The following is a 144179-nucleotide window of genomic DNA, read 5'->3' on the forward strand; positions in this document are numbered from 1 at the left end:
TCCACAATCTAAACAGATGTCATGTTCCCAGGCCACAGGTTTCCAGAATCAAACCTCAGTCATGTTCCCAGGCCATAGGGTTCCAGAATCAAACCATTGTCAAATTCCTAGGCCATGGGTTTCCAGTACCAGCCCACAGTCATGTTTCCAGGGCACAGGGTTCTACAATCAAACCTCTGTCATGTGGCCAGTCCACAGGTTTCTGCCATCAAACCTCAATCAAGTTCCCAGGCCACAGATTTCCAGAATCAAACCTCAGTCATATTCCCAGGACACATGGTTCCAGAATCAAATCTCAGTCATGTTTGCAGGACCCATGGTTCCACAAAAAAACCACAGTCATGTTCCCACGACAAAAGTGTCCAGAATCAAACCTCAGTCATGTTCCCAGGGAACAGGGTTCCAGTAACAAACCTCAGTCATGTTACCAAGCCACAGGTTTCCACCATGAAACCTCATATATGTTCCCAGGCCACAGTGTTCCAGAATCAAACCGTTCTCATGTTCCCAGGCCACAGGGTTCCAGAATCCACTGATGTCATGTTCCCAGGCCACAGGATTCCAGAATAAAACCTCAGTCATGTTCACAGTCCACAGGGTTCCAGAACCAAGCCTCAGTCATGTTCCCAGGGCACAATATTCCACAATCTAAACAGATATCATGTTCCCAGGCCACAGGATTCCAGAATCACGCCTCAGTCTTGTTCCTGGACACAGGGTTCCAGAATAAAACCAATGTCAAGTTCCCAGGCCATGGGTTTCAAGTATCAGGTCGCAGTCATGTTTCCAGGGCACAGGGTTCTACAATCAAACCTCAGTCATGTTGCCAGTCCACAGATTTCTACCATCAATCCTCAGTCAAGTTCCCAGGCCACAGTTTTCCAGAATAACGCCTCAGTCATGTTCCCAGGCCACAGGGTTCCAGAATCCACTGATGTCATGTTCCCAGGCCACAGGATTCCAGAATAAAACCTCAGTCATGTTCCAAGTCCACAGGGTTCCAGAACCAAGACTCAGTCAGGTTCCCAGGGCCCAGTATTCCACAATCTAAACAGATGTCATGTTCCCAGGCCACAGGTTTCCAGAATCACGCCTCAGTCATCTTCTCAGGCCACAGGGTTCCAGAATCAAACCAATGTCAAATTCCTAGGCCATGGTTTTCCAGTACCAGGCCACAGTCATGTTTCCAGGGCACAGGGTTCTACAATCAAACCTCTGTCATGTGGCCAGTCCACAGGTTTCTGCCATCAAACCTCAGTCAAGTTCCCAGGCCACAGATTTCCAGAATCAAACCTCAGTCATATTCCCAGGCCACAGTTTTCCAGAATCACGCCTCAGTCATGTTCCCAGGCCACAGATTTCCAGAATCCACTGATGTCATGTTCCCAGGCCACCTGATTCCAGAATAAAACCTCAGTCATGTTCCCAGTCCACAAGGTTCCTGAACCAAGTGTCACTCAGGTTCCCAGGGCCCAGTATTCCACAATCTAAACAGATGTCATGTTTACAAGCCACAGGTTTCCACCATGAAACCTCAGACATGTTCCCAGGCCACAGGGTTGCAGAATCAAACCGTTCTCAGGTTCCAAGGCCACAGGGTTCCAGAATACACTGATGTCATGTTCCCAGGCCACAGGATTCCAGAATAAAACCTCAGTCATGTTCCCAGTCCACAGGGTTCCAGAACCAAGACTCAGTCAGGTTCCCAGGGCCCAGTATTCCACAATCTAAACAGATGTCATGTTCCCAGGCCACAGGTTTCCAGAATCAAACCTCAGTCATGTTCCCAGGCCATAGGGTTCCAGAATCAAACCATTGTCAAATTCCTAGGCCATGGTTTTCCAGTACCAGGCCACAGTCATGTTTCCAGGGCACAGGGTTCTACAATCAAACCTCAGTCATGTTGCCAGTCCACAGGTTTCTGCCATCAAACCTCAGTCAAGTTCCCAGGCCACAGAATTCCAGAATCAAACCTCAGTCATATTCCCAGGACACATGGTTCCAGAATCAAACCCCAGTCATGTTTGCAGGACCCATTGTTCCACAATCAAAGCACAGTCATGTTCCTAGGACAAAGCTGTCCAGAATCAAACCTCAGTCATGTTCCCAGGGAACAGGGTTCCAGTAACCAACGTCAGTCATGTTGCCAAGCCACAGGTTTCCACCATCAAACCTCAGACATGTTCCCAGGCCACAGGGTTCCAGAATCAAACCGTTCTCATGTTCCCAGTCCACAGGGTTCCAGAACCAAGCCTCAGTAAGGTTCCCAGGGCCCAGTATTCCACAGTCTAAACAGATGTCATGTTCCCAGTCCACAGGATTCCAGAATCACGCCTCAGTCTTGTTCCTGGACACAGGGTTCCAGAATCAAACCAATGTCAAGTTCCCAGGCCATGGGTTTCAAGTATCAGGTCGCAGTCATGTTTCCAGGGCACAGGGTTCTACAATCAAACCTCAGTCATGTTGCCAGTCCACAGATTTCTACCATCAAACCTCAGTCATGTTCCCAGGCCACAGTTTTCCAGAATAACGCCTCAGTCATGTTCCCAGGCCACAGGGTTCCAGAATCCACTGATGTCATGTTCCCAGGCCACAGGATTCCAGAATAAATCCTCAGTCATGTTCCAAGTCCACAGGGTTCCAGAACCAAGACTCAGTCAGGTTCCCAGGGCCCAGTATTCCACAATCTAAACAGATGTCATGTTCCCAGGCCACAGGTTTCCAGAATCACGCCTCAGTCATCTTCTCAAGCCACAGGGTTCCAGAATCAAACCAATGTCAAATTCCTAGGCCATGGTTTTCCAGTACCAGGCCACAGTCATGTTTCCAGGGCACAGGGTTCTACAATCAAACCTCTGTCATGTGGCCAGTCCACAGGTTTCTGCCATCAAACCTCAGTCAAGTTCCCAGGCCACAGATATCCAAAATCAAACCTCAGTCATATTCCCAGGCCACAGTTTTCCAGAATCACGCCTCAGTCATGTTCCCCGGCCACAGGGTTGCAGAATCCACTGATGTCATGTTCCCAGGCCACCTGATTCCAGAATAAAACCTCAGTCATGTTCCCAGTCCACAGGGTTCCAGAACCAAGTCTCAGTCAGGTTCCCAGGGCCCAGTATTCCACAATCTAAACAGATGTCATGTTGCCAAGCCACAGGTTTCCACCATGAAACCTCAGACATGTTCCCAGGCCACAGGGTTCCAGAATCAAACCGTTCTCATGTTCCAAAGCCACAGGGTTGAGAATCCACTGATGTCATGCTCCCAGGCCACAGGATTCCAGAATAAAACCTCAGTCATGTTCCCAGTCCACAGGGTTCCAGAACCACGATTCAGTAATGTTCCCAGGCCAAAGGGTTCCAGAATCAAACCAATGTCAAATTCCTAGGCCATGGTTTTCCAGTACCAGGCCACAGTCATGTTTCCAGGGCACAGGGTTCTACAATCAAACCTCTGTCATGTTGCCAGTCCACAGGTTTCTGCCATCAAACCTCAGTCAAGTTCCTAGGCCTCAGATTTCCAGAATCAAACCTCAGTCATATTCCCAGGACACATTGTTCCAGAATCAAACCTCAGTCATGTTTGCAGGACCCATGGTTCCACAATCAAAGCACAGTCATGTTCCCAGGACAAAGCTGTCCAGAATCAAACCTCAGTCATATTCCCAGGCCACAGTTTTCCAGAATCACGCCTCAGTCATGTTCCCAGGCCACAGGTTTCCAGAATCAAACCAATGTCAAGTTCCCAGGCCATGGGTTTCAAGTATCAAGTCGCAGTCATGTTTCCAGGGCACAGGGTTCTACAATCAAACCTCAGTCATGTTGCCAGTCCACAGATTTCTACCATCAAACCTCAGTCAAGTTCCCAGGCCACAGTTTTCCAGAATAACGCCTCAGTCATGTTCCCAGGCCAAAGGGTTCCAGAATCAAACCAATGTCAAATTCCTAGGCCATGGTTTTCCAGTACCAGGCCACAGTCATGTTTCCAGGGCACAGGGTTCTACAATCAAACCTCAGTCATGTTGCCAGTCCACAGGTTTCTGCCATCAAACCTCAGTCAAGTTCCCAGGCCACAGATTTCCAGAATCAAACCTCAGTCATATTCCCAGGACCCATGGTTCCACAATCAAAGCACAGTCATGTTCCCAGGACAAAGCTGTCCAGAATCAAACCTCAGTCATGTTCCCAGGGAACAGGGTTCCAGTAACAAACCTCAGTCATGTTGCCAAGCCACAGGTTTCCCCCATCAAACCTCAGACATGTTCCCAGGACACAGGGTTCCAGAATCAAACCGTTCTCATGTTCCCAGGCCACAGGTTTCCAGAATCCACTGATGTCATGTTCCCAGGCCACAGGATTCCAGAATAAATCCTCAGTCATGTTCCAAGTCCACAGGGTTCCAGAACCAAGACTCAGTCAGGTTCCCAGGGCCCAGTATTCCACAATCTAAACAGATGTCATGTTCCCAGGCCACAGGATTCCAGAATCACGCCTCAGTCTTGTTCCTGGACACAGGGTTCCAGAATCAAACCAATGTCAAGTTCCCAGGCCATGGGTTTCAAGTATCAGGTCGCAATCATGTTTCCAGGGCACAGGGTTCTACAATCAAACCTCAGTCATGTTGCCAGTCCACAGATTTCTACCATCAATCCTCAGTCAAGTTCCCAGGCCACAGTTTTCCAGAATAACGCCTCAGTCATGTTCCCAGGCCACAGGGTTCCAGAATCCACTGATGTCATGTTCCCAGGCCACAGGATTCCAGAATAAATCCTCAGTCATGTTCCAAGTCCACAGGGTTCCAGAACCAATACTCAGTCAGGTTCCCAGGGCCCAGTATTCCACAATCTAAACAGATGTCATGTTCCCAGGCCACAGGTTTCCAGAATCACGCCTCAGTCATGTTCCCAGGCCACAGGGTTCCAGAATCAAACCAATGTCAAGTTCCCAGGCCATGGGTTTCAAGTATCAGGTCGCAGTCATGTTTCCAGGGCACAGGGTTCTACAATCAAACCTCAGTCATGTTGCCAGTCCACAGGTTTCTGCCATCAAACCTCAATCAAGTTCCCAGGCCACAGATTTCCAGAATCAAACCTCAGTCATATTCCCAGGACACATGGTTCCAGAATCAAATCTCAGTCATGTTTGCAGGACCCATGGTTCCACAATCAAACCACAGTCATGTTCCCAGGACAAAAGTGTCCAGAATGAAACCTCAGTCATGTTCCCAGGGAACAGGGTTCTACAATCAAACCTCAGTCATGTTGCCAGTCCACAGATTTCCACCATGAAACCTCATACATGTTCCCAGGCCACAGTGTTCCAGAATCAAACCGTTCTCATGTTCCCAGGCCACAGGGTTCCAGAATCCACTGATGTCATATTCCCAGGCCACAGGATTCCAGAATAAAACCTCAGTCATGTTCACAGTCCACAGGGTTCCAGAACCAAGCCTCAGTCATGTTCCCAGGGCACAGTATTCCACAATCTAAACAGATATCATGTTCCCAGGCCACAGGATTCCAGAATCCCGCCTCAGTCTTGTTCCTGGCCACAGGGTTCCAGAATCAAACCAATGTCAAGTTCCCATGCCATGGGTTTCAAGTATCAGGTCGCAGTCATGTTTCCAGGGCACAGGGTTCTACAATCAAACCTCAGTCATGTTGCCAGTCCACAGATTTCTACCATCAAACCTCAGTCAATTTCCCAGGCCACAGTTTTCCAGAATAACGCCTCAGTCATGTTCCCAGGCCACAGGGTTCCAGAATCAAACCAATGTCAAATTCCTAGGCCATGGTTTTCCAGTACCAGACCACAGTCATGTTTCCAGGGCACAGGGTTCTACAATCAAACCTCAGTCATGTTGCCAGTCCACAGGTTTCTGCCATCAAACCTCAGTCAAGTTCCCAGGCCACAGATTTCCAGAATCCAACCTCAGTCATATTCCCAGGACACATGGTTCCAGAATCAAACCTCAGTCATGTTTGCAGGACCCATGATTCCACAATCAAAACACAGTCATGTTCCCAGCACAAAGGTGTCCAGAATCAAACCTCAGTCATGTTCCCAGGGAACAGGGATCCCGAAATAAACCTCAGTCATGTTAACAAGCCATAGGTTTCCACCATCAAACCTCACACATGTTCCCAGGCCACAGGGTTCCAGAATCCACTGATGTCATGTTCCCAGGCCACAGGGTTCCAGATCAATCCTCAGTTATGTTCGCAGGCTACAGGGTTCCAGAATCAAACCTCAGTCATGTTCCCAGTCCACAGGGTTCCAGAACCAAGCCTCAGTCAGATTCCCAGGGCACAGTATTCCACAATCTAAACAGATGTCAGGTTCCCAGGCCACAAGTTTCCAGAATCACGCCTCAGTCATGTTCCCAGGCCACAGGGATCCAGAATCAAACCTCAGTCATGTTCCCAGGCCATAGGGTACCACCATCAATCCTCAGTCATATTCCCAGACCACAGGTTTCCACAAACAAACCGATTTCATGTTCCCAGGCAACAGGGTACCAGAATCCAAACCGATATCATGTTCCCAGGCCACAGGATTCCACAATCTAACATCAGTCATGTTCCCAGGCCAATGGTTTCCAGAATCAAACCACAGTCATATTCCTAGGCCACATGGTTCCAGAATCAAACCTCAGTTATATTCCCAGTCCACAGGATTCCAGAACCAAGCCTTCAGTCAGGATCCCAGGGCACAGTATTCCACAATCTAAACAGATGTCATGTTCCCAGGCCACAGGTTTCCAGAATCACGGCTCAGTCATGTTCCCAGGCCACAGGGTTCCAGAATCAAACCAATGTCAAATTCCTAGGCCATGGTTTTCCAGTAACAGTCCACAGTCATGTTTCCAGGGCACAGGGTTCTACAATCAAACCTCTGTCATGTTGCGAGTCCACAGGATTCTGCCATCAAACCTCAGTCAAGTTCCCAGGCCACAGATTTCCAGAATCAAACCTCAGTCATATTCCCAGGCCACAGTTTTCCAGAATCACGCCTCAGTCATGTTCCCCGGCCCCAGGGTTCCAGAATCCACTGATGTCATGTTCCCAGGCCACCTGATTCCAGAATAAAACCTCAGTTATGTTCCCAGTCCACAGGGTTCCAGAACCAAGACTCAGTCAGGTTCCCAGGGCCCAGTATTCCACAATCTAAACAGATGTCATGTTCCCAGGCCACAGGTTTCCAGAATCAAACCTCAGTCATGTTCCCAGGCCATAGGGTTCCAGAATCAAACCATTGTCAAATTCCTAGGCCATGGGTTTTCAGTAGCAGGCCACAGTCATGTTTCCAGGGCACAGGGTTCTACAATCAAACCTCTGTCATGTGGCCAGTCCACAGGTTTCTGCCATCAAACCTCAATCAAGTTCCCAGGCCACAGATTTCCAGAATCAAACCTCAGTCATATTCCCAGGACACATGGTTCCAGAATCAAATCTCAGTCATGTTTGCAGGACCCATGGTTCCACAATCAAACCACAGTCATGTTCCCAGGACAAAAGTGTCCAGAATCAAACCTCAGTCATGTTCCCAGGGAACAGGGTTCCAGTAACAAACCTCAGTCATGTTACCAAGCCACAGGTTTCCACCATGAAACCTCATACATGTTCCCAGGCCACAGTGTTCCAGAATCAAACCGTTCTCATGTTCCCAGGCCACAGGGTTCCAGAATCCACTGATGTCATGTTCCCAGGCCACAGGATTCCAGAATAAAACCTCAGTCATGTTCACAGTCCACAGGGTTCCAGAACCAAGCCTCAGTCAGGTTCCCAGGGCACAGTATTCCACAATCTAAACAGATATCATGTTCCCAGGCCACAGGATTCCAGAATCACGCCTCAGTCTTGTTCCTGGCCACAGGGTTCCAGAATCAAACCAATGTCAAGTTCCCATGCCATGGGTTTCAAGTATCAGGTCGCAGTCATGTTTCCAGGGCACAGGGTTCTACAATCAAACCTCAGTCATGTTGCCAGTCCACAGATTTCTACCATCAAACCTCAGTCAAGTTCCCAGGCCACAGTTTTCCAGAATAACGCCTCAGTCATGTTCCCAGGCCACAGGGTTCCAGAATCCACTGATGTCATGTTCCCAGGCCACAGGGTTCCAGAAACAATCCTCAGTTATGTTCGCAGGCTACAGGGTTCCAGAATCAAACCTCAGTCATGTTCCCAGTCCACAGGGTTCCAGAACCAAGCTTCAGTCAGATTCCCAGGGCACAGTATTCCACAATCTAAACAGATGTCAGGTTCCCAGGCCACAAGTTTCCAGAATCACGCCTCAGTCATGTTCCCAGGCCACAGGGATCCAGAATCAAACCTCAGTCATGTTCCCAGGCCATAGGGTACCACCATCAATCCTCAGTCATATTCCCAGACCACAGGTTTCCACAATCAAACCGATTTCATGTTCCCAGGCAACAGGGTACCAGAATCCAAACCGATATCATGTTCCCAGGCCACAGGATTCCACAATCTAACATCAGTCATGTTCCCAGGCCAATGGTTTCCAGAATCAAACCACAGTCATATTCCTAGGCCACATGGTTCCAGAATCAAACCTCAGTTATATTCCCAGTCCACAGGATTCCAGAACCAAGCCTTCAGTCAGGATCCCAGGGCACAGTATTCCACAATCTAAACAGATGTCATGTTCCCAGGCCACAGTTTTCCAGAATCACGGCTCAGTCATGTTCCCAGGCCACAGGGTTCCAGAATCAAACCAATGTCAAATTCCTAGGCCATGGGTTTCCAGTAACAGTCCACAGTCATGTTTCCAGGGCACAGGGTTCTACAATCAAACCTCTGTCATGTTGCGAGTCCACAGGATTCTGCCATCAAACCTCAGTCAAGTTCCCAGGCCACAGATTTCCAGAATCAAACCTCAGTCATATTCCCAGGCCACAGTTTTGCAGAATCACGCCTCAGTCATGTTCCCCGGCCACAGGGTTCCAGAATCCACTGATGTCATGTTCCCAGGCCACCTGATTCCAGAATAAAACCTCAGTCATGTTCCCAGTCCACAGGGTTCCAGAACCAAGTCTCAGGTTCCCAGGGCCCAGTATTCCACAATCTAAACAGATGTCATGTTGCCAAGCCACAGGTTTCCACCATGAAACCTCAGACATGTTCCCAGGCCACAGGGTTCCAGAATCAAACCGTTCTCATGTTCCAAGGCCACAGGGTTCCAGAATCCACTGATGTCATGCTCCTAGGCCACAGGATTCCAGAATAAAACCTCAGTTATGTTCCCAGTCCACAGGGTTCCAGAACCAAGACTCAGTCAGGTTCCCAGGGCCCAGTATTCCACAATCTAAACAGATGTCATGTTCCCAGGCCACAGGTTTCCAGAATCAAACCTCAGTCATGTTCCCAGGCCATAGGGTTCCAGAATCAAACCATTGTCAAATTCCTAGGCCATGGGTTTTCAGTAGCAGGCCACAGTCATGTTTCCAGGGCACAGGTTTCTACAATCAAACCTCTGTCATGTGGCCAGTCCACAGGTTTCTGCCATCAAACCTCAGTCAAGTTCCTAGGCCTCAGATTTCCAGAATCAAACCTCAGTCATATTCCCAGGACACATGGTTCCAGAATCAAACCTCAGTCATGTTTGCAGGACCCATGGTTCCACAATCAAAGCACAGTCATGTTCCCAGGACAAAGCTGTCCAGAATCAAACCTCAGTCATATTCCCAGGCCACAGTTTTCCAGAATCACGCCTCAGTCATGTTCCCAGGCCACAGGTTTCCAGAATCAAACCAATGTCAAGTTCCCAGGCCATGGGTTTCAAGTATCAAGTCGCAGTCATGTTTCCAGGGCACAGGGTTCTACAATCAAACCTCAGTCATGTTGCCAGTCCACAGATTTCTACCATCAAACCTCAGTCAAGTTCCCAGGCCACAGTTTTCCAGAATAACGCCTCAGTCATGTTCCCAGGCCAAAGGGTTCCAGAATCAAACCAATGTCAAATTCCTAGGCCATGGGTTTCCAGTACCAGGCCACAGTCATGTTTCCAGGGCACAGGGTTCTACAATCAAACCTCAGTCATGTTGCCAGTCCACAGGTTTCTGCCATCAAACCTCAGTCAAGTTCCCAGGCCACAGATTTCCAGAATCAAACCTCAGTCATATTCCCAGGACCCATGGTTCCACAATCAAAGCACAGTCATGTTCCCAGGACAAAGCTGTCCAGAATCAAACCTCAGTCATGTTCCCAGGGAACAGGGTTCCAGTAACAAACCTCAGTCATGTTGCCAAGCCACAGGTTTCCCCCATCAAACCTCAGACATGTTCCCAGGACACAGGGTTCCAGAATCAAACCGTTCTCATGTTCCCAGGCCACAGGTTTCCAGAATCCACTGATGTCATGTTCCCAGGCCACAGGATTCCAGAATAAATCCTCAGTCATGTTCCAAGTCCACAGGGTTCCAGAACCAAGCCTCAGTCAGGTTCCCAGGGCCCAGTATTCCACAATCTAAACAGATGTCATGTTCCCAGGCCACAGGATTCCAGAATCACGCCTCAGTCTTGTTCCTGGACACAGGGTTCCAGAATCAAACCAATGTCAAGTTCCCAGGCCATGGGTTTCAAGTATCAGGTCGCAATCATGTTTCCAGGGCACAGGGTTCTACAATCAAACCTCAGTCATGTTGCCAGTCCACAGATTTCTACCATCAATCCTCAGTCAAGTTCCCAGGCCACAGTTTTCCAGAATAACGCCTCAGTCATGTTCCCAGGCCACAGGGTTCCAGAATCCACTGATGTCATGTTCCCAGGCCACAGGATTCCAGAATAAATCCTCAGTCATGTTCCAAGTCCACAGGGTTCCAGAACCAAGACTCAGTCAGGTTCCCAGGGCCCAGTATTCCACAATCTAAACAGATGTCATGTTCCCAGGCCACAGGTTTCCAGAATCACGCCTCAGTCATGTTCCCAGGCCACAGGGTTCCAGAATCAAACCAATGTCAAGTTCCCAGGCCATGGGTTTCAAGTATCAGGTCGCAGTCATGTTTCCAGGGCACAGGGTTCTACAATCAAACCTCAGTCATGTTGCCAGTCCACAGGTTTCTGCCATCAAACCTCAATCAAGTTCCCAGGCCACAGATTTCCAGAATCAAACCTCAGTCATATTCCCAGGCCACAGTTTTGCAGAATCATGCCTCAGTCATGTTCCCCGGCCACAGGGTTCCAGAATCCACTGATGTCATGTTCCCAGGCCACCTTATTCCAGAATAAAACCTCAGTCATGTTCCCAGTCCACAGGGTTCCAGAGCCAAGTCTCAGTCAGGTTCCCAGGGCCCAGTATTCCACAATCTAAACAGATGTCATGATCCCAGGCCACAGGATTCCAGAATCACGCCTCAGTCTTGTTCCTGGACACAGGGTTCCAGAATCAAACCTCAGTCATATTCCCAGGACCCATGGTTCCACAATCAAAGCACAGTCATGTTCCCAGGACAAAGCTGTCCAGAATCAAACCTCAGTCATGTTCCCAGGGAACAGGGTTCCAGTAACAAACCTCAGTCATGTTGCCAAGCCACAGGTTTCCACCATCAAACCTCAGACATGTTCCCAGGACACAGGGTTCCAGAATCAAACCGTTCTCATGTTCCCAGTCCACAGGGTTCCAGAACCAAGCCTCAGTCAGGTTCCCAGGGCCCAGTATTCCACAATCTAAACAGATGTCATGTTCCCAGGCCGTAGGGTTCCAGAATCAAACCATTGTCAAATTCCTAGGCCATGGGTTTCCAGTACCAGCCCACAGTCATGTTTCCAGGGCACAGGGTTCTACAATCAAACCTCTGTCATGTGGCCAGTCCACAGGTTTCTGCCATCAAACCTCAATCAAGTTCCCAGGCCACAGATTTCCAGAATCAAACCTCAGTCATATTCCCAGGACACATGGTTCCAGAATCAAATCTCAGTCATGTTTGCAGGACCCATGGTTCCACAAAAAAACCACAGTCATGTTCCCACGACAAAAGTGTCCAGAATCAAACCTCAGTCATGTTCCCAGGGAACAGGGTTCCAGTAACAAACCTCAGTCATGTTACCAAGCCACAGGTTTCCACCATGAAACCTCATATATGTTCCCAGGCCACAGTGTTCCAGAATCAAACCGTTCTCATGTTCCCAGGCCACAGGGTTCCAGAATCCACTGATGTCATGTTCCCAGGCCACAGGATTCCAGAATAAAACCTCAGTCATGTTCACAGTCCACAGGGTTCCAGAACCAAGCCTCAGTCATGTTCCCAGGGCACAATATTCCACAATCTAAACAGATATCATGTTCCCAGGCCACAGGATTCCAGAATCACGCCTCAGTCTTGTTCCTGGCCACAGGGTTCCAGAATCAAACCAATGTCAAGTTCCCAGGCCATGGGTTTCAAGTATCAGGTCGCAGTCATGTTTCCAGGGCACAGGGTTCTACAATCAAACCTCAGTCATGTTGCCAGTCCACAGATTTCTACCATCAATCCTCAGTCAAGTTCCCAGGCCACAGTTTTCAAGAATAACGCCTCAGTCATGTTCCCAGGCCACAGGGTTCCAGAATCCACTGATGTCATGTTCCCAGGCCACAGGATTCCAGAATAAAACCTCAGTCATGTTCCAAGTCCACAGGGTTCCAGAACCAAGACTCAGTCAGGTTCCCAGGGCCCAGTATTCCACAATCTAAACAGATGTCATGTTCCCAGGCCACAGGTTTCCAGAATCACGCCTCAGTCATCTTCTCAGGCCACAGGGTTCCAGAATCAAACCAATGTCAAATTCCTAGGCCATGGTTTTCCAGTACCAGGCCACAGTCATGTTTCCAGGGCACAGGCTTCTACAATCAAACCTCTGTCATGTGGCCAGTCCACAGGTTTCTGCCATCAAACCTCAGTCAAGTTCCCAGGCCACAGATTTCCAGAATCAAACCTCAGTCATATTCCCAGGCCACAGTTTTCCAGAATCACGCCTCAGTCATGTTCCCAGGCCACAGATTTCCAGAATCCACTGATGTCATGTTCCCAGGCCACCTGATTCCAGAATAAAACCTCAGTCATGTTCCCAGTCCACAAGGTTCCTGAACCAAGTCTCACTCAGGTTCCCAGGGCCCAGTATTCCACAATCTAAACAGATGTCATGTTTATAAGCCACAGGTTTACACCATGAAACCTCAGACATGTTCCCAGGCCACAGGGTTCCAGAATCAAACCGTTCTCATGTTCCAAGGCCACAGGGTTCCAGAATCCACTGATGTCATGCTCCCAGGCCACAGGATTCCAGAATAAAACCTCAGTCATGTTCCCAGTCCACAGGGTTCCAGAACCAAGACTCAGTCAGGTTCCCAGGGCCCAGTATTCCACAATCTAAACAGATGTCATGTTCCCAGGCCACAGGTTTCCAGAATCAAACCTCAGTCATGTTCCCAGGCCATAGGGTTCCAGAATCAAACCATTGTCAAATTCCTAGGCCATGGGTTTTCAGTAGCAGGCCACAGTCATGTTTCCAGGGCACAGGTTTCTACAATCAAACCTCTGTCATGTGGCCAGTCCACAGGTTTCTGCCATCAAACCTCAGTCAAGTTCCTAGGCCTCAGATTTCCAGAATCAAACCTCAGTCATATTCCCAGGACACATGGTTCCAGAATCAAACCTCAGTCATGTTTGCAGGACCCATGGTTCCACAATCAAAGCACAGTCATGTTCCCAGGACAAAGCTGTCCAGAATCAAACCTCAGTCATATTCCCAGGCCACAGTTTTCCAGAATCACGCCTCAGTCATGTTCCCAGGCCACAGGTTTCCAGAATCAAACCAATGTCAAGTTCCCAGGCCATGGGTTTCAAGTATCAAGTCGCAGTCATGTTTCCAGGGCACAGGGTTCTACAATCAAACCTCAGTCATGTTGCCAGTCCACAGATTTCTACCATCAAACCTCAGTCAAGTTCCCAGGCCACAGTTTTCCAGAATAACGCCTCAGTCATGTTCCCAGGCCAAAGGGTTCCAGAATCAAACCAATGTCAAATTCCTAGGCCATGGGTTTCCAGTACCAGGCCACAGTCATGTTTCCAGGGCACAGGGTTCTACAATCAAACCTCAGTCATGTTGCCAGTCCACAGGTTTCTGCCATCAAACCTCAGTCAAGTTCCCAGGCCACAGATTTCCAGAATCAAACCTCAGTCATATTCCCAGGACCCATGGTTCCACAATCAAAGCACAGTCATGTTCCCAGGACAAAGCTGTCCAGAATCAAACCTCAGTCATGTTCCCAGGGAACAGGGTTCCAGTAACAAACCTCAGTCATGTTGCCAAGCCACAGGTTTCCCCCATCAAACCTCAGACATGTTCCCAGGACACAGGGTTCCAGAATCAAACCGTTCTCATGTTCCCAGGCCACAGGTTTCCAGAATCCACTGATGTCATGTTCCCAGGCCACAGGATTCCAGAATAAATCCTCAGTCATGTTCCAAGTCCACAGGGTTCCAGAACCAAGCCTCAGTCAGGTTCCCAGGGCCCAGTATTCCACAATCTAAACAGATGTCATGTTCCCAGGCCACAGGATTCCAGAATCACGCCTCAGTCTTGTTCCTGGACACAGGGTTCCAGAATCAAACCAATGTCAAGTTCCCAGGCCATGGGTTTCAAGTATCAGGTCGCAATCATGTTTCCAGGGCACAGGGTTCTACAATCAAACCTCAGTCATGTTGCCAGTCCACAGATTTCTACCATCAATCCTCAGTCAAGTTCCCAGGCCACAGTTTTCCAGAATAACGCCTCAGTCATGTTCCCAGGCCACAGGGTTCCAGAATCCACTGATGTCATGTTCCCAGGCCACAGGATTCCAGAATAAATCCTCAGTCATGTTCCAAGTCCACAGGGTTCCAGAACCAAGACTCAGTCAGGTTCCCAGGGCCCAGTATTCCACAATCTAAACAGATGTCATGTTCCCAGGCCACAGGTTTCCAGAATCACGCCTCAGTCATGTTCCCAGGCCACAGGGTTCCAGAATCAAACCAATGTCAAGTTCCCAGGCCATGGGTTTCAAGTATCAGGTCGCAGTCATGTTTCCAGGGCACAGGGTTCTACAATCAAACCTCAGTCATGTTGCCAGTCCACAGGTTTCTGCCATCAAACCTCAATCAAGTTCCCAGGCCACAGATTTCCAGAATCAAACCTCAGTCATATTCCCAGGCCACAGTTTTGCAGAATCATGCCTCAGTCATGTTCCCCGGCCACAGGGTTCCAGAATCCACTGATGTCATGTTCCCAGGCCACCTTATTCCAGAATAAAACCTCAGTCATGTTCCCAGTCCACAGGGTTCCAGAGCCAAGTCTCAGTCAGGTTCCCAGGGCCCAGTATTCCACAATCTAAACAGATGTCATGATCCCAGGCCACAGGATTCCAGAATCACGCCTCAGTCTTGTTCCTGGACACAGGGTTCCAGAATCAAACCTCAGTCATATTCCCAGGACCCATGGTTCCACAATCAAAGCACAGTCATGTTCCCAGGACAAAGCTGTCCAGAATCAAACCTCAGTCATGTTCCCAGGGAACAGGGTTCCAGTAACAAACCTCAGTCATGTTGCCAAGCCACAGGTTTCCACCATCAAACCTCAGACATGTTCCCAGGACACAGGGTTCCAGAATCAAACCGTTCTCATGTTCCCAGTCCACAGGGTTCCAGAACCAAGCCTCAGTCAGGTTCCCAGGGCCCAGTATTCCACAATCTAAACAGATGTCATGTTCCCAGGCCGTAGGGTTCCAGAATCAAACCATTGTCAAATTCCTAGGCCATGGGTTTCCAGTACCAGCCCACAGTCATGTTTCCAGGGCACAGGGTTCTACAATCAAACCTCTGTCATGTGGCCAGTCCACAGGTTTCTGCCATCAAACCTCAATCAAGTTCCCAGGCCACAGATTTCCAGAATCAAACCTCAGTCATATTCCCAGGACACATGGTTCCAGAATCAAATCTCAGTCATGTTTGCAGGACCCATGGTTCCACAAAAAAACCACAGTCATGTTCCCACGACAAAAGTGTCCAGAATCAAACCTCAGTCATGTTCCCAGGGAACAGGGTTCCAGTAACAAACCTCAGTCATGTTACCAAGCCACAGGTTTCCACCATGAAACCTCATATATGTTCCCAGGCCACAGTGTTCCAGAATCAAACCGTTCTCATGTTCCCAGGCCACAGGGTTCCAGAATCCACTGATGTCATGTTCCCAGGCCACAGGATTCCAGAATAAAACCTCAGTCATGTTCACAGTCCACAGGGTTCCAGAACCAAGCCTCAGTCATGTTCCCAGGGCACAATATTCCACAATCTAAACAGATATCATGTTCCCAGGCCACAGGATTCCAGAATCACGCCTCAGTCTTGTTCCTGGCCACAGGGTTCCAGAATCAAACCAATGTCAAGTTCCCAGGCCATGGGTTTCAAGTATCAGGTCGCAGTCATGTTTCCAGGGCACAGGGTTCTACAATCAAACCTCAGTCATGTTGCCAGTCCACAGATTTCTACCATCAATCCTCAGTCAAGTTCCCAGGCCACAGTTTTCAAGAATAACGCCTCAGTCATGTTCCCAGGCCACAGGGTTCCAGAATCCACTGATGTCATGTTCCCAGGCCACAGGATTCCAGAATAAAACCTCAGTCATGTTCCAAGTCCACAGGGTTCCAGAACCAAGACTCAGTCAGGTTCCCAGGGCCCAGTATTCCACAATCTAAACAGATGTCATGTTCCCAGGCCACAGGTTTCCAGAATCACGCCTCAGTCATCTTCTCAGGCCACAGGGTTCCAGAATCAAACCAATGTCAAATTCCTAGGCCATGGTTTTCCAGTACCAGGCCACAGTCATGTTTCCAGGGCACAGGCTTCTACAATCAAACCTCTGTCATGTGGCCAGTCCACAGGTTTCTGCCATCAAACCTCAGTCAAGTTCCCAGGCCACAGATTTCCAGAATCAAACCTCAGTCATATTCCCAGGCCACAGTTTTCCAGAATCACGCCTCAGTCATGTTCCCAGGCCACAGATTTCCAGAATCCACTGATGTCATGTTCCCAGGCCACCTGATTCCAGAATAAAACCTCAGTCATGTTCCCAGTCCACAAGGTTCCTGAACCAAGTCTCACTCAGGTTCCCAGGGCCCAGTATTCCACAATCTAAACAGATGTCATGTTTATAAGCCACAGGTTTACACCATGAAACCTCAGACATGTTCCCAGGCCACAGGGTTCCAGAATCAAACCGTTCTCATGTTCCAAGGCCACAGGGTTCCAGAATCCACTGATGTCATGCTCCCAGGCCACAGGATTCCAGAATAAAACCTCAGTCATGTTCCCAGTCCACAGGGTTCCAGAACCAAGACTCAGTCAGGTTCCCAGGGCCCAGTATTCCACAATCTAAACAGATGTCATGTTCCCAGGCCACAGGTTTCCAGAATCAAACCTCAGTCATGTTCCCAGGCCATAGGGTTCCAGAATCAAACCAATGTCAAATTCCTAGGCCATGGTTTTCCAGTACCAGGCCACAGTCATGTTTCCAGGGCACAGGGTTCTACAATCAAACCTCAGTCATGTTGGCAGTCCACAGGTTTCTGCCATCAAACCTCAGTCAAGTTCCCAGGCCACAGATTTCCAGAATCAAACCTCAGTCATATTCCCAGGACACATGGTTCCAGAATCAAACCTCAGTCATGTTTGCAGGACCCATTGTTCCACAATCAAAGCACAGTCATGTTCCTAGGACAAAGCTGTCCAGAATCAAACCTCAGTCATGTTCCCAGGGAACAGGTTTCCAGTAACAAACCTCAGTCATGTTGCCAAGCCATAGGTTTCCACCATCAAACCTCAGACATGTTCCCAGGCCACAGGGTTCCAGAATCAAACCGTTCTCATGTTCCCAGTCCACAGGGTTCCAGAACCAAGCCTCAGTAAGGTTCCCAGGGCCCAGTATTCCACAGTCTAAACAGATGACATGTTCCCAGGCCACAGGATTCCACAATCACGCCTCAGTCTTGTTCCTGGACACAGGGTTCCAGAATCAAACCAATGTCAAGTTCCCAGGCCATGGGTTTCAAGTATCAGTTCGCAGTCATGTTTCCAGGGCACAGGGTTCTACAATCAAACCTCAGTCATGTTGCCAGTCCACAAATTTCTACCATCAAACCTCAGTCAAGTTCCCAGGCCACAGTTTTCCAGAATAACGCCTCAGTCATGTTCCCAGGCCACAGGGTTCCAGAATCCACTGATGTCATGTTCCCAGGCCACAGGATTCCAGAATAAATCCTCAGTCATGTTCCAAGTCACCAGGGTTCCAGAACCAAGACTCAGTCAGGATCCCAGGGCCCAGTATTCCACAATCTAAACAGATGTCATGTTCCCAGGCCACAGGTTTCCAGAATCACGCCTCAGTCATCTTCTCAAGCCACAGGGTTCCAGAGTCAAACCAATGTCAAATTCCTAGGCCATGGTTTTCCAGTACCAGGCCACAGTCATGTTTCCAGGGCACAGGGTTCTAAAATCAAACCTCAGTCATGTTGCCAGTCCACAGATTTCTACCATCAATCCTCAGTCAAGTTCCCAGGCCACAGTTTTCCAGAATAACGCCTCAGTCATGTTCCCAGGCCACAGGGTTCCAGAATCCACTGATGTCATGTTCCCAGGCCACAGGATTCCAGAATAAATCCTCAGTCATGTTCCAAGTCCACAGGGTTCCAGAACCAACACTCAGTCAGGTTCCCAGGGCCCAGTAGTCGACAATCTAAACAGATGTCATGTTCCCAGGCCACAGGTTTCCAGAATCACTCCTCAGTAATGTTCTCAGGCCACAGGGTTCCAGAATCAAACCAATGTCAAATTCCTAGGCCATGGTTTTCCAGTACCAGGCCACAGTCATGTTTCCAGGGCACAGGGTTCTACAATCAAACCTCTGTCATGTGGCCAGTCCACAGGTTTCTGCCATCAAACCTCAGTCAAGTTCCCAGGCCACAGATTTCCAGAATCAAACCTCAGTCATATTCCCAGGACCCATGGTTCCACAATCAAAGCACAGTCATGTTCCCAGGACAAAGCTGTCCAGAATCAAACCTCAGTCATGTTCCCAGGGAACAGGGTTCCAGTAACAAACCTCAGTCATGTTGCCAAGCCACAGGTTTCCACCATCAAACCTCAGACATGTTCCCAGGACACAGGGTTCCAGAATCAAACCGTTCTCATGTTCCCAGTCCACAGGGTTCCAGAACCAAGCCTCAGTCAGGTTCCCAGGGCCCAGTATTCCACAATCTAAACAGATGTCATGTTCCCAGGCCACAGGTTTCCAGAATCAAACCTCAGTCATGTTCCCAGGCCATAGGGTTCCAGAATCAAACCATTGTCAAATTCCTAGGCCATGGGTTTCCAGTACCAGCCCACAGTCATGTTTCCAGGGCACAGGGTTCTACAATCAAACCTCTGTCATGTGGCCAGTCCACAGGTTTCTGCCATCAAACCTCAATCAAGTTCCCAGGCCACAGATTTCCAGAATCAAACCTCAGTCATATTTCCAGGACACATGGTTCCAGAATCAAATCTCAGTCATGTTTGCAGGACCCATGGTTCCACAAAAAAACCACAGTCATGTTCCCACGACAAAAGTGTCCAGAATCAAACCTCAGTCATGTTCCCAGGGAACAGGGTTCCAGTAACAAACCTCAGTCATGTTACCAAGCCACAGGTTTCCACCATGAAACCTCATATATGTTCCCAGGCCACAGTGTTCCAGAATCAAACCGTTCTCATGTTCCCAGGCCACAGGGTTCCAGAATCCACTGATGTCATGTTCCCAGGCCACAGGATTCCAGAATAAAACCTCAGTCATGTTCACAGTCCACAGGGTTCCAGAACCAAGCCTCAGTCATGTTCCCAGGGCACAATATTCCACAATCTAAACAGATATCATGTTCCCAGGCCACAGGATTCCAGAATCACGCCTCAGTCTTGTTCCTGGCCACAGGGTTCCAGAATAAAACCAATGTCAAGTTCCCAGGCCATGGGTTTCAAGTATCAGGTCGCAGTCATGTTTCCAGGGCACAGGGTTCTACAATCAAACCTCAGTCATGTTGCCAGTCCACAGATTTCTACCATCAATCCTCAGTCAAGTTCCCAGGCCACAGTTTTCCAGAATAACGCCTCAGTCATGTTCCCAGGCCACAGTGTTCCAGAATCCACTGATGTCATGTTCCCAGGCCACAGGATTCCAGAATAAAACCTCAGTCATGTTCCAAGTCCACAGGGTTCCAGAACCAAGACTCAGTCAGGTTCCCAGGGCCCAGTATTCCACAATCTAAACAGATGTCATGTTCCCAGGCCACAGGTTTCCAGAATCACGCCTCAGTCATCTTCTCAGGCCACAGGGTTCCAGAATCAAACCAATGTCAAATTCCTAGGCCATGGTTTTCCAGTACCAGGCCACAGTCATGTTTCCAGGGCACAGGGTTCTACAATCAAACCTCTGTCATGTGGCCAGTCCACAGGTTTCTGCCATCAAACCTCAGTCAAGTTCCCAGGCCACAGATTTCCAGAATCAAACCTCAGTCATATTCCCAGGCCACAGTTTTCCAGAATCACGCCTCAGTCATGTTCCCCGGCCACAGGGTTGCAGAATCCACTGATGTCATGTTCCCAGGCCACCTGATTCCAGAATAAAACCTCAGTCATGTTCCCAGTCCACAGGGTTCCAGAACCAAGTCTCAGTCAGGTTCCCAGGGCCCAGTATTCCACAATCTAAACAGATGTCATGTTGCCAAGCCACAGGTTTCCACCATGAAACCTCAGACATGTTCCCAGGCCACAGGGTTCCAGAATCAAACCGTTCTCATGTTCCAAAGCCACAGGGTTGAGAATCCACTGATGTCATGCTCCCAGGCCACAGGATTCCAGAATAAAACCTCAGTCATGTTCCCAGTCCACAGGGTTCCAGAACCACGATTCAGTCATGTTCCCAGGCCAAAGGGTTCCAGAATCAAACCAATGTCAAATTCCTAGGCCATGGTTTTCCAGTACCAGGCCACAGTCATGTTTCCAGGGCACAGGGTTCTACAATCAAACCTCTGTCATGTTGCCAGTCCACAGGTTTCTGCCATCAAACCTCAGTCAAGTTCCTAGGCCTCAGATTTCCAGAATCAAACCTCAGTCATATTCCCAGGACACATTGTTCCAGAATCAAACCTCAGTCATGTTTGCAGGACCCATGGTTCCACAATCAAAGCACAGTCATGTTCCCAGGACAAAGCTGTCCAGAATCAAACCTCAGTCATATTCCCAGGCCACAGTTTTCCAGAATCACGCCTCAGTCATGTTCCCAGGCCACAGGTTTCCAGAATCAAACCAATGTCAAGTTCCCAGGCCATGGGTTTCAAGTATCAAGTCGCAGTCATGTTTCCAGGGCACAGGGTTCTACAATCAAACCTCAGTCATGTTGCCAGTCCACAGATTTCTACCATCAAACCTCAGTCAAGTTCCCAGGCCACAGTTTTCCAGAATAACGCCTCAGTCATGTTCCCAGGCCAAAGGGTTCCAGAATCAAACCAATGTCAAATTCCTAGGCCATGGTTTTCCAGTACCAGGCCACAGTCATGTTTCCAGGGCACAGCGTTCTACAATCAAACCTCAGTCATGTTGCCAGTCCACAGGTTTCTGCCATCAAACCTCAGTCAAGTTCCCAGGCCACAGATTTCCAGAATCAAACCTCAGTCATATTCCCAGGACCCATGGTTCCACAATCAAAGCACAGTCATGTTCCCAGGACAAAGCTGTCCAGAATCAAACCTCAGTCATGTTCCCAGGGAACAGGGTTCCAGTAACAAACCTCAGTCATGTTGCCAAGCCACAGGTTTCCCCCATCAAACCTCAGACATGTTCCCAGGACACAGGGTTCCAGAATCAAACCGTTCTCATGTTCCCAGGCCACAGGTTTCCAGAATCCACTGATGTCATGTTCCCAGGCCACAGGATTCCAGAATAAATCCTCAGTCATGTTCCAAGTCCACAGGGTTCCAGAACCAAGACTCAGTCAGGTTCCCAGGGCCCAGTATTCCACAATCTAAACAGATGTCATGTTCCCAGGCCACAGGATTCCAGAATCACGCCTCAGTCTTGTTCCTGGACACAGGGTTCCAGAATCAAACCAATGTCAAGTTCCCAGGCCATGGGTTTCAAATATCAGGTCGCAATCATGTTTCCAGGGCACAGGGTTCTACAATCAAACCTCAGTCATGTTGCCAGTCCACAGATTTCTACCATCAATCCTCAGTCAAGTTCCCAGGCCACAGTTTTCCAGAATAACGCCTCAGTCATGTTCCCAGGCCACAGGGTTCCAGAATCCACTGATGTCATGTTCCCAGGCCACAGGATTCCAGAATAAATCCTCAGTCATGTTCCAAGTCACCAGGGTTCCAGAACCAAGACTCAGTCAGGATCCCAGGGCCCAGTATTCCACAATCTAAACAGATGTCATGTTCCCAGGCCACAGGTTTCCAGAATCACGCCTCAGTCATCTTCTCAAGCCACAGGGTTCCAGAGTCAAACCAATGTCAAATTCCTAGGCCATGGTTTTCCAGTACCAGGCCACAGTCATGTTTCCAGGGCACAGGGTTCTAAAATCAAACCTCAGTCATGTTGCCAGTCCACAGATTTCTACCATCAATCCTCAGTCAAGTTCCCAGGCCACAGTTTTCCAGAATAACGCCTCAGTCATGTTCCCAGGCCACAGGGTTCCAGAATCCACTGATGTCATGTTCCCAGGCCACAGGATTCCAGAATAAATCCTCAGTCATGTTCCAAGTCCACAGGGTTCCAGAACCAACACTCAGTCAGGTTCCCAGGGCCCAGTATTCCACAATCTAAACAGATGTCATGTTCCCAGGCCACAGGTTTCCAGAATCACTCCTCAGTAATGTTCTCAGGCCACAGGGTTCCAGAATCAAACCAATGTCAAATTCCTAGGCCATGGTTTTCCAGTACCAGGCCACAGTCATGTTTCCAGGGCACAGGGTTCTACAATCAAACCTCTGTCATGTGGCCAGGACACAGGTTTCTGCCATCAAACCTCAGTCAAGTTCCCAGGCCACAGATTTCCAGAATCAAACCTCAGTCATATTCCCAGGACCCATGGTTCCACAATCAAAGCACAGTCATGTTCCCAGGACAAAGCTGTCCAGAATCAAACCTCAGTCATGTTCCCAGGGAACAGGGTTCCAGTAACAAACCTCAGTCATGTTGCCAAGCCACAGGTTTCCACCATCAAACCTCAGACATGTTCCCAGGACACAGGGTTCCAGAATCAAACCGTTCTCATGTTCCCAGTCCACAGGGTTCCAGAACCAAGCCTCAGTCAGGTTCCCAGGGCCCAGTATTCCACAATCTAAACAGATGTCATGTTCCCAGGCCACAGGTTTCCAGAATCAAACCTCAGTCATGTTCCCAGGCCATAGGGTTCCAGAATCAAACCATTGTCAAATTCCTAGGCCATGGGTTTCCAGTACCAGCCCACAGTCATGTTTCCAGGGCACAGGGTTCTACAATCAAACCTCTGTCATGTGGCCAGTCCACAGGTTTCTGCCATCAAACCTCAATCAAGTTCCCAGGCCACAGATTTCCAGAATCAAACCTCAGTCATATTCCCAGGACACATGGTTCCAGAATCAAATCTCAGTCATGTTTGCAGGACCCATGGTTCCACAAAAAAACCACAGTCATGTTCCCAGGACAAAAGTGTCCAGAATCAAACCTCAGTCATGTTCCCAGGGAACAGGGTTCCAGTAACAAACCTCAGTCATGTTACCAAGCCACAGGTTTCCACCATGAAACCTCATATATGTTCCCAGGCCACAGTGTTCCAGAATCAAACCGTTCTCATGTTCCCAGGCCACAGGGTTCCAGAATCCACTGATGTCATGTTCCCAGGCCACAGGATTCCAGAATAAAACCTCAGTCATGTTCACAGTCCACAGGGTTCCAGAACCAAGCCTCAGTCATGTTCCCAGGGCACAATATTCCACAATCTAAACAGATATCATGTTCCCAGGCCACAGGATTCCAGAATCACGCCTCAGTCTTGTTCCTGGCCACAGGGTTCCAGAATAAAACCAATGTCAAGTTCCCAGGCCATGGGTTTCAAGTATCAGGTCGCAGTCATGTTTCCAGGGCACAGGGTTCTACAATCAAACCTCAGTCATGTTGCCAGTCCACAGATTTCTACCATCAATCCTCAGTCAAGTTCCCAGGCCACAGTTTTCCAGAATAACGCCTCAGTCATGTTCCCAGGCCACAGTGTTCCAGAATCCACTGATGTCATGTTCCCAGGCCACAGGATTCCAGAATAAAACCTCAGTCATGTTCCAAGTCCACAGGGTTCCAGAACCAAGACTCAGTCAGGTTCCCAGGGCCCAGTATTCCACAATCTAAACAGATGTCATGTTCCCAGGCCACAGGTTTCCAGAATCACGCCTCAGTCATCTTCTCAGGCCACAGGGTTCCAGAATCAAACCAATGTCAAATTCCTAGGCCATGGTTTTCCAGTACCAGGCAACAGTCATGTTTCCAGGGCACAGGGTTCTACAATCAAACCTCTGTCATGTGGCCAGTCCACAGGTTTCTGCCATCAAACCTCAGTCAAGTTCCCAGGCCACAGATTTCCAGAATCAAACCTCAGTCATATTCCCAGGCCACAGTTTTCCAGAATCACGCCTCAGTCATGTTCCCAGGCCACAGATTTCCAGAATCCACTTATGTCATGTTCCCAGGCCACCTGATTCCAGAATAAAACCTCAGTCATGTTCCCAGTCCACAAGGTTCCTGAACCAAGTCTCACTCAGGTTCCCAGGGCCCAGTATTCCACAATCTAAACAGATGTCATGTTTACAAGCCACAGGTTTCCACCATGAAACCTCAGACATGTTCCCAGGCCACAGGGTTCCAGAATCAAACCGTTCTCAGGTTCCAAGGCCACAGGGTTCCAGAATACACTGATGTCATGTTCCCAGGCCACAGGATTCCAGAATAAAACCTCAGTCATGTTCCCAGTCCACAGGGTTCCAGAACCAAGACTCAGTCAGGTTCCCAGGGCCCAGTATTCCATAATCTAAACAGATGTCATGTTCCCAGGCCACAGGTTTCCAGAATCAAACCTCAGTCATGTTCCCAGGCCATAGGGTTCCAGAATCAAACCATTGTCAAATTCCTAGGCCATGGTTTTCCAGTACCAGGCCACAGTCATGTTTCCAGGGCACAGGGTTCTACAATCAAACCTCAGTCATGTTGCCAGTCCACAGGTTTCTGCCATCAAACCTCAGTCAAGTTCCCAGGCCACAGAATTCCAGAATCAAACCTCAGTCATATTCCCAGGACACATGGTTCCAGAATCAAACCCCAGTCATGTTTGTAGGACCCATTGTTCCACAATCAAAGCACAGTCATGTTCCTAGGACAAAGCTGTCCAGAATCAAACCTCAGTCATGTTCCCAGGGAACAGGGTTCCAGTAACCAACGTCAGTCATGTTGCCAAGCCACAGGTTTCCACCATCAAACCTCAGACATGTTCCCAGGCCACAGGGTTCCAGAATCAAACCGTTCTCATGTTCCCAGTCCACAGGGTTCCAGAACCAAGCCTCAGTAAGGTTCCCAGGGCCCAGTATTCCACAGTCTAAACAGATGTCATGTTCCCAGTCCACAGGATTCCAGAATCACGCCTCAGTCTTGTTCCTGGACACAGGGTTCCAGAATCAAACCAATGTCAAGTTCCCAGGCCATGGGTTTCAAGTATCAGTTCGCAGTCATGTTTCCAGGGCACAGGGTTCTACAATCAAACCTCAGTCATGTTGCCAGTCCACAGATTTCTACCATCAAACCTCAGTCATGTTCCCAGGCCACAGTTTTCCAGAATAACGCCTCAGTCATGTTCCCAGGCCACAGGGTTCCAGAATCCACTGATGTCATGTTCCCAGGCCACAGGATTCCAGAATAAATCCTCAGTCATGTTCCAAGTCCACAGGGTTCCAGAACCAAGACTCAGTCAGGTTCCCAGGGCCCAGTATTCCACAATCTAAACAGATGTCATGTTCCCAGGCCACAGGTTTCCAGAATCACGCCTCAGTCATCTTCTCAAGCCACAGGGTTCCAGAATCAAACCAATGTCAAATTCCTAGGCCATGGTTTTCCAGTACCAGGCCACAGTCATGTTTCCAGGGCACAGGGTTCTACAATCAAACCTCTGTCATGTGGCCAGTCCACAGGTTTCTGCCATCAAACCTCAGTCAAGTTCCCAGGCCACAGATTTCCAAAATCAAACCTCAGTCATATTCCCAGGCCACAGTTTTCCAGAATCACGCCTCAGTCATGTTCCCCGGCCACAGGGTTGCAGAATCCACTGATGTCATGTTCCCAGGCCACCTGATTCCAGAATAAAACCTCAGTCATGTTCCCAGTCCACAGGGTTCCAGAACCAAGTCTCAGTCAGGTTCCCTGGGCCCAGTATTCCACAATCTAAACAGATGTCATGTTGCCAAGCCACAGGTTTCCACCATGAAACCTCAGACATGTTCCCAGGCCACAGGGTTCCAGAATCAAACCGTTCTCATGTTCCAAAGCCACAGGGTTGAGAATCCACTGATGTCATGCTCCCAGGCCACAGGATTCCAGAATAAAACCTCAGTCATGTTCCCAGTCCACAGGGTTCCAGAACCACGATTCAGTCATGTTCCCAGGCCAAAGGGTTCCAGAATCAAACCAATGTCAAATTCCTAGGCCATGGTTTTCCAGTACCAGGCCACAGTCATGTTTCCAGGGCACAGGGTTCTACAATCAAACCTCTGTCATGTTGCCAGTCCACAGGTTTCTGCCATCAAACCTCAGTCAAGTTCCTAGGCCTCAGATTTCCAGAATCAAACCTCAGTCATATTCCCAGGACACATTGTTCCAGAATCAAACCTCAGTCATGTTTGCAGGACCCATGGTTCCACAATCAAAGCACAGTCATGTTCCCAGGACAAAGCTGTCCAGAATCAAACCTCAGTCATATTCCCAGGCCACAGTTTTCCAGAATCACGCCTCAGTCATGTTCCCAGGCCACAGGTTTCCAGAATCAAACCAATGTCAAGTTCCCAGGCCATGGGTTTCAAGTATCAAGTCGCAGTCATGTTTCCAGGGCACAGGGTTCTACAATCAAACCTCAGTCATGTTGCCAGTCCACAGATTTCTACCATCAAACCTCAGTCAAGTTCCCAGGCCACAGTTTTCCAGAGTAACGCCTCAGTCATGTTCCCAGGCCAAAGGGTTCCAGAATCAAACCAATGTCAAATTCCTAGGCCATGGTTTTCCAGTACCAGGCCACAGTCATGTTTCCAGGGCACAGGGTTCTACAATCAAACCTCAGTCATGTTGCCAGTCCACAGGTTTCTGCCATCAAACCTCAGTCAAGTTCCCAGGCCACAGATTTCCAGAATCAAACCTCAGTCATATTCCCAGGACCCATGGTTCCACAATCAAAGCACAGTCATGTTCCCAGGACAAAGCTGTCCAGAATCAAACCTCAGTCATGTTCCCAGGGAACAGGGTTCCAGTAACAAACCTCAGTCATGTTGCCAAGCCACAGGTTTCCCCCATCAAACCTCAGACATGTTCCCAGGACACAGGGTTCCAGAATCAAACCGTTCTCATGTTCCCAGGCCACAGGTTTCCAGAATCCACTGATGTCATGTTCCCAGGCCACAGGATTCCAGAATAAATCCTCAGTCATGTTCCAAGTCCACAGGGTTCCAGAACCAAGACTCAGTCAGGTTCCCAGGGCCCAGTATTCCACAATCTAAACAGATGTCATTTCCCAGGCCACAGGATTCCAGAATCACGCCTCAGTCTTGTTCCTGGACACAGGGTTCCAGAATCAAACCAATGTCAAGTTCCCAGGCCATGGGTTTCAAATATCAGGTCGCAATCATGTTTCCAGGGCACAGGGTTCTACAATCAAACCTCAGTCATGTTGCCAGTCCACAGATTTCTACCATCAATCCTCAGTCAAGTTCCCAGGCCACAGTTTTCCAGAATAACGCCTCAGTCATGTTCCCAGGCCACAGGGTTCCAGAATCCACTGATGTCATGTTCCCAGGCCACAGGATTCCAGAATAAATCCTCAGTCATGTTCCAAGTCCACAGGGTTCCAGAACCAATACTCAGTCAGGTTCCCAGGGCCCAGTATTCCACAATCTAAACAGATGTCATGTTCCCAGGCCACAGGTTTCCAGAATCACGCCTCAGTCATGTTCCCAGGCCACAGGGTTCCAGAATCAAACCAATGTCAAGTTCCCAGGCCATGGGTTTCAAGTATCAGGTCGCAGTCATGTTTCCAGGGCACAGGGTTCTACAATCAAACCTCAGTCATGTTGCCAGTCCACAGGTTTCTGCCATCAAACCTCAATCAAGTTCCCAGGCCACAGATTTCCAGAATCAAACCTCAGTCATATTCCCAGGACACATGGTTCCAGAATCAAATCTCAGTCATTTTTGCAGGACCCATGGTTCCACAATCAAACCACAGTCATGTTCCCAGGACAAAAGTGTCCAGAATGAAACCTCAGTCATGTTCCCATGGAACAGGGTTCTACAATCAAACCTCAGTCATGTTGCCAGTCCACAGATTTCCACCATGAAACCTCATACATGTTCCCAGGCCACAGTGTTCCAGAATCAAACCGTTCTCATGTTCCCAGGCCACAGGGTTCCAGAATCCACTGATGTCATATTCCCAGGCCACAGGATTCCAGAATAAAACCTCAGTCATGTTCACAGTCCACAGGGTTCCAGAACCAAGCCTCAGTCATGTTCCCAGGGCACAGTATTCCACAATCTAAACAGATATCATGTTCCCAGGCCACAGGATTCCAGAATCACGCCTCAGTCTTGTTCCTGGCCACAGGGTTCCAGAATCAAACCAATGTCAAGTTCCCATGCCATGGGTTTCAAGTATCAGGTCGCAGTCATGTTTCCAGGGCACAGGGTTCTACAATCAAACCTCAGTCATGTTGGCAGTCCACAGATTTCTACCATCAAACCTCAGTCAAGTTCCCAGGCCACAGTTTTCCAGAATAACGCCTCAGTCATGTTCCCAGGCCACAGGGTTCCAGAATCAAACCAATGTCAAATTCCTAGGCCATGGTTTTCCAGTACCAGACCACAGTCATGTTTCCAGGGCACAGGGTTCTACAATCAAACCTCAGTCATGTTGCCAGTCCACAGGTTTCTGCCATCAAACCTCAGTCAAGTTCCCAGGCCACAGATTTCCAGAATCCAACCTCAGTCATATTCCCAGGACACATGGTTCCAGAATCAAACCTCAGTCATGTTTGCAGGACCCATGATTCCACAATCAAAACACAGTCATGTTCCCAGCACAAAGGTGTCCAGAATCAAACCTCAGTCATGTTCCCAGGGAACAGGGATCCCGAAATAAACCTCAGTCATGTTAACAAGCCATAGGTTTCCACCATCAAACCTCACACATGTTCCCAGGCCACAGGGTTCCAGAATCCACTGATGTCATGTTCCCAGGCCACAGGGTTCCAGATCAATCCTCAGTTATGTTCGCAGGCTACAGGGTTCCAGAATCAAACCTCAGTCATGTTCCCAGTCCACAGGGTTCCAGAACCAAGCCTCAGTCAGATTCCCAGGGCACAGTATTCCACAATCTAAACAGATGTCAGGTTCCCAGGCCACAAGTTTCCAGAATCACGCCTCAGTCATGTTCCCAGGCCACAGGGATCCAGAATCAAACCTCAGTCATGTTCCCAGGCCATAGGGTACCACCATCAATCCTCAGTCATATTCCCAGACCACAGGTTTCCACAATCAAACCGATTTCATGTTCCCAGGCAACAGGGTACCAGAATCCAAACCGATATCATGTTCCCAGGCCACAGGATTCCACAATCTAACATCAGTCATGTTCCCAGGCCAATGGTTTCCAGAATCAAACCACAGTCATATTCCTAGGCCACATGGTTCCAGAATCAAACCTCAGTTATATTCCCAGTCCACAGGATTCCAGAACCAAGCCTTCAGTCAGGATCCCAGGGCACAGTATTCCACAATCTAAACAGATGTCATGTTCCCAGGCCACAGGTTTCCAGAATCACGGCTCAGTCATGTTCCCAGGCCACAGGGTTCCAGAATCAAACCAATGTCAAATTCCTAGGCCATGGGTTTCCAGTAACAGTCCACAGTCATGTTTCCAGGGCACAGGGTTCTACAATCAAACCTCAGTCATGTTGCGAGTCCACAGGATTCTGCCATCAAACCTCAGTCAAGTTCCCAGGCCACAGATTTCCAGAATCAAACCTCAGTCATATTCCCAGGCCACAGTTTTCCAGAATCACGCCTCAGTCATGTTCCCCGGCCCCAGGGTTCCAGAATCCACTGATGTCATGTTCCCAGGCCACCTGATTCCAGAATAAAACCTCAGTTATGTTCCCAGTCCACAGGGTTCCAGAACCAAGACTCAGTCAGGTTCCCAGGGCCCAGTATTCCACAATCTAAACAGATGTCATGTTCCCAGGCCACAGGTTTCCAGAATCAAACCTCAGTCATGTTCCCAGGCCATAGGGTTCCAGAATCAAACCATTGTCAAATTCCTAGGCCATGGGTTTTCAGTAGCAGGCCACAGTCATGTTTCCAGGGCACAGGGTTCTACAATCAAACCTCTGTCATGTGGCCAGTCCACAGGTTTCTGCCATCAAACCTCAATCAAGTTCCCAGGCCACAGATTTCCAGAATCAAACCTCAGTCATATTCCCAGGACACATGGTTCCAGAATCAAATCTCAGTCATGTTTGCAGGACCCATGGTTCCACAATCAAACCACAGTCATGTTCCCAGGACAAAAGTGTCCAGAATCAAACCTCAGTCATGTTCCCAGGGAACAGGGTTCCAGTAACAAACCTCAGTCATGTTACCAAGCCACAGGTTTCCACCATGAAACCTCATACATGTTCCCAGGCCACAGTGTTCCAGAATCAAACCGTTCTCATGTTCCCAGGCCACAGGGTTCCAGAATCCACTGATGTCATGTTCCCAGGCCACAGGATTCCAGAATAAAACCTCAGTCATGTTCACAGTCCACAGGGTTCCAGAACCAAGCCTCAGTCAGGTTCCCAGGGCACAGTATTCCACAATCTAAACAGATATCATGTTCCCAGGCCACAGGATTCCAGAATCACGCCTCAGTCTTGTTCCTGGCCACAGGGTTCCAGAATCAAACCAATGTCAAGTTCCCATGCCATGGGTTTCAAGTATCAGGTCGCAGTCATGTTTCCAGGGCACAGGGTTCTACAATCAAACCTCAGTCATGTTGCCAGTCCACAGATTTCTACCATCAAACCTCAGTCAAGTTCCCAGGCCACAGTTTTCCAGAATAACGCCTCAGTCATGTTCCCAGGCCACAGGGTAACAGAATCCACTGATGTCATGTTCCCAGGCCACAGGGTTCCAGAAACAATCCTCAGTTATGTTCGCAGGCTACAGGGTTCCAGAATCAAACCTCAGTCATGTTCCCAGTCCACAGGGTTCCAGAACCAAGCCTCAGTCAGATTCCCAGGGCACAGTATTCCACAATCTAAACAGATGTCAGGTTCCCAGGCCACAAGTTTCCAGAATCACGCCTCAGTCATGTTCCCAGGCCACAGGGATCCAGAATCAAACCTCAGTCATGTTCCCAGGCCATAGGGTACCACCATCAATCCTCAGTCATATTCCCAGACCACAGGTTTCCACAATCAAACCGATTTCATGTTCCCAGGCAACAGGGTACCAGAATCCAAACCGATATCATGTTCCCAGGCCACAGGATTCCACAATCTAACATCAGTCATGTTCCCAGGCCAATGGTTTCCAGAATCAAACCACAGTCATATTCCTAGGCCACATGGTTCCAGAATCAAACCTCAGTTATATTCCCAGTCCACAGGATTCCAGAACCAAGCCTTCAGTCAGGATCCCAGGGCACAGTATTCCACAATCTAAACAGATGTCATGTTCCCAGGCCACAGGTTTCCAGAATCACGGCTCAGTCATGTTCCCAGGCCACAGGGTTCCAGAATCAAACCAATGTCAAATTCCTAGGCCATGGGTTTCCAGTAACAGTCCACAGTCATGTTTCCAGGGCACAGGGTTCTACAATCAAACCTCAGTCATGTTGCGAGTCCACAGGATTCTGCCATCAAACCTCAGTCAAGTTCCCAGGCCACAGATTTCCAGAATCAAACCTCAGTCATATTCCCAGGCCACAGTTTTCCAGAATCACGCCTCAGTCATGTTCCCCGGCCCCAGGGTTCCAGAATCCACTGATGTCATGTTCCCAGGCCACCTGATTCCAGAATAAAACCTCAGTTATGTTCCCAGTCCACAGGGTTCCAGAACCAAGACTCAGTCAGGTTCCCAGGGCCCAGTATTCCACAATCTAAACAGATGTCATGTTCCCAGGCCACAGGTTTCCAGAATCAAACCTCAGTCATGTTCCCAGGCCATAGGGTTCCAGAATCAAACCATTGTCAAATTCCTAGGCCATGGGTTTTCAGTAGCAGGCCACAGTCATGTTTCCAGGGCACAGGGTTCTACAATCAAACCTCTGTCATGTGGCCAGTCCACAGGTTTCTGCCATCAAACCTCAATCAAGTTCCCAGGCCACAGATTTCCAGAATCAAACCTCAGTCATATTCCCAGGACACATGGTTCCAGAATCAAATCTCAGTCATGTTTGCAGGACCCATGGTTCCACAATCAAACCACAGTCATGTTCCCAGGACAAAAGTGTCCAGAATCAAACCTCAGTCATGTTCCCAGGGAACAGGGTTCCAGTAACAAACCTCAGTCATGTTACCAAGCCACAGGTTTCCACCATGAAACCTCATACATGTTCCCAGGCCACAGTGTTCCAGAATCAAACCGTTCTCATGTTCCCAGGCCACAGGGTTCCAGAATCCACTGATGTCATGTTCCCAGGCCACAGGATTCCAGAATAAAACCTCAGTCATGTTCACAGTCCACAGGGCTCCAGAACCAAGCCTCAGTCAGGTTCCCAGGGCACAGTATTCCACAATCTAAACAGATATCATGTTCCCAGGCCACAGGATTCCAGAATCACGCCTCAGTCTTGTTCCTGGCCACAGGGTTCCAGAATCAAACCAATGTCAAGTTCCCATGCCATGGGTTTCAAGTATCAGGTCGCAGTCATGTTTCCAGGGCACAGGGTTCTACAATCAAACCTCAGTCATGTTGCCAGTCCACAGATTTCTACCATCAAACCTCAGTCAAGTTCCCAGGCCACAGTTTTCCAGAATAACGCCTCAGTCATGTTCCCAGGCCACAGGGTAACAGAATCCACTGATGTCATGTTCCCAGGCCACAGGGTTCCAGAAACAATCCTCAGTTATGTTCGCAGGCTACAGGGTTCCAGAATCAAACCTCAGTCATGTTCCCAGTCCACAGGGTTCCAGAACCAAGCCTCAGTCAGATTCCCAGGGCACAGTATTCCACAATCTAAACAGATGTCAGGTTCCCAGGCCACAAGTTTCCAGAATCACGCCTCAGTCATGTTCCCAGGCCACAGGGATCCAGAATCAAACCTCAGTCATGTTCCCAGGCCATAGGGTACCACCATCAATCCTCAGTCATATTCCCAGACCACAGGTTTCCACAATCAAACCGATTTCATGTTCCCAGGCAACAGGGTACCAGAATCCAAACCGATATCATGTTCCCAGGCCACAGGATTCCACAATCTAACATCAGTCATGTTCCCAGGCCAATGGTTTCCAGAATCAAACCACAGTCATATTCCTAGGCCACATGGTTCCAGAATCAAACCTCAGTTATATTCCCAGTCCACAGGATTCCAGAACCAAGCCTTCAGTCAGGATCCCAGGGCACAGTATTCCACAATCTAAACAGATGTCATGTTCCCAGGCCACAGGTTTCCAGAATCACGGCTCAGTCATGTTCCCAGGCCACAGGGTTCCAGAATCAAACCAATGTCAAATTCCTAGGCCATGGGTTTCCAGTAACAGTCCACAGTCATGTTTCCAGGGCACAGGGTTCTACAATCAAACCTCTGTCATGTTGCGAGTCCACAGGATTCTGCCATCAAACCTCAGTCAAGTTCCCAGGCCACAGATTTCCAGAATCAAACCTCAGTCATATTCCCAGGCCACAGTTTTCCAGAATCACGCCTCAGTCATGTTCCCCGGCCCCAGGGTTCCAGAATCCACTGATGTCATGTTCCCAGGCCACCTGATTCCAGAATAAAACCTCAGTCATGTTCCCAGTCCACAGGGTTCCAGAACCAAGTCTCAGGTTCCCAGGGCCCAGTATTCCACAATCTAAACAGATGTCATGTTGCCAAGCCACAGGTTTCCACCATGAAACCTCAGACATGTTCCCAGGCCACAGGGTTCCAGAATCAAACCGTTCTCATGTTCCAAGGCCACAGGGTTCCAGAATCCACTGATGTCATGCTCCTAGGCCACAGGGTTCCAGAATAAAACCTCAGTTATGTTCCCAGTCCACAGGGTTCCAGAACCAAGACTCAGTCAGGTTCCCAGGGCCCAGTATTCCACAATCTAAACAGATGTCATGTTCCCAGGCCACAGGTTTCTAGAATCAAACCTCAGTCATGTTCCCAGGCCATAGGGTTCCAGAATCAAACCATTGTCAAATTCCTAGGCCATGGGTTTTCAGTAGCAGGCCACAGTCATGTTTCCAGGGCACAGGGTTCTACAATCAAACCTCTGTCATGTGGCCAGTCCACAGGTTTCTGCCATCAAACCTCAGTCAAGTTCCTAGGCCTCAGATTTCCAGAATCAAACCTCAGTCATATTCCCAGGACACATGGTTCCAGAATCAAACCTCAGTCATGTTTGCAGGACCCATGGTTCCACAATCAAAGCACAGTCATGTTCCCAGGACAAAGCTGTCCAGAATCAAACCTCAGTCATATTCCCAGGCCACAGTTTTCCAGAATCACGCCTCAGTCATGTTCCCAGGCCACAGGTTTCCAGAATCAAACCAATGTCAAGTTCCCAGGCCATGGGTTTCAAGTATCAAGTCGCAGTCATGTTTCCAGGGCACAGGGTTCTACAATCAAACCTCAGTCATGTTGCCAGTCCACAGATTTCTACCATCAAACCTCAGTCAAGTTCCCAGGCCACAGTTTTCCAGAATAACGCCTCAGTCATGTTCCCAGGCCAAAGGGTTCCAGAATCAAACCAATGTCAAATTCCTAGGCCATGGTTTTCCAGTACCAGGCCACAGTCATGTTTCCAGGGCACAGGGTTCTACAATCAAACCTCAGTCATGTTGCCAGTCCACAGGTTTCTGCCATCAAACCTCAGTCAAGTTCCCAGGCCACAGATTTCCAGAATCAAACCTCAGTCATATTCCCAGGACCCATGGTTCCACAATCAAAGCACAGTCATGTTCCCAGGACAAAGCTGTCCAGAATCAAACCTCAGTCATGTTCCCAGGGAACAGGGTTCCAGTAACAAACCTCAGTCATGTTGCCAAGCCACAGGTTTCCCCCATCAAACCTCAGACATGTTCCCAGGACACAGGGTTCCAGAATCAAACCGTTCTCATGTTCCCAGGCCACAGGTTTCCAGAATCCACTGATGTCATGTTCCCAGGCCACAGGATTCCAGAATAAATCCTCAGTCATGTTCCAAGTCCACAGGGTTCCAGAACCAAGACTCAGTCAGGTTCCCAGGGCCCAGTATTCCACAATCTAAACAGATGTCATGTTCCCAGGCCACAGGATTCCAGAATCACGCCTCAGTCTTGTTCCTGGACACAGGGTTCCAGAATCAAACCAATGTCAAGTTCTCAGGCCATGGGTTTCAAGTATCAGGTCGCAATCATGTTTCCAGGGCACAGGGTTCTACAATCAAACCTCAGTCATGTTGCCAGTCCACAGATTTCTACCATCAATCCTCAGTCAAGTTCCCAGGCCACAGTTTTCCAGAATAACGCCTCAGTCATGTTCCCAGGCCACAGGGTTCCAGAATCCACTGATGTCATGTTCCCAGGCCACAGGATTCCAGAATAAATCCTCAGTCATGTTCCAAGTCCACAGGGTTCCAGAACCAAGACTCAGTCAGGTTCCCAGGGCCCAGTATTCCACAATCTAAACAGATGTCATGTTCCCAGGCCACAGGTTTCCAGAATCACGCCTCAGTCATGTTCCCAGGCCACAGGGTTCCAGAATCAAACCAATGTCAAGTTCCCAGGCCATGGGTTTCAAGTATCAGGTCGCAGTCATGTTTCCAGGGCACAGGGTTCTACAATCAAACCTCAGTCATGTTGCCAGTCCACAGGTTTCTGCCATCAAACCTCAATCAAGTTCCCAGGCCACAGATTTCCAGAATCAAACCTCAGTCATATTCCCAGGACACATGGTTCCAGAATCAAATCTCAGTCATGTTTGCAGGACCCATGGTTCCACAATCAAACCACAGTCATATTCCCAGGACAAAAGTGCCCAGAATCAAACCTCAGTCATGTTCCCAGGGAACAGGGTTCTACAATCAAACCTCAGTCATGTTGCCAGTCCACAGATTTCCACCATGAAACCTCATACATGTTCCCAGGCCACAGTGTTCCAGAATCAAACCGTTCTCATGTTCCCAGGCCACAGGGTTCCAGAATCCACTGATGTCATGTTCCCAGGCCACAGGATTCCAGAATAAAACCTCAGTCATGTTCACAGTCCACAGGGTTCCAGAACCAAGCCTCAGTCATGTTCCCAGGGCACAGTATTCCACAATCTAAACAGATATCATGTTCCCAGGCCACAGGATTCCAGAATCACGCCTCAGTCTTGTTCCTGGCCACAGGGTTCCAGAATCAAACCAATGTCAAGTTCCCATGCCATGGGTTTCAAGGATCAGGTCGCAGTCATGTTTCCAGGGCACAGGGTTCTGCAATCAAACCTCAGTCATGTTGCCAGTCCACAGATTTCTACCATCAAACCTCAGTCAAGTTCCCAGGCCACAGTTTTCCAGAATAACGCCTCAGTCATGTTCCCAGGCCAAAGGGTTCCCGAATCAAACCAATGTCAAATTCCTAGGCCATGGTTTTCCACTACCAGACCAAAGTCATGTTTCCAGGGCACAGGGTTCTACAATCAAACCTCTGTCATGTGGCCAGTCCACAGGTTTCTGCCATCAAACCTCAGTCAAGTTCCCAGGCCACAGATTTCCAGAATCCAACCTCAGTCATATTCCCAGGACACATGGTTCCAGAATTAAACCTCAGTCATGTTTGCAGGACCCATGATTCCACAATCAAAACACAGTCATGTTCCCAGCACAAAGGTGTCCAGAATCAAACCTCAGTCATGTTCCCAGGGAACAGGGATCCCGAAATAAACCTCAGTCATGTTAACAAGCCATAGGTTTCCACCATCAAACCTCACACATGTTCCCAGGCCACAGGGTTCCAGAATCCACTGATGTCATGTTCCCAGGACACAGGGTTCCAGAAACAATCCTCAGTTATGTTCGCAGGCTACAGGGTTCCAGAATCAAACCTCAGTCATGTTCCCAGTCCACAGGGTTCCAGAACCAAGCCTCAGTCAGATTCCCAGGGCACAGTATTCCACAATCTAAACAGATGTCAGGTTCCCAGGCCACAAGTTTCCAGAATCACGCCTAAGTCATGTTCCCAGGCCACAGGGATCCAGAATCAAACCTCAGTCATGTTCCCAGGCCATAGGGTACCACCATCAATCCTCAGTCATATTCCCAGACCACAGGTTTCCACAATCAAACCGATTTCATGTTCCCAGGCAACAGGGTACCAGAATCCAAACCGATATCATGTTCCCAGGCCACAGGATTCCACAATCTAACATCAGTCATGTTCCCAGGCCAATGGTTTCCAGAATCAAACCACAGTCATATTCCTAGGCCACATGGTTCCAGAATCAAACCTCAGTTATATTCCCAGTCCACAGTTTTCCAGAATAACGCCTCAGTCATGTTCCCAGGCCACAGGATTCCAGAATAAATCCTCAGTCATGTTCCAAGTCCACAGGGTTCCAGAACCAAGACTCAGTCAGGTTCCCAGGGCCCAGTATTCCACAATCTAAACAGATGTCATGTTCCCAGGCCACAGGTTTCCTGAATCACGCCTCAGTCATGTTCTCAGGCCACAGGGTTCCAGAATCAAACCAATGTCAAATTCCTAGGCCATGGGTTTCCAGTACCAGGCCACAGTCATGTTTCCAGGGCACAGGGTTCTACAATCAAACCTCTGTCATGTGGCCAGTCCACAGGTTTCTGCCATCAAACCTCAGTCAAGTTCCCAGGCCACAGATTTCCAGAATCAAACCTCAGTCATATTCCCAGGCCACAGTTTTCCAGAATCACGCCTCAGTCATGTTCCCCGGCCACAGGGTTCCAGAATCCACTGATGTCATGTTCCCAGGCCACCTGATTCCAGAATAAAACCTCAGTCATGTTCCCAGTCCACAGGGTTCCAGAACCAAGTCTCAGTCAGGTTCCCAGGGCCCAGTATTCCACAATCTAAACAGATGTCATGTTGCCAAGCCACAGGTTTCCACCATGAAACCTCAGACATGTTCCCAGGCCACAGGGTTCCAAAATCAAACCGTTCTCATGTTCCAAGGCCACAGGGTTCCAGAATCCACTGATGTCATGCTCCCAGGCCACAGGATTCCTGAATAAAACCTCAGTTATGTTCCCAGTCCACAGGGTTCCAGAACCAAGACTCAGTCAGGTTCCCAGGGCCCAGTATTCCACAATCCAAACAGATGTCATGTTCCCAGGCCACAGGTTTCCAGAATCAAACCTCAGTCATGTTCCCAGGCCATAGGGTTCCAGAATCAAACCATTGTCAAATTCCTAGGCCATGGGTTTCCAGTACCAGGCCACAGTCATGTTTCCAGGGCACAGGGTTCTACAATCAAACCTCTGTCATGTGGCCAGTCCACAGGTTTCTGCCATCAAACCTCAATCAAGTTCCCAGGCCACAGATTTCCAGAATCAAACCTCAGTCATATTCCCAGGACACATGGTTCCAGAATCAAATCTCAGTCATGTTTGCAGGACCCATGGTTCCACAATCAAACCACAGTCATGTTCCCAGGACAAAAGTGTCCAGAATCAAACCTCAGTCATGTTCCCAGGGAACAGGGTTCCAGTAACAAACCTCAGTCATGTTACCAAGCCACAGGTTTCCACCATGAAACCTCATACATGTTCCCAGGCCACAGTGTTCCAGAATCAAACCGTTCTCATGTTCCCAGGCCACAGGGTTCCAGAATCCACTGATGTCATGTTCCCAGGCCACAGGATTCCAGAATAAAACCTCAGTCATGTTCACAGTCCACAGGGTTCCAGAACCAAGCCTCAGTCATGTTCCCAGGGTACAGTATTCCACAATCTAAACAGATATCATGTTCCCAGGCCACAGGATTCCAGAATCACGCCTCAGTCTTGTTCCTGGCCACAGGGTTCCAGAATCAAACCAATGTCAAGTTCCCAGGCCATGGGTTTCAAGTATCAGGTCGCAGTCATGTTTCCAGGGCACAGGGTTCTACAATCAAACCTCAGTCATGTTGCCAGTCCACAGATTTCTACCATCAAACCTCAGTCAAGTTCCCAGGCCACAGTTTTCCAGAATAACGCCTCAGTCATGTTCCCAGGCCAAAGGGTTCCAGAATCAAACCAATGTCAACTTCCTAGGCCATGGTTTTCCAGTACCAGACCACAGTCATGTTTCCAGGGCACAGGGTTCTACAATCAAACCTCAGTCATGTTGCCAGTCCACAGGTTTCTGCCATCAAACCTCAGTCAAGTTCCCAGGCCACAGATTTCCAGAATCCAACCTCAGTCATATTCCCAGGACACATGGTTCCAGAATCAAACCTCAGTCATGTTTGCAGGACCCATGATTCCACAATCAAAACACAGTCATGTTCCCAGCACAAAGGTGTCCAGAATCAAACCTCAGTCATGTTCCCAGGGAACAGGGATCCCGAAATAAACCTCAGTAAAGTTGCCAAGCCATAGGTTTCCACCATCAAACCTCAGACATGTTCCCAGGCCACAGGGTTCCAGAATCCACTGATGAAATGTTCCCAGGCCACAGGGTTCCAGAAACAATCCTCAGTTATGTTCGCAGGCTACAGGGTTCCAGAATCAAACCTCAGTCATGTTCCCAGTCCACAGGGTTCCAGAACCAAGCCTCAGTCAGATTCCCAGGGCACAGTATTCCACAATCTAAACAGATGTCAGGTTCCCAGGCCACAAGTTTCCAGAATCACGCCTCAGTCATGTTCCCAGGCCACAGGGATCCAGAATAAAACCTCAGTCATGTTCCCAGGCCATAGGGTACCACCATCAATCCTCAGTCATATTCCCAGACCACAGGTTTCCACAATCAAACCGATTTCATGTTCCCAGGCAACAGGGTACCAAAATCCAAACCGATATCATGTTCCCAGGCCACAGGATTCCACAATCTAACATCAGTCATGTTCCCAGGCCAATGGTTTCCAGAATCAAACCACAGTCATATTCCTAGGCCACATGGTTCCAGAATCAAACCTCAGTTATATTCCCAGTCCACAGGATTCCAGAACCAAGCCTTCAGTCAGGATCCCAGGGCACAGTATTCCACAATCTAAACAGATGTCATGTTCCCAGGCCACAGGTTTCCAGAATCACGGCTCAGTCATGTTCCCAGGCCACAGGGTTCCAGAATCAAACCAATGTCAAATTCCTAGGCCATGGGTTTCCAGTAACAGTCCACAGTCATGTTTCCAGGGCACAGGGTTCTACAATCAAACCTCTGTCATGTTGCCAGTCCACAGGTTTCTGCCATCAAACCTCAGTCAAGTTCCGAGGCCACAGATTTTCAGAATCAAACCTCAGTCATATTCCCAGGACACATGGCTCCAGAATCAAACCTCAGTCATGTTTGCAGGACCCATGGTTCCACAATCAAACCACAGTCGTGTTCCCAGGACAAAGCTGTCCAGAATCAAACCTCAGTCATGTTCCCAGGGAACAGGGTTCCAGTAACCAACGTCAGTCATGTTGCCAAGCCACAGGTTTCCACCATCAAACCTCAGACATGTTCCCAGGCCACAGGGTTCCAGAATCAAACCGTTCTCATGTTCCCAGGCCACAGGGTTCCAGGATCCACTGATGTCATGTTCCCAGGCCACAGGATTCCAGAATAAAACCTCAGTCATGTTCACAGTCCACAGGGTTCCAGAACCAAGCCTCAGTCATGTTCCCAGGGCACAGTATTCCACAATCTAAACAGATATCATGTTCCCAGGCCACAGGATTCCAGAATCACGCCTCAGTCTTGTTCCTGGACACAGGGTTCCAGAATCAAACCAATGTCATGTTCCCAGGCGATGGGTTTCAAGTATCAGGTCGCAGTCATGTTTCCAGGGCACAGGGTTCTACAATCAAACCTCAGTCATGTTGCCAGTCCACAGATTTCTACCATCAATCCTCAGTCAAGTTCCCAGGCCACAGTTTTCCAGAATAACGCCTCAGTCATGTTCCCAGGCCACAGGGTTCCAGAATCCACTGATGTCATGTTCCCAGGCCACAGGATTCCAGAATAAAACCTCAGTCATGTTCCAAGTCCACAGGGTTCCAGAACCAAGACTCAGTCAGGTTCCCAGGGCCCAGTATTCCACAATCTAAACAGATGTCATGTTCCCAGGCCACAGGTTTCCAGAATCACGCCTCAGTCATCTTCTCAGGCCACAGGGTTCCAGAATCAAACCAATGTCAAATTCCTAGGCCATGGTTTTCCAGTACCAGGCCACAGTCATGTTTCCAGGGCACAGGGTTCTACAATCAAACCTCTGTCATGTGGCCAGTCCACAGTTTTCTGCCATCAAACCTCAGTCAAGTTCCCAGGCCACAGATTTCCAGAATCAAACCTCAGTCATATTCCCAGGCGACAGTTTTCCAGAATCACGCCTCAGTCATGTTCCCAGGCTACAGGTTTCCAGAATCCACTGATGTCATGTTCCCAGGCCAACTGATTCCAGAATAAAACCTCAGTCATGTTCCCAGTCCACAGGGTTCCAGAACCAAGTCTCAGTCAGGTTCCCAGGGCCCAGTATTCCACAATCTAAACAGATGTCATGTTCCCAGGCCACAGGATTCCAGAATCACGCCTCAGTCTTGTTCCTGGCCACAGGGTTCCAGAATCAAACCAATGTCAAGTTCCCATGCCATGGGTTTCAAGTATCAGGTCGCAGTCATGTTTCCAGGGCACAGGGTTCTACAATCAAACCTCAGTCATGTTGCCAGTCCACAGATTTCTACCATCAAACCTCAGTCAAGTTCCCAGGCCACAGTTTTCCAGAATAACGCCTCAGTCATGTTCCCAGGCCACAGGGTAACAGAATCCACTGATGTCATGTTCCCAGGCCACAGGGTTCCAGAAACAATCCTCAGTTATGTTCGCAGGCTACAGGGTTCCAGAATCAAACCTCAGTCATGTTCCCAGTCCACAGGGTTCCAGAACCAAGCCTCAGTCAGATTCCCAGGGCACAGTATTCCACAATCTAAACAGATGTCAGGTTCCCAGGCCACAAGTTTCCAGAATCACGCCTCAGTCATGTTCCCAGGCCACAGGGATCCAGAATCAAACCTCAGTCATGTTCCCAGGCCATAGGGTACCACCATCAATCCTCAGTCATATTCCCAGACCACAGGTTTCCACAATCAAACCGATTTCATGTTCCCAGGCAACAGGGTACCAGAATCCAAACCGATATCATGTTCCCAGGCCACAGGATTCCACAATCTAACATCAGTCATGTTCCCAGGCCAATGGTTTCCAGAATCAAACCACAGTCATATTCCTAGGCCACATGGTTCCAGAATCAAACCTCAGTTATATTCCCAGTCCACAGGATTCCAGAACCAAGCCTTCAGTCAGGATCCCAGGGCACAGTATTCCACAATCTAAACAGATGTCATGTTCCCAGGCCACAGGTTTCCAGAATCACGGCTCAGTCATGTTCCCAGGCCACAGGGTTCCAGAATCAAACCAATGTCAAATTCCTAGGCCATGGGTTTCCAGTAACAGTCCACAGTCATGTTTCCAGGGCACAGGGTTCTACAATCAAACCTCTGTCATGTTGCGAGTCCACAGGATTCTGCCATCAAACCTCAGTCAAGTTCCCAGGCCACAGATTTCCAGAATCAAACCTCAGTCATATTCCCAGGCCACAGTTTTCCAGAATCACGCCTCAGTCATGTTCCCCGGCCCCAGGGTTCCAGAATCCACTGATGTCATGTTCCCAGGCCACCTGATTCCAGAATAAAACCTCAGTCATGTTCCCAGTCCACAGGGTTCCAGAACCAAGTCTCAGGTTCCCAGGGCCCAGTATTCCACAATCTAAACAGATGTCATGTTGCCAAGCCACAGGTTTCCACCATGAAACCTCAGACATGTTCCCAGGCCACAGGGTTCCAGAATCAAACCGTTCTCATGTTCCAAGGCCACAGGGTTCCAGAATCCACTGATGTCATGCTCCTAGGCCACAGGGTTCCAGAATAAAACCTCAGTTATGTTCCCAGTCCACAGGGTTCCAGAACCAAGACTCAGTCAGGTTCCCAGGGCCCAGTATTCCACAATCTAAACAGATGTCATGTTCCCAGGCCACAGGTTTCTAGAATCAAACCTCAGTCATGTTCCCAGGCCATAGGGTTCCAGAATCAAACCATTGTCAAATTCCTAGGCCATGGGTTTTCAGTAGCAGGCCACAGTCATGTTTCCAGGGCACAGGGTTCTACAATCAAACCTCTGTCATGTGGCCAGTCCACAGGTTTCTGCCATCAAACCTCAGTCAAGTTCCTAGGCCTCAGATTTCCAGAATCAAACCTCAGTCATATTCCCAGGACACATGGTTCCAGAATCAAACCTCAGTCATGTTTGCAGGACCCATGGTTCCACAATCAAAGCACAGTCATGTTCCCAGGACAAAGCTGTCCAGAATCAAACCTCAGTCATATTCCCAGGCCACAGTTTTCCAGAATCACGCCTCAGTCATGTTCCCAGGCCACAGGTTTCCAGAATCAAACCAATGTCAAGTTCCCAGGCCATGGGTTTCAAGTATCAAGTCGCAGTCATGTTTCCAGGGCACAGGGTTCTACAATCAAACCTCAGTCATGTTGCCAGTCCACAGATTTCTACCATCAAACCTCAGTCAAGTTCCCAGGCCACAGTTTTCCAGAATAACGCCTCAGTCATGTTCCCAGGCCAAAGGGTTCCAGAATCAAACCAATGTCAAATTCCTAGGCCATGGTTTTCCAGTACCAGGCCACAGTCATGTTTCCAGGGCACAGGGTTCTACAATCAAACCTCAGTCATGTTGCCAGTCCACAGGTTTCTGCCATCAAACCTCAGTCAAGTTCCCAGGCCACAGATTTCCAGAATCAAACCTCAGTCATATTCCCAGGACCCATGGTTCCACAATCAAAGCACAGTCATGTTCCCAGGACAAAGCTGTCCAGAATCAAACCTCAGTCATGTTCCCAGGGAACAGGGTTCCAGTAACAAACCTCAGTCATGTTGCCAAGCCACAGGTTTCCCCCATCAAACCTCAGACATGTTCCCAGGACACAGGGTTCCAGAATCAAACCGTTCTCATGTTCCCAGGCCACAGGTTTCCAGAATCCACTGATGTCATGTTCCCAGGCCACAGGATTCCAGAATAAATCCTCAGTCATGTTCCAAGTCCACAGGGTTCCAGAACCAAGACTCAGTCAGGTTCCCAGGGCCCAGTATTCCACAATCTAAACAGATGTCATGTTCCCAGGCCACAGGATTCCAGAATCACGCCTCAGTCTTGTTCCTGGACACAGGGTTCCAGAATCAAACCAATGTCAAGTTCTCAGGCCATGGGTTTCAAGTATCAGGTCGCAATCATGTTTCCAGGGCACAGGGTTCTACAATCAAACCTCAGTCATGTTGCCAGTCCACAGATTTCTACCATCAATCCTCAGTCAAGTTCCCAGGCCACAGTTTTCCAGAATAACGCCTCAGTCATGTTCCCAGGCCACAGGGTTCCAGAATCCACTGATGTCATGTTCCCAGGCCACAGGATTCCAGAATAAATCCTCAGTCATGTTCCAAGTCCACAGGGTTCCAGAACCAAGACTCAGTCAGGTTCCCAGGGCCCAGTATTCCACAATCTAAACAGATGTCATGTTCCCAGGCCACAGGTTTCCAGAATCACGCCTCAGTCATGTTCCCAGGCCACAGGGTTCCAGAATCAAACCAATGTCAAGTTCCCAGGCCATGGGTTTCAAGTATCAGGTCGCAGTCATGTTTCCAGGGCACAGGGTTCTACAATCAAACCTCAGTCATGTTGCCAGTCCACAGGTTTCTGCCATCAAACCTCAATCAAGTTCCCAGGCCACAGATTTCCAGAATCAAACCTCAGTCATATTCCCAGGACACATGGTTCCAGAATCAAATCTCAGTCATGTTTGCAGGACCCATGGTTCCACAATCAAACCACAGTCATATTCCCAGGACAAAAGTGCCCAGAATCAAACCTCAGTCATGTTCCCAGGGAACAGGGTTCTACAATCAAACCTCAGTCATGTTGCCAGTCCACAGATTTCCACCATGAAACCTCATACATGTTCCCAGGCCACAGTGTTCCAGAATCAAACCGTTCTCATGTTCCCAGGCCACAGGGTTCCAGAATCCACTGATGTCATGTTCCCAGGCCACAGGATTCCAGAATAAAACCTCAGTCATGTTCACAGTCCACAGGGTTCCAGAACCAAGCCTCAGTCATGTTCCCAGGGCACAGTATTCCACAATCTAAACAGATATCATGTTCCCAGGCCACAGGATTCCAGAATCACGCCTCAGTCTTGTTCCTGGCCACAGGGTTCCAGAATCAAACCAATGTCAAGTTCCCATGCCATGGGTTTCAAGGATCAGGTCGCAGTCATGTTTCCAGGGCACAGGGTTCTGCAATCAAACCTCAGTCATGTTGCCAGTCCACAGATTTCTACCATCAAACCTCAGTCAAGTTCCCAGGCCACAGTTTTCCAGAATAACGCCTCAGTCATGTTCCCAGGCCAAAGGGTTCCCGAATCAAACCAATGTCAAATTCCTAGGCCATGGTTTTCCACTACCAGACCAAAGTCATGTTTCCAGGGCACAGGGTTCTACAATCAAACCTCTGTCATGTGGCCAGTCCACAGGTTTCTGCCATCAAACCTCAGTCAAGTTCCCAGGCCACAGATTTCCAGAATCCAACCTCAGTCATATTCCCAGGACACATGGTTCCAGAATTAAACCTCAGTCATGTTTGCAGGACCCATGATTCCACAATCAAAACACAGTCATGTTCCCAGCACAAAGGTGTCCAGAATCAAACCTCAGTCATGTTCCCAGGGAACAGGGATCCCGAAATAAACCTCAGTCATGTTAACAAGCCATAGGTTTCCACCATCAAACCTCACACATGTTCCCAGGCCACAGGGTTCCAGAATCCACTGATGTCATGTTCCCAGGACACAGGGTTCCAGAAACAATCCTCAGTTATGTTCGCAGGCTACAGGGTTCCAGAATCAAACCTCAGTCATGTTCCCAGTCCACAGGGTTCCAGAACCAAGCCTCAGTCAGATTCCCAGGGCACAGTATTCCACAATCTAAACAGATGTCAGGTTCCCAGGCCACAAGTTTCCAGAATCACGCCTAAGTCATGTTCCCAGGCCACAGGGATCCAGAATCAAACCTCAGTCATGTTCCCAGGCCATAGGGTACCACCATCAATCCTCAGTCATATTCCCAGACCACAGGTTTCCACAATCAAACCGATTTCATGTTCCCAGGCAACAGGGTACCAGAATCCAAACCGATATCATGTTCCCAGGCCACAGGATTCCACAATCTAACATCAGTCATGTTCCCAGGCCAATGGTTTCCAGAATCAAACCACAGTCATATTCCTAGGCCACATGGTTCCAGAATCAAACCTCAGTTATATTCCCAGTCCACAGTTTTCCAGAATAACGCCTCAGTCATGTTCCCAGGCCACAGGATTCCAGAATAAATCCTCAGTCATGTTCCAAGTCCACAGGGTTCCAGAACCAAGACTCAGTCAGGTTCCCAGGGCCCAGTATTCCACAATCTAAACAGATGTCATGTTCCCAGGCCACAGGTTTCCTGAATCACGCCTCAGTCATGTTCTCAGGCCACAGGGTTCCAGAATCAAACCAATGTCAAATTCCTAGGCCATGGGTTTCCAGTACCAGGCCACAGTCATGTTTCCAGGGCACAGGGTTCTACAATCAAACCTCTGTCATGTGGCCAGTCCACAGGTTTCTGCCATCAAACCTCAGTCAAGTTCCCAGGCCACAGATTTCCAGAATCAAACCTCAGTCATATTCCCAGGCCACAGTTTTCCAGAATCACGCCTCAGTCATGTTCCCCGGCCACAGGGTTCCAGAATCCACTGATGTCATGTTCCCAGGCCACCTGATTCCAGAATAAAACCTCAGTCATGTTCCCAGTCCACAGGGTTCCAGAACCAAGTCTCAGTCAGGTTCCCAGGGCCCAGTATTCCACAATCTAAACAGATGTCATGTTGCCAAGCCACAGGTTTCCACCATGAAACCTCAGACATGTTCCCAGGCCACAGGGTTCCAAAATCAAACCGTTCTCATGTTCCAAGGCCACAGGGTTCCAGAATCCACTGATGTCATGCTCCCAGGCCACAGGATTCCTGAATAAAACCTCAGTTATGTTCCCAGTCCACAGGGTTCCAGAACCAAGACTCAGTCAGGTTCCCAGGGCCCAGTATTCCACAATCCAAACAGATGTCATGTTCCCAGGCCACAGGTTTCCAGAATCAAACCTCAGTCATGTTCCCAGGCCATAGGGTTCCAGAATCAAACCATTGTCAAATTCCTAGGCCATGGGTTTCCAGTACCAGGCCACAGTCATGTTTCCAGGGCACAGGGTTCTACAATCAAACCTCTGTCATGTGGCCAGTCCACAGGTTTCTGCCATCAAACCTCAATCAAGTTCCCAGGCCACAGATTTCCAGAATCAAACCTCAGTCATATTCCCAGGACACATGGTTCCAGAATCAAATCTCAGTCATGTTTGCAGGACCCATGGTTCCACAATCAAACCACAGTCATGTTCCCAGGACAAAAGTGTCCAGAATCAAACCTCAGTCATGTTCCCAGGGAACAGGGTTCCAGTAACAAACCTCAGTCATGTTACCAAGCCACAGGTTTCCACCATGAAACCTCATACATGTTCCCAGGCCACAGTGTTCCAGAATCAAACCGTTCTCATGTTCCCAGGCCACAGGGTTCCAGAATCCACTGATGTCATGTTCCCAGGCCACAGGATTCCAGAATAAAACCTCAGTCATGTTCACAGTCCACAGGGTTCCAGAACCAAGCCTCAGTCATGTTCCCAGGGTACAGTATTCCACAATCTAAACAGATATCATGTTCCCAGGCCACAGGATTCCAGAATCACGCCTCAGTCTTGTTCCTGGCCACAGGGTTCCAGAATCAAACCAATGTCAAGTTCCCAGGCCATGGGTTTCAAGTATCAGGTCGCAGTCATGTTTCCAGGGCACAGGGTTCTACAATCAAACCTCAGTCATGTTGCCAGTCCACAGATTTCTACCATCAAACCTCAGTCAAGTTCCCAGGCCACAGTTTTCCAGAATAACGCCTCAGTCATGTTCCCAGGCCAAAGGGTTCCAGAATCAAACCAATGTCAACTTCCTAGGCCATGGTTTTCCAGTACCAGACCACAGTCATGTTTCCAGGGCACAGGGTTCTACAATCAAACCTCAGTCATGTTGCCAGTCCACAGGTTTCTGCCATCAAACCTCAGTCAAGTTCCCAGGCCACAGATTTCCAGAATCCAACCTCAGTCATATTCCCAGGACACATGGTTCCAGAATCAAACCTCAGTCATGTTTGCAGGACCCATGATTCCACAATCAAAACACAGTCATGTTCCCAGCACAAAGGTGTCCAGAATCAAACCTCAGTCATGTTCCCAGGGAACAGGGATCCCGAAATAAACCTCAGTAAAGTTGCCAAGCCATAGGTTTCCACCATCAAACCTCAGACATGTTCCCAGGCCACAGGGTTCCAGAATCCACTGATGAAATGTTCCCAGGCCACAGGGTTCCAGAAACAATCCTCAGTTATGTTCGCAGGCTACAGGGTTCCAGAATCAAACCTCAGTCATGTTCCCAGTCCACAGGGTTCCAGAACCAAGCCTCAGTCAGATTCCCAGGGCACAGTATTCCACAATCTAAACAGATGTCAGGTTCCCAGGCCACAAGTTTCCAGAATCACGCCTCAGTCATGTTCCCAGGCCACAGGGATCCAGAATAAAACCTCAGTCATGTTCCCAGGCCATAGGGTACCACCATCAATCCTCAGTCATATTCCCAGACCACAGGTTTCCACAATCAAACCGATTTCATGTTCCCAGGCAACAGGGTACCAAAATCCAAACCGATATCATGTTCCCAGGCCACAGGATTCCACAATCTAACATCAGTCATGTTCCCAGGCCAATGGTTTCCAGAATCAAACCACAGTCATATTCCTAGGCCACATGGTTCCAGAATCAAACCTCAGTTATATTCCCAGTCCACAGGATTCCAGAACCAAGCCTTCAGTCAGGATCCCAGGGCACAGTATTCCACAATCTAAACAGATGTCATGTTCCCAGGCCACAGGTTTCCAGAATCACGGCTCAGTCATGTTCCCAGGCCACAGGGTTCCAGAATCAAACCAATGTCAAATTCCTAGGCCATGGGTTTCCAGTAACAGTCCACAGTCATGTTTCCAGGGCACAGGGTTCTACAATCAAACCTCTGTCATGTTGCCAGTCCACAGGTTTCTGCCATCAAACCTCAGTCAAGTTCCGAGGCCACAGATTTTCAGAATCAAACCTCAGTCATATTCCCAGGACACATGGCTCCAGAATCAAACCTCAGTCATGTTTGCAGGACCCATGGTTCCACAATCAAACCACAGTCGTGTTCCCAGGACAAAGCTGTCCAGAATCAAACCTCAGTCATGTTCCCAGGGAACAGGGTTCCAGTAACCAACGTCAGTCATGTTGCCAAGCCACAGGTTTCCACCATCAAACCTCAGACATGTTCCCAGGCCACAGGGTTCCAGAATCAAACCGTTCTCATGTTCCCAGGCCACAGGGTTCCAGGATCCACTGATGTCATGTTCCCAGGCCACAGGATTCCAGAATAAAACCTCAGTCATGTTCACAGTCCACAGGGTTCCAGAACCAAGCCTCAGTCATGTTCCCAGGGCACAGTATTCCACAATCTAAACAGATATCATGTTCCCAGGCCACAGGATTCCAGAATCACGCCTCAGTCTTGTTCCTGGACACAGGGTTCCAGAATCAAACCAATGTCATGTTCCCAGGCGATGGGTTTCAAGTATCAGGTCGCAGTCATGTTTCCAGGGCACAGGGTTCTACAATCAAACCTCAGTCATGTTGCCAGTCCACAGATTTCTACCATCAATCCTCAGTCAAGTTCCCAGGCCACAGTTTTCCAGAATAACGCCTCAGTCATGTTCCCAGGCCACAGGGTTCCAGAATCCACTGATGTCATGTTCCCAGGCCACAGGATTCCAGAATAAAACCTCAGTCATGTTCCAAGTCCACAGGGTTCCAGAACCAAGACTCAGTCAGGTTCCCAGGGCCCAGTATTCCACAATCTAAACAGATGTCATGTTCCCAGGCCACAGGTTTCCAGAATCACGCCTCAGTCATCTTCTCAGGCCACAGGGTTCCAGAATCAAACCAATGTCAAATTCCTAGGCCATGGTTTTCCAGTACCAGGCCACAGTCATGTTTCCAGGGCACAGGGTTCTACAATCAAACCTCTGTCATGTGGCCAGTCCACAGTTTTCTGCCATCAAACCTCAGTCAAGTTCCCAGGCCACAGATTTCCAGAATCAAACCTCAGTCATATTCCCAGGCGACAGTTTTCCAGAATCACGCCTCAGTCATGTTCCCAGGCTACAGGTTTCCAGAATCCACTGATGTCATGTTCCCAGGCCAACTGATTCCAGAATAAAACCTCAGTCATGTTCCCAGTCCACAGGGTTCCAGAACCAAGTCTCAGTCAGGTTCCCAGGGCCCAGTATTCCACAATCTAAACAGATGTCATGTTCCCAGGCCACAGGATTCCAGAATCACGCCTCAGTCTTGTTCCTGGCCACAGGGTTCCAGAATCAAACCAATGTCAAGTTCCCATGCCATGGGTTTCAAGTATCAGGTCGCAGTCATGTTTCCAGGGCACAGGGTTCTACAATCAAACCTCAGTCATGTTGCCAGTCCACAGATTTCTACCATCAAACCTCAGTCAAGTTCCCAGGCCACAGTTTTCCAGAATAACGCCTCAGTCATGTTCCCAGGCCAAAGGGTTCCCGAATCAAACCAATGTCAAATTCCTAGGCCATGGTTTTCCACTACCAGACCACAGTCATGTTTCCAGGGCACAGGGTTCTACAATCAAACCTCAGTCATGTTGCCAGTCCACAGGTTTCTGCCATCAAACCTCAGTCAAGTTCCCAGGCCACAGATTTCCAGAATCCAACCTCAGTCATATTCCCAGGACACATGGTTCCAGAGTCAAACCTCAGTCATGTTTGCAGGACCCATGATTCCACAATCAAAACACAGTCATGTTCCCAGCACAAAGGTGTCCAGAATCAAACCTCAGTCATGTTCCCAGGGAACAGGGATCCCGAAATAAACCTCAGTCATGTTAACAAGCCATAGGTTTCCACCATCAAACCTCACACATGTTCCCAGGCCACAGGGTTCCAGAATCCACTGATGTCATGTTCCCAGGCCACAGGGTTCCAGAAACAATCCTCAGTTATGTTCGCAGGCTACAGGGTTCCAGAATCAAACCTCAGTCATGTTCCCAGTCCACAGGGTTCCAGAACCAAGCCTCAGTCAGATTCCCAGGGCACAGTATTCCACAATCTAAACAGATGTCAGGTTCCCAGGCCACAAGTTTCCAGAATCACGCCTAAGTCATGTTCCCAGGCCACAGGGATCCAGAATCAAACCTCAGTCATGTTCCCAGGCCATAGGGTACCACCATCAATCCTCAGTCATATTCCCAGACCACAGGTTTCCACAATCAAACCGATTTCATGTTCCCAGGCAACAGGGTACCAGAATCCAAACCGATATCATGTTCCCAGGCCACAGGATTCCACAATCTAACATCAGTCATGTTCCCAGGCCAATGGTTTCCAGAATCAAACCACAGTCATATTCCTAGGCCACATGGTTCCAGAATCAAACATCAGTTATATTCCCAGTCCACAGGATTCCAGAACCAAGCCTTCAGTCAGGATCCCAGGGCACAGTATTCCACAATCTAAACAGATGTCATGTTCCCAGGCCACAGGTTTCCAGAATCACGGCTCAGTCATGTTCCCAGGCCACAGGGTTCCAGAATCAAACCAATGTCAAATTCCTAGGCCATGGGTTTCCAGTAACAGTCCACAGTCATGTTTCCAGGGCACAGGGTTCTACAATCAAACCTCTGTCATGTTGCGAGTCCACAGGATTCTGCCATCAAACCTCAGTCAAGTTCCCAGGCCACAGATTTCCAGAATCAAACCTCAGTCATATTCCCAGGCCACAGTTTTCCAGAATCAGGCCTCAGTCATGTTCCCCGGCCACAGGGTTCCAGAATCCACTGATGTCATGTTCCCAGGCCACCTGATTCCAGAATAAAACCTCAGTCATGTTCCCAGTCCACAGGGTTCCAGAACCAAGTCTCAGGTTCCCAGGGCCCAGTATTCCACAATCTAAACAGATGTCATGTTGCCAAGCCACAGGTTTCTACCATGAAACCTCAGACATGTTCCCAGGCCACAGGGTTCCAGAATCAAACCGTTCTCATGTTCCAAGGCCACAGGGTTCCAGAATCCACTGATGTCATGCTCCTAGGCCACAGGATTCCAGAATAAAACCTCAGTTATGTTCCCAGTCCACAGGGTTCCAGAACCAAGACTCAGTCAGGTTCCCAGGGCCCAGTATTCCACAATCTAAACAGATGTCATGTTCCCAGGCCACAGGTTTCCAGAATCAAACCTCAGTCATGTTCCCAGGCCATAGGGTTCCAGAATCAAACCATTGTCAAATTCCTAGGCCATGGGTTTCCAGTACCAGGCCACAGTCATGTTTCCAGGGCACAGGGTTCTACAATCAAACCTCTGTCATGTGGCCAGTCCACAGGTTTCTGCCATCAAACCTCAATCAAGTTCCCAGGCCACAGATTTCCAGAATCAAACCTCAGTCATATTCCCAGGACACATGGTTCCAGAATCAAATCTCAGTCATGTTTGCAGGACCCATGGTTCCACAATCAAACCACAGTCATGTTCCCAGGACAAAAGTGTCCAGAATCAAACCTCAGTCATGTTCCCAGGGAACAGGGTTCTACAATCAAACCTCAGTCATGTTGCCAGTCCACAGATTTCCACCATGAAACCTCATACATGTTCCCAGGCCACAGTGTTCCAGAATCAAACCGTTCTCATGTTCCCAGGCCACAGGGTTCCAGAATCCACTGATGTCATGTTCCCAGGCCACAGGATTCCAGAATAAAACCTCAGTCATGTTCCCAGTCCACAGGGTTCCAGAACCAAGCCTCAGTCATGTTCCCAGGGCACAGTATTCCACAATCTAAACAGATATCATGTTCCCAGGCCACAGGATTCCAGAATCACGCCTCAGTCTTGTTCCTGGCCACAGGGTTCCAGAATCAAACCAATGTCAAGTTCCCATGCCATGGGTTTCAAGGATCAGGTCGCAGTCATGTTTCCAGGGCACAGGGTTCTGCAATCAAACCTCAGTCATGTTGCCAGTCCACAGATTTCTACCATCAAACCTCAGTCAAGTTCCCAGGCCACAGTTTTCCAGAATAACGCCTCAGTCATGTTCCCAGGCCAAAGGGTTCCCGAATCAAACCAATGTCAAATTCCTAGGCCATGGTTTTCCACTACCAGACCAAAGTCATGTTTCCAGGGCACAGGGTTCTACAATCAAACCTCTGTCATGTGGCCAGTCCACAGGTTTCTGCCATCAAACCTCAGTCAAGTTCCCAGGCCACAGATTTCCAGAATCCAACCTCAGTCATATTCCCAGGACACATGGTTCCAGAATTAAACCTCAGTCATGTTTGCAGGACCCATGATTCCACAATCAAAACACAGTCATGTTCCCAGCACAAAGGTGTCCAGAATCAAACCTCAGTCATGTTCCCAGGGAACAGGGATCCCGAAATAAACCTCAGTCATGTTAACAAGCCATAGGTTTCCACCATCAAACCTCACACATGTTCCCAGGCCACAGGGTTCCAGAATCCACTGATGTCATGTTCCCAGGACACAGGGTTCCAGAAACAATCCTCAGTTATGTTCGCAGGCTACAGGGTTCCAGAATCAAACCTCAGTCATGTTCCCAGTCCACAGGGTTCCAGAACCAAGCCTCAGTCAGATTCCCAGGGCACAGTATTCCACAATCTAAACAGATGTCAGGTTCCCAGGCCACAAGTTTCCAGAATCACGCCTAAGTCATGTTCCCAGGCCACAGGGATCCAGAATCAAACCTCAGTCATGTTCCCAGGCCATAGGGTACCACCATCAATCCTCAGTCATATTCCCAGACCACAGGTTTCCACAATCAAACCGATTTCATGTTCCCAGGCAACAGGGTACCAGAATCCAAACCGATATCATGTTCCCAGGCCACAGGATTCCACAATCTAACATCAGTCATGTTCCCAGGCCAATGGTTTCCAGAATCAAACCACAGTCATATTCCTAGGCCACATGGTTCCAGAATCAAACCTCAGTTATATTCCCAGTCCACAGTTTTCCAGAATAACGCCTCAGTCATGTTCCCAGGCCACAGGATTCCAGAATAAATCCTCAGTCATGTTCCAAGTCCACAGGGTTCCAGAACCAAGACTCAGTCAGGTTCCCAGGGCCCAGTATTCCACAATCTAAACAGATGTCATGTTCCCAGGCCACAGGTTTCCTGAATCACGCCTCAGTCATGTTCTCAGGCCACAGGGTTCCAGAATCAAACCAATGTCAAATTCCTAGGCCATGGGTTTCCAGTACCAGGCCACAGTCATGTTTCCAGGGCACAGGGTTCTACAATCAAACCTCTGTCATGTGGCCAGTCCACAGGTTTCTGCCATCAAACCTCAGTCAAGTTCCCAGGCCACAGATTTCCAGAATCAAACCTCAGTCATATTCCCAGGCCACAGTTTTCCAGAATCACGCCTCAGTCATGTTCCCCGGCCACAGGGTTCCAGAATCCACTGATGTCATGTTCCCAGGCCACCTGATTACAGAATAAAACCTCAGTCATGTTCCCAGTCCACAGGGTTCCAGAACCAAGTCTCAGTCAGGTTCCCAGGGCCCAGTATTCCACAATCTAAACAGATGTCATGTTGCCAAGCCACAGGTTTCCACCATGAAACCTCAGACATGTTCCCAGGCCACAGGGTTCCAAAATCAAACCGTTCTCATGTTCCAAGGCCACAGGGTTCCAGAATCCACTGATGTCATGCTCCCAGGCCACAGGATTCCTGAATAAAACCTCAGTTATGTTCCCAGTCCACAGGGTTCCAGAACCAAGACTCAGTCAGGTTCCCAGGGCCCAGTATTCCACAATCCAAACAGATGTCATGTTCCCAGGCCACAGGTTTCCAGAATCAAACCTCAGTCATGTTCCCAGGCCATAGGGTTCCAGAATCAAACCATTGTCAAATTCCTAGGCCATGGGTTTCCAGTACCAGGCCACAGTCATGTTTCCAGGGCACAGGGTTCTACAATCAAACCTCTGTCATGTGGCCAGTCCACAGGTTTCTGCCATCAAACCTCAATCAAGTTCCCAGGCCACAGATTTCCAGAATCAAACCTCAGTCATATTCCCAGGACACATGGTTCCAGAATCAAATCTCAGTCATGTTTGCAGGACCCATGGTTCCACAATCAAACCACAGTCATGTTCCCAGGACAAAAGTGTCCAGAATCAAACCTCAGTCATGTTCCCAGGGAACAGGGTTCCAGTAACAAACCTCAGTCATGTTACCAAGCCACAGGTTTCCACCATGAAACCTCATACATGTTCCCAGGCCACAGTGTTCCAGAATCAAACCGTTCTCATGTTCCCAGGCCACAGGGTTCCAGAATCCACTGATGTCATGTTCCCAGGCCACAGGATTCCAGAATAAAACCTCAGTCATGTTCACAGTCCACAGGGTTCCAGAACCAAGCCTCAGTCATGTTCCCAGGGTACAGTATTCCACAATCTAAACAGATATCATGTTCCCAGGCCACAGGATTCCAGAATCACGCCTCAGTCTTGTTCCTGGCCACAGGGTTCCAGAATCAAACCAATGTCAAGTTCCCAGGCCATGGGTTTCAAGTATCAGGTCGCAGTCATGTTTCCAGGGCACAGGGTTCTACAATCAAACCTCAGTCATGTTGCCAGTCCACAGATTTCTACCATCAAACCTCAGTCAAGTTCCCAGGCCACAGTTTTCCAGAATAACGCCTCAGTCATGTTCCCAGGCCAAAGGGTTCCAGAATCAAACCAATGTCAACTTCCTAGGCCATGGTTTTCCAGTACCAGACCACAGTCATGTTTCCAGGGCACAGGGTTCTACAATCAAACCTCAGTCATGTTGCCAGTCCACAGGTTTCTGCCATCAAACCTCAGTCAAGTTCCCAGGCCACAGATTTCCAGAATCCAACCTCAGTCATATTCCCAGGACACATGGTTCCAGAATCAAACCTCAGTCATGTTTGCAGGACCCATGATTCCACAATCAAAACACAGTCATGTTCCCAGCACAAAGGTGTCCAGAATCAAACCTCAGTCATGTTCCCAGGGAACAGGGATCCCGAAATAAACCTCAGTAAAGTTGCCAAGCCATAGGTTTCCACCATCAAACCTCAGACATGTTCCCAGGCCACAGGGTTCCAGAATCCACTGATGAAATGTTCCCAGGCCACAGGGTTCCAGAAACAATCCTCAGTTATGTTCGCAGGCTACAGGGTTCCAGAATCAAACCTCAGTCATGTTCCCAGTCCACAGGGTTCCAGAACCAAGCCTCAGTCAGATTCCCAGGGCACAGTATTCCACAATCTAAACAGATGTCAGGTTCCCAGGCCACAAGTTTCCAGAATCACGCCTCAGTCATGTTCCCAGGCCACAGGGATCCAGAATAAAACCTCAGTCATGTTCCCAGGCCATAGGGTACCACCATCAATCCTCAGTCATATTCCCAGACCACAGGTTTCCACAATCAAACCGATTTCATGTTCCCAGGCAACAGGGTACCAAAATCCAAACCGATATCATGTTCCCAGGCCACAGGATTCCACAATCTAACATCAGTCATGTTCCCAGGCCAATGGTTTCCAGAATCAAACCACAGTCATATTCCTAGGCCACATGGTTCCAGAATCAAACCTCAGTTATATTCCCAGTCCACAGGATTCCAGAACCAAGCCTTCAGTCAGGATCCCAGGGCACAGTATTCCACAATCTAAACAGATGTCATGTTCCCAGGCCACAGGTTTCCAGAATCACGGCTCAGTCATGTTCCCAGGCCACAGGGTTCCAGAATCAAACCAATGTCAAATTCCTAGGCCATGGGTTTCCAGTAACAGTCCACAGTCATGTTTCCAGGGCACAGGGTTCTACAATCAAACCTCTGTCATGTTGCCAGTCCACAGGTTTCTGCCATCAAACCTCAGTCAAGTTCCGAGGCCACAGATTTTCAGAATCAAACCTCAGTCATATTCCCAGGACACATGGCTCCAGAATCAAACCTCAGTCATGTTTGCAGGACCCATGGTTCCACAATCAAACCACAGTCGTGTTCCCAGGACAAAGCTGTCCAGAATCAAACCTCAGTCATGTTCCCAGGGAACAGGGTTCCAGTAACCAACGTCAGTCATGTTGCCAAGCCACAGGTTTCCACCATCAAACCTCAGACATGTTCCCAGGCCACAGGGTTCCAGAATCAAACCGTTCTCATGTTCCCAGGCCACAGGGTTCCAGGATCCACTGATGTCATGTTCCCAGGCCACAGGATTCCAGAATAAAACCTCAGTCATGTTCACAGTCCACAGGGTTCCAGAACCAAGCCTCAGTCATGTTCCCAGGGCACAGTATTCCACAATCTAAACAGATATCATGTTCCCAGGCCACAGGATTCCAGAATCACGCCTCAGTCTTGTTCCTGGACACAGGGTTCCAGAATCAAACCAATGTCATGTTCCCAGGCGATGGGTTTCAAGTATCAGGTCGCAGTCATGTTTCCAGGGCACAGGGTTCTACAATCAAACCTCAGTCATGTTGCCAGTCCACAGATTTCTACCATCAATCCTCAGTCAAGTTCCCAGGCCACAGTTTTCCAGAATAACGCCTCAGTCATGTTCCCAGGCCACAGGGTTCCAGAATCCACTGATGTCATGTTCCCAGGCCACAGGATTCCAGAATAAAACCTCAGTCATGTTCCAAGTCCACAGGGTTCCAGAACCAAGACTCAGTCAGGTTCCCAGGGCCCAGTATTCCACAATCTAAACAGATGTCATGTTCCCAGGCCACAGGTTTCCAGAATCACGCCTCAGTCATCTTCTCAGGCCACAGGGTTCCAGAATCAAACCAATGTCAAATTCCTAGGCCATGGTTTTCCAGTACCAGGCCACAGTCATGTTTCCAGGGCACAGGGTTCTACAATCAAACCTCTGTCATGTGGCCAGTCCACAGTTTTCTGCCATCAAACCTCAGTCAAGTTCCCAGGCCACAGATTTCCAGAATCAAACCTCAGTCATATTCCCAGGCGACAGTTTTCCAGAATCACGCCTCAGTCATGTTCCCAGGCTACAGGTTTCCAGAATCCACTGATGTCATGTTCCCAGGCCAACTGATTCCAGAATAAAACCTCAGTCATGTTCCCAGTCCACAGGGTTCCAGAACCAAGTCTCAGTCAGGTTCCCAGGGCCCAGTATTCCACAATCTAAACAGATGTCATGTTCCCAGGCCACAGGATTCCAGAATCACGCCTCAGTCTTGTTCCTGGCCACAGGGTTCCAGAATCAAACCAATGTCAAGTTCCCATGCCATGGGTTTCAAGTATCAGGTCGCAGTCATGTTTCCAGGGCACAGGGTTCTACAATCAAACCTCAGTCATGTTGCCAGTCCACAGATTTCTACCATCAAACCTCAGTCAAGTTCCCAGGCCACAGTTTTCCAGAATAACGCCTCAGTCATGTTCCCAGGCCAAAGGGTTCCCGAATCAAACCAATGTCAAATTCCTAGGCCATGGTTTTCCACTACCAGACCACAGTCATGTTTCCAGGGCACAGGGTTCTACAATCAAACCTCAGTCATGTTGCCAGTCCACAGGTTTCTGCCATCAAACCTCAGTCAAGTTCCCAGGCCACAGATTTCCAGAATCCAACCTCAGTCATATTCCCAGGACACATGGTTCCAGAGTCAAACCTCAGTCATGTTTGCAGGACCCATGATTCCACAATCAAAACACAGTCATGTTCCCAGCACAAAGGTGTCCAGAATCAAACCTCAGTCATGTTCCCAGGGAACAGGGATCCCGAAATAAACCTCAGTCATGTTAACAAGCCATAGGTTTCCACCATCAAACCTCACACATGTTCCCAGGCCACAGGGTTCCAGAATCCACTGATGTCATGTTCCCAGGCCACAGGGTTCCAGAAACAATCCTCAGTTATGTTCGCAGGCTACAGGGTTCCAGAATCAAACCTCAGTCATGTTCCCAGTCCACAGGGTTCCAGAACCAAGCCTCAGTCAGATTCCCAGGGCACAGTATTCCACAATCTAAACAGATGTCAGGTTCCCAGGCCACAAGTTTCCAGAATCACGCCTAAGTCATGTTCCCAGGCCACAGGGATCCAGAATCAAACCTCAGTCATGTTCCCAGGCCATAGGGTACCACCATCAATCCTCAGTCATATTCCCAGACCACAGGTTTCCACAATCAAACCGATTTCATGTTCCCAGGCAACAGGGTACCAGAATCCAAACCGATATCATGTTCCCAGGCCACAGGATTCCACAATCTAACATCAGTCATGTTCCCAGGCCAATGGTTTCCAGAATCAAACCACAGTCATATTCCTAGGCCACATGGTTCCAGAATCAAACCTCAGTTATATTCCCAGTCCACAGGATTCCAGAACCAAGCCTTCAGTCAGGATCCCAGGGCACAGTATTCCACAATCTAAACAGATGTCATGTTCCCAGGCCACAGGTTTCCAGAATCACGGCTCAGTCATGTTCCCAGGCCACAGGGTTCCAGAATCAAACCAATGTCAAATTCCTAGGCCATGGGTTTCCAGTAACAGTCCACAGTCATGTTTCCAGGGCACAGGGTTCTACAATCAAACCTCTGTCATGTTGCGAGTCCACAGGATTCTGCCATCAAACCTCAGTCAAGTTCCCAGGCCACAGATTTCCAGAATCAAACCTCAGTCATATTCCCAGGCCACAGTTTTCCAGAATCAGGCCTCAGTCATGTTCCCCGGCCACAGGGTTCCAGAATCCACTGATGTCATGTTCCCAGGCCACCTGATTCCAGAATAAAACCTCAGTCATGTTCCCAGTCCACAGGGTTCCAGAACCAAGTCTCAGGTTCCCAGGGCCCAGTATTCCACAATCTAAACAGATGTCATGTTGCCAAGCCACAGGTTTCTACCATGAAACCTCAGACATGTTCCCAGGCCACAGGGTTCCAGAATCAAACCGTTCTCATGTTCCAAGGCCACAGGGTTCCAGAATCCACTGATGTCATGCTCCTAGGCCACAGGATTCCAGAATAAAACCTCAGTTATGTTCCCAGTCCACAGGGTTCCAGAACCAAGACTCAGTCAGGTTCCCAGGGCCCAGTATTCCACAATCTAAACAGATGTCATGTTCCCAGGCCACAGGTTTCCAGAATCAAACCTCAGTCATGTTCCCAGGCCATAGGGTTCCAGAATCAAACCATTGTCAAATTCCTAGGCCATGGGTTTCCAGTACCAGGCCACAGTCATGTTTCCAGGGCACAGGGTTCTACAATCAAACCTCTGTCATGTGGCCAGTCCACAGGTTTCTGCCATCAAACCTCAATCAAGTTCCCAGGCCACAGATTTCCAGAATCAAACCTCAGTCATATTCCCAGGACACATGGTTCCAGAATCAAATCTCAGTCATGTTTGCAGGACCCATGGTTCCACAATCAAACCACAGTCATGTTCCCAGGACAAAAGTGTCCAGAATCAAACCTCAGTCATGTTCCCAGGGAACAGGGTTCCAGTAACAAACCTCAGTCATGTTACCAAGCCACAGGTTTCCACCATGAAACCTCATACATGTTCCCAGGCCACAGTGTTCCAGAATCAAACCGTTCTCATGTTCCCAGGCCACAGGGTTCCAGAATCCACTGATGTCATGTTCCCAGGCCACAGGATTCCAGAATAAAACCTCAGTCATGTTCACAGTCCAGAGGGTTCCAGAACCAAGCCTCAGTCATGTTCCCAGGGCACAGTATTCCACAATCTAAACAGATATCATGTTCCCAGGCCACAGGATTCCAGAATCACGCCTCAGTCTTGTTCCTGGCCACAGGGTTCCAGAATCAAACCAATGTCAAGTTCCCATGCCATGGGTTTCAAGTATCAGGTCGCAGTCATGTTTCCAGGGCACAGGGTTCTACAATCAAACCTCAGTCATGTTGCCAGTCCACAGATTTCTACCATCAAACCTCAGTCAAGTTCCCAGGCCACAGTTTTCCAGAATAACGCCTCAGTCATGTTCCCAGGCCAAAGGGTTCCCGAATCAAACCAATGTCAAATTCCTAGGCCATGGTTTTCCAGTACCAGACCACAGTCATGTTTCCAGGGCACAGGGTTCTACAATCAAACCTCAGTCATGTTGCCAGTCCACAGGTTTCTGCCATCAAACCTCAGTCAAGTTCCCAGGCCACAGATTTCCAGAATCCAACCTCAGTCATATTCCCAGGACACATGGTTCCAGAATCAAACCTCAGTCATGTTTGCAGGACCCATGATTCCACAATCAAACCACAGTCGTGTTCCCAGCACAAAGCTGTCCAGAATCAAACCTCAGTCATGTTCCCAGGGAAGAGGGTTCCAGTAACCAACGTCAGTCATGTTGCCAAGCCACAGGTTTCCACCATCAAACCTCAGACATGTTCCCAGGACACAGGGTTCCAGAATCAAACCGTTCTCATGTTCCCAGGCCACAGGGTTCCAGAATGCACTGATGTCATGTTCCCAGGCCACAGGATTCCAGAATAAAACCTCAGTCATGTTCACAGTCCACAGGGTTCCAGAACCAAGCCTCAGTCATGTTCCCAGGGCACAGTATTCCACAATCTAAACAGATATCATGTTCCCAGGCCACAGGATTCCAGAATCACGCCTCAGTCTTGTTCCTGGACACAGGGTTCCAGAATCAAACCAATGTCAAGTTCCCAGGCGATGGGTTTCAAGTATCAGGTCGCAGTCATGTTTCCAGGGCACAGGGTTCTACAATCAAACCTCAGTCATGATGCCAGTCCACAGATTTCTACCATCAATCCTCAGTCAAGTTCCCAGGTCACAGTTTTCCAGAATAACGCCTCAGTCATGTTCCCAGGCCACAGGGTTCCAGAATCCACTGATGTCATGTTCCCAGGCCACAGGATTCCAGAATAAAACCTCAGTCATGTTCCAAGTCCACAGGGTTCCAGAACCAAGACTCAGTCAGGTTCCCAGGGCCCAGTATTCCACAATCTAAACAGATGTCATGTTCCCAGGCCACAGGTTTCCAGAATCACGCCTCAGTCATCTTCTCAGGCCACAGGGTTCCAGAATCAAACCAATGTCAAATTCCTAGGCCATGGTTTTCCAGTACCAGGCCACAGTCATGTTTCCAGAGCACAGGGTTCTACAATCAAACCTCTGTCATGTGGCCAGTCCACAGGTTTCTGCCATCAAACCTCAGTCAAGTTCCCAGGCCACAGATTTCCAGAATCAAACCTCAGTCATATTCCCAGGCGACAGTTTTCCAGAATCACGCCTCAGTCATGTTCCCAGGCTACAGGTTTCCAGAATCCACTGATGTCATGTTCCCAGGCCAACTGATTCCAGAATAAAACCTCAGTCATGTTCCCAGTCCACAGGGTTCCAGAACCAAGTCTCAGTCAGGTTCCCAGGGCCCAGTATTCCACAATCTAAACAGATGTCATGTTGCCAAGCCACAGGTTTCCACCATGAAACCTCAGACATGTTCCCAGGCCACAGGGTTCCAGAATCAAACCGTTCTCATGTTCCAAGGCCACAGGGTTCCAGAATCCACTGATGTCATGCTCCCAGGCCACAGGATTCCAGAATAAAACCTCAGTCATGTTCCCAGTCCACAGGGTTCCAGAACCAAGACTCAGTCAGGTTCCCAGGCCAAAGGATTCCAGAATCAAACCAATGTCAAATTCCTAGGCCATGGTTTTCCAATACCAGGCCACAGGCATGTTCCAAGGGCACAGGTTTCTACAATCAAACCTCAGTCATGTTGCCAGTCCACAGGATTCTGCCATCAAACCTCAGTCAAGTTCCCAGGCCACAGATTTCCAGAATCAAACCTCAGTCATATTCCCAGGACACATGGTTCAAGAATCAAACCTCAGTCATGTTTGCAGGACCCATGGTTCCACAATCAAAGCACAGTCATGTTCCCAGGACAAAGCTGTCCAGAATCAAACCTCAGTCATGTTCCCAGGGAACAGGGTTCCAGTAACAAACCTCAGTCATGTTGCCAAGCCACAGGTTTCCACCAACAAACCTCAGACATGTTCCCAGGACACAGGGTTCCAGAATCAAACCGTTCTCATGTTCCCAGTCCACAGGGTTCCAGAACCAAGCCTCAGTCAGGTTCCCAGGGCCCAGTATTACGCAATCTAAACAGATGGCATGTTCCCAGGCCACAGGATTCCAGAATCACGCCTCAGTCTTGTTCCTGTCCACAGGGTTCCAGAATCAAACCAATGTCAAGTTCCCAGGCCATGGGTTTCAACTATCAGGTTGCAGTCATCTTTCCAGGGCACAGGGTTCTACAATCAAACCTCAGTCAGGTTGCAAGTCCACAGATTTCTACCATCAATCCTCACTCAAGTTCCCAGGGCACAGTTTTCCAGAATAACGCCTCAGTCATGTTCCCAGGCCACAGGGTTCCTGAATCCACTGATGTCATGTGCCCAGGCCACAGGATTCCAGAATAAATCGTCAGTCATGTTCCAAGTCCACAGGGTTCCAGAACCAAGACTCAGTCAGGTTCCCAGGGCCCAGTATTCCACAATCTAAACAGATGTCATGTTCCCAGGCCACAGGTTTCCAGAATCACGCCTCAGTCATGTTCTCAGGCCACAGGGTTCCAGAATCAAACCAATGTCAAATTCCTAGGCCATGGTTTTCCAGTACCAGGCCACAGTCATGTTTCCAGGGCACAGGGTTCTACAATCAAACCTCTGTCATGTGGCCAGTCCAGAGGTTTCTGCCATCAAACCTCAGTCAAGTTCCCAGGCCACAGATTTCCAGAATCAAACCTCAGTCATATTCCCAGGCCACAGTTTTCCAGAATCACGCCTCAGTCATGTTCCCAGGCCACAGGATTCTAGAATCCACTGATGTCATGTTCCCAGGCCACCTGATTCCAGAATAAAACCTCAGTCATGTTCCCAGTCCCCAAGGTTCCAGAACCAAGTCTCAGTCAGGTTCCCAGGGCCCAGTATTCCACAATCTAAACAGATGTCATTTTGCCAAGCCACAGGTTTCCACCATGAAACCTCAGACATGTTCCCAGGCCACAGGGTTCCAGAATCAAACCGTTCTCATGTTCCAAGGCCACAGGGTTCCAGAATCCACTGATGTCAGGCTCCCAGGCCACAGGATTCCAGAATAAATCCTCAGTCATGTTCCCAGTCCACAGGGTTCCAGAACCAAGACTCAGTCATGTTCCTAGGCCAACGGGTTCCAGAATCAAACCAATGTCAAATTCCTAGGCCATGGTTTTCCAGTACCAGGCCACATGTATGTTTCCAGGGCACAGGGTTCTACAATCAAACCTCAGTCATGTTGCCAGTCCACAGGTTTCTGCCATCAAACCTCAGTCAAGTTCCCAGGCCACAGATTTCCAGAATCAAACTTCAGTCATATTCCCAGGACACATGGTTCCAGAATTAAACCTCAGTCATGTTTGCAGGACCCATTGTTCCACAATCAAAGCACAGTCATGTTCCCAGGGCAAAGCTGTCCAGAATCAAACCACAGTCATGTTCCCAGGGAACAGGGTTCCAGTAACAAACCTCAGTCATGTTGCCAAGCCACAGATTTCCACCATCAAACCTCAGACATGTTCCCAGGCCACAGGGTTCCTGAATCAAACCGTTCTCATGTTCCCAGTCCACAGGGGTCCAGAACCAAGCCTCAGTCAGGTTCCCAGGGCCCAGTATTCCACAATCTAAACAGATGTCATGTTCCCAGGCAACAGGATTCCAGAACCAAGCCTCAGTCAGGTTCCCAGGGCCCAGTATTCCACAATCTAAACAGATGTCATGTTCCCAGGCCACAGGATTCCAGAATCACCCCTCAGTCTTGTTCCTGTACACAGGGTTCCAGAATCAAACCAATGTCAAGTTCCCAGACCATGGGTTTCAAGGATCAGGTCGCAGTCATGTTTCCAGGGCACAGGGTTCTACAATCAAACCTCAGTCATGTTGCCAGTCCACAGATTTCTACCATCAATCCTCAGTCAAGTTCCCAGGCCACAGTTTTCCAGAATAACGCCTCAGTCATGTTCCCACGCCACAGGGTTCCAGAATCCACTGATGTCATGTTCCCAGGCCACAGGATTCCAGAATAAAACCTCAGTCATGTTCCAAGTCCACAGGGTTCCAGAACCAAGACTCAGTCAGGTTCCCAGGGCCCAGTATTCCACAATCTAAACAGATGTCATGTTCCCAGGCCACAGGTTTCCAGAATCACGCCTCAGTCATGTTCTCAGGCCACAGGTTTCCAGAATCAAACCAATGTCAAGTTCCCAGGCCATGGGTTTCAAGTATCAAGTCGCAGTCATGTTTCCAGGGCACAGGGTTCTACAATCAAACCTCAGTCATGTTGCCAGTCCACAGATTTCTACCATCAAACCTCAGTCAAGTTCCCAGGCCACAGTTTTCCAGAATAACGCCTCAGTCATGTTCCCAGGCCAAAGGGTTCCAGAATTAAACCAATGTCAAATTCCTAGGCCATGGTTTTCCAGTACCAGGCCACAGTCATGTTTCCAGGGCACAGGGTTCTACAGTCAAACCTCAGTCATGTTGCCAGTCCACAGGTTTCTGCCATCAAACCTCAGTCAAGTTCCCAGGCCACAGATTTCCAGAATCAAACCTCAGTCATATTCCCAGGACACATGGTTCCAGAATCAAACCTCAGTCATGTTTGCAGGACCCATGGTTCCACAATCAAAGCACAGTCATGTTCCCAGGACAAAGCTGTCCAGAATCAAACCTCAGTCATGTTCCAAGGGAACAGGGTTCCAGTAACAAACCTCAGTCATGTTGCCAAGCCACAGGTTTCCACCATCAAACCTCAGACATGTTCCCAGGACACAGGGTTCCAGAATCAAACCGTTCTCATGTTCCCAGTCCACAGGGTTCCAGAACCAAGCCTCAGTCAGATTCCCAGGGCACAGTATTCCACAATCTAAACAGATGTCATGTTCCCAGGCCACAGGATTCCAGAATCACGCCTCAGTCTTGTTCCTGGACACAGGGTTCCAGAATCAAACCAATATCAAGTTCCCAGGCCATGGGTTTCAAGTATCAGGTCGCAGTCATGTTTCCAGGGCACAGGGTTCTACAATCAAACCTCAGTCATGTTGCCAGTCCACAGATTTCTACCATCAATCCTCAGTCAAGTTCCCAGGCCACAGTTTTCCAGAATAACGCCTCAGTCATGTTACCAGGCCACAGTGTTCCAGAATCCACTGATGTCATGTTCCCAGCCCACAGGATTCCAGAATAAAACCTCAGTCATGTTCCAAGTCCACAGGGTTCCAGAACCAAGACTCAGTCAGGTTCCCAGGGCCCAGTATTCCACAATCTAAACAGATGTCATGTTCCCAGGCCACAGGTTTCCAGAATCACGCCTCAGTCATGTTCTCAGGCCACAGGGTTCCAGAATCAAACCAATGTCAAATTCCTAGGCCATGGGTTTCCAGTACCAGGCCACAGTCATGTTTCCAGGGCACAGGGTTCTACAATCAAACCTCTGTCATGTGGCCAGTCCACAGGTTTCTGCCATCAAACCTCAGTCAAGTTCCCAGGCCACAGATTTCCAGAATCAAACCTCAGTCATATTCCCAGGCCACAGTTTTCCAGAATCACGCCTCAGTCATGTTCCCCGGCCACAGGGTTCCAGAATCCACTGATGTCATGTTCCCAGGCCACCTGATTCCAGAATAAAACCTCAGTCATGTTCCCAGTCCACAGGGTTCCAGAACCAAGTCTCAGGTTCCCAGGGCCCAGTATTCCACAATCTAAACAGATGTCATGTTGCCAAGCCACAGGTTTCCACCATGAAACCTCAGACATGTTCCCAGGCCACAGGGTTCCAGAATCAAACCGTTCTCATGTTCCAAGGCCACAGGGTTCCAGAATCCACTGATGTCATGCTCCCAGGCCACAGCATTCCAGAATAAAACCTCAGTTATGTTCCCAGTCCACAGGGTTCCAGAACCAAGACTCAGTCAGGTTCCCAGGGCCCAGTATTCCACAATCTAAACAGATGTCATGTTCCCAGGCCACAGGTTTCCAGAATCAAACCTCAGTCATGTGCCCAGGCCATAGGGTTCCAGAATCAAACCATTGTCAAATTCCTAGGCCATGGGTTTTCAGTAGCAGGCCACAGTCATGTTTCCAGGGCACAGGGTTCTACAATCAAACCTCTGTCATGTTGCCAGTCCACAGGATTCTGCCATCAAACCTCAGTCAATTTCCCAGGCCACAGATTTCCAGAATCAAACCTCAGTCATATTCCCAGGACACATGGCTCCAGAATCAAACCTCAGTCATGTTTGCAGGACCCATGGTTCCACAAGCAAACCACAGTCGTGTTCCCAGGACAAAGCTGTCCAGAATCAAACCTCAGTCATGTTCCCAGGGAACAGGGTTCCAGTAACCAACCTCAGTCATGTTGCCAAGCCACAGGTTTCCACCATCAAACCTCAGACATGTTCCCAGGCCACAGGGTTCCAGAATCAAACCGTTCTCATGTTCCCAGGCCACAAGGTTCCAGAATCAACTGATGTCATGTTCCCAGGTCACAGGATTCCAGAATAAAACCTCAGTCATGTTCCCAGTCCACAGGGTTCCAGAACCAAGCCTCAGTCAGGTTCCCAGAACCCACTATTCCACAATCTAAACAGATGTCATGTTCCCAGGCCACAGGATTCCACAATCACGCCTCAGTCTTGTTCCTGGACACAGGGTTCCAGAATCAAACCAATGTCAAGTTCCCAGGCCATGGGTTTCAAGTATCAGGTCGCAGTCATGTTTCCAGGGCACAGGGTTCTACAATCAAACCTCAGTCATGTTGCCAGTCCACAGATTTCTACCATCAATCCTCAGTCAAGTTCCCAGGCCACAGTTTTCCAGAATAACGCCTCAGTCATGTTCCCACGCCACAGGGTTCCAGAATCCACTGATGTCATGTTCCCAGGCCACAGGATTCCAGAATAAAACCTCAGTCATGTTCCAAGTCCACAGGGTTCCCGAACCAAGACTCAGTCAGGTTCCCAGGGCCCAGTAGTCCACAATCTAAACAGATGTCATGTTCCCAGGCCACAGGTTTCCAGAATCACGCCTCAGTCATGTTCTCAGGCCACAGGTTTCCAGAATCAAACCAATGTCAAGTTCCCAGGCCATGGGTTTCAAGTATCAAGTCGCAGTCATGTTTCCAGGGCACAGGGTTCTACAATCAAACCTCAGTCATGTTGCCAGTCCACAGATTTCTACCATCAAACCTCAGTCAAGTTCCCAGGCCACAGTTTTCCAGAATAACGCCTCAGTCATGTTCCCAGGCCAAAGGGTTCCAGAATCAAACCAATGTCAAATTCCTAGGCCATGGTTTTCCAGTACCAGGCCACAGTCATGTTTCCAGGGCACAGGGTTCTACAATCAAACCTCAGTCATGTTGCCAGTCCACAGGTTTCTGCCATCAAACCTCAGTCAAGTTCCCAGGCCACAGATTTCCAGAATCCAACCTCAGTCATATTCCCAGGACACATGGTTCCAGAATCAAACCTCAGTCATGTTTGCAGGACCCATGGTTCCACAATCAAAGCACAGTCATGTTCCCAGGACAAAGCTGTCCAGAATCAAACCTCAGTCATGTTCCAAGGGAACAGGGTTCCAGTAACAAACCTCAGTCATGTTGCCAAGCCACAGGTTTCCACCATCAAACCTCAGACATGTTCCCAGGACACAGGGTTCCAGAATCAAACCGTTCTCATGTTCCCAGTCCACAGGGTTCCAGAACCAAGCCTCAGTCAGATTCCCAGGGCACAGTATTCCACAATCTAAACAGATGTCAGGTTCCCAGGCCACAAGTTTCCAGAATCACGCCTCAGTCATGTTCCCAGGCCACAGGGATCCAGAATCAAACCTCAGTCATGTTCCCAGGCCATAGGGTGCCACCATCAAACCTCAGTCATATTCCCAGACCACAGGTTTCCACAATCAAACCGATTTCATGTTCCCAGGCAACAGGGTTCCAGAATCCAAACCGATATCATGTTCCTAGGCCACAGGATTCCACAATCTAACCTCAGTCATGTTCCCAGGCCAATGGTTTCTAGAATCAAACCACAGTCATATTCCTAGGCCACATGGTTCCAGAATCAAACCTCAGTTATATTCCCAGTCCACAGGATTCCAGAACCAAGCCTTCAGTCAGTATCCCAGGGCACAGTATTCCACAATCTAAACAGATGTCATGTTCCCACGCCACAGGATTCCAGAATCACGCCTCAGTCTTGTTCCTGGACACAGGGTTCCAGAATCAAACCAATGTCAAGTTCCCAGGCCATGGGTTTCAAGTATCAGGTCGCAGTCATGTTTCCAGGGCACAAGGTTCTACAATCAAACCTCAGTCATGTTGCCAGTCCACAGATTTCTACCATCAAACCTCAGTCAAGTTCCCAGGCCACAGTTTTCCAGAATAACGCCTCAGTCATGTTCCCAGGCCACAGGGTTCCAGAATCCACTGATGTCATGTGCCCAGGCCACAGGATTCCAGAATAAATCCTCAGTCATGTTCCAAGTCCACAGGGTTCCAGAACCAAGACTCAGTCAGGTTCCCAGGGCCCAGTATTCCACAATCTAAACAGATGTCATGTTCCCAGGCCACAGGTTTCCAGAATCACGCCTCAGTCATGTTCTCAGGCCACAGGGTTCCAGAATTAAACCAATGTCAAATTCCTAGGCCATGGGTTTCCAGTACCAGGCCACAGTCATGTTTCCAGGGCACAGGGTTCTACAATCAAACCTCTGTCATGTGGCCAGTCCACAGGTTTCTGCCATCAAACCTCAGTCAAGTTCCTAGGCCACAGATTTCCAGAATCAAACCTCAGTCATATTCCCAGGCCACAGTTTTCCAGAATCACGCCTCAGTCATGTTCCCCGGCCACAGGGTTCCAGAATCCACTGATGTCATGTTCCCAGGCCACCTGATTCCAGAATAAAACCTCAGTCATGTTCCCAGTCCACAGGGTTCCAGAACCAAGTCTCAGGTTCCCAGGGCCCAGTATTCCACAATCTAAAGAGATGTCATGTTGCCAAGCCACAGGGTTCCAGAATCAAACCAATGTCAAATTCCTAGGCCATGGGATTCCAGTAACAGTCCACAGTCATGTTTCCAGGGCACAGGGTTCTACAATCAAACCTCTGTCATGTTGCCAGTCCACAGGTTTCTGGCATCAAACCTCAGTTAAGTTCCCAGGCCACAGATTTCCAGAATCAAACCTCAGTCATATTCCGAGGACACATGGCTCCAGAATGAAACCTCAGTCATGTTTGCAGGACCCATGGTTCCACAATCACACCACAGTCGTGTTCCCAGGACAAAGCTGTCCAGAATCAAACCTCAGTCATGTTCCCAGGGAACAGGGTTCCAGTAACCAACCTCAGTCATGTTGCCAAGCCACAGGTTTCCACCATCAAACCTCAGACATGTTCCCAGGCCACAGGGTTCCAGAATCAAACCGTTCTCATGTTCCCAGGCCACAGGGTTCCAGAATCCACTGATGTCATGTTCCCAGGCCACAGGATTCCAGAATAAAACCTCAGTCATGTTCCCAGGCCACAGGGTTCCAGAATCAAAACGTTCTCATGTTCCCAGTCCACAGGGTTCCAGAACCAAGCCTCAATCAGATTCCCAGGGCACAGTATTCCACAATCTAAACAGATGTCAGGTTCCCAGGCCACAAGTTTCCAGAATCACGCCTCAGTCATGTTCCCAGGCCACAGGGATCCAGAATCAAACCTCAGTCATGTTCCCAGGCCATAGGGTACCACCATCAATCCTCAGTCATATTCCCAGACCACAGGTTTCCACAATCAAACCGATTTCATGTTCCCAGGCAACAGTGTACCAGAATCCAAACCGATATAATGTTCCCAGGCCACAGGATTCCACAATCTAACATCAGTCATGTTCCCAGGCCAATGGTTTCCAGAATCAAACCACAGTCATATTCCTAGGCCACATGGTTCCAGAATCAAACCTCAGTTATATTCCCAGTCCACAGGATTCCAGAACCAAGCCTTCAGTCAGGATCCCAGGGCACAGTATTCCACAATCTAAACAGATGTCATGTTCCCAGGACACAGGTTTCCAGAATCACGCCTCAGTCATGTTCCCAGGCCACAGGGTTCCATAATCAAACCAATGTCAAATTCCTAGGCCATGGGTTTCCAGTACCAGTCCACAGTCATGTTTCCAGGGCACAGGTTTCTACAATCAAACCTCTGTCATGTTGCCAGTCCACAGGTTTCTGCCATCAAACCTCAGTCAAGTTCCCAGGCCACAGATTTCCAGAATCAAACCTCAGTCATATTCCCAGGACACATGGCTCCAGAATCAAACCTCAGTGATGTTTGCAGGACCCATGGTTCCACAATCAAACCACAGTCGTGTTCCCAGGACAAAGCTGTCCAGAATCAAACCTCAGTCATGTTCCCAGGGAACAGGGTTCCAGTAACCAACCTCAGTCATGTTGCCAAGCCACAGGTTTCCACCATCAAACCTCAGACATGTTCCCAGGACACAGGGTTCCAGAATCAAACCGTTCTCATGTTCCCAGGCTACAGGGTTCCAAAATCAACTGATGTCATGTTCCCAGGCCACAGGATTCCAGAATAAAACCTCAGTCATGTTCCCAGTCCACAGGGTTCCAGAACCAAGCCTCAGTCAGGTTCCCAGAACCCACTATTCCACAATCTAAACAGATGTCATGTTCCCAGGTCACAGGATTCCACAATCACGCCTCAGTCTTGTTCCTGGACACAGGGTTCCAGAATCAAACCAATGTCAAGTTCCCAGGCCATGGGTTTCAAGTATCAGGTCGCAGTCAGGTTTCCAGGGCACAGGGTTCTACAATCAAACCTCAGTCATGTTGCCAGTCCACAGATTTCTACCATCAATCCTCAGTCAAGTTCCCAGGCCACAGTTTTCCAGAATAACGCCTCAGTCATGTTCCCAGGCCACAGGGTTCCAGAATCCACTGATGTCATGTGCCCAGGCCACAGGATTCCAGAATAAATCCTCAGTCATGTTCCAAGTCCACAGGGTTCCAGAACCAAGACTCAGTCAGGTTCCCAGGGCCCAGTATTCCACAATCTAAACAGATATCATGTTCCCAGGCCACAGGTTTCCACCATGAAACCTCATACATGTTCCCAGGCCACAGGGTTCCAGAATCAAACCGTTCTCATGTTCCCAGTCCACAGGGTTCCAGAACCAAGACTCAGTCAGGTTCCCAGGGCCCAGTATTCCACAATCTAAACAGATGTCATGTTCCCAGGCCACAGGATTCCAGAATCACGCCTCAGTCTTGTTCCTGGACACAGGGTTCCAGAATCAAACCAATGTCAAGTTCCCAGGCCATGGGTTTCAAGTATCAGGTCGCAGTCAGGTTTCCAGGGCACAGGGTTCTACAATCAAACCTCAGTCATGTTGCCAGTCCACAGATTTCTACCATCAATCCTCAGTCAAGTTCCCAGGCCACAGTTTTCCAGAATAACGCCTCAGTCATGTTCCCAGGCCACAGGGTTCCAGAATCCACTGATGTCATGTGCCCAGGCCACAGGATTCCAGAATAAATCCTCAGTCATGTTCCAAGTCCACAGGGTTCCAGAACCAAGACTCAGTCAGGTTCCCAGGGCTCAGTATTCCACAATCTAAACAGATGTCATGTTCCCAGGCCACAGGTTTCCAGAATCACGCCTCAGTCATGTTCTCAGGCCACAGGGTTCCAGAATCAAACCAATGTCAAATTCCTAGGCCATGGGTTTCCAGTACCAGGCCACAGTCATGTTTCCAGGGCACAGGGTTCTACAATCAAACCTCTGTCATATTGCCAGTCCACAGGTTTCTGCCATCAAACCTCAGTCAAGTTCCCAGGCCACAGATTTCCAGAATCAAACCTCAGTCATATTCCCAGGCCACAGTTTTGCAGAATCACGCCTCAGTCATGTTCCCCGGCCACAGGGTTCCAGAATCCACTGATGTCATGTTCCCAGGCCACCTGACTCCAGAATAAAACCTCAGTCATGTTCCCAGTCCACAGGGTTCTAGAACCAAGTCTCAGTCAGGTTCCCAGGGCCCAGTATTCCACAATCTAAACAGATGTCATGTTGCCAAGCCACAGGTTTCCACCATGAAACCTCAGACATGTTCCCAGGCCACAGGGTTCCAGAATCAAACCGTTCTCATGTTCCAAGGCCACAGGGTTCCAGAATCCACTGATGTCATGCTCCCAGGCCACAGGATTCCAGAATAAAACCTCAGTCATGTTCCCAGTCCACAGGGTTCCAGAACCAAGACTCAGTCAGGTTCCCAGGGCCCAGTATTCCACAATCTAAACAGATGTCATGTTCCCATGCCACAGGTTTCCAGAATCAAACCTCAGTCATGTTCCCAGGCCATAGGGTTCCAGAATCAAACCATTGTCAAATTCCTAGGCCATGGGTTTCCAGTACCAGGCCACAGTCATGTTTCCAGGGCACAGGGTTCTACAATCAAACCTCAGTCATGTTCTCAGTCCACAGGGTTCCAGAACCAAGACTCAGTCATGTTCCCAGGCCAAAGGGTTCCAGAATCAAACCAATGTCAAATTCCTAGGCCATGGTTTTCCAGTACCAGGCCACAGTCATGTTTCCAGGGCACAGTGTTCTACAATCAAACCTCAGTCATGTTGCCAGTCCACAGGTTTCTGCCATCAAACCTCAGTGAAATTCCCAGGCCACAGATTTCCAGAATCAAACCTCAGTCATATTCCCAGGACACATGGTTCCAGAATCAAACCTCAGTCATGTTTGCAGGACCCATGGTTCCACAATCAAAGCACAGTCATGTTCCCAGGACAAAGCTGTCCAGAATCAAACCTCAGTCATGATCCCAGGGAACAGGGTTCCAGTAACAAACCTCAGTCATGTTACCAAGCCACAGGTTTCCACCATGAAACCTCATACATGTTCCCAGGCCACAGTGTTCCAGAATCAAGCCGTTCTCATGTTCCCAGGCCACAGGGTTCCAGAATCCACTGATGTCATGTTCCCAGGCCACAGGATTCCAGAATAAAACCTCAGTCATGTTCACAGTCCACAGGGTTCCAGAACCAAGCCTCAGTCATGTTCCCAGGGCACAGTATTCCACAATCTAAACAGATATCATGTTCCCAGGCCACAGGATTACAGAATCACGCCTCAGTCTTGTTCCTGGACACAGGGTTCCAGAATCAAACCAATGTCAAGTTCTCAGGCCATGGGTTTCAAGTATCAGGTCGCAATCATGTTTCCAGGGCACAGGGTTCTACAATCAAACCTCAGTCATGTTGCCAGTCCACAGATTTCTACCATCAATCCTCAGTCAAGTTCCCAGGCCACAGTTTTCCAGAATAACGCCTCAGTCATGTTCCCAGGCCACAGGGTTCCAGAATCCACTGATGTCATGTTCCCAGGCCACAGGATTCCAGAATAAATCCTCAGTCATGTTCCAAGTCCACAGGGTTCCAGAACCAAGACTCAGTCAGGTTCCCAGGGCCCAGTATTCCACAATCTAAACAGATGTCATGTTCCCAGGCCACAGGTTTCCAGAATCACGCCTCAGTCATGTTCCCAGGCCACAGGGTTCCAGAATCAAACCAATGTCAAGTTCCCAGGCCATGGGTTTCAAGTATCAGGTCGCAATCATGTTTCCAGGGCACAGGGTTCTACAATCAAACCTCAGTCATGTTGCCAGTCCACAGGTTTCTGCCATCAAACCTCAATCAAGTTCCCAGGCCACAGATTTCCAGAATCAAACCTCAGTCATATTCCCAGGACACATGGTTCCAGAATCAAATCTCAGTCATGTTTGCAGGACCCATGGTTCCACAATCAAACCACAGTCATATTCCCAGGACAAAAGTGTCCAGAATCAAACCTCAGTCATGTTCCCAGGGAACAGGGTTCTACAATCAAACCTCAGTCATGTTGCCAGTCCACAGATTTCCACCATGAAACCTCATACATGTTCCCAGGCCACAGTGTTCCAGAATCAAACCGTTCTCATGTTCCCAGGCCACAGGGTTCCAGAATCCACTGATGTCATGTTCCCAGGCCACAGGATTCCAGAATAAAACCTCAGTCATGTTCACAGTCCACAGGGTTCCAGAACCAAGCCTCAGTCATGTTCCCAGGGCACAGTATTCCACAATCTAAACAGATATCATGTTCCCAGGCCACAGGATTCCAGAATCACGCCTCAGTCTTGTTCCTGGCCACAGGGTTCCAGAATCAAACCAATGTCAAGTTCCCATGCCATGGTTTCAAGGATCAGGTCGCAGTCATGTTTCCAGGGCACAGGGTTCTGCAATCAAACCTCAGTCATGTTGCCAGTCCACAGATTTCTACCATCAAACCTCAGTCAAGTTCCCAGGCCACAGTTTTCCAGAATAACGCCTCAGTCATGTTCCCAGGCCAAAGGGTTCCCGAATCAAACCAATGTCAAATTCCTAGGCCATGGTTTTCCACTACCAGACCAAAGTCATGTTTCCAGGGCACAGGGTTCTACAATCAAACCTCTGTCATGTGGCCAGTCCACAGGTTTCTGCCATCAAACCTCAGTCAAGTTCCCAGGCCACAGATTTCCAGAATCCAACCTCAGTCATATTCCCAGGACACATGGTTCCAGAATTAAACCTCAGTCATGTTTGCAGGACCCATGATTCCACAATCAAAACACAGTCATGTTCCCAGCACAAAGGTGTCCAGAATCAAACCTCAGTCATGTTCCCAGGGAACAGGGATCCCGAAATAAACCTCAGTCATGTTAACAAGCCATAGGTTTCCACCATCAAACCTCACACATGTTCCCAGGCCACAGGGTTCCAGAATCCACTGATGTCATGTTCCCAGGACACAGGGTTCCAGAAACAATCCTCAGTTATGTTCGCAGGCTACAGGGTTCCAGAATCAAACCTCAGTCATGTTCCCAGTCCACAGGGTTCCAGAACCAAGCCTCAGTCAGATTCCCAGGGCACAGTATTCCACAATCTAAACAGATGTCAGGTTCCCAGGCCACAAGTTTCCAGAATCACGCCTAAGTCATGTTCCCAGGCCACAGGGATCCAGAATCAAACCTCAGTCATGTTCCCAGGCCATAGGGTACCACCATCAATCCTCAGTCATATTCCCAGACCACAGGTTTCCACAATCAAACCGATTTCATGTTCCCAGGCAACAGGGTACCAGAATCCAAACCGATATCATGTTCCCAGGCCACAGGATTCCACAATCTAACATCAGTCATGTTCCCAGGCCAATGGTTTCCAGAATCAAACCACAGTCATATTCCTAGGCCACATGGTTCCAGAATCAAACCTCAGTTATATTCCCAGTCCACAGTTTTCCAGAATAACGCCTCAGTCATGTTCCCAGGCCACAGGATTCCAGAATAAATCCTCAGTCATGTTCCAAGTCCACAGGGTTCCAGAACCAAGACTCAGTCAGGTTCCCAGGGCCCAGTATTCCACAATCTAAACAGATGTCATGTTCCCAGGCCACAGGTTTCCTGAATCACGCCTCAGTCATGTTCTCAGGCCACAGGGTTCCAGAATCAAACCAATGTCAAATTCCTAGGCCATGGGTTTCCAGTACCAGGCCACAGTCATGTTTCCAGGGCACAGGGTTCTACAATCAAACCTCTGTCATGTGGCCAGTCCACAGGTTTCTGCCATCAAACCTCAGTCAAGTTCCCAGGCCACAGATTTCCAGAATCAAACCTCAGTCATATTCCCAGGCCACAGTTTTCCAGAATCACGCCTCAGTCATGTTCCCCGGCCACAGGGTTCCAGAATCCACTGATGTCATGTTCCCAGGCCACCTGATTCCAGAATAAAACCTCAGTCATGTTCCCAGTCCACAGGGTTCCAGAACCAAGTCTCAGTCAGGTTCCCAGGGCCCAGTATTCCACAATCTAAACAGATGTCATGTTGCCAAGCCACAGGTTTCCACCATGAAACCTCAGACATGTTCCCAGGCCACAGGGTTCCAAAATCAAACCGTTCTCATGTTCCAAGGCCACAGGGTTCCAGAATCCACTGATGTCATGCTCCCAGGCCACAGGATTCCAGAATAAAACCTCAGTTATGTTCCCAGTCCACAGGGTTCCAGAACCAAGACTCAGTCAGGTTCCCAGGGCCCAGTATTCCACAATCCAAACAGATGTCATGTTCCCAGGCCACAGGTTTCCAGAATCAAACCTCAGTCATGTTCCCAGGCCATAGGGTTCCAGAATCAAACCATTGTCAAATTCCTAGGCCATGGGTTTCCAGTACCAGGCCACAGTCATGTTTCCAGGGCACAGGGTTCTACAATCAAACCTCTGTCATGTGGCCAGTCCACAGGTTTCTGCCATCAAACCTCAATCAAGTTCCCAGGCCACAGATTTCCAGAATCAAACCTCAGTCATATTCCCAGGACACATGGTTCCAGAATCAAATCTCAGTCATGTTTGCAGGACCCATGGTTCCACAATCAAACCACAGTCATGTTCCCAGGACAAAAGTGTCCAGAATCAAACCTCAGTCATGTTCCCAGGGAACAGGGTTCCAGTAACAAACCTCAGTCATGTTACAAAGCCACAGGTTTCCACCATGAAACCTCATACATGTTCCCAGGCCACAGTGTTCCAGAATCAAACCGTTCTCATGTTCCCAGGCCACAGGATTCCAGAATCACGCCTCAGTCTTGTTCCTGGCCACAGGGTTCCAGAATCAAACCAATGTCAAGTTCCCAGGCCATGGGTTTCAAGTATCAGGTCGCAGTCATGTTTCCAGGGCACAGGGTTCTACAATCAAACCTCAGTCATGTTGCCAGTCCACAGATTTCTACCATCAAACCTCAGTCAAGTTCCCAGGCCACAGTTTTCCAGAATAACGCCTCAGTCATGTTCCCAGGCCAAAGGGTTCCAGAATCAAACCAATGTCAACTTCCTAGGCCATGGTTTTCCAGTACCAGACCACAGTCATGTTTCCAGGGCACAGGGTTCTACAATCAAACCTCAGTCATGTTGCCAGTCCACAGGTTTCTGCCATCAAACCTCAGTCAAGTTCCCAGGCCACAGATTTCCAGAATCCAACCTCAGTCATATTCCCAGGACACATGGTTCCAGAATCAAACCTCAGTCATGTTTGCAGGACCCATGATTCCACAATCAAAACACAGTCATGTTCCCAGCACAAAGGTGTCCAGAATCAAACCTCAGTCATGTTCCCAGGGAACAGGGATCCCGAAATAAACCTCAGTAAAGTTGCCAAGCCATAGGTTTCCACCATCAAACCTCAGACATGTTCCCAGGCCACAGGGTTCCAGAATCCACTGATGAAATGTTCCCAGGCCACAGGTTTCCAGAAACAATCCTCAGTTATGTTCGCAGGCTACAGGGTTCCAGAATCAAACCTCAGTCATGTTCCCAGTCCACAGGGTTCCAGAACCAAGCCTCAGTCAGATTCCCAGGGCACAGTATTCCACAATCTAAACAGATGTCAGGTTCCCAGGCCACAAGTTTCCAGAATCACGCCTCAGTCATGTTCCCAGGCCACAGGGATCCAGAATAAAACCTCAGTCATGTTCCCAGGCCATAGGGTACCACCATCAATCCTCAGTCATATTCCCAGACCACAGGTTTCCACAATCAAACCGATTTCATGTTCCCAGGCAACAGGGTACCAAAATCCAAACCGATATCATGTTCCCAGGCCACAGGATTCCACAATCTAACATCAGTCATGTTCCCAGGCCAATGGTTTCCAGAATCAAACCACAGTCATATTCCTAGGCCACATGGTTCCAGAATCAAACCTCAGTTATATTCCCAGTCCACAGGATTCCAGAACCAAGCCTTCAGTCAGGATCCCAGGGCACAGTATTCCACAATCTAAACAGATGTCATGTTCCCAGGCCACAGGTTTCCAGAATCACGCCTCAGTCATGTTCCCAGGCCACAGGGTTCCAGAATCAAACCAATGTCAAATTCCTAGGCCATGGGTTTCCAGTAACAGTCCACAGTCATGTTTCCAGGGCACAGGGTTCTACAATCAAACCTCTGTCATGTTGCCAGTCCACAGGTTTCTGCCATCAAACCTCAGTCAAGTTCCCAGGCCACAGATTTTCAGAATCAAACCTCAGTCATATTCCCAGGACACATGGCTCCAGAATCAAACCTCAGTCATGTTTGCAGGACCCATGGTTCCACAATCAAACCACAGTCGTGTTCCCAGGACAAAGCTGTCCAGAATCAAACCTCAGTCATGTTCCCAGGGAACAGGGTTCCAGTAACCAACGTCAGTCATGTTGCCAAGCCACAGGTTTCCACCATCAAACCTCAGACATGTTCCCAGGCCACAGGGTTCCAGAATCAAACCGTTCTCATGTTCCCAGGCCACAGGGTTCCAGGATCCACTGATGTCATGTTCCCAGGCCACAGGATTCCAGAATAAAACCTCAGTCATGTTCACAGTCCACAGGGTTCCAGAACCAAGCCTCAGTCATGTTCCCAGGGCACAGTATTCCACAATCTAAACAGATATCATGTTCCCAGGCCACAGGATTCCAGAATCACGCCTCAGTCTTGTTCCTGGACACAGGGTTCCAGAATCAAACCAATGTCATGTTCCCAGGCGATGGGTTTCAAGTATCAGGTCGCAGTCATGTTTCCAGGGCACAGGGTTCTACAATCAAACCTCAGTCATGTTGCCAGTCCACAGATTTCTACCATCAATCCTCAGTCAAGTTCCCAGGCCACAGTTTTCCAGAATAACGCCTCAGTCATGTTCCCAGGCCACAGGGTTCCAGAATCCACTGATGTCATGTTCCCAGGCCACAGGATTCCAGAATAAAACCTCAGTCATGTTCCAAGTCCACAGGGTTCCAGAACCAAGACTCAGTCAGGTTCCCAGGGCCCAGTATTCCACAATCTAAACAGATGTCATGTTCCCAGGCCACAGGTTTCCAGAATCACGCCTCAGTCATCTTCTCAGGCCACAGGGTTCCAGAATCAAACCAATGTCAAATTCCTAGGCCATGGTTTTCCAGTACCAGGCCACAGTCATGTTTCCAGGGCACAGGGTTCTACAATCAAACCTCTGTCATGTGGCCAGTCCACAGTTTTCTGCCATCAAACCTCAGTCAAGTTCCCAGGCCACAGATTTCCAGAATCAAACCTCAGTCATATTCCCAGGCGACAGTTTTCCAGAATCACGCCTCAGTCATGTTCCCAGGCTACAGGTTTCCAGAATCCACTGATGTCATGTTCCCAGGCCAACTGATTCCAGAATAAAACCTCAGTCATGTTCCCAGTCCACAGGGTTCCAGAACCAAGTCTCAGTCAGGTTCCCAGGGCCCAGTATTCCACAATCTAAACAGATGTCATGTTCCCAGGCCACAGGATTCCAGAATCACGCCTCAGTCTTGTTCCTGGCCACAGGGTTCCAGAATCAAACCAATGTCAAGTTCCCATGCCATGGGTTTCAAGTATCAGGTCGCAGTCATGTTTCCAGGGCACAGGGTTCTACAATCAAACCTCAGTCATGTTGCCAGTCCACAGATTTCTACCATCAAACCTCAGTCAAGTTCCCAGGCCACAGTTTTCCAGAATAACGCCTCAGTCATGTTCCCAGGCCAAAGGGTTCCCGAATCAAACCAATGTCAAATTCCTAGGCCATGGTTTTCCACTACCAGACCACAGTCATGTTTCCAGGGCACAGGGTTCTACAATCAAACCTCAGTCATGTTGCCAGTCCACAGGTTTCTGCCATCAAACCTCAGTCAAGTTCCCAGGCCACAGATTTCCAGAATCCAACCTCAGTCATATTCCCAGGACACATGGTTCCAGAGTCAAACCTCAGTCATGTTTGCAGGACCCATGATTCCACAATCAAAACACAGTCATGTTCCCAGCACAAAGGTGTCCAGAATCAAACCTCAGTCATGTTCCCAGGGAACAGGGATCCCGAAATAAACCTCAGTCATGTTAACAAGCCATAGGTTTCCACCATCAAACCTCACACATGTTCCCAGGCCACAGGGTTCCAGAATCCACTGATGTCATGTTCCCAGGCCACAGGGTTCCAGAAACAATCCTCAGTTATGTTCGCAGGCTACAGGGTTCCAAAATCAAACCTCAGTCATGTTCCCAGTCCACAGGGTTCCAGAACCAAGCCTCAGTCAGATTCCCAGGGCACAGTATTCCACAATCTAAACAGATGTCAGGTTCCCAGGCCACAAGTTTCCAGAATCACGCCTAAGTCATGTTCCCAGGCCACAGGGATCCAGAATCAAACCTCAGTCATGTTCCCAGGCCATAGGGTACCACCATCAATCCTCAGTCATATTCCCAGACCACAGGTTTCCACAATCAAACCGATTTCATGTTCCCAGGCAACAGGGTACCAGAATCCAAACCGATATCATGTTCCCAGGCCACAGGATTCCACAATCTAACATCAGTCATGTTCCCAGGCCAATGGTTTCCAGAATCAAACCACAGTCATATTCCTAGGCCACATGGTTCCAGAATCAAACCTCAGTTATATTCCCAGTCCACAGGATTCCAGAACCAAGCCTTCAGTCAGGATCCCAGGGCACAGTATTCCACAATCTAAACAGATGTCATGTTCCCAGGCCACAGGTTTCCAGAATCACGGCTCAGTCATGTTCCCAGGCCACAGGGTTCCAGAATCAAACCAATGTCAAATTCCTAGGCCATGGGTTTCCAGTAACAGTCCACAGTCATGTTTCCAGGGCACAGGGTTCTACAATCAAACCTCTGTCATGTTGCGAGTCCACAGGATTCTGCCATCAAACCTCAGTCAAGTTCCCAGGCCACAGATTTCCAGAATCAAACCTCAGTCATATTCCCAGGCCACAGTTTTCCAGAATCAGGCCTCAGTCATGTTCCCCGGCCACAGGGTTCCAGAATCCACTGATGTCATGTTCCCAGGCCACCTGATTCCAGAATAAAACCTCAGTCATGTTCCCAGTCCACAGGGTTCCAGAACCAAGTCTCAGGTTCCCAGGGCCCAGTATTCCACAATCTAAACAGATGTCATGTTGCCAAGCCACAGGTTTCTACCATGAAACCTCAGACATGTTCCCAGGCCACAGGGTTCCAGAATCAAACCGTTCTCATGTTCCAAGGCCACAGGGTTCCAGAATCCACTGATGTCATGCTCCTAGGCCACAGGATTCCAGAATAAAACCTCAGTTATGTTCCCACTCCACAGGGTTCCAGAACCAAGACTCAGTCAGGTTCCCAGGGCCCAGTATTCCACAATCTAAACAGATGTCATGTTCCCAGGCCACAGGTTTCCAGAATCAAACCTCAGTCATGTTCCCAGGCCATAGGGTTCCAGAATCAAACCATTGTCAAATTCCTAGGCCATGGGTTTCCAGTACCAGGCCACAGTCATGTTTCCAGGGCACAGGGTTCTACAATCAAACCTCTGTCATGTGGCCAGTCCACAGGTTTCTGCCATCAAACCTCAATCAAGTTCCCAGGCCACAGATTTCCAGAATCAAACCTCAGTCATATTCCCAGGACACATGGTTCCAGAATCAAATCTCAGTCATGTTTGCAGGACCCATGGTTCCACAATCAAACCACAGTCATGTTCCCAGGACAAAAGTGTCCAGAATCAAACCTCAGTCATGTTCCCAGGGAACAGGGTTCCAGTAACAAACCTCAGTCATGTTACCAAGCCACAGGTTTCCACCATGAAACCTCATACATGTTCCCAGGCCACAGTGTTCCAGAATCAAACCGTTCTCATGTTCCCAGGCCACAGGGTTCCAGAATCCACTGATGTCATGTTCCCAGGCCACAGGATTCCAGAATAAAACCTCAGTCATGTTCACAGTCCAGAGGGTTCCAGAACCAAGCCTCAGTCATGTTCCCAGGGCACAGTATTCCACAATCTAAACAGATATCATGTTCCCAGGCCACAGGATTCCAGAATCACGCCTCAGTCTTGTTCCTGGCCACAGGGTTCCAGAATCAAACCAATGTCAAGTTCCCATGCCATGGGTTTCAAGTATCAGGTCGCAGTCATGTTTCCAGGGCACAGGGTTCTACAATCAAACCTCAGTCATGTTGCCAGTCCACAGATTTCTACCATCAAACCTCAGTCAAGTTCCCAGGCCACAGTTTTCCAGAATAACGCCTCAGTCATGTTCCCAGGCCAAAGGGTTCCCGAATCAAACCAATGTCAAATTCCTAGGCCATGGTTTTCCAGTACCAGACCACAGTCATGTTTCCAGGGCACAGGGTTCTACAATCAAACCTCAGTCATGTTGCCAGTCCACAGGTTTCTGCCATCAAACCTCAGTCAAGTTCCCAGGCCACAGATTTCCAGAATCCAACCTCAGTCATATTCCCAGGACACATGGTTCCAGAATCAAACCTCAGTCATGTTTGCAGGACCCATGATTCCACAATCAAACCACAGTCGTGTTCCCAGCACAAAGCTGTCCAGAATCAAACCTCAGTCATGTTCCCAGGGAACAGGGTTCCAGTAACCAACGTCAGTCATGTTGCCAAGCCACAGGTTTCCACCATCAAACCTCAGACATGTTCCCAGGACACAGGGTTCCAGAATCAAACCGTTCTCATGTTCCCAGGCCACAGGGTTCCAGAATGCACTGATGTCATGTTCCCAGGCCACAGGATTCCAGAATAAAACCTCAGTCATGTTCACAGTCCACAGGGTTCCAGAATCACGCCTCAGTCTTGTTCCTGGACACAGGGTTCCAGAATCAAACCAATGTCAAGTTCCCAGGCGATGGGTTTCAAGTATCAGGTCGCAGTCATGTTTCCAGGGCACAGGGTTCTACAATCAAACCTCAGTCATGATGCCAGTCCACAGATTTCTACCATCAATCCTCAGTCAAGTTCCCAGGCCACAGTTTTCCAGAATAACGCCTCAGTCATGTTCCCAGGCCACAGGGTTCCAGAATCCACTGATGTCATGTTCCCAGGCCACAGGATTCCAGAATAAAACCTCAGTCATGTTCCAAGTCCACAGGGTTCCAGAACCAAGACTCAGTCAGGTTCCCAGGGCCCAGTATTCCACAATCTAAACAGATGTCATGTTCCCAGGCCACAGGTTTCCAGAATCACGCCTCAGTCATCTTCTCAGGCCACAGGGTTCCAGAATCAAACCAATGTCAAATTCCTAGGCCATGGTTTTCCAGTACCAGGCCACAGTCATGTTTCCAGGGCACAGGGTTCTACAATCAAACCTCTGTCATGTGGCCAGTCCACAGGTTTCTGCCATCAAACCTCAGTCAAGTTCCCAGGCCACAGATTTCCAGAATCAAACCTCAGTCATATTCCCAGGCGACAGTTTTCCAGAATCACGCCTCAGTCATGTTCCCAGGCTACAGGTTTCCAGAATCCACTGATGTCATGTTCCCAGGCCAACTGATTCCAGAATAAAACCTCAGTCATGTTCCCAGTCCACAGGGTTCCAGAACCAAGTCTCAGTCAGGTTCCCAGGGCCCAGTATTCCACAATCTAAACAGATGTCATGTTGCCAAGCCACAGGTTTCCACCATGAAACCTCAGACATGTTCCCAGGCCACAGGGTTCCAGAATCAAACCGTTCTCATGTTCCAAGGCCACAGGGTTCCAGAATCCACTGATGTCAGGCTCCCAGGCCACAGGATTCCAGAATAAATCCTCAGTCATGTTCCCAGTCCACAGGGTTCCAGAACCAAGACTCAGTCATGTTCCTAGGCCAACGGGTTCCAGAATCAAACCAATGTCAAATTCCTAGGCCATGGTTTTCCAGTACCAGGCCACATGTATGTTTCCAGGGCACAGGGTTCTACAATCAAACCTCAGTCATGTTGCCAGTCCACAGATTTCTGCCATCAAACCTCAGTCAAGTTCCCAGGCCACAGATTTCCAGAATCAAACTTCAGTCATATTCCCAGGACACATGGTTCCAGAATTAAACCTCAGTCATGTTTGCAGGACCCATTGTTCCACAATCAAAGCACAGTCATGTTCCCAGGGCAAAGCTGTCCAGAATCAAACCTCAGTCATGTTCCCAGGGAACAGGGTTCCAGTAACAAACCTCAGTCATGTTGCCAAGCCACAGATTTCCACCATCAAACCTCAGACATGTTCCCAGGCCACAGGGTTCCTGAATCAAACCGTTCTCATGTTCCCAGTCCACAGGGGTCCAGAACCAAGCCTCAGTCAGGTTCCCAGGGCCCAGTATTCCACAATCTAAACAGATGTCATGTTCCCAGGCAACAGGATTCCAGAACCAAGCCTCAGTCAGGTTCCCAGGGCCCAGTATTCCACAATCTAAACAGATGTCATGTTCCCAGGCCACAGGATTCCAGAATCACGCCTCAGTCTTGTTCCTGTACACAGGGTTCCAGAATCAAACCAATGTCAAGTTCCCAGACCATGGGTTTCAAGGATCAGGTCGCAGTCATGTTTCCAGGGCACAGGGTTCTACAATCAAACCTCAGTCATGTTGCCAGTCCACAGATTTCTACCATCAATCCTCAGTCAAGTTCCCAGGCCACAGTTTTCCAGAATAACGCCTCAGTCATGTTCCCACGCCACAGGGTTCCAGAATCCACTGATGTCATGTTCCCAGGCCACAGGATTCCAGAATAAAACCTCAGTCATGTTCCAAGTCCACAGGGTTCCAGAACCAAGACTCAGTCAGGTTCCCAGGGCCCAGTATTCCACAATCTAAACAGATGTCATGTTCCCAGGCCACAGGTTTCCAGAATCACGCCTCAGTCATGTTCTCAGGCCACAGGTTTCCAGAATCAAACCAATGTCAAGTTCCCACGCCATGGGTTTCAAGTATCAAGTCGCAGTCATGTTTCCAGGGCACAGGGTTCTACAATCAAACCTCAGTCATGTTGCCAGTCCACAGATTTCTACCATCAAACCTCAGTCAAGTTCCCAGGCCACAGTTTTCCAGAATAACGCCTCAGTCATGTTCCCAGGCCAAAGGGTTCCAGAATTAAACCAATGTCAAATTCCTAGGCCATGGTTTTCCAGTACCAGGCCACAGTCATGTTTCCAGGGCACAGGGTTCTACAGTCAAACCTCAGTCATGTTGCCAGTCCACAGGTTTCTGCCATCAAACCTCAGTCAAGTTCCCAGGCCACAGATTTCCAGAATCAAACCTCAGTCATATTCCCAGGACACATGGTTCCAGAATCAAACCTCAGTCATGTTTGCAGGACCCATGGTTCCACAATCAAAGCACAGTCATGTTCCCAGGACAAAGCTGTCCAGAATCAAACCTCAGTCATGCTCCCAGTCCACAGGGTTCCAGAACCAAGACTCAGTCAGGTTCCAAGGGCCCAGTATTCCACAATCTAAACAGATGTCATGTTCCCAGGCCACAGGATTCCAGAATCACGCCTCAGTCTTGTTCCTGTACACAGGGTTCCAGAATCAAACCAATATCAAGTTCCCAGGCCATGGGTTTCAAGTATCAGGTCGCAGTCATGTTTCCAGGGCACAGGGTTCTACAATCAAACCTCAGTCATGTTGCCAGTCCACAGATTTCTACCATCAATCCTCAGTCAAGTTCCCAGGCCACAGTTTTCCAGAATAAAGCCTCAGTCATGTTACCAGGCCACAGTGTTCCAGAATCCACTGATGTCATGTTCCCAGCCCACAGGATTCCAGAATAAATCCTCAGTCATGTTCCAAGTCCACAGGGTTCCAGAACCAAGACTCAGTCAGGTTCCCAGGGCCCAGTATTCCACAATCTAAACAGATGTCATGTTCCCAGGCCACAGGTTTCCAGAATCACGCCTCAGTCATGTTCTCAGGCCACAGGGTTCCAGAATCAAACCAATGTCAAATTCCTAGGCCATGGGTTTCCAGTACCAGGCCACAGTCATGTTTCCAGGGCACAGGGTTCTACAATCAAACCTCTGTCATGTGGCCAGTCCACAGGTTTCTGCCATCAAACCTCAGTCAAGTTCCCAGGCCACAGATTTCCAGAATCAAACCTCAGTCATATTCCCAGGCCACAGTTTTCCAGAATCACGCCTCAGTCATGTTCCCCGGCCACAGGGTTCCAGAATCCACTGATGTCATGTTCCCAGGCCACCTGATTCCAGAATAAAACCTCAGTCATGTTCCCAGTCCACAGGGTTCCAGAACCAAGTCTCAGGTTCCCAGGGCCCAGTATTCCACAATCTAAACAGATGTCATGTTGCCAAGCCACAGGTTTCCACCATGAAACCTCAGACATGTTCCCAGGCCACAGGGTTCCAGAATCAAACCGTTCTCATGTTCCAAGGCCACAGGGTTCCAGAATCCACTGATGTCATGCTCCCAGGCCACAGCATTCCAGAATAAAACCTCAGTTATGTTCCCAGTCCACAGGGTTCCAGAACCAAGACTCAGTCAGGTTCCCAGGGCCCAGTATTCCACAATCTAAACAGATGTCATGTTCCCAGGCCACAGGTTTCCAGAATCAAACCTCAGTCATGTTCCCAGGCCATAGGGTTCCAGAATCAAACCATTGTCAAATTCCTAGGCCATGGGTTTTCAGTAGCAGGCCACAGTCATGTTTCCAGGGCACAGGGTTCTACAATCAAACCTCTGTCATGTTGCCAGTCCACAGGATTCTGCCATCAAACCTCAGTCAATTTCCCAGGCCACAGATTTCCAGAATCAAACCTCAGTCATATTCCCAGGACACATGGCTCCAGAATCAAACCTCAGTCATGTTTGCAGGACCCATGGTTCCACAAGCAAACCACAGTCGTGTTCCCAGGACAAAGCTGTCCAGAATCAAACCTCAGTCATGTTCCCAGGGAACAGGGTTCCAGTAACCAACCTCAGTCATGTTGCCAAGCCACAGGTTTCCACCATCAAACCTCAGACATGTTCCCAGGCCACAGGGTTCCAGAATCAAACCGTTTTCATGTTCCCAGGCCACAAGGTTCCAGAATCAACTGATGTCATGTTCCCAGGTCACAGGATTCCAGAATAAAACCTCAGTCATGTTCCCAGTCCACAGGGTTCCAGAACCAAGCCTCAGTCAGGTTCCCAGAACCCACTATTCCACAATCTAAACAGATGTCATGTTCCCAGGCCACAGGATTCCACAATCACGCCTCAGTCTTGTTCCTGGACACAGGGTTCCAGAATCAAACCAATGTCAAGTTCCCAGGCCATGGGTTTCAAGTATCAGGTCGCAGTCATGTTTCCAGGGCACAGGGTTCTACAATCAAACCTCAGTCATGTTGCCAGTCCACAGATTTCTACCATCAATCCTCAGTCAAGTTCCCAGGCCACAGTTTTCCAGAATAACGCCTCAGTCATGTTCCCACGCCACAGGGTTCCAGAATCCACTGATGTCATGTTCCCAGGCCACAGGATTCCAGAATAAAACCTCAGTCATGTTCCAAGTCCACAGGGTTCCCGAACCAAGACTCAGTCAGGTTCCCAGGGCCCAGTAGTCCACAATCTAAACAGATGTCATGTTCCCAGGCCACAGGTTTCCAGAATCACGCCTCAGTCATGTTCTCAGGCCACAGGTTTCCAGAATCAAACCAATGTCAAGTTCCCAGGCCATGGGTTTCAAGTATCAAGTCGCAGTCATGTTTCCAGGGCACAGGGTTCTACAATCAAACCTCAGTCATGTTGCCAGTCCACAGATTTCTACCATCAAACCTCAGTCAAGTTCCCAGGCCACAGTTTTCCAGAATAACGCCTCAGTCATGTTCCCAGGCCAAAGGGTTCCAGAATCAAACCAATGTCAAATTCCTAGGCCATGGTTTTCCAGTACCAGGCCACAGTCATGTTTCCAGGGCACAGGGTTCTACAATCAAACCTCAGTCATGTTGCCAGTCCACAGGTTTCTGCCATCAAACCTCAGTCAAGTTCCCAGGCCACAGATTTCCAGAATCCAACCTCAGTCATATTCCCAGGACACATGGTTCCAGAATCAAACCTCAGTCATGTTTGCAGGACCCATGGTTCCACAATCAAAGCACAGTCATGTTCCCAGGACAAAGCTGTCCAGAATCAAACCTCAGTCATGTTCCAAGGGAACAGGGTTCCAGTAACAAACCTCAGTCATGTTGCCAAGACACAGGTTTCCACCATCAAACCTCAGACATGTTCCCAGGACACAGGGTTCCAGAATCAAACCGTTCTCATGTTCCCAGTCCACAGGGTTCCAGAACCAAGCCTCAGTCAGATTCCCAGGGCACAGTATTCCACAATCTAAACAGATGTCAGGTTCCCAGGCCACAAGTTTCCAGAATCACGCCTCAGTCATGTTCCCAGGCCACAGGGATCCAGAATCAAACCTCAGTCATGTTCCCAGGCCATAGGGTGCCACCATCAAACCTCAGTCATATTCCCAGACCACAGGTTTCCACAATCAAACCGATTTCATGTTCCCAGGCAACAGGGTACCAGAATCCAAACCGATATCATGTTCCTAGGCCACAGGATTCCACAATCTAACCTCAGTCATGTTCCCAGGCCAATGGTTTCTAGAATCAAACCACAGTCATATTCCTAGGCCACATGGTTCCAGAATCAAACCTCAGTTATATTCCCAGTCCACAGGATTCCAGAACCAAGCCTTCAGTCAGTATCCCAGGGCACAGTATTCCACAATCTAAACAGATGTCATGTTCCCACGCCACAGGATTCCAGAATCACGCCTCAGTCTTGTTCCTGGACACAGGGTTCCAGAATCAAACCAATGTCAAGTTCCCAGGCCATGGGTTTCAAGTATCAGGTCGCAGTCATGTTTCCAGGGCACAGGGTTCTACAATCAAACCTCAGTCATGTTGCCAGTCCACAGATTTCTACCATCAAACCTCAGTCAAGTTCCCAGGCCACAGTTTTCCAGAATAACGCCTCAGTCATGTTCCCAGGCCACAGGGTTCCAGAATCCACTGATGTCATGTGCCCAGGCCACAGGATTCCAGAATAAATCCTCAGTCATGTTCCAAGTCCACAGGGTTCCCGAACCAAGACTCAGTCAGGTTCCCAGGGCCCAGTATTCCACAATCTAAACAGATGTCATGTTCCCAGGCCACAGGTTTCCAGAATCACGCCTCAGTCATGTTCTCAGGCCACAGGGTTCCAGAATTAAACCAATGTCAAATTCCTAGTCCATGGGTTTCCAGTACCAGGCCACAGTCATGTTTCCAGGGCACAGGGTTCTACAATCAAACCTCTGTCATGTGGCCAGTCCACAGGTTTCTGCCATCAAACCTCAGTCAAGTTCCTAGGCCACAGATTTCCAGAATCAAACCTCAGTCATATTCCCAGGCCACAGTTTTCCAGAATCACGCCTCAGTCATGTTCCCCGGCCACAGGGTTCCAGAATCCACTGATGTCATGTTCCCAGGCCACCTGATTCCAGAATAAAACCTCAGTCATGTTCCCAGTCCACAGGGTTCCAGAACCAAGTCTCAGGTTCCCAGGGCCCAGTATTCCACAATCTAAACAGATGTCATGTTGCCAAGCCACAGGGTTCCAGAATCAAACCAATGTCAAATTCCTAGGCCATGGGATTCCAGTACCAGTCCACAGTCATGTTTCCAGGGCACAGGGTTCTACAATCAAACCTCTGTCATGTTGCCAGTCCACAGGTTTCTGGCATCAAACCTCAGTTAAGTTCCCAGGCCACAGATTTCCAGAATCAAACCTCAGTCATATTCCGAGGACACATGTCTCCAGAATGAAACCTCAGTCATGTTTGCAGGACCCATGGTTCCACAATCACACCACAGTCGTGTTCCCAGGACAAAGCTGTCCAGAATCAAACCTCAGTCATGTTCCCAGGGAACAGGGTTCCAGTAACCAACCTCAGTCATGTTGCCAAGCCACAGGTTTCCACCATCAAACCTCAGACATGTTCCCAGGCCACAGGGTTCCAGAATCAAACCGTTCTCATGTTCCCAGGCCACAGGGTTCCAGAATCCACTGATGTCATGTTCCCAGGCCACAGGATTCCAGAATAAAACCTCAGTCATGTTCCCAGGCCACAGGGTTCCAGAATCAAAACGTTCTCATGTTCCCAGTCCACAGGGTTCCAGAACCAAGCCTCAATCAGATTCCCAGGGCACAGTATTCCACAATCTAAACAGATGTCAGGTTCCCAGGCCACAAGTTTCCAGAATCACGCCTCAGTCATGTTCCCAGGCCACAGGGATCCAGAATCAAACCTCAGTCATGTTCCCAGGCCATAGGGTACCACCATCAATCCTCAGTCATATTCCCAGACCACAGGTTTCCACAATCAAACCGATTTCATGTTCCCAGGCAACAGTGTACCAGAATCCAAACCGATATAATGTTCCCAGGCCACAGGATTCCACAATCTAACATCAGTCATGTTCCCAGGCCAATGGTTTCCAGAATCAAACCACAGTCATATTCCTAGGCCACATGGTTCCAGAATCAAACCTCAGTTATATTCCCAGTCCACAGGATTCCAGAACCAAGCCTTCAGTCAGGATCCCAGGGCACAGTATTCCACAATCTAAACAGATGTCATGTTCCCAGGACACAGGTTTCCAGAATCACGCCTCAGTCATGTTCCCAGGCCACAGGGTTCCATAATCAAACCAATGTCAAATTCCTAGGCCATGGGTTTCCAGTACCAGTCCACAGTCATGTTTCCAGGGCACAGGTTTCTACAATCAAACCTCTGTCATGTTGCCAGTCCACAGGTTTCTGCCATCAAACCTCAGTCAAGTTCCCAGGCCACAGATTTCCAGAATCAAACCTCAGTCATATTCCCAGGACACATGGCTCCAGAATCAAACCTCAGTGATGTTTGCAGGACCCATGGTTCCACAATCAAACCACAGTCGTGTTCCCAGGACAAAGCTGTCCAGAATCAAACCTCAGTCATGTTCCCAGGGAACAGGGTTCCAGTAACCAACCTCAGTCATGTTGCCAAGCCACAGGTTTCCACCATCAAACCTCAGACATGTTCCCAGGACACAGGGTTCCAGAATCAAACCGTTCTCATGTTCCCAGGCTACAGGGTTCCAGAATCAACTGATGTCATGTTCCCAGGCCACAGGATTCCAGAATAAAACCTCAGTCATGTTCCCAGTCCACAGGGTTCCAGAACCAAGCCTCAGTCAGGTTCCCAGAACCCACTATTCCACAATCTAAACAGATGTCATGTTCCCAGGCCACAGGATTCCACAATCACGCCTCAGTCTTGTTCCTGGACACAGGGTTCCAGAATCAAACCAATGTCAAGTTCCCAGGCCATGGGTTTCAAGTATCAGGTCGCAGTCAGGTTTCCAGGGCACAGGGTTCTACAATCAAACCTCAGTCATGTTGCCAGTCCACAGATTTCTACCATCAATCCTCAGTCAAGTTCCCAGGCCACAGTTTTCCAGAATAACGCCTCAGTCATGTTCCCAGGCCACAGGGTTCCAGAATCCACTGATGTCATGTGCCCAGGCCACAGGATTCCAGAATAAATCCTCAGTCATGTTACAAGTCCACAGGGTTCCAGAACCAAGACTCAGTCAGGTTCCCAGGGCCCAGTATTCCACAATCTAAACAGATATCATGTTCCCAGGCCACAGGTTTCCACCATGAAACCTCATACATGTTCCCAGGCCACAGGGTTCCAGAATCAAACCGTTCTCATGTTCCCAGTCCACAGGGGTCCAGAACCAAGCCTCAGTCAGGTTCCCAGGGCCCAGTATTCCACAATCTAAACAGATGTCATGTTCCCAGGCAACAGGATTCCAGAACCAAGCCTCAGTCAGGTTCCCAGGGCCCAGTATTCCACAATCTAAACAGATGTCATGTTCCCAGGCCACAGGATTCCAGAATCACGCCTCAGTCTTCTTCCTGTACACAGGGTTCCAGAATCAAACCAATGTCAAGTTCCCAGACCATGGGTTTCAAGGATCAGGTCGCAGTCATGTTTCCAGGGCACAGGGTTCTACAATCAAACCTCAGTCATGTTGCCAGTCCACAGATTTCTACCATCAATCCTCAGTCAAGTTCCCAGGCCACAGTTTTCCAGAATAACGCCTCAGTCATGTTCCCACGCCACAGGGTTCCAGAATCCACTGATGTCATGTTCCCAGGCCACAGGATTCCAGAATAAAACCTCAGTCATGTTCCAAGTCCACAGGGTTCCAGAACCAAGACTCAGTCAGGTTCCCAGGGCCCAGTATTCCACAATCTAAACAGATGTCATGTTCCCAGGCCACAGGTTTCCAGAATCACGCCTCAGTCATGTTCTCAGGCCACAGGTTTCCAGAATCAAACCAATGTCAAGTTCCCACGCCATGGGTTTCAAGTATCAAGTCGCAGTCATGTTTCCAGGGCACAGGGTTCTACAATCAAACCTCAGTCATGTTGCCAGTCCACAGATTTCTACCATCAAACCTCAGTCAAGTTCCCAGGCCACAGTTTTCCAGAATAACGCCTCAGTCATGTTCCCAGGCCAAAGGGTTCCAGAATTAAACCAATGTCAAATTCCTAGGCCATGGTTTTCCAGTACCAGGCCACAGTCATGTTTCCAGGGCACAGGGTTCTACAGTCAAACCTCAGTCATGTTGCCAGTCCACAGGTTTCTGCCATCAAACCTCAGTCAAGTTCCCAGGCCACAGATTTCCAGAATCAAACCTCAGTCATATTCCCAGGACACATGGTTCCAGAATCAAACCTCAGTCATGTTTGCAGGACCCATGGTTCCACAATCAAAGCACAGTCATGTTCCCAGGACAAAGCTGTCCAGAATCAAACCTCAGTCATGTTCCAAGGGAACAGGGTTCCAGTAACAAACCTCAGTCATGTTGCCAAGCCACAGGTTTCCACCATCAAACCTCAGACATGTTCCCAGGACTCAGGGTTCCAGAATCAAACCGTTCTCATGTTCCCAGTCCACAGGGTTCCAGAACCAAGCCTCAGTCAGATTCCCAGGGCACAGTATTCCACAATCTAAACAGATGTCATGTTCCCAGGCCACAGGATTCCAGAATCACGCCTCAGTCTTGTTCCTGGACACAGGGTTCCAGAATCAAACCAATATCAAGTTCCCAGGCCATGGGTTTCAAGTATCAGGTCGCAGTCATGTTTCCAGGGCACAGGGTTCTACAATCAAACCTCAGTCATGTTGCCAGTCCACAGATTTCTACCATCAATCCTCAGTCAAGTTCCCAGGCCACAGTTTTCCAGAATAACGCCTCAGTCATGTTACCAGGCCACAGTGTTCCAGAATCCACTGATGTCATGTTCCCAGCCCACAGGATTCCAGAATAAATCCTCAGTCATGTTCCAAGTCCACAGGGTTCCAGAACCAAGACTCAGTCAGGTTCCCAGGGCCCAGTATTCCACAATCTAAACAGATGTCATGTTCCCAGGCCACAGGTTTCCAGAATCACGCCTCAGTCATGTTCTCAGGCCACAGGGTTCCAGAATCAAACCAATGTCAAATTCCTAGGCCATGGGTTTCCAGTACCAGGCCACAGTCATGTTTCCAGGGCACAGGGTTCTACAATCAAACCTCTGTCATGTGGCCAGTCCACAGGTTTCTGCCATCAAACCTCAGTCAAGTTCCCAGGCCACAGATTTCCAGAATCAAACCTCAGTCATATTCCCAGGCCACAGTTTTCCAGAATCACGCCTCAGTCATGTTCCCCGGCCACAGGGTTCCAGAATCCACTGATGTCATGTTCCCAGGCCACCTGATTCCAGAATAAAACCTCAGTCATGTTCCCAGTCCACAGGGTTCCAGAACCAAGTCTCAGGTTCCCAGGGCCCAGTATTCCACAATCTAAACAGATGTCATGTTGCCAAGCCACAGGTTTCCACCATGAAACCTCAGACATGTTCCCAGGCCACAGGGTTCCAGAATCAAACCGTTCTCATGTTCCAAGGCCACAGGGTTCCAGAATCCACTGATGTCATGCTCCCAGGCCACAGCATTCCAGAATAAAACCTCAGTTATGTTCCCAGTCCACAGGGTTCCAGAACCAAGACTCAGTCAGGTTCCCAGGGCCCAGTATTCCACAATCTAAACAGATGTCATGTTCCCAGGCCACAGGTTTCCAGAATCAAACCTCAGTCATGTTCCCAGGCCATAGGGTTCCAGAATCAAACCATTGTCAAATTCCTAGGCCATGGGTTTTCAGTAGCAGGCCACAGTCATGTTTCCAGGGCACAGGGTTCTACAATCAAACCTCTGTCATGTTGCCAGTCCACAGGATTCTGCCATCAAACCTCAGTCAATTTCCCAGGCCACAGATTTCCAGAATCAAACCTCAGTCATATTCCCAGGACACATGGCTCCAGAATCAAACCTCAGTCATGTTTGCAGGACCCATGGTTCCACAAGCAAACCACAGTCGTGTTCCCAGGACAAAGCTGTCCAGAATCAAACCTCAGTCATGTTCCCAGGGAACAGGGTTCCAGTAACCAACCTCAGTCATGTTGCCAAGCCACAGGTTTCCACCATCAAACCTCAGACATGTTCCCAGGCCACAGGGTTCCAGAATCAAACCGTTCTCATGTTCCCAGGCCACAAGGTTCCAGAATCAACTGATGTCATGTTCCCAGGTCACAGGATTCCAGAATAAAACCTCAGTCATGTTCCCAGTCCACAGGGTTCCAGAACCAAGCCTCAGTCAGGTTCCCAGAACCCACTATTCCACAATCTAAACAGATGTCATGTTCCCAGGCCACAGGATTCCACAATCACGCCTCAGTCTTGTTCCTGGACACAGGGTTCCAGAATCAAACCAATGTCAAGTTCCCAGGCCATGGGTTTCAAGTATCAAGTCGCAGTCATGTTTCCAGGGCACAGGGTTCTACAATCAAACCTCAGTCATGTTGCCAGTCCACAGATTTCTACCATCAAACCTCAGTCAAGTTCCCAGGCCACAGTTTTCCAGAATAACGCCTCAGTCATGTTCCCAGGCCAAAGGGTTCCAGAATCAAACCAATGTCAAATTCCTAGGCCATGGTTTTCCAGTACCAGGCCACAGTCATGTTTCCAGGGCACAGGGTTCTACAATCAAACCTCAGTCATGTTGCCAGTCCACAGGTTTCTGCCATCAAACCTCAGTCAAGTTCCCAGGCCACAGATTTCCAGAATCCAACCTCAGTCATATTCCCAGGACACATGGTTCCAGAATCAAACCTCAGTCATGTTTGCAGGACCCATGGTTCCACAATCAAAGCACAGTCATGTTCCCAGGACAAAGCTGTCCAGAATCAAACCTCAGTCATGTTCCAAGGGAACAGGGTTCCAGTAACAAACCTCAGTCATGTTGCCAAGACACAGGTTTCCACCATCAAACCTCAGACATGTTCCCAGGACACAGGGTTCCAGAATCAAACCGTTCTCATGTTCCCAGTCCACAGGGTTCCAGAACCAAGCCTCAGTCAGATTCCCAGGGCACAGTATTCCACAATCTAAACAGATGTCAGGTTCCCAGGCCACAAGTTTCCAGAATCACGCCTCAGTCATGTTCCCAGGCCACAGGGATCCAGAATCAAACCTCAGTCATGTTCCCAGGCCATAGGGTGCCACCATCAAACCTCAGTCATATTCCCAGACCACAGGTTTCCACAATCAAACCGATTTCATGTTCCCAGGCAACAGGGTACCAGAATCCAAACCGATATCATGTTCCTAGGCCACAGGATTCCACAATCTAACCTCAGTCATGTTCCCAGGCCAATGGTTTCTAGAATCAAACCACAGTCATATTCCTAGGCCACATGGTTCCAGAATCAAACCTCAGTTATATTCCCAGTCCACAGGATTCCAGAACCAAACCTTCAGTCAGTATCCCAGGGCACAGTATTCCACAATCTAAACAGATGTCATGTTCCCACGCCACAGGATTCCAGAATCACGCCTCAGTCTTGTTCCTGGACACAGGGTTCCAGAATCAAACCAATGTCAAGTTCCCAGGCCATGGGTTTCAAGTATCAGGTCGCAGTCATGTTTCCAGGGCACAGGGTTCTACAATCAAACCTCAGTCATGTTGCCAGTCCACAGATTTCTACCATCAAACCTCAGTCAAGTTCCCAGGCCACAGTTTTCCAGAATAACGCCTCAGTCATGTTCCCAGGCCACAGGGTTCCAGAATCCACTGATGTCATGTGCCCAGGCCACAGGATTCCAGAATAAATCCTCAGTCATGTTCCAAGTCCACAGGGTTCCCGAACCAAGACTCAGTCAGGTTCCCAGGGCCCAGTATTCCACAATCTAAACAGATGTCATGTTCCCAGGCCACAGGTTTCCAGAATCACGCCTCAGTCATGTTCTCAGGCCACAGGGTTCCAGAATTAAACCAATGTCAAATTCCTAGTCCATGGGTTTCCAGTACCAGGCCACAGTCATGTTTCCAGGGCACAGGGTTCTACAATCAAACCTCTGTCATGTGGCCAGTCCACAGGTTTCTGCCATCAAACCTCAGTCAAGTTCCTAGGCCACAGATTTCCAGAATCAAACCTCAGTCATATTCCCAGGCCACAGTTTTCCAGAATCACGCCTCAGTCATGTTCCCCGGCCACAGGGTTCCAGAATCCACTGATGTCATGTTCCCAGGCCACCTGATTCCAGAATAAAACCTCAGTCATGTTCCCAGTCCACAGGGTTCCAGAACCAAGTCTCAGGTTCCCAGGGCCCAGTATTCCACAATCTAAACAGATGTCATGTTGCCAAGCCACAGGGTTCCAGAATCAAACCAATGTCAAATTCCTAGGCCATGGGATTCCAGTACCAGTCCACAGTCATGTTTCCAGGGCACAGGGTTCTACAATCAAACCTCTGTCATGTTGCCAGTCCACAGGTTTCTGGCATCAAACCTCAGTTAAGTTCCCAGGCCACAGATTTCCAGAATCAAACCTCAGTCATATTCCGAGGACACATGTCTCCAGAATGAAACCTCAGTCATGTTTGCAGGACCCATGGTTCCACAATCACACCACAGTCGTGTTCCCAGGACAAAGCTGTCCAGAATCAAACCTCAGTCATGTTCCCAGGGAACAGGGTTCCAGTAACCAACCTCAGTCATGTTGCCAAGCCACAGGTTTCCACCATCAAACCTCAGACATGTTCCCAGGCCACAGGGTTCCAGAATCAAACCGTTCTCATGTTCCCAGGCCACAGGGTTCCAGAATCCACTGATGTCATGTTCCCAGGCCACAGGATTCCAGAATAAAACCTCAGTCATGTTCCCAGGCCACAGGGTTCCAGAATCAAAACGTTCTCATGTTCCCAGTCCACAGGGTTCCAGAACCAAGCCTCAATCAGATTCCCAGGGCACAGTATTCCACAATCTAAACAGATGTCAGGTTCCCAGGCCACAAGTTTCCAGAATCACGCCTCAGTCATGTTCCCAGGCCACAGGGATCCAGAATCAAACCTCAGTCATGTTCCCAGGCCATAGGGTACCACCATCAATCCTCAGTCATATTCCCAGACCACAGGTTTCCACAATCAAACCGATTTCATGTTCCCAGGCAACAGTGTACCAGAATCCAAACCGATATAATGTTCCCAGGCCACAGGATTCCACAATCTAACATCAGTCATGTTCCCAGGCCAATGGTTTCCAGAATCAAACCACAGTCATATTCCTAGGCCACATGGTTCCAGAATCAAACCTCAGTTATATTCCCAGTCCACAGGATTCCAGAACCAAGCCTTCAGTCAGGATCCCAGGGCACAGTATTCCACAATCTAAACAGATGTCATGTTCCCAGGACACAGGTTTCCAGAATCACGCCTCAGTCATGTTCCCAGGCCACAGGGTTCCATAATCAAACCAATGTCAAATTCCTAGGCCATGGGTTTCCAGTACCAGTCCACAGTCATGTTTCCAGGGCACAGGTTTCTACAATCAAACCTCTGTCATGTTGCCAGTCCACAGGTTTCTGCCATCAAACCTCAGTCAAGTTCCCAGGCCACAGATTTCCAGAATCAAACCTCAGTCATATTCCCAGGACACATGGCTCCAGAATCAAACCTCAGTGATGTTTGCAGGACCCATGGTTCCACAATCAAACCACAGTCGTGTTCCCAGGACAAAGCTGTCCAGAATCAAACCTCAGTCATGTTCCCAGGGAACAGGGTTCCAGTAACCAACCTCAGTCATGTTGCCAAGCCACAGGTTTCCACCATCAAACCTCAGACATGTTCCCAGGACACAGGGTTCCAGAATCAAACCGTTCTCATGTTCCCAGGCTACAGGGTTCCAGAATCAACTGATGTCATGTTCCCAGGCCACAGGATTCCAGAATAAAACCTCAGTCATGTTCCCAGTCCACAGGGTTCCAGAACCAAGCCTCAGTCAGGTTCCCAGAACCCACTATTCCACAATCTAAACAGATGTCATGTTCCCAGGCCACAGGATTCCACAATCACGCCTCAGTCTTGTTCCTGGACACAGGGTTCCAGAATCAAACCAATGTCAAGTTCCCAGGCCATGGGTTTCAAGTATCAGGTCGCAGTCAGGTTTCCAGGGCACAGGGTTCTACAATCAAACCTCAGTCATGTTGCCAGTCCACAGATTTCTACCATCAATCCTCAGTCAAGTTCCCAGGCCACAGTTTTCCAGAATAACGCCTCAGTCATGTTCCCAGGCCACAGGGTTCCAGAATCCACTGATGTCATGTGCCCAGGCCACAGGATTCCAGAATAAATCCTCAGTCATGTTACAAGTCCACAGGGTTCCAGAACCAAGACTCAGTCAGGTTCCCAGGGCCCAGTATTCCACAATCTAAACAGATATCATGTTCCCAGGCCACAGGTTTCCACCATGAAACCTCATACATGTTCCCAGGCCACAGGGTTCCAGAATCAAACCGTTCTCATGTTCCCAGTCCACAGGGGTCCAGAACCAAGCCTCAGTCAGGTTCCCAGGGCCCAGTATTCCACAATCTAAACAGATGTCATGTTCCCAGGCAACAGGATTCCAGAACCAAGCCTCAGTCAGGTTCCCAGGGCCCAGTATTCCACAATCTAAACAGATGTCATGTTCCCAGGCCACAGGATTCCAGAATCACGCCTCAGTCTTCTTCCTGTACACAGGGTTCCAGAATCAAACCAATGTCAAGTTCCCAGACCATGGGTTTCAAGGATCAGGTCGCAGTCATGTTTCCAGGGCACAGGGTTCTACAATCAAACCTCAGTCATGTTGCCAGTCCACAGATTTCTACCATCAATCCTCAGTCAAGTTCCCAGGCCACAGTTTTCCAGAATAACGCCTCAGTCATGTTCCCACGTCACAGGGTTCCAGAATCCACTGATGTCATGTTCCCAGGCCACAGGATTCCAGAATAAAACCTCAGTCATGTTCCAAGTCCACAGGGTTCCAGAACCAAGACTCAGTCAGGTTCCCAGGGCCCAGTATTCCACAATCTAAACAGATGTCATGTTCCCAGGCCACAGGTTTCCAGAATCACGCCTCAGTCATGTTCTCAGGCCACAGGTTTCCAGAATCAAACCAATGTCAAGTTCCCACGCCATGGGTTTCAAGTATCAAGTCGCAGTCATGTTTCCAGGGCACAGGGTTCTACAATCAAACCTCAGTCATGTTGCCAGTCCACAGATTTCTACCATCAAACCTCAGTCAAGTTCCCAGGCCACAGTTTTCCAGAATAACGCCTCAGTCATGTTCCCAGGCCAAAGGGTTCCAGAATTAAACCAATGTCAAATTCCTAGGCCATGGTTTTCCAGTACCAGGCCACAGTCATGTTTCCAGGGCACAGGGTTCTACAGTCAAACCTCAGTCATGTTGCCAGTCCACAGGTTTCTGCCATCAAACCTCAGTCAAGTTCCCAGGCCACAGATTTCCAGAATCAAACCTCAGTCATATTCCCAGGACACATGGTTCCAGAATCAAACCTCAGTCATGTTTGCAGGACCCATGGTTCCACAATCAAAGCACAGTCATGTTCCCAGGACAAAGCTGTCCAGAATCAAACCTCAGTCATGTTCCAAGGGAACAGGGTTCCAGTAACAAACCTCAGTCATGTTGCCAAGCCACAGGTTTCCACCATCAAACCTCAGACATGTTCCCAGGACTCAGGGTTCCAGAATCAAACCGTTCTCATGTTCCCAGTCCACAGGGTTCCAGAACCAAGCCTCAGTCAGATTCCCAGGGCACAGTATTCCACAATCTAAACAGATGTCATGTTCCCAGGCCACAGGATTCCAGAATCACGCCTCAGTCTTGTTCCTGGACACAGGGTTCCAGAATCAAACCAATATCAAGTTCCCAGGCCATGGGTTTCAAGTATCAGGTCGCAGTCATGTTTCCAGGGCACAGGGTTCTACAATCAAACCTCAGTCATGTTGCCAGTCCACAGATTTCTACCATCAATCCTCAGTCAAGTTCCCAGGCCACAGTTTTCCAGAATAACGCCTCAGTCATGTTACCAGGCCACAGTGTTCCAGAATCCACTGATGTCATGTTCCCAGCCCACAGGATTCCAGAATAAATCCTCAGTCATGTTCCAAGTCCACAGGGTTCCAGAACCAAGACTCAGTCAGGTTCCCAGGGCCCAGTATTCCACAATCTAAACAGATGTCATGTTCCCAGGCCACAGGTTTCCAGAATCACGCCTCAGTCATGTTCTCAGGCCACAGGGTTCCAGAATCAAACCAATGTCAAATTCCTAGGCCATGGGTTTCCAGTACCAGGCCACAGTCATGTTTCCAGGGCACAGGGTTCTACAATCAAACCTCTGTCATGTGGCCAGTCCACAGGTTTCTGCCATCAAACCTCAGTCAAGTTCCCAGGCCACAGATTTCCAGAATCAAACCTCAGTCATATTCCCAGGCCACAGTTTTCCAGAATCACGCCTCAGTCATGTTCCCCGGCCACAGGGTTCCAGAATCCACTGATGTCATGTTCCCAGGCCACCTGATTCCAGAATAAAACCTCAGTCATGTTCCCAGTCCACAGGGTTCCAGAACCAAGTCTCAGGTTCCCAGGGCCCAGTATTCCACAATCTAAACAGATGTCATGTTGCCAAGCCACAGGTTTCCACCATGAAACCTCAGACATGTTCCCAGGCCACAGGGTTCCAGAATCAAACCGTTCTCATGTTCCAAGGCCACAGGGTTCCAGAATCCACTGATGTCATGCTCCCAGGCCACAGCATTCCAGAATAAAACCTCAGTTATGTTCCCAGTCCACAGGGTTCCAGAACCAAGACTCAGTCAGGTTCCCAGGGCCCAGTATTCCACAATCTAAACAGATGTCATGTTCCCAGGCCACAGGTTTCCAGAATCAAACCTCAGTCATGTTCCCAGGCCATAGGGTTCCAGAATCAAACCATTGTCAAATTCCTAGGCCATGGGTTTTCAGTAGCAGGCCACAGTCATGTTTCCAGGGCACAGGGTTCTACAATCAAACCTCTGTCATGTTGCCAGTCCACAGGATTCTGCCATCAAACCTCAGTCAATTTCCCAGGCCACAGATTTCCAGAATCAAACCTCAGTCATATTCCCAGGACACATGGCTCCAGAATCAAACCTCAGTCATGTTTGCAGGACCCATGGTTCCACAAGCAAACCACAGTCGTGTTCCCAGGACAAAGCTGTCCAGAATCAAACCTCAGTCATGTTCCCAGGGAACAGGGTTCCAGTAACCAACCTCAGTCATGTTGCCAAGCCACAGGTTTCCACCATCAAACCTCAGACATGTTCCCAGGCCACAGGGTTCCAGAATCAAACCGTTCTCATGTTCCCAGGCCACAAGGTTCCAGAATCAACTGATGTCATGTTCCCAGGTCACAGGATTCCAGAATAAAACCTCAGTCATGTTCCCAGTCCACAGGGTTCCAGAACCAAGCCTCAGTCAGGTTCCCAGAACCCACTATTCCACAATCTAAACAGATGTCATGTTCCCAGGCCACAGGATTCCACAATCACGCCTCAGTCTTGTTCCTGGACACAGGGTTCCAGAATCAAACCAATGTCAAGTTCCCAGGCCATGGGTTTCAAGTATCAAGTCGCAGTCATGTTTCCAGGGCACAGGGTTCTACAATCAAACCTCAGTCATGTTGCCAGTCCACAGATTTCTACCATCAAACCTCAGTCAAGTTCCCAGGCCACAGTTTTCCAGAATAACGCCTCAGTCATGTTCCCAGGCCAAAGGGTTCCAGAATCAAACCAATGTCAAATTCCTAGGCCATGGTTTTCCAGTACCAGGCCACAGTCATGTTTCCAGGGCACAGGGTTCTACAATCAAACCTCAGTCATGTTGCCAGTCCACAGGTTTCTGCCATCAAACCTCAGTCAAGTTCCCAGGCCACAGATTTCCAGAATCCAACCTCAGTCATATTCCCAGGACACATGGTTCCAGAATCAAACCTCAGTCATGTTTGCAGGACCCATGGTTCCACAATCAAAGCACAGTCATGTTCCCAGGACAAAGCTGTCCAGAATCAAACCTCAGTCATGTTCCAAGGGAACAGGGTTCCAGTAACAAACCTCAGTCATGTTGCCAAGACACAGGTTTCCACCATCAAACCTCAGACATGTTCCCAGGACACAGGGTTCCAGAATCAAACCGTTCTCATGTTCCCAGTCCACAGGGTTCCAGAACCAAGCCTCAGTCAGATTCCCAGGGCACAGTATTCCACAATCTAAACAGATGTCAGGTTCCCAGGCCACAAGTTTCCAGAATCACGCCTCAGTCATGTTCCCAGGCCACAGGGATCCAGAATCAAACCTCAGTCATGTTCCCAGGCCATAGTGTGCCACCATCAAACCTCAGTCATATTCCCAGACCACAGGTTTCCACAATCAAACCGATTTCATGTTCCCAGGCAACAGGGTACCAGAATCCAAACCGATATCATGTTCCTAGGCCACAGGATTCCACAATCTAACCTCAGTCATGTTCCCAGGCCAATGGTTTCTAGAATCAAACCACAGTCATATTCCTAGGCCACATGGTTCCAGAATCAAACCTCAGTTATATTCCCAGTCCACAGGATTCCAGAACCAAACCTTCAGTCAGTATCCCAGGGCACAGTATTCCACAATCTAAACAGATGTCATGTTCCCACGCCACAGGATTCCAGAATCACGCCTCAGTCTTGTTCCTGGACACAGGGTTCCAGAATCAAACCAATGTCAAGTTCCCAGGCCATGGGTTTCAAGTATCAGGTCGCAGTCATGTTTCCAGGGCACAGGGTTCTACAATCAAACCTCAGTCATGTTGCCAGTCCACAGATTTCTACCATCAAACCTCAGTCAAGTTCCCAGGCCACAGTTTTCCAGAATAACGCCTCAGTCATGTTCCCAGGCCACAGGGTTCCAGAATCCACTGATGTCATGTGCCCAGGCCACAGGATTCCAGAATAAATCCTCAGTCATGTTCCAAGTCCACAGGGTTCCCGAACCAAGACTCAGTCAGGTTCCCAGGGCCCAGTATTCCACAATCTAAACAGATGTCATGTTCCCAGGCCACAGGTTTCCAGAATCACGCCTCAGTCATGTTCTCAGGCCACAGGGTTCCAGAATTAAACCAATGTCAAATTCCTAGTCCATGGGTTTCCAGTACCAGGCCACAGTCATGTTTCCAGGGCACAGGGTTCTACAATCAAACCTCTGTCATGTGGCCAGTCCACAGGTTTCTGCCATCAAACCTCAGTCAAGTTCCTAGGCCACAGATTTCCAGAATCAAACCTCAGTCATATTCCCAGGCGACAGTTTTCCAGAATCACGCCTCAGTCATGTTCCCCGGCCACAGGGTTCCAGAATCCACTGATGTCATGTTCCCAGGCCACCTGATTCCAGAATAAAACCTCAGTCATGTTCCCAGTCCACAGGGTTCCAGAACCAAGTCTCAGGTTCCCAGGGCCCAGTATTCCACAATCTAAACAGATGTCATGTTGCCAAGCCACAGGGTTCCAGAATCAAACCAATGTCAAATTCCTAGGCCATGGGATTCCAGTACCAGTCCACAGTCATGTTTCCAGGGCACAGGGTTCTACAATCAAACCTCTGTCATGTTGCCAGTCCACAGGTTTCTGGCATCAAACCTCAGTTAAGTTCCCAGGCCACAGATTTCCAGAATCAAACCTCAGTCATATTCCGAGGACACATGTCTCCAGAATGAAACCTCAGTCATGTTTGCAGGACCCATGGTTCCACAATCACACCACAGTCGTGTTCCCAGGACAAAGCTGTCCAGAATCAAACCTCAGTCATGTTCCCAGGGAACAGGGTTCCAGTAACCAACCTCAGTCATGTTGCCAAGCCACAGGTTTCCACCATCAAACCTCAGACATGTTCCCAGGCCACAGGGTTCCAGAATCAAACCGTTCTCATGTTCCCAGGCCACAGGGTTCCAGAATCCACTGATGTCATGTTCCCAGGCCACAGGATTCCAGAATAAAACCTCAGTCATGTTCCCAGGCCACAGGGTTCCAGAATCAAAACGTTCTCATGTTCCCAGTCCACAGGGTTCCAGAACCAAGCCTCAATCAGATTCCCAGGGCACAGTATTCCACAATCTAAACAGATGTCAGGTTCCCAGGCCACAAGTTTCCAGAATCACGCCTCAGTCATGTTCCCAGGCCACAGGGATCCAGAATCAAACCTCAGTCATGTTCCCAGGCCATAGGGTACCACCATCAATCCTCAGTCATATTCCCAGACCACAGGTTTCCACAATCAAACCGATTTCATGTTCCCAGGCAACAGTGTACCAGAATCCAAACCGATATAATGTTCCCAGGCCACAGGATTCCACAATCTAACATCAGTCATGTTCCCAGGCCAATGGTTTCCAGAATCAAACCACAGTCATATTCCTAGGCCACATGGTTCCAGAATCAAACCTCAGTTATATTCCCAGTCCACAGGATTCCAGAACCAAGCCTTCAGTCAGGATCCCAGGGCACAGTATTCCACAATCTAAACAGATGTCATGTTCCCAGGACACAGGTTTCCAGAATCACGCCTCAGTCATGTTCCCAGGCCACAGGGTTCCATAATCAAACCAATGTCAAATTCCTAGGCCATGGGTTTCCAGTACCAGTCCACAGTCATGTTTCCAGGGCACAGGTTTCTACAATCAAACCTCTGTCATGTTGCCAGTCCACAGGTTTCTGCCATCAAACCTCAGTCAAGTTCCCAGGCCACAGATTTCCAGAATCAAACCTCAGTCATATTCCCAGGACACATGGCTCCAGAATCAAACCTCAGTGATGTTTGCAGGACCCATGGTTCCACAATCAAACCACAGTCGTGTTCCCAGGACAAAGCTGTCCAGAATCAAACCTCAGTCATGTTCCCAGGGAACAGGGTTCCAGTAACCAACCTCAGTCATGTTGCCAAGCCACAGGTTTCCACCATCAAACCTCAGACATGTTCCCAGGACACAGGGTTCCAGAATCAAACCGTTCTCATGTTCCCAGGCTACAGGGTTCCAGAATCAACTGATGTCATGTTCCCAGGCCACAGGATTCCAGAATAAAACCTCAGTCATGTTCCCAGTCCACAGGGTTCCAGAACCAAGCCTCAGTCAGGTTCCCAGAACCCACTATTCCACAATCTAAACAGATGTCATGTTCCCAGGCCACAGGATTCCACAATCACGCCTCAGTCTTGTTCCTGGACACAGGGTTCCAGAATCAAACCAATGTCAAGTTCCCAGGCCATGGGTTTCAAGTATCAGGTCGCAGTCAGGTTTCCAGGGCACAGGGTTCTACAATCAAACCTCAGTCATGTTGCCAGTCCACAGATTTCTACCATCAATCCTCAGTCAAGTTCCCAGGCCACAGTTTTCCAGAATAACGCCTCAGTCATGTTCCCAGGCCACAGGGTTCCAGAATCCACTGATGTCATGTGCCCAGGCCACAGGATTCCAGAATAAATCCTCAGTCATGTTACAAGTCCACAGGGTTCCAGAACCAAGACTCAGTCAGGTTCCCAGGGCCCAGTATTCCACAATCTAAACAGATATCATGTTCCCAGGCCACAGGTTTCCACCATGAAACCTCATACATGTTCCCAGGCCACAGGGTTCCAGAATCAAACCGTTCTCATGTTCCCAGTCCACAGGGTTCCAGAACCAAGACTCAGTCAGGTTCCCAGGGCCCAGTATTCCACAATCTAAACAGATGTCATGTTCCCAGGCCACAGGATTCCAGAATCACGCCTCAGTCTTGTTCCTGGACACAGGGTTCCAGAATCAAACCAATGTCAAGTTCCCAGGCCATGGGTTTCAAGTATCAGGTCGCAGTCAGGTTTCCAGGGCACAGGGTTCTACAATCAAACCTCAGTCATGTTGCCAGTCCACAGATTTCTACCATCAATCCTCAGTCAAGTTCCCAGGCCACAGTTTTCCAGAATAACGCCTCAGTCATGTTCCCAGGCCACAGGGTTCCAGAATCCACTGATGTCATGTGCCCAGGCCACAGGATTCCAGAATAAATCCTCAGTCATGTTCCAAGTCCACAGGGTTCCAGAACCAAGACTCAGTCAGGTTCCCAGGGCTCAGTATTCCACAATCTAAACAGATGTCATGTTCCCAGGCCACAGGTTTCCAGAATCACGCCTCAGTCATGTTCTCAGGCCACAGGGTTCCAGAATCAAACCAATGTCAAATTCCTAGGCCATGGGTTTCCAGTACCAGGCCACAGTCATGTTTCCAGGGCACAGGGTTCTACAATCAAACCTCTGTCATGTTGCCAGTCCACAGGTTTCTGCCATCAAACCTCAGTCAAGTTCCCAGGCCACAGATTTCCAGAATCAAACCTCAGTCATATTCCCAGGCCACAGTTTTGCAGAATCACGCCTCAGTCATGTTCCCCGGCCACAGGGTTCCAGAATCCACTGATGTCATGTTCCCAGGCCACCTGACTCCAGAATAAAACCTCAGTCATGTTCCCAGTCCACAGGGTTCTAGAACCAAGTCTCAGTCAGGTTCCCAGGGCCCAGTATTCCACAATCTAAACAGATGTCATGTTGCCAAGCCACAGGTTTCCACCATGAAACCTCAGACATGTTCCCAGGCCACAGGGTTCCAGAATCAAACCGTTCTCATGTTCCAAGGCCACAGGGTTCCAGAAACCACTGATGTCATGCTCCCAGGCCACAGGATTCCAGAATAAAACCTCAGTCATGTTCCCAGTCCACAGGGTTCCAGAACCAAGACTCAGTCAGGTTCCCAGGGCCCAGTATTCCACAATCTAAACAGATGTCATGTTCCCATGCCACAGGTTTCCAGAATCAAACCTCAGTCATGTTCCCAGGCCATAGGGTTCCAGAATCAAACCATTGTCAAATTCCTAGGCCATGGGTTTCCAGTACCAGGCCACAGTCATGTTTCCAGGGCACAGGGTTCTACAATCAAACCTCAGTCATGTTCTCAGTCCACAGGGTTCCAGAACCAAGACTCAGTCATGTTCCCAGGCCAAAGGGTTCCAGAATCAAACCAATGTCAAATTCCTAGGCCATGGTTTTCCAGTACCAGGCCACAGTCATGTTTCCAGGGCACAGTGTTCTACAATCAAACCTCAGTCATGTTGCCAGTCCACAGGTTTCTGCCATCAAACCTCAGTGAAATTCCCAGGCCACAGATTTCCAGAATCAAACCTCAGTCATATTCCCAGGACACATGGTTCCAGAATCAAACCTCAGTCATGTTTGCAGGACCCATGGTTCCACAATCAAAGCACAGTCATGTTCCCAGGACAAAGCTGTCCAGAATCAAACCTCAGTCATGATCCCAGGGAACAGGGTTCCAGTAACAAACCTCAGTCATGTTACCAAGCCACAGGTTTCCACCATGAAACCTCATACATGTTCCCAGGCCACAGTGTTCCAGAATCAAGCCGTTCTCATGTTCCCAGGCCACAGGGTTCCAGAATCCACTGATGTCATGTTCCCAGGCCACAGGATTCCAGAATAAAACCTCAGTCATGTTCACAGTCCACAGGGTTCCAGAACCAAGCCTCAGTCATGTTCCCAGGGCACAGTATTCCACAATCTAAACAGATATCATGTTCCCAGGCCACAGGATTACAGAATCACGCCTCAGTCTTGTTCCTGGCCACATGGTTCCAGGATCAAACCAATGTCAAGTTCCCAGGCCATGGGTTTCAAATATCAGGTCGCAGTCATGTTTCCAGGGCACAGGGTTCTACAATCAAACCTCAGTCATGTTGCCAGTCCACAGATTTCTACCATCAATCCTCAGTCAAGTTCCCAGGCCACAGTTTTCCAGAATAACGCCCAAGTCATGTTCCCAGGCCACAGGGTTCCAGAATCCACTGATGTCATGTTCCCAGGCCACAGAATTCCAGAATAAAACCTCAGTCATGTTCCAAGTCCACAGGGTTCCAGAACCAAGACTCAGTCAGGTTCCCAGGGCCCAGTATTCCACAGTCTAAACAGATGTCATGTTCCCAGGCCACAGGTTTCCAGAATCAGGCCTCAGTCATGTTCTCAGGCCACAGGGTTCCAGAATCAAACCAATGTCAAATTCCTAGGCCATGGTTTTCCAGTACCAGGCCACAGTCATGTTTCCAGGGCACAGGGTTCTACAATCAAACCTCTGTCATGTGGCCAGTCCACAGGTTTCTGCCATCAAACCTCAGTCAAGTTCCCAGGCCACAGATTTCCAGAATCAAACCTCAGTCATATTCCCAGGACACATGGTTCCAGAATCAAACCTCAGTCATGTTTGCAGGACCCATGGTTCCACAATCAAAGCACAGTCATGTTCCCAGGACAAAGCTGTCCAGAATCAAACCTCAGTCATGTTCCCAGGGAACAGGGTTCCAGTAACAAACCTCAGTCATGTTGCCAAGCCACAGGTTTCCACCATCAAACCTCAGACATGTTCCCAGGCCACAGGGTTCCAGAATCAAACCGTTCTCATGTTCCCAGTCCACAGGGTTCCAGAACCAAGACTCAGTCAGGTTCCCAGGGCCCAGTATTCCACAATCTAAACAGATGTCATGTTCCCAGGCCACAGGATTCCAGAATCACGCCTCAGTCTTGTTCCGGGACACAGGGTTCCAGAATCAAAACAATGTCAACTTCCCAAGCCATGGGTTTCAAGTATCAGGTCGCAGTCATGTTTCCAGGGCACAGGGTTCTACAATCAAACCTCAGTCATGTTGCCAGTCCACAGATTTCTACCATCAATCCTCAGTCAAGTTCCCAGGCCACAGTTTTCCAGAATTACGCCTCAGTCATGTTCCCAGGCCACAGGGTTCCAGAATCCACTGATGTCATGTTCTCAGGCCACAGGATTCCAGAATAAATCCTCAGTCATGTTCCAAGTCCACAGGGTTCCCGAACCAAGACTCAGTCAGGTTCCCAGGGCCCAGTATTCCACAGTCTAAACAGATGTCATGTTCCCAGGTCACAGGTTTCCAGAATCACGCCTCAGTCATCTTCTCAGGCCACAGGGTTCCAGAATCAAACCAATGTCAAATTCCTAGGCCATGGTTTTCCAGTACCAGGCCACAGTCATGTTTCCAGGGCACAGGGTTCTACAATCAAACCTCTGTCATGTGTCCAGTCCACAGGTTTCTGCCATCAAACCTCAGTCAAGTTCCCAGGCCACAGATTTCCAGAATCAAACCTCAGTCATATTCCCAGGCCACAGTTTTCCAGAATCACGCCTCAGTCATGTTCCCCGGCCACAGGGTTCCAGAATCCACTGATGTCATGTTCCCAGGCCACCTGATTCCAGAATAAAACCTCAGTCATGTTCCCAGTCCACAGGGTTCCAGAATCAAGTCTCAGTCAGGTTCCCAGGGCCCAGTATTCCACAATCTAAACAGATGTCATGTTGCCAAGCCACAGGTTTCCACCATGAAACCTCAGACATGTTCCCAGGCCACAGGGTTCCAGAATCAAACCGTTCTCATGTTCCAAGGCCACAGGGTTCCAGAATCCACTGATGTCATGCTCCCAGGCCACAGGATTCCAGAATAAAACCTCAGTCATGTTCCCAGTCCACAGGGTTCCAGAACCAAGACTCAGTCAGGTTCCCAGGGCCCAGTATTCCACAATCTAAACAGATGTCATGTTCCCAGGCCACAGGTTTCCTGAATCAAACCTCAGTCATGTTCCCAGGCCATAGGGTTCCAGAATCAAACCATTGTCAAATTCCTAGGCCATGGGTTTCCAGTACCAGGCCACAGTCATGTTTCCAGGGCACAGGGTTCTACAATCAAACCTCTGTCATGTGGCCAGTCCACAGGTTTCTGCCATCAAACCTCAATCAAGTTCCCAGGCCACAGATTTCCAGAATCAAACCTCAGTCATATTCCCAGGACACATGGTTCCAGAATCAAATCTCAGTCATGTTTGCAGGACCCATGGTTCCACAAAAAAAACACAGTCATGTTCCCAGGACAAAAGTGTCCAGAATCAAACCTCAGTCATGTTCCCAGGGAACAGGGTTCCAGTAACAAACCTCAGTCATGTTACCAAGCCACAGGTTTCCACCATGAAACCTCATACATGTTCCCAGGCCACAGTGTTCCAGAATCAAGCCGTTCTCATGTTCCCAGGCCACAGGGTTCCAGAATCCACTGATGTCATGTTCCCAGGCCACAGGATTCCAGAATAAAACCTCAGTCATGTTCACAGTCCACAGGGTTCCAGAACCAAGCCTCAGTCATGTTCCCAGGGCACAGTATTCCACAATCTAAACAGATATCATGTTCCCAGGCCACAGGATTCCAGAATCACGCCTCAGTCTTGTTCCTGGCACATGGTTCCAGAATCAAACCAATGTCAAGTTCCCAGGCCATGGGTTTCAAATATCAGGTCGCAGTCATGTTTCCAGGGCACAGGGTTCTACAATCAAACCTCAGTCATGTTGCCAGTCCACAGATTTCTACCATCAATCCTCAGTCAAGTTCCCAGGCCACAGTTTTCCAGAATAACGCCTAAGTCATGTTCCCAGGCCACAGGGTTCCAGAATCCACTGATGTCATGATCCCAGGCCACAGAATTCCAGAATAAAACCTCAGTCATGTTCCAAGTCCACAGGGTTCCAGAACCAAGACTCAGTCAGGTTCCCAGGGCCCAGTATTCCACAGTCTAAACAGAAGTCATGTTCCCAGGCCACAGGTTTCCAGAATCAGGCCTCAGTCATGTTCTCAGGCCACAGGTTTCCAGAATCAACCAATGTCAAATTCCTAGGCCATGGTTTTCCAGTACCAGGCCACAGTCATGTTTCCAGGGCACAGGGTTCTACAATCAAACCTCTGTCATGTGGCCAGTCCACAGGTTTCTGCCATCAAACCTCATTCAAGTTCCCAGGCCACAGATTTCCAGAATCAAACCTCACTCATATTCCCAGGACACATGGTTCCAGAATCAAACCTCAGTCATGTTTGCAGGACCCATGGTTCCACAATCAAAGCACAGTCATGTTCCCAGGACAAAGCTGTCCAGAATCAAACCTCAGTCATGTTCCCAGGGAACAGGGTTCCAGTAACAAACCTCAGTCATGTTGCCAAGCCACAGGTTTCCACCATCAAACCTCAGACATGTTCCCAGGACACAGGGTTCCAGAATCAAACCGTTCTCATGTTCCCAGTCCACAGGGTTCCAGAACCAAGACTCAGTCAGGTTCCCAGGGCCCAGTATTCCACAATCTAAACAGATGTCATGTTCCCAGGCCACAGGATTCCAGAATCACGCCTCAGTCTTGTTCCTGGACACAGGGTTCCAGAATCAAACCAATGTCAAGTTCCCAGGCCATGGGTTTCAAGTATCAGGTCGCAGTCATGTTTCCAGGGCACAGGGTTCTACAATCAAACCTCAGTCATGTTGCCAGTCCACAGATTTCTACCATCAATCCTCAGTCAAGTTCCCATGCCACAGTTTTCCAGAATTACGCCTCAGTCATGTTCCCAGGCCACAGGGTTCCAGAATCCACTGATGTCATGTTCCCAGGCCACAGGATTCCAGAATAAATCCTCAGTCATGTTCCAAGTCCACAGGGTTCCCGAACCAAGACTCAGTCAGGTTCCCAGGGCCCAGTATTCCACAGTCTAAACAGATGTCATGTTCCCAGGTCACAGGTTTCCAGAATCACGCCTCAGTCATCTTCTCAGGCCACAGGGTTCCAGAATCCACTGATGTCATGTTCCCAGGCCACAGGATTCCAGAATAAAACCTCAGTCATGTTCCAAGTCCACAGGGTTCCAAAACCAAGACTCAGTCAGGTTCCCAGGGCCCAGTATTCCACAATCTAAACAGATATCATGTTCCCAGGCCACAGGTTTCCACCATGAAACCTCATACATGTTCCCAGGCCACAGGGTTCCAGAATCAAACCGTTCTCATGTTCCCAGTCCACAGGGTTCCAGAACCAAGTTTCAGTCAGGTTCCCAGGGCCCAGTATTCCACAATCTAAACAGATGTCATGTTCCCAGGCCACAGGATTCCAGAATCACGCCTCAGTCTTGTTCCTGGACACAGGGTTCCAGAATCAAACCAATGTCAAGTTCCCAGGCCATGGGTTTCAAGTATCAGGTCGCAGTCAGGTTTCCAGGGCACAGGGTTCTACAATCAAACCTCAGTCATGTTGCCAGTCCACAGATTTCTACCATCAATCCTCAGTCAAGTTCCCAGGCCACAGTTTTCCAGAATAACGCCTCAGTAATGTTCCCAGGCCACAGGGTTCCAGAATCCACTGATGTCATGTGCCCAGGCCACAGGATTCCAGAATAAATCCTCAGTCATGTTCCAAGTCCACAGGGTTCCAGAACCAAGACTCAGTCAGGTTCCCAGGGCTCAGTATTCCACAATCTAAACAGATGTCATGTTCCCAGGCCACAGGTTTCCAGAATCACGCCTCAGTCATGTTCTCAGGCCACAGGGTTCCAGAATCAAACCAATGTCAAATTCCTAGGCCATGGGTTTCCAGTACCAGGCCACAGTCATGTTTCCAGGGCACAGGGTTCTACAATCAAACCTCTGTCATGTGGCCAGTCCACAGGTTTCTGCCATCAAACCTCAGTCAAGTTCCCAGGCCACAGATTTCCAGAATCAAACCTCAGTCATATTCCCAGGCCACAGTTTTGCAGAATCACGCCTCAGTCATGTTCCCCGGCCACAGGGTTCCAGAATCCACTGATGTCATGTTCCCAGGCCACCTGACTCCAGAATAAAACCTCAGTCATGTTCCCAGTCCACAGGGTTCTAGAACCAAGTCTCAGTCAGGTTCCCAGGGCCCAGTATTCCACAATCTAAACAGATGTCATGTTGCCAAGCCACAGGTTTCCACCATGAAACCTCAGACATGTTCCCAGGCCACAGGGTTCCAGAATCAAACCGTTCTCATGTTCCAAGGCCACAGGGTTCCAGAAACCACTGATGTCATGCTCCCAGGCCACAGGATTCCAGAATAAAACCTCAGTCATGTTCCCAGTCCACAGGGTTCCAGAACCAAGACTCAGTCAGGTTCCCAGGGCCCAGTATTCCACAATCTAAACAGATGTCATGTTCCCATGCCACAGGTTTCCAGAATCAAACCTCAGTCATGTTCCCAGGCCATAGGGTTCCAGAATCAAACCATTGTCAAATTCCTAGGCCATGGGTTTCCAGTACCAGGCCACAGTCATGTTTCCAGGGCACAGGGTTCTACAATCAAACCTCAGTCATGTTCTCAGTCCACAGGGTTCCAGAACCAAGACTCAGTCATGTTCCCAGGCCAAAGGGTTCCAGAATCAAACCAATGTTAAATTCCTAGGCCATGGTTTTCCAGTACCAGGCCACAGTCATGTTTCCAGGGCACAGGGTTCTACAATCAAACCTCAGTCATGTTGCCAGTCCACAGGTTTCTGCCATCAAACCTCAGTGAAATTCCCAGGCCACAGATTTCCAGAATCAAACCTCAGTCATATTCCCAGGACACATGGTTCCAGAATCAAACCTCAATCATGTTTGCAGGACCCATGGTTCCACAATCAAAGCACAGTCATGTTCCCAGGACAAAGCTGTCCAGAATCAAACCTCAGTCATGATCCCAGGGAACAGGGTTCCAGTAACAAACCTCAGTCATGTTACCAAGCCACAGGTTTCCACCATGAAACCTCATACATGTTCCCAGGCCACAGTGTTCCAGAATCAAGCCGTTCTCATGTTCCCAGGCCACAGGGTTCCAGAATCCACTGATGTCATGTTCCCAGGCCACAGGATTCCAGAATAAAACCTCAGTCATGTTCACAGTCCACAGGGTTCCAGAACCAAGCCTCAGTCATGTTCCCAGGGCACAGTATTCCACAATCTAAACAGATATCATGTTCCCAGGCCACAGGATTACAGAATCACGCCTCAGTCTTGTTCCTGGCCACATGGTTCCAGAATCAAACCAATGTCACGTTCCCAGGCCATGGGTTTCAAATATCAGGTCGCAGTCATGTTTCCAGGGAACAGGGTTCTACAATCAAACCTCAGTCATGTTGCCAGTCCACAGATTTCTACCATCAATCCTCAGTCAAGTTCCCAGGCCACAGTTTTCCAGAATAACGCCTCAGTCATGTTCCCAGGCCACAGGGTTCCAGAATCCACTGATGTCATGTTCCCAGGCCACAGAATTCCAGAATAAAACCTCAGTCAAGTTCCAAGTCCACAGGGTTCCAGAACCAAGACTCAGTCAGGTTCCCAGGGCCCAGTATTCCACAGTCTAAACAGATGTCATGTTCCCAGGTCACAGGTTTCCAGAATCAGGCCTCAGTCATGTTCTCAGGCCACAGGGTTCCAGAATCAAACCAATGTCAAATTCCTAGGCCATGGTTTTCCAGTACCAGGCCACAGTCATGTTTCCAGGGCACAGGGTTCTACAATCAAACCTCTGTCATGTGTCCAGTCCACAGGTTTCTGCCATCAAACCTCAGTCAAGTTCCCAGGCCACAGATTTCCAGAATCAAACCTCAGTCATATTCCCAGGCCACAGTTTTCCAGAATCACGCCTCAGTCATGTTCCCCGGCCACAGGGTTCCAGAATCCACTGATGTCATGTTCCCAGGCCACCTGATTCCAGAATAAAACCTCAGTCATGTTCCCAGTCCACAGGGTTCCAGAATCAAGTCTCAGTCAGGTTCCCAGGGCCCAGTATTCCACAATCTAAACAGATGTCATGTTGCCAAGCCACAGGTTTCCACCATGAAACCTCAGACATGTTCCCAGGCCACAGGGTTCCAGAATCAAACCGTTCTCATGTTCCAAGGCCACAGGGTTCCAGAATCCACTGATGTCATGCTCCCAGGCCACAGGATTCCAGAATAAAACCTCAGTCATGTTCCCAGTCCACAGGGTTCCAGAACCAAGACTCAGTCAGGTTCCCAGGGCCCAGTATTCCACAATCTAAACAGATGTCATGTTCCCAGGCCACAGGTTTCCTGAATCAAACCTCAGTCATGTTCCCAGGCCATAGGGTTCCAGAATCAAACCATTGTCAAATTCCTAGGCCATGGGTTTCCAGTACCAGGCCACAGTCATGTTTCCAGGGCACAGGGTTCTACAATCAAACCTCTGTCATGTGGCCAGTCCACAGGTTTCTGCCATCAAACCTCAATCAAGTTCCCAGGCCACAGATTTCCAGAATCAAACCTCAGTCATATTCCCAGGACACATGGTTCCAGAATCAAATCTCAGTCATGTTTGCAGGACCCATGGTTCCACAAAAAAAACACAGTCATGTTCCCAGGACAAAAGTGTCCAGAATCAAACCTCAGTCATGTTCCCAGGGAACAGGGTTCCAGTAACAAACCTCAGTCATGTTACCAAGCCACAGGTTTCCACCATGAAACCTCATACATGTTCCCAGGCCACAGTGTTCCAGAATCAAGCCGTTCTCATGTTCCCAGGCCACAGGGTTCCAGAATCCACTGATGTCATGTTCCCAGGCCACAGGATTCCAGAATAAAACCTCAGTCATGTTCACAGTCCACAGGGTTCCAGAACCAAGCCTCAGTCATGTTCCCAGGGCACAGTATTCCACAATCTAAACAGATATCATGTTCCCAGGCCACAGGATTCCAGAATCACGCCTCAGTCTTGTTCCTGGCCACATGGTTCCAGAATCAAACCAATGTCAAGTTCCCAGGCCATGGGTTTCAAATATCAGGTCGCAGTCATGTTTCCAGGGCACAGGGTTCTACAATCAAACCTCAGTCATGTTGCCAGTCCACAGATTTCTACCATCAATCCTCAGTCAAGTTCCCAGGCCACAGTTTTCCAGAATAATGCCTAAGTCATGTTCCCAGGTCACAGGGTTCCAGAATCCACTGATGTCATGATCCCAGGCCACAGAATTCCAGAATAAAACCTCAGTCATGTTCCAAGTCCACAGGGTTCCAGAACCAAGACTCAGTCAGGTTCCCAGGGCCCAGTATTCCACAGTCTAAACAGATGTCATGTTCCCAGGCCACAGGTTTCCAGAATCAGGCCTCAGTCATGTTCTCAGGCCACAGGTTTCCAGAATCAACCAATGTCAAATTCCTAGGCCATGGTTTTCCAGTACCAGGCCACAGTCATGTTTCCAGGGCACAGGGTTCTACAATCAAACCTCTGTCATGTGGCCAGTCCACAGGTTTCTGCCATCAAACCTCATTCAAGTTCCCAGGCCACAGATTTCCAGAATCAAACCTCACTCATATTCCCAGGACACATGGTTCCAGAATCAAACCTCAGTCATGTTTGCAGGACCCATGGTTCCACAATCAAAGCACAGTCATGTTCCCAGGACAAAGCTGTCCAGAATCAAACCTCAGTCATGTTCCCAGGGAACAGGGTTCCAGTAACAAACCTCAGTCATGTTGCCAAGCCACAGGTTTCCACCATCAAACCTCAGACATGTTCCCAGGCCACAGGGTTCCAGAATCAAACCGTTCTCATGTTCCCAGTCCACAGGGTTCCAGAACCAAGACTCAGTCAGGTTCCCAGGGCCCAGTATTCCACAATCTAAACAGATGTCATGTTCCCAGGCCACAGGATTCCAGAATCACGCCTCAGTCTTGTTCCGGGACACAGGGTTCCAGAATCAAACCAATGTCAACTTCCCAGGCCATGGGTTTCAAGTATCAGGTCGCAGTCATGTTTCCAGGGCACAGGGTTCTACAATCAAACCTCAGTCATGTTGCCAGTCCACAGATTTCTACCATCAATCCTCAGTCAAGTTCCCAGGCCACAGTTTTCCAGAATTACGCCTCAGTCATGTTCCCAGGCCACAGGGTTCCAGAATCCACTGATGTCATGTTCCCAGGCCACAGGATTCCAGAATAAATCCTCAGTCATGTTCCAAGTCCACAGGGTTCCCGAACCAAGACTCAGTCAGGTTCCCAGGGCCCAGTATTCCACAGTCTAAACAGATGTCATGTTCCCAGGTCACAGGTTTCCAGAATCACGCCTCAGTCATCTTCTCAGGCCACAGGGTTCCAGCATCAAACCAATGTCAAATTCCTAGGCCATGGTTTTCCAGTACCAGGCCACAGTCATGTTTCCAGGGCACAGGGTTCTACAATCAAACCTCTGTCATGTGTCCAGTCCACAGGTTTCTGCCATCAAACCTCAGTCAAGTTCCCAGGCCACAGATTTCCAGAATCAAACCTCAGTCATATTCCCAGGCCACAGTTTTCCAGAATCACGCCTCAGTCATGTTCCCCGGCCACAGGGTTCCAGAATCCACTGATGTCATGTTCCCAGGCCACCTGATTCCAGAATAAAACCTCAGTCATGTTCCCAGTCCACAGGGTTCCAGAATCAAGTCTCAGTCAGGTTCCCAGGGCCCAGTATTCCACAATCTAAACAGATGTCATGTTGCCAAGCCACAGGTTTCCACCATGAAACCTCAGACATGTTCCCAGGCCACAGGGTTCCAGAATCAAACCGTTCTCATGTTCCAAGGCCACAGGGTTCCAGAATCCACTGATGTCATGCTCCCAGGCCACAGGATTCCAGAATAAAACCTCAGTCATGTTCCCAGTCCACAGGGTTCCAGAACCAAGACTCAGTCAGGTTCCCAGGGCCCAGTATTCCACAATCTAAACAGATGTCATGTTCCCAGGCCACAGGTTTCCTGAATCAAACCTCAGTCATGTTCCCAGGCCATAGGGTTCCAGAATCAAACCATTGTCAAATTCCTAGGCCATGGGTTTCCAGTACCAGGCCACAGTCATGTTTCCAGGGCACAGGGTTCTACAATCAAACCTCTGTCATGTGGCCAGTCCACAGGTTTCTGCCATCAAACCTCAATCAAGTTCCCAGGCCACAGATTTCCAGAATCAAACCTCAGTCATATTCCCAGGACACATGGTTCCAGAATCAAATCTCAGTCATGTTTGCAGGACCCATGGTTCCACAAAAAAAACACAGTCGTGTTCCCAGGACAAAAGTGTCCAGAATCAAACCTCAGTCATGTTCCCAGGGAACAGGGTTCCAGTAACAAACCTCAGTCATGTTACCAAGCCACAGGTTTCCACCATGAAACCTCATACATGTTCCCAGGCCACAGTGTTCCAGAATCAAGCCGTTCTCATGTTCCCAGGCCACAGGGTTCCAGAATCCACTGATGTCATGTTCCCAGGCCACAGGATTCCAGAATAAAACCTCAGTCATGTTCACAGTCCACAGGGTTCCAGAACCAAGCCTCAGTCATGTTCCCAGGGCACAGTATTCCACAATCTAAACAGATATCATGTTCCCAGGCCACAGGATTCCAGAATCACGCCTCAGTCTTGTTCCTGGCCACATGGTTCCAGAATCAAACCAATGTCAAGTTCCCAGGCCATGGGTTTCAAATATCAGGTCGCAGTCATGTTTCCAGGGCACAGGGTTCTACAATCAAACCTCAGTTATGTTGCCAGTCCACAGATTTCTACCATCAAACCTCAGTCAAGTTCCCAGGCCACAGTTTTCCAGAATAACGCCTAAGTCATGTTCCCAGGCCACAGGGTTCCAGAATCCACTGATGTCATGATCCCAGGCCACAGAATTCCAGAATAAAACCTCAGTCATGTTCCAAGTCCACAGGGTTCCAGAACCAAGACTCACTCAGGTTCCCAGGGCCCAGTATTCCACAGTCTAAACAGAAGTCATGTTCCCAGGCCACAGGTTTCCAGAATCAGGCCTCAGTCATGTTCTCAGGCCACAGGTTTCCAGAATCAACCAATGTCAAATTCCTAGGCCATGGTTTTCCAGTACCAGGCCACAGTCATGTTTCCAGGGCACAGGGTTCTACAATCAAACCTCTGTCATGTGGCCAGTCCACAGGTTTCTGCCATCAAACCTCATTCAAGTTCCCAGGCCACAGATTTCCAGAATCAAACCTCACTCATATTCCCAGGACACATGGTTCCAGAATCAAACCTCAGTCATGTTTGCAGGACCCATGGTTCCACAATCAAAGCACAGTCATGTTCCCAGGACAAAGCTGTCCAGAATCAAACCTCAGTCATGTTCCCAGGGAACAGGGTTCCAGTAACAAACCTCAGTCATGTTGCCAAGCCACAGGTTTCCACCATCAAACCTCAGACATGTTCCCAGGCCACAGGGTTCCAGAATCAAACCGTTCTCATGTTCCCAGTCCACAGGGTTCCAGAACCAAGACTCAGTCAGGTTCCCAGGGCCCAGTATTCCACAATCTAAACAGATGTCATGTTCCCAGGCCACAGGATTCCAGAATCACGCCTCAGTCTTGTTCCTGGACACAGGGTTCCAGAATCAAACCAATGTCAAGTTCCCAGGCCATGGGTTTCAAGTATCAGGTCGCAGTCATGTTTCCAGGGCACAGGGTTCTACAATCAAACCTCAGTCATGTTGCCAGTCCACAGATTTCTACCATCAATCCTCAGTCAAGTTCCCAGGCCACAGTTTTCCAGAATTACGCCTCAGTCATGTTCCCAGGCCACAGGGTTCCAGAATCCACTGATGTCATGTTCCCAGGCCACAGGATTCCAGAATAAATCCTCAGTCATGTTCCAAGTCCACAGGGTTCCAGAACCAAGACTCAGTCAGGTTCCCAGGGCCCAGTATTCCACAGTCTAAACAGATGTCATGTTCCCAGGTCACAGGTTTCCAGAATCACGCCTCAGTCATCTTCTCAGGCCACAGGGTTCCAGAATCCACTGATGTCATGTTCCCAGGCCACAGGATTCCAGAATAAAACCTCAGTCATGTTCCAAGTCCACAGGGTTCCAGAACCAAGACTCAGTCAGGTTCCCAGGGCCCAGTATTCCACAATCTAAACAGATATCATGTTCCCAGGCCACAGGTTTCCACCATGAAACCTCATACATGTTCCCAGGCCACAGGGTTCCAGAATCAAACCGTTCTCATGTTCCCAGTCCACAGGGTTCCAGAACCAAGTTTCAGTCAGGTTCCCAGGGCCCAGTATTCCACAATCTAAACAGATGTCATGTTCCCAGGCCACAGGATTCCAGAATCACGCCTCAGTCTTGTTCCTGGACACAGGGTTCCAGAATCAAACCAATGTCAAGTTCCCAGGCCATGGGTTTCAAGTATCAGGTCGCAGTCAGGTTTCCAGGGCACAGGGTTCTACAATCAAACCTCAGTCATGTTGCCAGTCCACAGATTTCTACCATCAATCCTCAGTCAAGTTCCCAGGCCACAGTTTTCCAGAATAACGCCTCAGTCATGTTCCCAGGCCACAGGGTTCCAGAATCCACTGATGTCATGTGCCCAGGCCACAGGATTCCAGAATAAATCCTCAGTCATGTTCCAAGTCCACAGGGTTCCAGAACCAAGACTCAGTCAGGTTCCCAGGGCTCAGTATTCCACAATCTAAACAGATGTCATGTTCCCAGGCCACAGGTTTCCAGAATCACGCCTCAGTCATGTTCTCAGGCCACAGGGTTCCAGAATCAAACCAATGTCAAATTCCTAGGCCATGGTTTTCCAGTACCAGGCCACAGTCATGTTTCCAGGGCACAGGGTTCTACAATCAAACCTCTGTCATGTGTCCAGTCCACAGGTTTCTGCCATCAAACCTCAGTCAAGTTCCCAGGCCACAGATTTCCAGAATCAAACCTCAGTCATATTCCCAGGCCACAGTTTTCCAGAATCACGCCTCAGTCATGTTCCCCGGCCACAGGGTTCCAGAATCCACTGATGTCATGTTCCCAGGCCACCTGATTCCAGAATAAAACCTCAGTCATGTTCCCAGTCCACAGGGTTCCAGAATCAAGTCTCAGTCAGGTTCCCAGGGCCCAGTATTCCACAATCTAAACAGATGTCATGTTGCCAAGCCACAGGTTTCCACCATGAAACCTCAGACATGTTCCCAGGCCACAGGGTTCCAGAATCAAACCGTTCTCATGTTCCAAGGCCACAGGGTTCCAGAATCCACTGATGTCATGCTCCCAGGCCACAGGATTCCAGAATAAAACCTCAGTCATGTTCCCAGTCCACAGGGTTCCAGAACCAAGACTCAGTCAGGTTCCCAGGGCCCAGTATTCCACAATCTAAACAGATGTCATGTTCCCAGGCCACAGGTTTCCTGAATCAAACCTCAGTCATGTTCCCAGGCCATAGGGTTCCAGAATCAAACCATTGTCAAATTCCTAGGCCATGGGTTTCCAGTACCAGGCCACAGTCATGTTTCCAGGGCACAGGGTTCTACAATCAAACCTCTGTCATGTGGCCAGTCCACAGGTTTCTGCCATCAAACCTCAATCAAGTTCCCAGGCCACAGATTTCCAGAATCAAACCTCAGTCATATTCCCAGGACACATGGTTCCAGAATCAAATCTCAGTCATGTTTGCAGGACCCATGGTTCCACAAAAAAAACACAGTCGTGTTCCCAGGACAAAAGTGTCCAGAATCAAACCTCAGTCATGTTCCCAGGGAACAGGGTTCCAGTAACAAACCTCAGTCATGTTACCAAGCCACAGGTTTCCACCATGAAACCTCATACATGTTCCCAGGCCACAGTGTTCCAGAATCAAGCCGTTCTCATGTTCCCAGGCCACAGGGTTCCAGAATCCACTGATGTCATGTTCCCAGGCCACAGGATTCCAGAATAAAACCTCAGTCATGTTCACAGTCCACAGGGTTCCAGAACCAAGCCTCAGTCATGTTCCCAGGGCACAGTATTCCACAATCTAAACAGATATCATGTTCCCAGGCCACAGGATTCCAGAATCACGCCTCAGTCTTGTTCCTGGCCACATGGTTCCAGAATCAAACCAATGTCAAGTTCCCAGGCCATGGGTTTCAAATATCAGGTCGCAGTCATGTTTCCAGGGCACAGGGTTCTACAATCAAACCTCAGTTATGTTGCCAGTCCACAGATTTCTACCATCAAACCTCAGTCAAGTTCCCAGGCCACAGTTTTCCAGAATAACGCCTAAGTCATGTTCCCAGGCCACAGGGTTCCAGAATCCACTGATGTCATGATCCCAGGCCACAGAATTCCAGAATAAAACCTCAGTCATGTTCCAAGTCCACAGGGTTCCAGAACCAAGACTCACTCAGGTTCCCAGGGCCCAGTATTCCACAGTCTAAACAGAAGTCATGTTCCCAGGCCACAGGTTTCCAGAATCAGGCCTCAGTCATGTTCTCAGGCCACAGGTTTCCAGAATCAACCAATGTCAAATTCCTAGGCCATGGTTTTCCAGTACCAGGCCACAGTCATGTTTCCAGGGCACAGGGTTCTACAATCAAACCTCTGTCATGTGGCCAGTCCACAGGTTTCTGCCATCAAACCTCATTCAAGTTCCCAGGCCACAGATTTCCAGAATCAAACCTCACTCATATTCCCAGGACACATGGTTCCAGAATCAAACCTCAGTCATGTTTGCAGGACCCATGGTTCCACAATCAAAGCACAGTCATGTTCCCAGGACAAAGCTGTCCAGAATCAAACCTCAGTCATGTTCCCAGGGAACAGGGTTCCAGTAACAAACCTCAGTCATGTTGCCAAGCCACAGGTTTCCACCATCAAACCTCAGACATGTTCCCAGGCCACAGGGTTCCAGAATCAAACCGTTCTCATGTTCCCAGTCCACAGGGTTCCAGAACCAAGACTCAGTCAGGTTCCCAGGGCCCAGTATTCCACAATCTAAACAGATGTCATGTTCCCAGGCCACAGGATTCCAGAATCACGCCTCAGTCTTGTTCCTGGACACAGGGTTCCAGAATCAAACCAATGTCAAGTTCCCAGGCCATGGGTTTCAAGTATCAGGTCGCAGTCATGTTTCCAGGGCACAGGGTTCTACAATCAAACCTCAGTCATGTTGCCAGTCCACAGATTTCTACCATCAATCCTCAGTCAAGTTCCCAGGCCACAGTTTTCCAGAATTACGCCTCAGTCATGTTCCCAGGCCACAGGGTTCCAGAATCCACTGATGTCATGTTCCCAGGCCACAGGATTCCAGAATAAATCCTCAGTCATGTTCCAAGTCCACAGGGTTCCAGAACCAAGACTCAGTCAGGTTCCCAGGGCCCAGTATTCCACAGTCTAAACAGATGTCATGTTCCCAGGTCACAGGTTTCCAGAATCACGCCTCAGTCATCTTCTCAGGCCACAGGGTTCCAGAATCCACTGATGTCATGTTCCCAGGCCACAGGATTCCAGAATAAAACCTCAGTCATGTTCCAAGTCCACAGGGTTCCAGAACCAAGACTCAGTCAGGTTCCCAGGGCCCAGTATTCCACAATCTAAACAGATATCATGTTCCCAGGCCACAGGTTTCCACCATGAAACCTCATACATGTTCCCAGGCCACAGGGTTCCAGAATCAAACCGTTCTCATGTTCCCAGTCCACAGGGTTCCAGAACCAAGTTTCAGTCAGGTTCCCAGGGCCCAGTATTCCACAATCTAAACAGATGTCATGTTCCCAGGCCACAGGATTCCAGAATCACGCCTCAGTCTTGTTCCTGGACACAGGGTTCCAGAATCAAACCAATGTCAAGTTCCCAGGCCATGGGTTTCAAGTATCAGGTCGCAGTCAGGTTTCCAGGGCACAGGGTTCTACAATCAAACCTCAGTCATGTTGCCAGTCCACAGATTTCTACCATCAATCCTCAGTCAAGTTCCCAGGCCACAGTTTTCCAGAATAACGCCTCAGTCATGTTCCCAGGCCACAGGGTTCCAGAATCCACTGATGTCATGTGCCCAGGCCACAGGATTCCAGAATAAATCCTCAGTCATGTTCCAAGTCCACAGGGTTCCAGAACCAAGACTCAGTCAGGTTCCCAGGGCTCAGTATTCCACAATCTAAACAGATGTCATGTTCCCAGGCCACAGGTTTCCAGAATCACGCCTCAGTCATGTTCTCAGGCCACAGGGTTCCAGAATCAAACCAATGTCAAATTCCTAGGCCATGGGTTTCCAGTACCAGGCCACAGTCATGTTTCCAGGGCACAGGGTTCTACAATCAAACCTCTGTCATGTGGCCAGTCCACAGGTTTCTGCCATCAAACCTCAGTCAAGTTCCCAGGCCACAGATTTCCAGAATCAAACCTCAGTCATATTCCCAGGCCACAGTTTTGCAGAATCACGCCTCAGTCATGTTCCCCGGCCACAGGGTTCCAGAATCCACTGATGTCATGTTCCCAGGCCACCTGACTCCAGAATAAAACCTCAGTCATGTTCCCAGTCCACAGGGTTCTAGAACCAAGTCTCAGTCAGGTTCCCAGGGCCCAGTATTCCACAATCTAAACAGATGTCATGTTGCCAAGCCACAGGTTTCCGCCATGAAACCTCAGACATGTTCCCAGGCCACAGGGTTCCAGAATCAAACCGTTCTCATGTTCCAAGGCCACAGGGTTCCAGAAACCACTGATGTCATGCTCCCAGGCCACAGGATTCCAGAATAAAACCTCAGTCATGTTCCCAGTCCACAGGGTTCCAGAACCAAGACTCAGTCAGATTCCCAGGGCCCAGTATTCCACAATCTAAACAGATGTCATGTTCCCATGCCACAGGTTTCCAGAATCAAACCTCAGTCATGTTCCCAGGCCATAGGGTTCCAGAATCAAACCATTGTCAAATTCCTAGGCCATGGGTTTCCAGTACCAGGCCACAGTCATGTTTCCAGGGCACAGGGTTCTACAATCAAACCTCAGTCATGTTCTCAGTCCACAGGGTTCCAGAACCAAGACTCAGTCATGTTCCCAGGCCAAAGGGTTCCAGAATCAAACCAATGTCAAATTCCTAGGCCATGGTTTTCCAGTACCAGGCCACAGTCATGTTTCCAGGGCACAGGGTTCTACAATCAAACCTCAGTCATGTTGCCAGTCCACAGGTTTCTGCCATCAAACCTCAGTGAAATTCCCAGGCCACAGATTTCCAGAATCAAACCTCAGTCATATTCCCAGGACACATGGTTCCAGAATCAAACCTCAGTCATGTTTGCAGGACCCATGGTTCCACAATCAAAGCACAGTCATGTTCCCAGGACAAAGCTGTCCAGAATCAAACCTCAGTCATGATCCCAGGGAACAGGGTTCCAGTAACAAACCTCAGTCATGTTACCAAGCCACAGGTTTCCACCATGAAACCTCATACATGTTCCCAGGCCACAGTGTTCCAGAATCAAGCCGTTCTCATGTTCCCAGGCCACAGGGTTCCAGAATCCACTGATGTCATGTTCCCAGGCCACAGGATTCCAGAATAAAACCTCAGTCATGTTCACAGTCCACAGGGTTCCAGAACCAAGCCTCAGTCATGTTCCCAGGGCACAGTATTCCACAATCTAAACAGATATCATGTTCCCAGGCCACAGGATTACAGAATCACGCCTCAGTCTTGTTCCTGGCCACATGGTTCCAGAATCAAACCAATGTCAAGTTCCCAGGCCATGGGTTTCATATATCAGGTCGCAGTCATGTTTCCAGGGCACAGGGTTCTACAATCAAACCTCAGTCATGTTGCCAGTCCACAGATTTCTACCATCAATCCTCAGTCAAGTTCCCAGGCCACAGTTTTCCAGAATAACGCCTCAGTCATGTTCCCAGGCCACAGGGTTCCAGAATCCACTGATGTCATGTTCCCAGGCCACAGAATTCCAGAATAAAACCTCAGTCATGTTCCAAGTCCACAGGGTTCCAGAACCAAGACTCAGTCAGGTTCCCAGGGCCCAGTATTCCACAGTCTAAACAGATGTCATGTTCCCAGGCCACAGGTTTCCAGAATCAGGCCTCAGTCATGTTCTCAGGCCACAGGGTTCCAGAATCAAACCAATGTCAAATTCCTAGGCCATGGTTTTCCAGTACCAGGCCACAGTCATGTTTCCAGGGCACAGGGTTCTACAATCAAACCTCTGTCATGTGGCCAGTCCACAGGTTTCTGCCATCAAACCTCAGTCAAGTTCCCAGGCCACAGATTTCCAGAATCAAACCTCAGTCATATTCCCAGGACACATGGTTCCAGAATCAAACCTCAGTCATGTTTGCAGGACCCATGGTTCCACAATCAAAGCACAGTCATGTTCCCAGGACAAAGCTGTCCAGAATCAAACCTCAGTCATGTTCCCAGGGAACAGGGTTCCAGTAACAAACCTCAGTCATGTTGCCAAGCCACAGGTTTCCACCATCAAACCTCAGACATGTTCCCAGGCCACAGGGTTCCAGAATCAAACCGTTCTCATGTTCCCAGTCCACAGGGTTCCAGAACCAAGACTCAGTCAGGTTCCCAGGGCCCAGTATTCCACAATCTAAACAGATGTCATGTTCCCAGGCCACAGGATTCCAGAATCACGCCTCAGTCTTGTTCCTGGACACAGGGTTCCAGAATCAAACCAATGTCAAGTTCCCAGGCCATGGGTTTCAAGTATCAGGTCGCAGTCATGTTTCCAGGGCACAGGGTTCTACAATCAAACCTCAGTCATGTTGCCAGTCCACAGATTTCTACCATCAATCCTCAGTCAAGTTCCCAGGCCACAGTTTTCCAGAATTACGCCTCAGTCATGTTCCCAGGCCACAGGGTTCCAGAATCCACTGATGTCATGTTCTCAGGCCACAGGATTCCAGAATAAATCCTCAGTCATGTTCCAAGTCCACAGGGTTCCCGAACCAAGACTCAGTCAGGTTCCCAGGGCCCAGTATTCCACAGTCTAAACAGATGTCATGTTCCCAGGTCACAGGTTTCCAGAATCACGCCTCAGTCATCTTCTCAGGCCACAGGGTTCCAGAATCAAACCAATGTCAAATTCCTAGGCCATGGTTTTCCAGTACCAGGCCACAGTCATGTTTCCAGGGCACAGGGTTCTACAATCAAACCTCTGTCATGTGTCCAGTCCACAGGTTTCTGCCATCAAACCTCAGTCAAGTTCCCAGGCCACAGATTTCCAGAATCAAACCTCAGTCATATTCCCAGGCCACAGTTTTCCAGAATCACGCCTCAGTCATGTTCCCCGGCCACAGGGTTCCAGAATCCACTGATGTCATGTTCCCAGGCCACCTGATTCCAGAATTATACCTCAGTCATGTTCCCAGTCCACAGGGTTCCAGAATCAAGTCTCAGTCAGGTTCCCAGGGCCCAGTATTCCACAATCTAAACAGATGTCATGTTGCCAAGCCACAGGTTTCCACCATGAAACCTCAGACATGTTCCCAGGCCACAGGGTTCCAGAATCAAACCGTTCTCATGTTCCAAGGCCACAGGGTTCCAGAATCCACTGATGTCATGCTCCCAGGCCACAGGATTCCAGAATAAAACCTCAGTCATGTTCCCAGTCCACAGGGTTCCAGAACCAAGACTCAGTCAGGTTCCCAGGGCCCAGTATTCCACAGTCTAAACAGATGTCATGTTCCCAGGCCACAGGTTTCCTGAATCAAACCTCAGTCATGTTCCCAGGCCATAGGGTTCCAGAATCAAACCATTGTCAAATTCCTAGGCCATGGGTTTCCAGTACCAGGCCACAGTCATGTTTCCAGGGCACAGGGTTCTACAATCAAACCTCTGTCATGTGGCCAGTCCACAGGTTTCTGCCATCAAACCTCAATCAAGTTCCCAGGCCACAGATTTCCAGAATCAAACCTCAGTCATATTCCCAGGACACATGGTTCCAGAATCAAATCTCAGTCATGTTTGCAGGACCCATGGTTCCACAAAAAAAACACAGTCATGTTCCCAGGACAAAAGTGTCCAGAATCAAACCTCAGTCATGTTCCCAGGGAACAGGGTTCCAGTAACAAACCTCAGTCATGTTACCAAGCCACAGGTTTCCACCATGAAACCTCATACATGTTCCCAGGCCACAGTGTTCCAGAATCAAGCCGTTCTCATGTTCCCAGGCCACAGGGTTCCAGAATCCACTGATGTCATGTTCCCAGGCCACAGGATTCCAGAATAAAACCTCAGTCATGTTCACAGTCCACAGGGTTCCAGAACCAAGCCTCAGTCATGTTCCCAGGGCACAGTATTCCACAATCTAAACAGATATCATGTTCCCAGGCCACAGGATTCCAGAATCACGCCTCAGTCTTGTTCCTGGCCACATGGTTCCAGAATCAAACCAATGTCAAGTTCCCAGGCCATGGGTTTCAAATATCAGGTCGCAGTCATGTTTCCAGGGCACAGGGTTCTACAATCAAACCTCAGTCATGTTGCCAGTCCACAGATTTCTACCATCAATCCTCAGTCAAGTTCCCAGGCCACAGTTTTCCAGAATAACGCCTAAGTCATGTTCCCAGGTCACAGGGTTCCAGAATCCACTGATGTCATGATCCCAGGCCACAGAATTCCAGAATAAAACCTCAGTCATGTTCCAAGTCCACAGGGTTCCAGAACCAAGACTCAGTCAGGTTCCCAGGGCCCAGTATTCCACAGTCTAAACAGATGTCATGTTCCCAGGCCACAGGTTTCCAGAATCAGGCCTCAGTCATGTTCTCAGGCCACAGGTTTCCAGAATCAACCAATGTCAAATTCCTAGGCCATGGTTTTCCAGTACCAGGCCACAGTCATGTTTCCAGGGCACAGGGTTCTACAATCAAACCTCTGTCATGTGGCCAGTCCACAGGTTTCTGCCATCAAACCTCATTCAAGTTCCCAGGCCACAGATTTCCAGAATCAAACCTCACTCATATTCCCAGGACACATGGTTCCAGAATCAAACCTCAGTCATGTTTGCAGGACCCATGGTTCCACAATCAAAGCACAGTCATGTTCCCAGGACAAAGCTGTCCAGAATCAAACCTCAGTCATGTTCCCAGGGAACAGGGTTCCAGTAACAAACCTCAGTCATGTTGCCAAGCCACAGGTTTCCACCATCAAACCTCAGACATGTTCCCAGGCCACAGGGTTCCAGAATCAAACCGTTCTCATGTTCCCAGTCCACAGGGTTCCAGAACCAAGACTCAGTCAGGTTCCCAGGGCCCAGTATTCCACAATCTAAACAGATGTCATGTTCCCAGGCCACAGGATTCCAGAATCACGCCTCAGTCTTGTTCCTGGACACAGGGTTCCAGAATCAAACCAATGTCAAGTTCCCAGGCCATGGGTTTCAAGTATCAGGTCGCAGTCATGTTTCCAGGGCACAGGGTTCTACAATCAAACCTCAGTCATGTTGCCAGTCCACAGATTTCTACCATCAATCCTCAGTCAAGTTCCCAGGCCAAAGTTTTCCAGAATTACGCCTCAGTCATGTTCCCAGGCCACAGGGTTCCAGAATCCACTGATGTCATGTTCCCAGGCCACAGGATTCCAGAATAAATCCTCAGTCATGTTCCAAGTCCACAGGGTTCCAGAACCAAGACTCAGTCAGGTTCCCAGGGCCCAGTATTCCACAGTCTAAACAGATGTCATGTTCCCAGGTCACAGGTTTCCAGAATCACGCCTCAGTCATCTTCTCAGGCCACAGGGTTCCAGAATCAAACCAATGTCAAATTCCTAGGCCATGGTTTTCCAGTACCAGGCCACAGTCATGTTTCCAGGGCACAGGGTTCTACAATCAAACCTCTGTCATGTGGCCAGTCCACAGGTTTCTGCCATCAAACCTCAGTCAAGTTCCCAGGCCACAGATTTCCAGAATCAAACCTCAGTCATATTCCCAGGCCACAGTTTTGCAGAATCACGCCTCAGTCATGTTCCCCGGCCACAGGGTTCCAGAATCCACTGATGTCATGTTCCCAGGCCACCTGATTCCAGAATAAAACCTCAGTCATGTTCCCAGTCCACAGGGTTCTAGAACCAAGTCTCAGTCAGGTTCCCAGGGCCCAGTATTCCACAATCTAAACAGATGTCATGTTGCCAAGCCACAGGTTTCCACCATGAAACCTCAGACATGTTCCCAGGCCACAGGGTTCCAGAATCAAACCGTTCTCATGTTCCAAGGCCACAGGGTTCCGGAATCCACTGATGTCATGCTCCCAGGCCACAGGATTCCAGAATAAAACCTCAGTCATGTTCCCAGTCCACAGGGTTCCAGAACCAAGACTCAGTCAGGTTCCCAGGGCCCAGTATTCCACAGTCTAAACAGATGTCATGTTCAAAGGCCACAGGTTTCCAGAATCAGGCCTCAGTCATGTTCTCAGGCCACAGGGTTCCAGAATCAAACCATTGTCAAATTCCTAGGCCATGGGTTTCCAGTACCAGGCCACAGTCATGTTTCCAGGGCACAGGGTTCTACAATCAAACCTCAGTCATGTTCTCAGTCCACAGGGTTCCAGAACCAAGACTCAGTCATGTTCCCAGGCCAAAGGGTTCCAGAATCAAACCAATGTCAAATTCCTAGGCCATGGTTTTCCAGTACCAGGCCACAGTCATGTTTCCAGGGCACAGGGTTCTACAATCAAACCTCAGTCATGTTGCCAGTCCACAGGTTTCTGCCATCAAACCTCAGTGAAATTCCCAGGCCACAGATTTCCAGAATCAAACCTCAGTCATATTCCCAGGACACATGGTTCCAGAATCAAACCTCAGTCATGTTTGCAGGACCCATGGTTCCACAATCAAAGCACAGTCATGTTCCCAGGACAAAGCTGTCCAGAATCAAACCTCAGTCATGATCCCAGGGAACAGGGTTCCAGTAACAAACCTCAGTCATGTTACCAAGCCACAGGTTTCCACCATGAAACCTCATACATGTTCCCAGGCCACAGTGTTCCAGAATCAAGCCGTTCTCATGTTCCCAGGCCACAGGGTTCCAGAATCCACTGATGTCATGTTCCCAGGCCACAGGATTCCAGAATAAAACCTCAGTCATGTTCACAGTCCACAGGGTTCCAGAACCAAGCCTCAGTCATGTTCCCAGGGCACAGTATTCCACAATCTAAACAGATATCATGTTCCCAGGCCACAGGATTCCAGAATCACGCCTCAGTCTTGTTCCTGGCCACATGGTTCCAGAATCAAACCAATGTCAAGTTCCCAGGCCATGGGTTTCAAATATCAGGTCGCAGTCATGTTTCCAGGGCACAGGGTTCTACAATCAAACCTCAGTCATGTTGCCAGTCCACAGATTTCTACCATCAATCCTCAGTCAAGTTCCCAGGCCACAGTTTTCCAGAATAACGCCTCAGTCATGTTCCCAGGCCACAGGGTTCCAGAATCCACTGATGTCATGTTCCCAGGCCACAGAATTCCAGAATAAAACCTCAGTCATGTTCCAAGTCCACAGGGTTCCAGAACCAAGACTCAGTCAGGTTCCCAGGGCCCAGTATTCCACAGTCTAAACAGATGTCATGTTCCCAGGCCACAGGTTTCCAGAATCAGGCCTCAGTCATGTTCTCAGGCCACAGGGTTCCAGAATCAAACCAATGTCAAATTCCTAGGCCATGGTTTTCCAGTACCAGGCCACAGTCATGTTTCCAGGGCACAGGGTTCTACAATCAAACCTCTGTCATGTGGCCAGTCCACAGGTTTCTGCCATCAAACCTCAGTCAAGTTCCCAGGCCACAGATTTCCAGAATCAAACCTCAGTCATATTCCCAGGACACATGGTTCCAGAATCAAACCTCAGTCATGTTTGCAGGACCCATGGTTCCACAATCAAAGCACAGTCATGTTCCCAGGACAAAGCTGTCCAGAATCAAACCTCAGTCATGTTCCCAGGGAACAGGGTTCCAGTAACAAACCTCAGTCATGTTGCCAAGCCACAGGTTTCCACCATCAAACCTCAGACATGTTCCCAGGCCACAGGGTTCCAGAATCAAACCGTTCTCATGTTCCCAGTCCACAGGGTTCCAGAACCAAGACTCAGTCAGGTTCCCAGGGCCCAGTATTCCACAATCTAAACAGATGTCATGTTCCCAGGCCACAGGATTCCAGAATCACGCCTCAGTCTTGTTCCTGGACACAGGGTTCCAGAATCAAACCAATGTCAAGTTCCCAGGCCATGGGTTTCAAGTATCAGGTCGCAGTCATGTTTCCAGGGCACAGGGTTCTACAATCAAACCTCAGTCATGTTGCCAGTCCACAGATTTCTACCATCAATCCTCAGTCAAGTTCCCAGGCCACAGTTTTCCAGAATTACGCCTCAGTCATGTTCCCAGGCCACAGGGTTCCAGAATCCACTGATGTCATGTTCTCAGGCCACAGGATTCCAGAATAAATCCTCAGTCATGTTCCAAGTCCACAGGGTTCCCGAACCAAGACTCAGTCAGGTTCCCAGGGCCCAGTATTCCACAGTCTAAACAGATGTCATGTTCCCAGGTCACAGGTTTCCAGAATCACGCCTCAGTCATCTTCTCAGGCCACAGGGTTCCAGAATCAAACCAATGTCAAATTCCTAGGCCATGGGTTTCCAGTACCAGGCCACAGTCATGTTTCCAGGGCACAGGGTTCTACAATCAAACCTCTGTCATGTGTCCAGTCCACAGGTTTCTGCCATCAAACCTCAGTCAAGTTCCCAGGCCACAGATTTCCAGAATCAAACCTCAGTCATATTCCCAGGCCACAGTTTTCCAGAATCACGCCTCAGTCATGTTCCCCGGACACAGGGTTCCAGAATCCACTGATGTCATGTTCCCAGGCCACCTGATTCCAGAATAAAACCTCAGTCATGTTCCCAGTCCACAGGGTTCCAGAATCAAGTCTCAGTCAGGTTCCCAGGGCCCAGTATTCCACAATCTAAACAGATGTCATGTTGCCAAGCCACAGGTTTCCACCATGAAACCTCAGACATGTTCCCAGGCCACAGGGTTCCAGAATCAAACCGTTCTCATGTTCCAAGGCCACAGGGTTCCAGAATCCACTGATGTCATGCTCCCAGGCCACAGGATTCCAGAATAAAACCTCAGTCATGTTCCCAGTCCACAGGGTTCCAGAACCAAGACTCAGTCAGGTTCCCAGGGCCCAGTATTCCACAATCTAAACAGATGTCATGTTCCCAGGCCACAGGTTTCCTGAATCAAACCTCAGTCATGTTCCCAGGCCATAGGGTTCCAGAATCAAACCATTGTCAAATTCCTAGGCCATGGGTTTCCAGTACCAGGCCACAGTCATGTTTCCAGGGCACAGGGTTCTACAATCAAACCTCTGTCATGTGGCCAGTCCACAGGTTTCTGCCATCAAACCTCAATCAAGTTCCCAGGCCACAGATTTCCAGAATCAAACCTCAGTCATATTCCCAGGACACATGGTTCCAGAATCAAATCTCAGTCATGTTTGCAGGACCCATGGTTCCACAAAAAAAACACAGTCGTGTTCCCAGGACAAAAGTGTCCAGAATCAAACCTCAGTCATGTTCCCAGGGAACAGGGTTCCAGTAACAAACCTCAGTCATGTTACCAAGCCACAGGTTTCCACCATGAAACCTCATACATGTTCCCAGGCCACAGTGTTCCAGAATCAAGCCGTTCTCATGTTCCCAGGCCACAGGGTTCCAGAATCCACTGATGTCATGTTCCCAGGCCACAGGATTCCAGAATAAAACCTCAGTCATGTTCACAGTCCACAGGGTTCCAGAACCAAGCCTCAGTCATGTTCCCAGGGCACAGTATTCCACAATCTAAACAGATATCATGTTCCCAGGCCACAGGATTCCAGAATCACGCCTCAGTCTTGTTCCTGGCCACATGGTTCCAGAATCAAACCAATGTCAAGTTCCCAGGCCATGGGTTTCAAATATCAGGTCGCAGTCATGTTTCCAGGGCACAGGGTTCTACAATCAAACCTCAGTCATGTTGCCAGTCCACAGATTTCTACCATCAATCCTCAGTCAAGTTCCCAGGCCACAGTTTTCCAGAATAACGCCTAAGTCATGTTCCCAGGCCACAGGGTTCCAGAATCCACTGATGTCATGATCCCAGGCCACAGAATTCCAGAATAAAACCTCAGTCATGTTCCAAGTCCACAGGGTTCCAGAACCAAGACTCAGTCAGGTTCCCAGGGCCCAGTATTCCACAGTCTAAACAGAAGTCATGTTCCCAGGCCACAGGTTTCCAGAATCAGGCCTCAGTCATGTTCTCAGGCCACAGGTTTCCAGAATCAACCAATGTCAAATTCCTAGGCCATGGTTTTCCAGTACCAGGCCACAGTCATGTTTCCAGGGCACAGGGTTCTACAATCAAACCTCTGTCATGTGGCCAGTCCACAGGTTTCTGCCATCAAACCTCATTCAAGTTCCCAGGCCACAGATTTCCAGAATCAAACCTCACTCATATTCCCAGGACACATGGTTCCAGAATCAAACCTCAGTCATGTTTGCAGGACCCATGGTTCCACAATCAAAGCACAGTCATGTTCCCAGGACAAAGCTGTCCAGAATCAAACCTCAGTCATGTTCCCAGGGAACAGGGTTCCAGTAACAAACCTCAGTCATGTTGCCAAGCCACAGGTTTCCACCATCAAACCTCAGACATGTTCCCAGGCCACAGGGTTCCAGAATCAAACCGTTCTCATGTTCCCAGTCCACAGGGTTCCAGAACCAAGACTCAGTCAGGTTCCCAGGGCCCAGTATTCCACAATCTAAACAGATGTCATGTTCCCAGGCCACAGGATTCCAGAATCACGCCTCAGTCTTGTTCCTGGACACAGGGTTCCAGAATCAAACCAATGTCAAGTTCCCAGGCCATGGGTTTCAAGTATCAGGTCGCAGTCATGTTTCCAGGGCACAGGGTTCTACAATCAAACCTCAGTCATGTTGCCAGTCCACAGATTTCTACCATCAATCCTCAGTCAAGTTCCCAGGCCACAGTTTTCCAGAATAACGCCTCAGTCATGTTCCCAGGCCACAGGGTTCCAGAATCCACTGATGTCATGTTCCCAGGCCACAGGATTCCAGAATAAATCCTCAGTCATGTTCCAAGTCAACAGGGTTCCAGAACCAAGACTCAGTCAGGTTCCCAGGGCCCAGTATTCCACAGTCTAAACAGATGTCATGTTCCCAGGTCACAGGTTTCCAGAATCACGCCTCAGTCATCTTCTCAGGCCACAGGGTTCCAGAATCCACTGATGTCATGTTCCCAGGCCACAGGATTCCAGAATAAAACCTCAGTCATGTTCCAAGTCCACAGGGTTCCAGAACCAAGACTCAGTCAGGTTCCCAGGGCCCAGTATTCCACAATCTAAACAGATATCATGTTCCCAGGCCACAGGTTTCCACCATGAAACCTCATACATGTTCCCAGGCCACAGGGTTCCAGAATCAAACCGTTCTCATGTTCCCAGTCCACAGGGTTCCAGAACCAAGTTTCAGTCAGGTTCCCAGGGCCCAGTATTCCACAATCTAAACAGATGTCATGTTCCCAGGCCACAGGATTCCAGAATCACGCCTCAGTCTTGTTCCTGGACACAGGGTTCCAGAATCAAACCAATGTCAAGTTCCCAGGCCATGGGTTTCAAGTATCAGGTCGCAGTCAGGTTTCCAGGGCACAGGGTTCTACAATCAAACCTCAGTCATGTTGCCAGTCCACAGATTTCTACCATCAATCCTCAGTCAAGTTCCCAGGCCACAGTTTTCCAGAATAACGCCTCAGTCATGTTCCCAGGCCACAGGGTTCCAGAATCCACTGATGTCATGTTCCCAGGCCACAGGATTCCAGAATAAATCCTCAGTCATGTTCCAAGTCCACAGGGTTCCAGAACCAAGACTCAGTCAGGTTCCCAGGGCTCAGTATTCCACAATCTAAACAGATGTCATGTTCCCAGGCCACAGGTTTCCAGAATCACGCCTCAGTCATGTTCTCAGGCCACAGGGTTCCAGAATCAAACCAATGTCAAATTCCTAGGCCATGGGTTTCCAGTACCAGGCCACAGTCATGTTTCCAGGGCACAGGGTTCTACAATCAAACCTCTGTCATGTGGCCAGTCCACAGGTTTCTGCCATCAAACCTCAGTCAAGTTCCCAGGCCACAGATTTCCAGAATCAAACCTCAGTCATATTCCCAGGCCACAGTTTTGCAGAATCACGCCTCAGTCATGTTCCCCGGCCACAGGGTTCCAGAATCCACTGATGTCATGTTCCCAGGCCACCTGACTCCAGAATAAAACCTCAGTCATGTTCCCAGTCCACAGGGTTCTAGAACCAAGTCTCAGTCAGGTTCCCAGGGCCCAGTATTCCACAATCTAAACAGATGTCATGTTGCCAAGCCACAGGTTTCCGCCATGAAACCTCAGACATGTTCCCAGGCCACAGGGTTCCAGAATCAAACCGTTCTCATGTTCCAAGGCCACAGGGTTCCAGAATCCACTGATGTCATGCTCCCAGGCCACAGGATTCCAGAATAAAACCTCAGTCATGTTCCCAGTCCACAGGGTTCCAGAACCAAGACTCAGTCAGGTTCCCAGGGCCCAGTATTCCACAATCTAAACAGATGTCATGTTCCCAGGCCACAGGTTTCCAGAATCAAACCTCAGTCATGTTCCCAGGCCATAGGGTTCCAGAATCAAACCATTGTCAAATTCCTAGGCCATGGGTTTCCAGTACCAGGCCACAGTCATGTTTCCAGGGCACAGGGTTCTACAATCAAACCTCAGTCATGTTCTCAGTCCACAGGGTTCCAGAACCAAGACTCAGTCATGTTCCCAGGCCAAAGGGTTCCAGAATCAAACCAATGTCAAATTCCTAGGCCATGGTTTTCCAGTACCAGGCCACAGTCATGTTTCCAGGGCACAGGGTTCTACAATCAAACCTCAGTCATGTTGCCAGTCCACAGGTTTCTGCCATCAAACCTCAGTGAAATTCCCAGGCCACAGATTTCCAGAATCAAACCTCAGTCATATTCCCAGGACACATGGTTCCAGAATCAAACCTCAGTCATGTTTGCAGGACCCATGGTTCCACAATCAAAGCACAGTCATGTTCCCAGGACAAAGCTGTCCAGAATCAAACCTCAGTCATGATCCCAGGGAACAGGGTTCCAGTAACAAACCTCAGTCATGTTACCAAGCCACAGGTTTCCACCATGAAACCTCATACATGTTCCCAGGCCACAGTGTTCCAGAATCAAGCCGTTCTCATGTTCCCAGGCCACAGGGTTCCAGAATCCACTGATGTCATGTTCCCAGGCCACAGGATTCCAGAATAAAACCTCAGTCATGTTCACAGTCCACAGGGTTCCAGAACCAAGCCTCAGTCATGTTCCCAGGGCACAGTATTCCACAATCTAAACAGATATCATGTTCCCAGGCCACAGGATTACAGAATCACGCCTCAGTCTTGTTCCTGGCCACATGGTTCCAGAATCAAACCAATGTCAAGTTCCCAGGCCATGGGTTTCAAATATCAGGTCGCAGTCATGTTTCCAGGGCACAGGGTTCTACAATCAAACCTCAGTCATGTTGCCAGTCCACAGATTTCTACCATCAATCCTCAGTCAAGTTCCCAGGCCACAGTTTTCCAGAATAACGCCTCAGTCATGTTCCCAGGCCACAGGGTTCCAGAATCCACTGATGTCATGTTCCCAGGCCACAGAATTCCAGAATAAAACCTCAGTCATGTTCCAAGTCCACAGGGTTCCAGAACCAAGACTCAGTCAGGTTCCCAGGGCCCAGTATTCCACAGTCTAAACAGATGTCATGTTCCCAGGCCACAGGTTTCCAGAATCAGGCCTCAGTCATGTTCTCAGGCCACAGGGTTCCAGAATCAAACCAATGTCAAATTCCTAGGCCATGGTTTTCCAGTACCAGGCCACAGTCGTGTTTCCAGGGCACAGGGTTCTACAATCAAACCTCTGTCATGTGGCCAGTCCACAGGTTTCTGCCATCAAACCTCAGTCAAGTTCCCAGGCCACAGATTTCCAGAATCAAACCTCAGTCATATTCCCAGGACACATGGTTCCAGAATCAAACCTCAGTCATGTTTGCAGGACCCATGGTTCCACAATCAAAGCACAGTCATGTTCCCAGGACAAAGCTGTCCAGAATCAAACCTCAGTCATGTTCCCAGGGAACAGGGTTCCAGTAACAAACCTCAGTCATGTTGCCAAGCCACAGGTTTCCACCATCAAACCTCAGACATGTTCCCAGGCCACAGGGTTCCAGAATCAAACCGTTCTCATGTTCCCAGTCCACAGGGTTCCAGAACCAAGACTCAGTCAGGTTCCCAGGGCCCAGTATTCCACAATCTAAACAGATGTCATGTTCCCAGGCCACAGGATTCCAGAATCACGCCTCAGTCTTGTTCCTGGACACAGGGTTCCAGAATCAAACCAATGTCAAGTTCCCAGGCCATGGGTTTCAAGTATCAGGTCGCAGTCATGTTTCCAGGGCACAGGGTTCTACAATCAAACCTCAGTCATGTTGCCAGTCCACAGATTTCTACCATCAATCCTCAGTCAAGTTCCCAGGCCACAGTTTTCCAGAATTACGCCTCAGTCATGTTCCCAGGCCACAGGGTTCCAGAATCCACTGATGTCATGTTCTCAGGCCACAGGATTCCAGAATAAATCCTCAGTCATGTTCCAAGTCCACAGGGTTCCCGAACCAAGACTCAGTCAGGTTCCCAGGGCCCAGTATTCCACAGTCTAAACAGATGTCATGTTCCCAGGTCACAGGTTTCCAGAATCACGCCTCAGTCATCTTCTCAGGCCACAGGGTTCCAGAATCAAACCAATGTCAAATTCCTAGGCCATGGTTTTCCAGTACCAGGCCACAGTCATGTTTCCAGGGCACAGGGTTCTACAATCAAACCTCTGTCATGTGTCCAGTCCACAGGTTTCTGCCATCAAACCTCAGTCAAGTTCCCAGGCCACAGATTTCCAGAATCAAACCTCAGTCATATTCCCAGGCCACAGTTTTCCAGAATCACGCCTCAGTCATGTTCCCCGGCCACAGGGTTCCAGAATCCACTGATGTCATGTTCCCAGGCCACCTGATTCCAGAATAAAACCTCAGTCATGTTCCCAGTCCACAGGGTTCCAGAATCAAGTCTCAGTCAGGTTCCCAGGGCCCAGTATTCCACAATCTAAACAGATGTCATGTTGCCAAGCCACAGGTTTCCACCATGAAACCTCAGACATGTTCCCAGGCCACAGGGTTCCAGAATCAAACCGTTCTCATGTTCCAAGGCCACAGGGTTCCAGAATCCACTGATGTCATGCTCCCAGGCCACAGGATTCCAGAATAAAACCTCAGTCATGTTCCCAGTCCACAGGGTTCCAGAACCAAGACTCAGTCAGGTTCCCAGGGCCCAGTATTCCACAATCTAAACAGATGTCATGTTCCCAGGCCACAGGTTTCCTGAATCAAACCTCAGTCATGTTCCCAGGCCATAGGGTTCCAGAATCAAACCATTGTCAAATTCCTAGGCCATGGGTTTCCAGTACCAGGCCACAGTCATGTTTCCAGGGCACAGGGTTCTACAATCAAACCTCTGTCATGTGGCCAGTCCACAGGTTTCTGCCATCAAACCTCAATCAAGTTCCCAGGCCACAGATTTCCAGAATCAAACCTCAGTCATATTCCCAGGACACATGGTTCCAGAATCAAATCTCAGTCATGTTTGCAGGACCCATGGTTCCACAAAAAAAACACAGTCGTGTTCCCAGGACAAAAGTGTCCAGAATCAAACCTCAGTCATGTTCCCAGGGAACAGGGTTCCAGTAACAAACCTCAGTCATGTTACCAAGCCACAGGTTTCCACCATGAAACCTCATACATGTTCCCAGGCCACAGTGTTCCAGAATCAAGCCGTTCTCATGTTCCCAGGCCACAGGGTTCCAGAATCCACTGATGTCATGTTCCCAGGCCACAGGATTCCAGAATAAAACCTCAGTCATGTTCACAGTCCACAGGGTTCCAGAACCAAGCCTCAGTCATGTTCCCAGGGCACAGTATTCCACAATCTAAACAGATATCATGTTCCCAGGCCACAGGATTCCAGAATCACGCCTCAGTCTTGTTCCTGGCCACATGGTTCCAGAATCAAACCAATGTCAAGTTCCCAGGCCATGGGTTTCAAATATCAGGTCGCAGTCATGTTTCCAGGGCACAGGGTTCTACAATCAAACCTCAGTCATGTTGCCAGTCCACAGATTTCTACCATCAATCCTCAGTCAAGTTCCCAGGCCACAGTTTTCCAGAATAACGCCTAAGTCATGTTCCCAGGCCACAGGGTTCCAGAATCCACTGATGTCATGATCCCAGGCCACAGAATTCCAGAATAAAACCTCAGTCATGTTCCAAGTCCACAGGGTTCCAGAACCAAGACTCAGTCAGGTTCCCAGGGCCCAGTATTCCACAGTCTAAACAGAAGTCATGTTCCCAGGCCACAGGTTTCCAGAATCAGGCCTCAGTCATGTTCTCAGGCCACAGGTTTCCAGAATCAACCAATGTCAAATTCCTAGGCCATGGTTTTCCAGTACCAGGCCACAGTCATGTTTCCAGGGCACAGGGTTCTACAATCAAACCTCTGTCATGTGGCCAGTCCACAGGTTTCTGCCATCAAACCTCATTCAAGTTCCCAGGCCACAGATTTCCAGAATCAAACCTCACTCATATTCCCAGGACACATGGTTCCAGAATCAAACCTCAGTCATGTTTGCAGGACCCATGGTTCCACAATCAAAGCACAGTCATGTTCCCAGGACAAAGCTGTCCAGAATCAAACCTCAGTCATGTTCCCAGGGAACAGGGTTCCAGTAACAAACCTCAGTCATGTTGCCAAGCCACAGGTTTCCACCATCAAACCTCAGACATGTTCCCAGGCCACAGGGTTCCAGAATCAAACCGTTCTCATGTTCCCAGTCCACAGGGTTCCAGAACCAAGACTCAGTCAGGTTCCCAGGGCCCAGTATTCCACAATCTAAACACATGTCATGTTCCCAGGCCACAGGATTCCAGAATCACGCCTCAGTCTTGTTCCTGGACACAGGGTTCCAGAATCAAACCAATGTCAAGTTCCCAGGCCATGGGTTTCAAGTATCAGGTCGCAGTCATGTTTCCAGGGCACAGGGTTCTACAATCAAACCTCAGTCATGTTGCCAGTCCACAGATTTCTACCATCAATCCTCAGTCAAGTTCCCAGGCCACAGTTTTCCAGAATAACGCCTCAGTCATGTTCCCAGGCCACAGGGTTCCAGAATCCACTGATGTCATGTTCCCAGGCCACAGGATTCCAGAATAAATCCTCAGTCATGTTCCAAGTCCACAGGGTTCCAGAACCAAGACTCAGTCAGGTTCCCAGGGCCCAGTATTCCACAATCTAAACAGATATCATGTTCCCAGGCCACAGGTTTCCACCATGAAACCTCATACATGTTCCCAGGCCACAGGGTTCCAGAATCAAACCGTTCTCATGTTCCCAGTCCACAGGGTTCCAGAACCAAGTTTCAGTCAGGTTCCCAGGGCCCAGTATTCCACAATCTAAACAGATGTCATGTTCCCAGGCCACAGGATTCCAGAATCACGCCTCAGTCTTGTTCCTGGACACAGGGTTCCAGAATCAAACCAATGTCAAGTTCCCAGGCCATGGGTTTCAAGTATCAGGTCGCAGTCAGGTTTCCAGGGCACAGGGTTCTACAATCAAACCTCAGTCATGTTGCCAGTCCACAGATTTCTACCATCAATCCTCAGTCAAGTTCCCAGGCCACAGTTTTCCAGAATAACGCCTCAGTCATGTTCCCAGGCCACAGGGTTCCAGAATCCACTGATGTCATGTTCCCAGGCCACAGGATTCCAGAATAAATCCTCAGTCATGTTCCAAGTCCACAGGGTTCCAGAACCAAGACTCAGTCAGGTTCCCAGGGCTCAGTATTCCACAATCTAAACAGATGTCATGTTCCCAGGCCACAG

Source organism: Balaenoptera ricei, chromosome 14, assembly GCF_028023285.1.
Source record: "Balaenoptera ricei isolate mBalRic1 chromosome 14, mBalRic1.hap2, whole genome shotgun sequence".
Taxonomy (NCBI): domain Eukaryota; kingdom Metazoa; phylum Chordata; class Mammalia; order Artiodactyla; family Balaenopteridae; genus Balaenoptera; species Balaenoptera ricei.